The sequence below is a fragment of the Diadema setosum genome, chromosome 11, assembly GCF_964275005.1.
Source record: "Diadema setosum chromosome 11, eeDiaSeto1, whole genome shotgun sequence".
NCBI lineage: Eukaryota > Metazoa > Echinodermata > Echinoidea > Diadematoida > Diadematidae > Diadema > Diadema setosum.
This window is the reverse complement of record NC_092695.1, coordinates 15,805,228-15,949,406: the sequence shown is the minus strand read 5'-3', so window position 1 is coordinate 15,949,406 and position 144,179 is coordinate 15,805,228. Positions and strand designations below refer to the sequence as shown.

Genomic DNA, 144,179 nt, shown 5'->3' with positions numbered 1-144,179 from the left:
AATGTTGTTCATGGGAAATTATCATTAACTTACTTCGGTATACTTTAATTGAAAAAAAAGAGTGAAATTTCCTCGTACAGCTGGACTCGTTGACTTATTGTGGCCATTCATTCAAACAATAATTGAAGATGCTCTTTCAATATGCCAGACAACTGGGAACATGACCTAGGTCTATGTGTAAGACGGCTGCGAGGCACTCATTGTAATTGCTGATTCTCAAGCAATGTATACGAGGTATATAATATATACAGGTATATGAACATAAATAATTTAGTTATGTAGATAAACCCCATATTCCGCTCCGATATGGCAATCGAAACTTGGATGTATAGATTTATTATCGTCATGCGGAGTTCAATTTGAATCATTAATGGACACATAAACGTATTGTTGTTGGAGTGATTTGTATAGTATACGGTACTTCTGCGATCACACCATTTAATTACATAGAGGACCCTTGCTTTGTAGCTGATGATTGATTATTATGGTGACGAATATTCCTAGTTTAGAATAAATATTAAGGGACATTTGCAATGGATAAATATTAATAATGGTTTCATTCACCTGTGCAATGAATATCTATGCTGCAAACACATAATCTAATCACGACATGTTCTGTCCTGCCCCCTTGGGCGTCATCAAAGGACAACTAAAAGTCGTGATGGTATGTATTTCCTACTGTTTGAACATCACGATATTACTTATAGAACTTTTGAAGAAAATAATCATAATGTAGATCAACGTTTCCATCACTTTCATGAATACCGTTAGTTTACAATGACCTGATAATGACGCAGTAAGTAATTAATGTTTCGAAAAGATGAAATCGATATTACAGTTCACTGCATATACTTTATTTTCTACAAGACAAACGAGTAGTCAGAGACGGAAAAATTTGCTTGCTAAATATAAAAAAAAAACAATATAATGTCTCTCATTGTCATGAAATACGTGTTATAATCATATAATCATATTGTCTAACATCAACTCAACATAGCATCTATCCTAGCTCTTACGTAATATAGTCTATATAGACCACCCATGACTGACATCACTTAAAGGGGCCCTGAAATCCAAATGAATGTTGATTTGTGTTGATTTATGATACCTCAACATCACTTTTGCGGTGAAACGAATATCCTGAAAAATTCCATATATTTTTAACGATTTTTTTCTTCTATTTTTCTTCAGATTACTTGGGAACGCCCACAAAAAAAAAAAAAATCCTTCCAAACCAATATTCTTGAGATGACCTCATCTGTCAATCATTGCTAAGGTACTGAAATGTTTAACAAAAGACATTGGAATGCACCTTTCTCTCGACTCAGCATAACTTGCATGTTCCCTCGCCATGTCTTTTGTTAGTCACATTAATAGCACAGAAACATGCAAGTTATGCTGAGTCGAGAGGAAGGCGCATTCCAAGGTCTTTTGTTAAACATTTCAGTACTTTAGACAGATGAGGTCATCTCAAGAATATTGGTTTAGAAGGATTTTTTGTGGGCGTTCCCAAGTATGAAATATATGGAATGTTTCTAGATATTCGTTTCACCGCAAAAGTGATGTTGAGGGTATCATAAATCAACACAAATCAACATGGATTTGGATTTCAGAGAACCTTTATTAAGCCATACTGTCATTCAGTCTTCTCTAAGAACTCGTGCCCTGAAGAATTCGAAATCATTATAGACGAGTATCAGGTCACTAAAAAAAAAAATCATAGGGAGTAAACAGATTAATCGCGATATTGTATCATTTACCTCATCAGCTATCACAAATTGAATTAATACCACATCAAATTATTATAATCTAACAGATTGACAAACTAACATTAAACCCTTTGATGCAAGAGATTAATACACACCGAAAATTTATAATCAAGTTAAGCCACGAAAATCCCAAATCACATCTCAAAAAAAAAAAATCTTGATATATTGAGTTTACAAACTGATTTGTATATAATCAATAAGATGGTTAACTATTTCTCATGTCAAATGAATCGCGCAATAACGTCTTCTCAAATACTTGAATTACAGTAGTCGACAAATTGTACTGAGATCTTGAAGTGTCTCTTGCCAATTCAACGAATTCACACCACACTTCATCCGAAAATGATGCGGAACACCTAAAATGGCATGGTTAAATAAGGTCATGTGTATAGTATGTAGTGAATTACTGCTTTAGTTTCGAGGCTCTGCATCAGTATGAAATTGTTATTTTTGTATTTTTTTGTATTTACTTTATATTGCAATCCGTTGTAAGAAAAAAAAAACTCATTTCCTTTTGAGACTGCCAAAATAAGAATAAAATAAGGACCAAACAATTACCGAAAGAATCTGGCAGTGCGTTTGGAAAACTAGGATTGATATCACGAACTGTTAAAAAAGTGAGTATCTGATTAAAGCTGTGGTCTTCAATCAAATTTACTTGCTGTAGATGTTATTAGAATCATATTATAAAATGTAATAGGGTTCGGCACATATTGTGCACTCCTGCTGCCCAACAACGCATTGGCAACTGAAATGGTTTAAAGATTTGAAAAATGACACCAACCAAATTTATGTGCATTTTTGGATATTATAATTTCATGCAAACACTTCCTCTTTCTACCGTCTATGCTTCCATCGTCGGATATGAGGAGCGGCACTCCTGATGGGATATCATTTGTGATATCAGTGTCGACCGCAAAGAAATAGATTGCAATAAGATGACGATGATTAATCATCTTCTAAAACTGCAACCAACAGCTTGTCTTGTCAATTTATCTGCGATCACACATTAATCCTCCTCTGACATCCCCGATAACATGAAACATACTTATGTAAACATCTATGTACACACACACACACACACACACACACACACACACATATATATATATATACATATATATATATATATATATATATATATATATATATATATGTAATTACATACACATATACATAATGTATATGCATAAACATGATACATGTGTATCTGTGTATGTAACAAAGCAAGATTCCTTTAATAGTGACCTAAGTGGTGTACGCTGCTATTAATTGGCATTTGTTATATGTTGAATACCACTTCAACACTGATCATATCAATCTCAATAGTTTCAGTTCGGGGCAAAACTTTATAAAATTATAAAGTAGTTTCTGCGACGAATCGAAACAGAGGATGTCACTTAACGTCTACTCAGCGAAACGCCAACACAAGCAAACGAACATGCAAGGGCTCCATTAAGTGGTGTTCATGTATGTTCATATTAATTATAGCAAATACATCACGTTTAATGATTTTGTAAAGAAATAACATACATTGATAGTGGCGAGTAAAAAAAAAATATGCAAGTACCACCAAATTCAAATAAAGCTTTCAGTTGAAGCAGATTTGACTTTAATCAAAACGTCAAGGAGCCTTAATAGCACTTGGATGCATCATTAAACATTGATATAGCTTAGATCAAACATACTGCAATGGAGTAGTAAGGGCTTCCTATAAATGTATCTTTTCTAGCTACTGACTATATGACAAAGGGTAAAGTTCCTCCAAACGAAGAAAAAACTACGCACAATCATCTATCGTCTATCTATGCAATGTTTGTCACTTAAATTTGTCATAATTATAAATCTCCATCCAGATACATTAATTTTCAGGTAGAAACCTTTTTAAACAAACATCCATAGTCAATTTATCTTCTGCATATTTGTAGAGGCGCTCTTCTTAGTATAAAGTTTTGCGCATGAGCTAATGTGATTAGCGTCTTAGCTTCATAATTAATATCAGTTTCACCGTCGAAAGAAGAAAGCCCTCTCGCTCCTTCTCATGCCGCAGGTGGCTATTTGCCTTAACCGAGCATTTATGAAAGTTTGCTCTGTACAGTTTACACTATAATTACAAGTTGGGATTACAATAAGACACATTCTACAACTCTCACTTCCCTACGAGCCTAACCGTTGTACCAGCGAAAAGAATATGATACAAGCACCTGAAGCATGCTGAGATGCATGAGATATCCTACATTTTTTATCCTTAGAGCTACATGAAACAATTCTTATGACACAAGTGTACATGAAATGTCCAGAAATGTGCATTATTTTATGTTATGTAAATATACTTATCCACAAAGTACATAATCGCTGGAACCCGGCTGTATAGCTTAAGACAGTGTAAGATTAGAACTACAAAGACAAAGAGAAATATAGGACAAACACAACATCGAATCCTGTATACATACATAAGTCTGTTTCATATCATACACTATGTACAAGTTTTTCAATCAAATATCTGTTTTGTTCAAACAGTCTCGACTGATATAGCTTTGCCCGGCCAAGCCTCTTAAAGTATGGAAATCCACATGATGGGTCATAACATATCCATGTTAACATACCCATGTTAACATTCATAAACTTGTTGCATCTTATAACTATATGCAAAATGAGTAAAATACTTCTAAAATCTAGTCTACAATGGTTGCATCTTCCGAGGTATTTGAGAACTAAAATACCTAACTTGACACAAAGATGTATTGTGGTTGCATTAAACCTTCAAGTTTCTTAATGTTTACTGGATTTTAATATCAAAAATATTTGATTGGCCCCAATGGGTACTTTGCAATTTCAGAGGGTTTGCACCAGTAAATCTGCATGCCTGATAGCTTTCACAAACATTTCCTCCAACAGGAATTTCTGGCGTTCTTGAAAGTCTGTGTCTCAACTAAACGATACAGGGGCGCAGATAAATTGCGATTAACTTTTGGACTCAAATCTTTTCTATTTTAGCATACGGTAGTGTGCGTTGCGCTATAGAAAAAAAAAATCGAATTCATACAGAATGTGAAACAATAGCCACAGGAATAAAATTCAAGCAACAAAAAGGTACAGTTATTAAATTTCCGTATTTTTAAGAACCTGCACTTCTTCATTATGAAGAATATCATTGTGCTCCGACTGAAAAAGTGTTGCGGCGTTTATTCCAAATAGTAGGGGCCGTGAAACTGTTTTTTTGCGTGCGGGAGTGGGGTAGGGGCGTTTTACCTCAGTCTCTTGATGGTGGGGCGGAATTCAAGCCCGGAAAATCATTGGGTTCAGTGAGCTTGTAACTTGTAAGATTCTTCTTCTTCTTTTTTTTTTTTTTTTTTTTTTTTGGATAAACCAAACGTACGTGTACGGGGGGGGGGGGGGGTTGCAGCCCATCGGCCCGGGTATATTCACATGAGCACCAAATCGTGACAAACTACAACTTCTACGTCGTTCAGTTTCTTATGGGAAGTTTTTTTTTTTTGTTTTGTTTTTCATGTTTCCATCTCTATAAGTTGTGTAAGCATGCATCATATACGCAGGAATTATGCCTGCAGAGAAGGCGTTTTAACGTTCAGCATGTTCACAACGTCAGAGTCCGTGATTGGAATGTGAAGCGAGCTCTGCCCTATCGGGCCCGAGCTGACGGCGTCACCTGCAGTTAGCGTTCCGCACACGGCAGCTTCAACAATGTCGGTATGCGGAGTTGACGCGATGGGTGACAGGGTGGCGGTTTTGCTGATGGGGGTTGGTAATGACGTGATAGGCAGCTTGGGTTTGGTGTCGGTGAGAGCTTGAGAGTTGCCGGAGTGCGAAATGCTATGAATGTGGTGATGCTGGTTGTGGGTGTGTTGTTGTTGTTGATGGTTGTGGTTGTAATCCTTCTGCTGCTGGGAGGTTCTCTCCTCCGATTGTTGCCGATGCTGTTGTGTTTGTTGCTGCTGTGGCTGCGACTGGCTATCTTGTAGTTTCATTTTCTTTGTCATCTTTCTTTCTTTGGCGCGACGATTTTGAAACCAGATTTTCACCTGAGATAGGGAAGTAACAGTGAAATCGTCATTGTGTTTGCATTGCACTGGTGCAATGGGAGCATAAGAAAAAATATATATCCAATTTGAAATGAATATAACTTGTACTGTTTACACAAGAAATGAGGAACATACACTTTTCCATTTCTATTCCATTAATCATTATATACTTTAAGATGATCAAAATGTTTTTCCAGAGGAATGATAGACATGAAATTCTGACAAAACAGTTAATAAATGAACTTTATGAGAGACTATTACCTATGCAGATACTAAATATACTCTTATTCAAGAAAAAATGCTTGGTTTTCTCTCCATTCCATGAGAATAAAGAAAAAAGCTTTATCTAGATATGGACAATTTATAAATCCATATGCTGATTTAGACCGGGGGCCCAGAAGATTTATTCAGCTGAAAAGGGTCACACTTTTTAATAGTCTCATCATATAGGGATGTGTCCAAGGGTCAATAAAATGCATTGCTGGCAAGTCACATCCTGTACCGTAAGCCTAGGGACCACAAAAAGGGACCCCGAAAAGTGGATTTATTCAGCCGAAGGGGGTCACGGACAAAAGTTGGTGGATGTTGTTCCTTTGGGTGTACTTATCATGAAAACAGCAATGCCAGCTATTTTATCCTGTACGGGGCCCCAGACAGTAGCCCCAAAGGGCCCCAGAAATATGGTGTTATTCAGCTGAAAAGGGTCACGGCTAATTTCTTTTGCAATGATAGTAGTTCCCATCAGAGATATCCAAAACACCAATGCCAGCTATTTTATCCTGTACGGGGCCCTAGACAGTAGCCCCAAAGGGCTCCACCCCCCATAGGCCTACGTACAAACACACACAAACATTGATTTTATTCAGTTGAAAAGAGTCACGGCTAATTTCTTTTGCAATTGAAGTAGTTCCCATCAGAGATATTCAAAACACCAATACCAGCTATTTTATCCTGTACGGGGCCCCAGACAGTAGCCCCAAAGTGCCCCACCCCCCATAGGCCTACGTACAAACACACACAAACATTGATTTTATTCAGTTGAAAAGAGTCACGGCTAATTTCTTTTGCAATTGAAGTAGTTCCCATCAGAGATATTCAAAACACCAATACCAGCTATTTTATCCTGTACGGGGCCCCAGACAGTAGCCCCAAAGTGCCCCACCCCCATAGGCCATACGTACAAACACACACAAACACTGATTTCATTCGTGCAGCTGAGAAGAGTCACGGCTAATTTCATTTGCAATGGAAGGAGTACCCATCAGAGATATCAAAAACACCAAAGTCAGCTATGTTATCCAGTACGGGGCCCCGGACAGTAGCCCCAAAGGAGCTCCCCCCCCCCCCCCGACACACACACCCACACTAGTTTCATTCAGCTGAAAAGAGTCACGGCTAATTTCTTTTGCAATGGAAGTAGTACCCATCAGAGATATCCAAAATACCAAAGCCACCTATTTTATCCTGCACGGGGCCCCAGTCAGTAGCCCCAAATTGCTCCCTCCCCCCCCCCCCCCCCCACACACACACACATTGATTTTGTTCAGCTGAAAGGGTCATGGCTACTTTCTTTTGCAATTGGTAGTAGGCATACTCATCAGAGATATCCAAAACACTAAAGCCAGTTATTTTATCCTGTACGGGGTCCCAGACAGTAGCCCCAAAGTGCACCCCCAACACACACACACACACACACACACACACACACACACACACACACACGCACACACACACACACATTAGTTTCATTCAGCCAAAATGGGTCAAGGCTAATTTCTTTTGCAATGGAAGTATACCCATCAGAGATATCCAAAGCACCAAAGCCAGTTATTTTATCCTGAACGGGGCCCCAGACAGTAGCCCCAAAGTGCCCCCCTCTCTCCACACACACACACACACACACACACACACACACACACACACACACTAGTTTCATTCAGCTGAAAAGGGTCACGGCTAATTTCTTTTGCAATGGAAGTGGTACCCATCAGAGATATCCAAAATACCAAAGCCAGTTATTTTATCCTGTATGGGGCCCCGCACAGTATAGCCCCAAACACGGGTAATTTCTTTTGCACTGGAAGAAGTACCTATCAGAGATATTCAACACACCAAGGCTAGTTATTTCATCCTGCACAGAGCCCTAGACAGTAGCTCCACAGTGTCCCATCCATTATACATGTACTGTGAATCAGCTGAAAATGGTCTTACAAATTCTTTTGTAACGTTAATATCAGGGCCTACTGAACAGAGATATCACAAACACTAAAGCAAGTCATCTTATCCTGAATACGGGGTCCCATAGGTTACAGTAGCAAAACACTCAAGAAATTTGCAAAGGAAGCATACTTCTGTATAGTGCACAACCAAGATGACCATATTACGAAAACCAGTCATTTCATCTTGTACTGGGCCCAGGTTACAGTAGCTATAAAGTGCCCCTCCCCCACATAATTATTATGACATCATTCCTTAGCTGAAAAGAGTCATAGTTGTTTTTCTTTTACAATCGAAGTAGGCCTTAGTTTACATCATAGATACCCAAAACATCAAAGCCAGTTAGGTTTTCCCAGCCAATTTCGCACTTTTGTTGGTTCATTAATTTTGATAGAAGGTTCGAATTCGTAAAATGGGTATTCAAATTGGCTGGTACCCTACGTTCATTCAAATTCGCCTTGACTTGCCGAAAAGTGTATTTCAGTCATTAAATTTCGCGAAAGACAGTCAAATTCCAAACGTGTTCATTCAAATTCAAATCATGCTATTTCTTTGTTTCAGATCTTTTTAACATGTCTTTCTATGTGTGTTTTCGTTTCATCTATAAATTACTGTTATAAAGCAGTAAAAGTGTCATATTTCTTATCTAGTATAACTGGATTTGGTTGTTCTGTAACCAGACTGGTAACGCTCCTTCTCTTTCATATACATGTCATTATAGGCCTATACGTGTACCAGTAATGCAGCTTAACTTCATTTTTTATAGTCATGACAGCACAATATATACAGACGTATATCTCTAGAAGACATAGAAAGAATTATAAAAAAAAAAACAAACAACAAACATTTGAGGATCATAACCATGACTTCTTGTTACTGGCCGACCGCTCGTAATAAAGCGCTCGTAACGGCCAGATAATTTGTGGCTTCTTACTTCTTTGGATTCAAAAAGCACGTTAAAAAATGGTGTCAAAGTCTCTTAAACGAATACGAAAACATGAAATGCTATGATGCTTACAAAACAATAACTACGACGAAAGAAAATAAGGAAAGAGGCCAAGCATGAACATATCTGTTTAATTGACTGCAGAACATGTTAAATTAGATGGCCAGAAATCAATTTGAATGAACGAGCGCAGCATGTAATCACGTGACTATATCATTATGAATTTATGAATGAACGGATAGTGGAATGGTACTTGTCTTATGTATGGATTTTAGTTGAAAAAGTGTTATTTAGAATAAGGTTAGAGGTAATGTGAATGTTTCAAAATAAATTTGAACGAAGAGATTAATATGACATTGAACTACCATGTCATCTAGGCGAAATTTTTGCTAAATTTAATTCAACATTAAAGAATTCGATTAAAAGAGGTGCGATATTGGCCCGGATACAGGGCCCTTGACAGGTATAGCCCCAAGGTATTCCCACCCCATATGAATTAATTGTTTTTAGGTGAAAACAGTCATGTGTGCCTATTTTCCTTTGCAGTGGAATTAACAGCTGAGATACGTAAAACACAAACCCATCCAGTTAAGGGGCCCCAAGCCAGTAGCTGGAAAGTGCTCCCGTATTATTTTGTCCTAAGTGAAAAGAATCATTGCTATAATTTCTTTTGCAATGGAAGTAGTACTCAAGGAGGTATCAAAAACACCGAAACCAGTTATATAGCTGTACGGGGCCCCACGGAGTGTTCCTAAAGTGTCCCCACATGTAATTCCACTATCAAGATCTGCATCCCGATCTATTCAATCTGTCAGATCGGGAGAGAGCGGCAAAAGTGTACGGGGACCGGGAGCATCGTAGCAGCAGCGTTTGGGTGATGGGGTTGGATCTGGCAATTTTACAGATCGGGAAGAAATTTTGAACTGGTTCAAAATTTCTTCCTCATCTCCCCATCAAGATTGACCTATTTTGAATCGTAGCTCAAACGGGGAGAGAGCAGTGACAGTGTAAATACCGCGGGATGGGCGTAACAATTCCAGGTTTTTCTGACCGTAGTAACAGCGGCACAAGAACGGGAAATATAGTCTAAACTAGACACCGACGACATGGTCCCGCTGCTACGCCGCTTTCTTGATCAAAGCACGACCTTCCCGCTTTAACGACGCTCTCATAGTTCTCTACTCTCGTATAAAATCAAGGCCTGTTCCTACGACGCTTCATTCCTGCTTCGATAACGCTGTTGGCCGCTTTAGCTTCGCTGTTCCTACGCTTTCCCGGACTCAATTATGCACGTCTTCCGCTCTCGCCGCTCTAAAATCGAACGTATGGCCGATACGCTGGAAAATGTTTGCCAGAACAGCAAAACTGATGATGACGAGGAGGACGCGTTGTCGTTGTCGCGAAAATGAAGACGAAGGAGCGCATATCTAAGAAGAAGAGATGCACACAACAAAGAGAATAAAGCAAAACACTTTGGAGCTACTGTACGGGACCCCGTGCAGGATAAGATATCTGACTTTGGTATTTTGATATCCGATGGATACTACTTCCATTGCAAAAGAAATTAGCCGTGACCCTTTTCGGCTGAATGAAACCAATATATATGTGTGTGTGTGTGTGTGTGTGTGTGTGTGTGTGTGTGTGTGTGTGTGTGTAGGGGGCACTTTGGGGCTACTGTCTGGGGCCCCGTACAGGATGAAATAACTGGCTTTAGTGCTTTGGATATTATTCTCTGATGAGTACTACTTCCGATTGCAAAGAAAGTAGCCGTGACCCTTTTCAGCTGAATAAAATCAATGTGTGTGTGTGTGGGAGGGGGGGGGAGGGGAGGGGGAGGGGGTAAGGGGGCAATTTGGGGCTACTATCTGGGGCTACTGTCTGGGGCCCCATGCAGGATAAAATAACTGGCTTTGGTATTTTGGATTTCTCTGATGGGTACTAATTCCATTGCAAAAGAAATTAGCCGTGACCCTTTTTCAGGTGAATGAAACTATTGTGTGAGTATGTGTGTTGGGGGGGGGGGGCACTTTGGGGCTACTGTCTAGGGCCCCGTACAGGACAAAATAACTGGCTTTGGTGTTTTGTATGTCTCTGATGGGTACTACTTCCATTGCAAATGATATTAGCCGTTACTCTTATCAGCTGAATAAAGTCAATGTGTGTGTGTGTTTGTACGTAGGGCTTATAGGGGGTGGGGCACTTTGGGGCAACTGTCTGGGGCCCCGTGCAGGATAAAATAGCTGGCTTTGGTGTTTTGGATATCTCTGATTGGTATTCCTTCCATTGCAAAAGAAATTAGCCCTGACTCTTTTTAATTGAATAAAATCAATGTTTGTGTGTGTTTATACGTAGGCCTATGGGGGGTGGGGCCCTTTGGGGCTACTGTCTAGGGCCCCGTACAGGATAAAATAGCTGGCATTGGTGTTTTGGATATCTCTGATGGGAACTACTTCCATTGCAAAAGAAATTAGCCGTGACCCTTTTCAGCTGAATAACACCATATTTCCGGGGCCCTTTGGGGCTACTGTCTGGGGCCCCGTACAGGATAAAATAGCTGGCATTGCTGTTTTCATGATAAGTACACCCAAAGGAACAATATCCACCAACTTTTGTCCGTGACCCCCTTCGGCTGAATAAATCCATTTTTCGGGGTCCCTTTTTGTGGTCCCTAGGCTTACGGTACAGGATGTGACTTGCCAGCAATTCATTTTATTGACCCTTGGCCACATCCTTACATGATGAGACCATCAAAAAGTGTGACCCTTTTCAGCTGAATAAATGCTCTGGGCCCCCGGTCTAATTACATATTACATTTGACATGAAAATATTATGATTGCAACTGCTGCACTTAGAAAGATCATAACTATTATATTTGTTGATACTCTCATAACTTCATCATGGTTTTTTTTAAGACTGTGGTGTTGTTTGTGTATAACCTCAGTGAAGATTAATGAAGAATAATTGAAGGTGAAGTTATATCTTGAAATCGTATTTGCAACTTGATTACAAGAAAAGGATAGTGTGCATGCATCATTATGTATTGCCATTTTCTTGGGGTTTTTTACGACCTATCGGATTTGATAGCGACATCTTGATTTCTTTCTCGTAAGTAAGCTATTCATTGCACATTAAGGGATAACGATATCAAAAGAGAAATATAAAAAAAAATCCATCACTCATTAACTTGGAACGAGTACTCATGAATTTTTATACAAACACTAATGGTGCAAATCACGTTTAAAACAACAGTACATCTTCATAATAACATTGGCTTCCGTTTGTTGGGGTTCGCTTTTTCCCCTTTTTAAAGCCCTCTTCGCGCAGGTAGTCTTTGTTTGAACGATTTTTTTAAGTCAAGCTATATGCCTACTGCAGATGATTTTCCCATCTTAATGTTTAAATATTGTCCGTCAAGTTCTTGTCATTAGTTCTGTCAAAGTATCCACATAAATATTAAGTTCTCACCTGTCGTTCAGAGAGGCCCAATGCCAAGGCAAGTTCACTCTTTCGTCTGATCGTGATATAGCGGCTGTAATGGAACTCCTTCTCCAACTCCAATCGCTGGTGGTCAGTGTACACGACCCGGTACTTATCCTTGGTCCGAGTTTTGCCTGCTTGGAAACATGGTCAGAAAATGCCGAAATGTCACCTCTTTGTTTGAATTTTAAGAAAACAAAAACTAGCAAATCTGGAACATTGTCTGGTCTTAAACACGTGAAAGGGGAAATCCATTCCAAATATAGATAAATCTGATAATAAAGAGTAAAATATCACGAGTTCAACGGTAAAATTGTGATCGAAATCGGGTGAAAAATAAGGAAATTATGACATTTTGAATTTTGCTATTTTTTCAGGAAACAGTTCTTGAACGGTCAGTCATGAATATGCAAATGGCAATGTGAGCATATTATCCCCTCACTTGCCATATATTTTATACATAAAATTGTGAAATTTCTAGTTTTTCATTCAAACGCAATTATGCCCGAGACTCAAATCCTGGTATATCTAACTGATCACTATTCTGCAACTATTCAACCAGGAATAACATCATCCTTCAGACTTAAATGACAGAAACATTGAATTTTTGTCATTTTTTGTACACGATTAATGGAAAATTGTAAGGTTATGACATGGTTAGCTCACTCATTTCCATATTCATATCCACTGTACAAGAACTGTTTTGCAGAAATTAGCAAAACTTCAAAATGTCATAACTTCCTTATTTTTCATCCGATTTCAGTCATTTTTTTTTTTTTGGTTGTATGCTCCAGACATGTCGGCACGAGTTCATAAAAGTAGTTGACAAAAATACCACGGTTTACGCTTTAGTTTAAGTATTAGCAATAGGGCGTTCCTTTTGCATGCGCGTGTCAGCGAGCGTTCACTAGGAGGTTTGCTTGCCGACGCGAAGTGTCATGAGCATAAAGGCCGTTGACTAGACTCTTCTGGTCATTGTGGTTGCCTTTTGATAAATCGCAGAAACTACCTTTCATATTTTGTAATTTTTATAGGGGGAATCCACGTTAAAATGACAGAGGTGAAGGTGTCAAAGATATAAAGAATTATAAAGAAATATCAGAGGTAAGAAGTCATGTTCTAAATAATGTCATACTTAGTTTATTATAGTCCTTTGTATTTTACCTCTGTAATTTAACAAAATTGCATTTGTTTTCTTAAGTGCCCTCTGCCAATTTTAACTCTGACATGTTAAAGTAAACCATTACATGTATAGTGGCTATATCATCTTCTTCTAATGAAAGCAAAATTTAGATGGAAACTTTTTCTTTGAGCAAGAGAGTGTAAATGCGAGTAGATAGTTGGGAGTTTGTTTTTTGTTTTAATTGGTAAGATTTTGCAGGTTTGTGTGTCAAGTGTGTGTGTTTTGGTAATATTCACACCATTTGAATATCAAGCCAATTTTGTATAACAATAACGCCGACAGGGCAATGTGCAGTTAATGTCTCTGATGATATATTATTACTGGAGAAGTTCAAAAGACGTCATCATGAAATAGCCAAATCACACACACAGCTACTGCACGCACACACAAATTGAATATGAATTTGTTGAACAGAAAACGTGACATCCATGATAGGCCTTAACTATGCCGATGAAGATTCTTTCTTGAATGGTTGGTAGCACGCCAGCAGGATGGACTTCTTGTGAAATGATTTACAGATGATCGGACAGTTTCGATTACATCTTTATTTGATGTCTCCATTGTTCCATCCCAGAAATGCTACAGTGACTTATACCTGAAATACTTCCATTTCTAACAGCTTGTTAAACGCCTTCGTATGTGAGTAAGTATGTGGGAGAGCTAGGGACGGCTTGGAAACTCGAGGAAGTGTTCAATGTCACATGAAATTCCCCACAATATCGATGTTTAAATTTGACATTATAAGAGGAGTTGTCCCAAACCGTATGTGATGTGGTCTTTATTGAAAGCAAAAAGATTACCAAATTTTATCAGTGAATGACTGAGGAAAATCGGACAACTAATGAAATAGAATTGATCATCAAAGTTATGATTATAAGTCCATTTTCCGACCTCTCAATATGAGATTTTGAAAAATACAAAATGTTTTGTCACAATAGTGTAACGATATCCAGAAAATATACAAAGACTCTAAAAGAGTTCCATTTAGTTTTTTTGAAAACACAAACTGAAATACGATAAGACTAATATTTTCCATGCCGTCAGAAGGAGCTATACGTCAAGTGCTCGGCTGCTGTACTTTAACTTTGAAACTTTGTCAAATTATAGTATGACTATATATAACTGTTGAGTGTTTCCCAAAGTTTCAAAGATTTATTTCATTAATCTTTTTGCATTCGCTGAATTCAAGTTAATGTTTGAGAATGCTTCCCGTTTACGGTGCTTACAAAAAGTTTTTACTCTCTGATTATGAAACCAACTATTCTCAGCATTAAATCATCTCCAATTTATTTGGTAAATATTTTTGAAATAGTGAAGTAAGTGAATTTTTGACGTTTACATTAAGAACAAGATTTTAAAAATCGTAAGGCATCTTTACTTTGACCGAGGAACAGTGAAAATTAACAGAACCTCCAATGACAAACAAAATGTCGAGCATATCTTTATCATAAATCTAGTTTACAACGCATTTACGACATTATCGATAATTTCTGTCTCTTGCTGACTATGAACTCATAACTATTATGATTTCAATAATCGAGACGTCTTGCTTATATGATAGTGGACTCCAGTGTTATGTCACGTTACTTCATGTCAAATAGAGACTTAAGCTAGCAACAATGCGTCGATTGCAGACCGGCCATCGTAATACATGTAATTATTTTGTAAATGCAAGCTAGACAACAGCGGCTTCAATGTTTCATAAAAACTTGATTTCCATTTTGAAAGGAAAAGGTACAATGGAGAGGAATTTATTATTGAAACGACGACAGCAACGGATGGTCAACAAAATAAATGCTGACGAATATCAGTTCAATGAAAGCTGATTAAGTTTAGAATTGAATATTTTGCTGATTTACACACAACGGATGGTGTAATAATTTCCGAAAAAAAAAACAACTTCTTGCCTATTTTGTCCGAAGCACAGTGAGATAGCAACATAAGAAAAGAACCAGAAGAGAACGAATTTTATGATTACCTTCAATTAAGTTATGAATCTCCAAACTACTCTTAGAAATTTAAATTAAAAATTAAAAAAAAAAGAATTGGTGAAATTTCTTTTTTGACACAACAATAGACAGACGTCTATCATGGGGTCAACACGTTAAAAAAAAAATGTGTCTTCTTCAATGGCTTAAGAAATTGGAATATTTTACAAATTAACACATTTCCTCCGAGGGCATTCTGTAATAACGATATGCAATGCATTCATTTTACGATTAATCAATTGTAAAAATTATTTTAGAATTGTACTGGGACTATAGACTAGATCATATATTCTTATCACAAAAATAAATGGTTTATAATTTGCACAATATCGTAATAATACCATTATCTGTTACACACGGATCTTTCATTAAGTCATTTGAAGATCTTTACAGTATATGAGATATTTTACAATTTAATCGCTATATTCGTGTTTAGATATCATAATGAAATTCTTCCCTCATCATTTCTTTTTCACACAATAGCAACCTGAATTTATACATCGCCACCAATAGCATGAATAAGGTATAGATATCTGTTTGTACGAAATCATGTTAGACATACATCATTCCCTATTATGAGTGACGACTTTAAAGTCAGGATATAATGCGATTAATGTTTCAGTCAAAATGAGCTCAGAGAAATTTATGTTCCTTCTAGACAATCGAATAACTAATTTATTATTTTCTTGACACTTTCCAAAACACCCACGCGACAGCAACATCATTATCTAAACGAATCGGACTTCTCGTAAGCTATTCATAACTATAATATGCTCGTACATTTTAGGGTAAGGAATTCTTCGTCAGCTTTATTAAAACGCTTAAAACAAACTAGTCAATACATGTACCATTGAAAATATATCAAATCACACAGTGGCTCATGTAGATATGGTAAAATCAATTTCATTGCAGAAGTACAGTTCTTCAACGAACGAGAAAGAGGAAATGATATGTCACCGAATTATCTGAAAGTAGCTCATTAGACAGTTGTTCTTAGGACATATTCGTTGGGATAACGCTTGGTCGATATGGGAATTGGTACAGGGTACCTTTCGAAGCGTCACCCGAAATGGTGGCAGAACATTCAATGGGGGCTGCGCCTGAAACATCCATTATGAACTGTCACATATTTGGGGGCATGGTTAATGTGATACTGTAACTCGCGCAACTTATGATCTTTTTTTTTTTTCTAAAATATTATCAACATGTCACATAAATTAATTTTGTCCCGATTTTGTCATTCTCTGTCAGAAAACAGGATATACTGTTTTAAAGAAAAAAAGGTGTTGGATATCCCAGAAAAAAAAAATATATGGATATGAATTTTCCTGGCCAGTAGGCTCTACTGTAGATGTGCAAACAAAGAAAAAAAAATGCCAAGTGCTGAGAACGGGTGCGCGTCACGAGCTCGACACCCGCGAGTCATATAACCGAAGATTTATACAGCTCACGAGCTTGACACTAAGCGAACAAGGCCCACTAGCTAGACACTAGGCCAATGAGGCCCGTGAGATCGACACTATACAGGCTATCAAGACCCACAAGCTCGACGAAAGACAAACAAGGCCCATGAGCTCCACAGTACATCGCGGGGCTTAATGTACGTAGTGTCGAGCTCGTGGATTTTTTTTCTTGCTGTCGAATTCGTGGGCCATACTGGAGTAGTGTCGAGCTCAGAGGCCCTGTTTACCTAGTTCTACATAGTTTTTAGATGCTGGGCCTGTTTAACTTGTTGGTGTCGAGCTTATGGGCTGTATGACTCGTGGATGCATGATTGATGGACCCTTTTTCAATTTCTAGCTCGTGGGCCTGATTTAGTTGATGTCGAGCTCATAGGCCGCTCGTGGGATGACCCCGTTGAGAACAACGCCGGCGAATCACTGCACGCAAAAAGATGTTGACCGAAGATTCGTAATATACAAATATTACGTATTCAATGTATACATCATCTTAGGTGTTTGTATTTCTCCCTCTTGCGAAATGCTGTCTTCTTGGGTTTTCTGAGAGAAGCAGTGCAGTAATGATTGCACTTGATGTATATCAATGCTTTCCAGAATCTCGCATGGAATTTAAAGAAATAAAAGGGGTTAAGAACCTCAAATTTCTACCTGAAATGCATCACGTTCCTTAATGAAAGATGGCTATGCCGTACGTATACCAAAAGGACACCTTAGTGCATAACTGGCAGTTTGACGATCATAAGTATATCATATTGTTAATATTGGCGCATTAATCTCACGGATGTTATTTGTATTGTATGTTCTTAAAATTGTGATTTGTAATTTTCGATGTATACCTGCAATTATCTAAAGGGATAATTGACCTGGTTATGTATAAGCATTTTCTTGAATAAAGAACTGATTCAATCAAACCTCTATATTTGCCAAGATATAAACTGACTTATTGCATTAATCATATTTTGAAAAAGAAAAAAAAAATCCGTGAGGGTTAATTCAGCTTTAAAGCACTACCACATGCTTGTCACATGACAACGTGGATTAATGATTAATCTTCAAAGGTGCATGGTAAATGTTCTTTGCGACGTCTAGGGGCGACTTTTCTCGCAAAACAGAAGTTACGCTAGTTATCCGAGACGTGAAATGCTACGTGGCTTTATAATTTAGAAGAAAAAAAAAACGCCACAACGATATTTAGATAGTGTACTAGCAAAAAAAAGGGAAATCAAGGGAAATGGATAGAGAGAAAAAAAAAATCGTTGATTGGGTGATAAGTCGCGTGGATTGTATGAACATACGGGTACGTATGCGGGCGAGAAAAAAAAAACAGAAGAAGAAGAAACATCCTGGTAGGCCCAGTTCTTTGCACAGTTTAGCAGACTTCCTTGTTGAGCATAAGCGACTGGCTTGATTTGAATTGGGAGTGGACGAGTGATGCTGAAAATGAAAACTGTAATTTTTGTTCCAAGGTGCTCAACAAGAAGTTAATTCATGGTCTTACGCCTTGCCCCCTTTCAATGGTTTAGTTTTATGGCACCCCGCTCTTGCGTATCGGGCAAAGAAGGGCCAAGATTTATTGGCCTCTCGTCAATACTGGCTTAATGTTTAACCAAGTTGGGGATTATAAATCATCGAAGTTCATGCCTGTGTCAGCGAAAGAAGAGGGCCTATAGTTACATGAAGACGTGTTGCAGTCACGCTGATTAACCAGAAATCATATTTGTTAGTCCCAAGCACGGGCATTTCTGCAGGAGACTTTTGTTGGCAGACGTCGACTGAGCTTATGCCATTATCCATGATTTGTGCACAAAGAGGGCCATATGAACATTTCGTATCATTCATTTTGAAGGTACTAATGGCTGATTATATTTAATTCATCCTTATACACTAAAACGACATCACCATTGTTTTGCTCTGTGCAAAATTGTCTCAACGTTTTCCAGGGGAATGCTACAAACTTATCATTTTACTCGAGACTTTAGCCGAGAGTACATATAAAATATTGAGTGTCATTTATTTTGCTCTACCACAACAACTGCTACGAACAATAAGGAGGAGAGACAGGAGCAACGGTTAGGATCACCAAGAAGAAAATAAATGCTTTTAATCCACCCTTTTAAATCACAACCAGAAATTTTCCTCGTAAAAGTGCGTATTTTCCTGTTCTAACATAAGTGAAAGAGCTTTGTCTATATTCTAATTTTCCATAAATGATATCACTAAGAATTGCAAATTCGTTTCTTTACATCTTACTCTCATTACAGTTTCGATTTCCTCTGCTTCAAAATTCAAAGGCATCGAAATTCGCAACATCTTTTATTAACCCCATAGAAGCTCATGCAAACTCACATTGTTGTCAGTATCAATAATATTAATGAAAATAAATGCAGTAAACGAAACATTAAAAATCATCAAATACCTCTATCCAGGTGCTAATTCCTGCATGAGTATTTCACACTGTTTTTTACACCTGTTTGTCATATTTGCTAAAATTTTATCTAAATGAAGGTAAGATAACATGTTATTACCGAATAAAGGCAGCTGACATCACATTCATTCTTTTATGTTTAATTTCAGTCGCTAAGCTGTTACACCAATTTTTGAAGTTCGCAATCCAAAAGTGCATTCTTTAAAACAAGAAAACTCTATATCAGTCTATCAAAGTTATCGAATCCTTCTAGGGATGAGATTGGACAACTTACAGTCATGGTCAAACTTGAGTCCACGAAGTCCTGGGGTGGTAAAGACGGGGACCGACAAACAGATAGGAACAGATAACAGAAAGGCGAAGAGAATGCCAATTATTTGGCGTCCTCAAACAGACATGTTTAATGATTTGACCGTTAACCACGCTAACGAGATTTTCATGTTACTTCTTGTTTGCACGAGGATTTTCATCGACACCGCTGACAATCTAACTGTTTTTTGCGGCGATAAGTAAAAGAAATCAGTCGGCGCATTTTTCTTGTCCACCGCGCAATGGTGATATTATGAAGGGCTCGACATTAGCGGCGGCTAGGTGGCCCGGGGCCACTAAAAATGTCGGGCCACTGAATTTCCAAAAAGGTTATCTTTTGGTGGCCGGATAGGGTTACTACGATTCAACATGTCTTGTTTAATTCTTTCCCATAATATCGGGATGATAAGTAATTATGTTTGGTTTTTTTTTTTCGTTTTTTTTCGGGCCACCAAACTTTGAAATTTAAAGATATAATGACACATTTATACATCTATATGTCTTCTTGTTTCTCTCATGTCAGTATCTCATCTTTCTCTACTTTCTCATTTTCTTTCATTTTATTGAATTACTTTTTTAGCATTAAACATTTTGGGCGACTTATCCTAAATACGGGAACCCTTTACTTTATTCTTTTCTATTTTTTTTTTCTCTCAAAGAAAGGGCTAATTTCAGACAGAGAACTTAGACCACAAATGAATGCAAGTTGACCAAAGAGATTTCGTTAAGAATTCGCGATGACTTTAAATGACAGAAAATCATTATGATTATAAAGTTCATTTTCATTTTGGCTATATAGTAAAATCTAAGGGAATAATCACTGATGGTAGGGTTGTCATTGAAATCGGATGTAAAATAAGCTTTAGGGTTTGAAAGCTCAGAAAACAGTAATATTGGTATAGCTGCTGCATGTGAAATATAATGTCGTCGTCTCACAAGTCTGACCTCAACACTGGTCTCAACACTGACCTGCCTATACACATTCCATTACGAGTTTCTTTCCTGAAAATGAAATTGTATTTAAAAAAAAAAAAAAAAAAAAGCTTGTATACGTCGCTTAAACGTATTCTTGCCTTGTATCTCTTCTATTATGTACAGCAAACACGACTGTCAGGCGGGGAGGGCGTGGTAGTTGATAATGAAATACATAGCAAAAGCAGGGTTTTTTTTTTTTCTACCGTTTTGCGTATAAGTGGTACAGTTGTAATTTGAGTCATCATCCCTTTAGCGCGCACGAGTGATTTCGACACAATAGCCGGGTTCACACGTACAAATTAGCGGGATGACGATCGCGATGCAAATCTCGAGATTTGTATCCCGCTAATTGATGTACGTGTGAACCCGGCTAATATCACTCTTCTGTGAACAATTTGAAATTCCACGTCAGAGATATGTTACATTTTGTCATGCTTGACGAGACCTTTACCACTTTTATTTTCAGTTTGTCACAAATAAGTTTACTTTAATTCTTATCTGCTACAACAGTTGTCTAGGGCAAGTTTTGGAATGTACTTAAACAAATTTGCCGGCAACAGGGTTTGGTGTAGCTATGTTCCCAACTTTAACAGCACTTGACACTACCTTTACCTTTATTTACCTTTATTTCTTATTTCTCTATTTCTCTATTTATTTATTATTTTTCATTTACAACATAAAAATTTATGTTTCCAAGCTACACAATCTAATGAATATCTTACTTGAAATTGCTCTGCGTTAAAACGCTATGAAACGTTTAACTGGTTTAACAATCTGTGTACACCATGATGCTTGATTGACCCAAAGGGTAATTTCAGGGATGACGTTAGCTGATTAACCTGGCATTCAAATTTTCACGACTCAGCAGCATTAGCTTCAATTTCGATGGGATTTGAACCAAAATTATTTTCACTGTCTCTGACTCTTGAAATATGTCCTCTTTCCTTGCAGATAAGGTTTACCTCACCATATAGATATAATACATTTTTTGTACCCTATAATCTTATATAAGCCTATTAAGTAGTTAGTCATACCGTTGTATTACTAGTATTCAGAAGGAACAATAGGACTACTTGATAGGAACGTATAGTTGACAAACAGGACGAAATCATGCATCAGCATCTGCAGAAGCAGAATCAGATATCAAGAACTGAAACTTGAACAAGAATGCATTTACAAGGCCAAACTTCAATGGAATGATAATATTGTTATAAGCTTCCATGGACTATTATGATGCTTGATATATTGAGACGTTAATTTTAGATTATACAGGATGCTATCCATTTTTCAATATGTAATTTTAAATTAATATAAGTTTGCCATCAGACATTAATATCATTATCCATTTCCCCTCGTTGGCTGTTTTGACAAGACTATTAGTAATTAAAGGGATGGTATAGTATTGGTGGAGAGATGAAGATTGGGCTTTTAACTTTTTGCGAGATACCAATAAACCACTTATGAAATAATACAGAACATACCATTCTAAGAGGAATTCAAAGTTTATTAGATTCAAATCGGTTTTGGAACATCCAAAAACAAAGTAGAACAAAGCGATCCGGATAAAAGGTGGGTTCCACCTTTTATTAGGATTGCTCTGTTTTGGATATCATCTCAGCCATTTCAAAATCAATTTTCATCAAATGAACTTTTAATCCCTCTTGGAATCACTTACTCTTTCATATTTCATTTTTTTTTTTAATGTTACACACATGAAGTTAGGTCTCAACCAAAACTATACTTCCCTTTAAGATTCGACGTATATTGCAAGCCCGGAGGTTAACAAATGTGAAAATAAATACACACATGACACTGAGGTGTAATAAAGCACAGTTATAGTCATTGACTCCCAAACATTATTCTTTGAAATTGTCTTCAGTCAATCGAAGGATGCTGACACAAAACAAATTAAACGATACTTGTAATCTCAAGTCCCATTGTAACATCATATAGTAGCAATTGGGAATTACAGCAAATAGGTCGAATTGCCAATTGTTATATCATAAAACTCTTTTCAGGTGTAGTTACGTTGAAGGGTCTCGTACATACTGACTATTAGCGAGCTTACATGGAAATTGCTTTACAACCGCTCTCCTGTGGATTTATAATGTCTAAATAGCGTTCTGAGAGTTCTCGCCATGACGTCTCATAAAGTGTACAACCACAAGAAAAAAAAAAAAAACCTGCCTCAATACGCACAAGATATATGGTTGTATGTCAAGTGCTGATGCACATTTTTTTTTAAGAAATCATATCGAATAAAGTCAATCTTCAATGTATAAATATACAAACTACGCAATTACTTTTGGTTTCATCAGTTTGTGCACACCATATAAGTGTGGCAGTATTCCATAATGAAGGAAGTTAAGCTATAGTTAGTTTGCGGTGCCCTCCACCAAGATAATATAATCGTTGTACTTTTTGTAACATATACTATAGGGCAAAAAAAAGGATAAAAAAGCTCGATCCTTCTAACATCGTGGTTAATTTTGCTCTTTTCCTTTCTGAATATTGTGACTTAAAAAAAAGAAAGAAAGAATAGAGATCAGTTTCTCTCCCCTCCTCCCCCCCCCCCCCCCCCCTTTCAGTGTCTCGGTAAAAGTTTGCGAAAAAGATATCTTAAGATCAGTGATGATTGCTGCGGAGTAAAGGGGAGCACGGAAAGAAGAATACTGTTTTCAGTGTAAACGGCTTTCACAATCACTTTGATTAACCATGGAACATTTTGCTCTGTAGTTGCGGGGGGGGGGGGGGGGGGAGAGGGTGGAGGGGCAAAAACACAAAAAATATGACACCTGTGTAAATATTTATGTGAAACCACGCTCCGTCTTATCACCTGAAACATAGATTGATCGCTTTTCTCATAAAACACTGTAAAAGACGAAATTAACAAAATCAACGAAAGTAAAAGGTATCCATTGTAAAAAGGTTAGAATTTTATCGAAAACAGCCGCTGTCTCTTATCGATTTCTAACGTTGAACCAACTCCTGTTAATCGCGTTATCTGCGCACTCTTAGTCAGTCTGTCGATCGTCTCTTTTATTTTGAATATTTTTCGCCGGTTATGGTTTAATACACTTATATCTGCCTTCCCCCTTTAAATATGCATCCTAAATACCATTAAAACTCACTCTTTTGATCATGTGGGACTACTACGGAAGAAAAGTTGAACTATTTAATACAGTGCTATCAGTTTGCTCAAGCTTTGTTCACAAAGCTGTAAAGTGGAAGCAGCTTTCATTTTGTTTTGTTTTTTCAAATGTCCTTAATTCCTTTTGGTTTTTCCTCCCTGTTTTATTCCCTTCTTGAATGTTTACTTTGGATATAGTATTATCATCTCACGATAACGTCCTATAGAGTTGCTTTTGCAATAGTAAATGTTCGAAGATGATTCACGTTGCGCATTTACTTCTCCCTACAACTTTGATATGCAGTTCCTTAACTTCAAAAAAGGAATAATACTCTAAGCAGCAGTAGTGTTTATTAAGTCTCTCAAAGAAATTAAACTACAATATGGCACTGACGATTAGTCAAAAAATAAAGAAGAAAAGGAACAATCCACGAATGTTTTCTAGTAAGTGAATGATGACAAAGAAAGAATTATGTTGAAAGAACAAAGGCTAGAGGCGGAAGGAGAAGTAAAAGAGTATCAGATCGTGAGATCAAAATATTGTTCATTATCATCAAGCACATCAGAAGCTTTTGCAGCGCAGAAAAATATATGTCTATAGGTTTTGCGCTTTATAAATTGATATATTATTATTATTATTATTATTATCATTATTATTATTATTATTATTATTATTATTATTATCAAAATGTTGTGGTCTCTATATAAAGTAATCTACAACTACATTGATTGAGTTATTTCTCTGTAATGTGATCCACTGTAACTATATACTGCAATCTGTAAAGCACTTGCGTAAGTGACACAGGAAAGTCTTGGAACATGGTTTCGGAATAAAACCAATCGTTCATATTTTATTGCAATTATCTATTTCATTCACTGATGATGGATGTTTGGCAAAAGCGTTAAAAAATGTCAGTATCAAAAGTATCGAATACAAATGTGGTGAGAGCTTATTCATCATATCTTGTTAATGATATTCGACATCGAGAAACGTCTTGTCTCTTCTTCCAAAGTATCAAGTGACGAAATTTATCGATGGTATATCGATATCTTCTTTGAAGCGAATGTACAATAGCGCAGTCATCGCATAATCTATGTGAATACAGTTATGCGCGTCATTCTCTGACGAAAAGAAAGTTTTCTTTGTTTTCTCCTTCATCAAAAAGTATTAATGCATATGTATTTACTCCTATATCAACACACTGTGATTATATTTACATTTGTCTTTTTTTAACTGACCTCGAAAAACGTGGAAGATATCTTGCCTCTATTTCTTGTGCATTTAGGATACAGAAAACGTAGTTTGAAGGTTTGTTCCTTTTCATCGTTGTAAGCTATCACCTTTGATCGAGTTGGGTGGCTGGCATGATAGCTTTATGTTATTATAAATGGGATTTTAGATCTTCACTTGAATGTTTGCTAAGCGTTCGATAGAATTCGGCTGTAAATGCTAACTCCAAGAAAAGACATTTTAAAAGGTGAAGAAGTATAAGTAATAGCTTTCTTCAGCACGTAAAGACCATCACGTAGAATAATTGAGACTGAATGTAAAGTAGCTCTGAAGTAATAAAACGTGTATTAGTCAAAATACCTAGTGGAAATTGTACAATAAAAGAGCCTTTCAGCGCACAGTATGGATTATAAAACTGTTATTGGCAGCCATATATCCGTTGCTTTTATGGGAGCGCCAAGAATGGCGAGTGTGTGTGTGTGTGACACAGAGATGCCAGCGGCGCGAACCCCGTCAACAAAACTGGTATCAACCGCTCTCATCTTCTCAGTTTATAGAACGGCGATCAAAATGGGCATCGCATCCAATTCATTTCAATGTTTTGATTCTTCGTTAGTGTATTTAACTCATCAAATAAGCAAAAATTGAATTTCACATGTGGACTATCAACTGGAAGGAAGAAAATGATTGCTGTGCCTCAAAATGAGTAACGTGTTACGCTACGTCACGCCGGACCCGGATGAAATCATTTGATAGCAAGATGAAAATGACAATGGGATTTATTCACCTTACATTTACCATAAAAGGTAAGGCAATCTTTTCGAGTGCAGTTATTTCTTTTGCCATGACAGCTAAATGTAATTTTTTGTGTAATTGTAACTAACTCTTCTGCATTGCTTGTTTGTTTTGTTTATAAGATTAAGTTACCGTAGTTATTATTCTTTCCCCATATTATGTGTTCATCGTCGATGTTAATGACCTGAGAATCAATTTAATTTTCAGTCCAATTAATTTGTATCTTTGGAAAAACATTTTATGAAATGAGAAATTGACTTTTTGGAAAATAATATTTAATCATACTTGCAGGTTTCATCTGCACACTTAAATAGAAAATCTTGAGGAAAACTTTAAAAAGTCATCTCTAGAGTGTTAGATTTCTTGCTTGGGTGATCGTTTCGTGTTGATTCCAGGCCTATATATTTGTATTTACGTGCTCGGTGTATATTATGTAAGAATACATATCAATCTATCTAGAATTTGAATGCAATGCACCCTAAGTATTTTTGTCCTTTAATATAAGAGTTTCTTTTCAAAAGTGGATTTCTCTTTAAAAAAAAATCAGCATGATATGCTACATTTGTTCTGGTGAATTTTGTGTACACTTTTGCAAAATAATAATAATACTAATTTTGTTTTTCATGTTAATTCCTCAACTGGTGCGTTTGTCGTTGTCACTGCCATGCGTCACTCGAACCTTTCCCAGTCTGCTCACAATCATATTCGTTTGCCTTAGATTTATATGTAGGCCAATAATCTCTGCTTGTAGAAATAATAGCTTTGGTATCTATATATGTCGATAAAGAAAATGAAATCACGAAAATGTGAAAAAAATCCATTAATATTTGTTCCCCATCAAGTCATTTAAAGTAAATTAAAACAAAGGAAGAACTTACTCAGAAAGTTGTTTGTTTGTTTTTAAATTGCGTTTGTTCTCAAGAAGGTACAATACATTGTAACTATGATTATCTCTCCCCGTATTATGTAAACTTTCCACACACAAAAAAAAAACTATTTTTTTTTGAGACGAGATATAAATATCTCCGAAAAAAAGTGCACTCAGAATTCAAGTCGGAAATTTTCTTGATATTACCTAGTCTTTCGTTCGTTTAGCAAAATTGTACATAATCATGCATAGATATCACATGTGATATAAATTTGTTATCCTCAATAGTGTTCATACATCTTGAGAACATCTCTTACTAACCTTGCAATGTGGACAAGAAATGGGAACGTTATGATTACCTCATTTATCTCGTAGAAATTTAGAAGTAGCTAGCTTTGTGTGAACATCTTTTCCGTGATATTTTATGTTTTATTCCAGTAGCGTAAAAACAATCTTTTTTTAGAGTCGATTGAAATCAAGAACGCCTAAGTGGATGACCTTTTGTGTAAGAACTGCATGTGAACCGTGATCTATTTTGTAAGATGTTCGTGAGTCTGCATCAAGAATAAACAGAATTACCTGTTTGTGGATTGAAGCGATATGTCGAACTTTTCATCCAGTCATACGTTCTCAAAGGCCGATGAAGAGCTTGGGCAACAGACTGGATGCCGCCTGAACTGGTATATGTTTGTGATTGACCGGACCCGTTCGAGAAATCATCTACATTTCCGGAATATACAGAAGTTGGTCCTCCCGATACGCTTGTCGAGTTCGTTGACGGATGATGGAAGTACGGCCAATCTCCAGACGTCGTCGTGCCGACTGAGGTTGCCGAGATTGCCCCGGGCAGACTAGTGCTCCAGCCCGTTCCCGAATTGTGCTGGAGTTGAGACGAGGCGGTCGCCGCCTGGCCGCTCTCCCCTCCAGTCACCCCATGGAAAGGCAGGGGCTGCCAGTACTCGGCCGAGGAAAATTGATGATGCGGAGCGGGATGATGGCCCTGCTGCGGGAAGGTTCCCGGGGCGGTTGGGTGGAGGTACATACTCTCCGCCTGCTGCGGGTGCAGATACTCGAGCGTCATCATAAAATATGGTTTTATAGTTCTGCAACGAGGCAACCGATATTATATGACCCCTCAACCAATAGGCGTGTTGATACCGGCAGAGTTCTACCAACGATTACAGATTTTATGCCCAAACTACTATGAAAACAAAACCCGCCCTTTTCGTAAACTTCGTACTCGAAAGTTCATGCACGACTGATTTTTTATATAATGTCTATGATGAACTAGCCCGGGAATTTGAAATCGTTGAAAGAAAGGTGACTATAACTTGTCCAATGCTGCGATTACCGCAAACGACGAGTGAAATATTCGATGACGTGTTTACCTTTGTCAAACTTTTCCATCCAATATGCAACTCTCATATCGCTTGCAACGCCGACTAAAACGAATGCTCTGCTAAAGAGATATCTTTCGATCATGTGACGTCTAGGCCAGGTCTAACTGGCTCAGCTTTTGAAAGGATTACAATAAACGTCATATGCTTCCGTGGAGCTTGTCAAGTCACACAACTGGGAGCAGCTCAAACGGCAAGTCCTTGTACAGCGAGTTGAGCTTCAGTGGAGGATACAGATCCGTCTCAATTTATGATGGCAAACTTACACAGCGAAATCTTCGAGGAAATTAGTGTCTTGGAGAGCACGACTCGAGAAATGGTAGCCCATAGCTTTTATGACAGTTTCTCAAGCACAGGTGTCGATTGGCTCAGGTGTGTCGAGTCCGCGGTTATTACCTGTTCAAGTTTTTAGCAAACAGAAGTTCAAAACAGACCCTTTGCTGCTGGGCGTCTAAGTTCAAATGATGAAAATACCATGAGGATACTGTCCCTTATATCTTCACAGAGACTCACTTTGTTCCTTTGCTTAATTTGTCCACGTTGAGCAGCTATCAAAGGTACTTCATTTGGAAACATCAAAAGCGCCGATACATATCCATCGGACAAAGATGTGGTGACGGCATAACATGTAGAAAGGCGCTAATGAGATTTTTAATGGGCGTGTGGCTTGCGCGCTAATTTGCATACTCGTAGAAAACCGTGATGACGAAACGGAACTAAAGCCTCGTCGCATAATGGCCCGACACCCGATGATCATTTGTACATTTGGTTAATGCATAGAGCTCCCATGAGAGCTGTAATGCTTGATATAGTTTTTCTTTCATCAATAACACTGGATTATTGAATGTGATGCAACTCAATCGTTTCAATATTGTCAATAGTTTTATTCGACAAGATGTTGTTTCGACAAAATCCAGCGAAAGCGACTTTTTTTTTCCCCATGGCAAGAGGAAAAGCAGCATTGATAAGCTTTAATTTTCACTAACAATAATTTTCTCAGGAGCACATATTTTGTTCTTGGAGGCATCTCCTCACGCATATTGTCAGATATTTTGTCTGACAAACTGCTTTAAGCTACTGAAATCCTTGCATCTGACTGGCTGAGAGCAAATTTGTAGGGGGAAAAAATCTGACAAGACGCTTGATGAACTTGGTGAAATGCCCCCTCCCCCGATACCGGTGTGTCCCATCTATCCAGCTTTATTACGCATAACCATTGAGGACATAAATGTTGATTCTTTCCGGCTAAATATACGTGATATCAACCAGGCGTATTTTGTCCATGGCATTAAAAGCTCATTCAAACTGTAAAAAAAACAACAACAGCAAAAACCAATGCAAACGAATTAGGTCTCACTCGATATGGCACAGTAGATAATGACTGTCGGACCTAAATATTTTATTCCACAAGTAAACATGTACATCTTCCGAAAATTGCCCTCCCTCCCCCCCCCCCCCATTTTAGTGTATATGCCTTCTTTTGGGACAAATAATATACAGTTTAAGATATTAGCTACCAAAGATAAAATGCGACAAAAAGTTACCTTACAAGACGAAAAACAGAAGTGCATTTCAGAAAAGGAACGTGTGCTCGCAAAACCTGTATTTGAATCATTAGTGTTCATTATCACGCGTTTCACTTAATAAACACTGTAGCTGTGGTTTTTTTTTTTTTTTTTTTTTGATAGATTATTTATATTCATAATACACAAATCATTAGAGTAAATGTCATACTATATTATATTATATAAAATTCCATTTGGGAAAAAGAAAAAATACAAAATATAAACAAATTGTAATGTGTAACAATGATACAAAGCGGAAAGGTCTACTTGGAAGCTCAGCTTGTGAAATAGACACCAGACGATTAGAAACTTAAATATAAACATACTATGATTAAACCAAGCAAACCTGCAAATATCATTTTTAAAAAAATAAAGAATCAGACACAAACATTGTAATCTTATGTTTTTGTACACTATACATAAACATACATACATGTATATACAAATGTTCTGACTATTTTAATCAACAGTATAGTTACTGAAGTCCATGGATGCTGCAACATGATAGGTCACAATCATTCTAGCACACTGTTTCATGATTTGTTATTGTTTCAACAATGTCACCATAACTACGATGCTGCCGACTTTACCCGAGGATACTATTGCAAGCTCGAAAATTTGTTAGATGACCAATGAAGTGAACATGATATGGTCAGCCCCTCCCCCCCCCCCCCCCCCCCGTGTCCTAAACACCCTAAAGGTGGGCGAAACTGTAGCAAATTCCTTGAAAGGTGGCAAGTCTGCACAAAGATGGCGGCCATAAATAAGGGTTGTAAAGTCATTCAGACGCCCATATACCCATTATCACAAGAGGCTCAATGAACACTCACGTACTGTAGTAGCATTACAGTCACTTCTCACTGTTCCACGTATGGATGTAGAGACAGTTCATCTAATTGGCATTATCTTTTAGGGTTTACTAGCTCTCAATTTACACACTATATAAACAATGCAATAACGCACGGAACAAAGCATAGAATACGATTTGCCACATTAATGTCGTACAGTTTGTTTAAAGACTCTGAAATAATTGAACAAACCAGCAGCTATTGAAGAGTTCCGCATTTTCATATACCTTTAGACATGCCTTAGTCCAAATGTTTGAACAAACCTTCAGATGATAATGAATAACCTCTTGTGAAGGTGACAACATTTTTCAAGTCGCTAGTCACTTTTCTTGATGATTTGGAAAAAGTACCTTTTAGCCTCGAAAAATACTGTAATATACTACAGGGCAAATAAATGGTATGCCGTTGGTGTGAAAGATGTAAACTTGAGGTGATCTCGTTGCGTAGAGGTGAAATTTTAATTTATACCACGAACGCTACTTCTTGTATATGGCGAACTTTCCAGTGGTTACTTCAGTAATTGCTTTGTAACATTAATTCTCTTGTTTTACTAGCTACAGCCATTTCCACAAGAAAACAACACATTAATATACGTACAAAATCAGTCCACTCTATGATCAAGTTATTCAAGTTGCATTATAAACACATCATACCTTGTCAGCGAGCATTTTATTCATTTCGATCTTTTGGTAAAAGACTTGTAGACCGAATATTAATTATCAAATGAACTACAGTCCTATAACCGATATATATATATTATATATATATATATATATATATATATATATATATATATATATATAGTGTGAAAGAAGAGCAAGGTGGACGTAGCTAGGGTCAACGTGCCTGTTTATTGCCGCCGAGCTTTCGGTCCCAAACGGACCTTCATCAGGGCTGTAACGTTACAAAAATGACTCACTCGTATGGCTACACTAATAAATATATATTCATATATATATACTAATATAAATCTAACTGGCGTGAGTCTATAATGACTGTGTAATCAATCAATCCGTAATTACAGCTGTATATAACATATTCCAATAATAATATACATTATCAATTGCATATTGCCGAAAGCTCGGCGGCAATAAACAGGCACGTTGACCCTAGCTACGTCCACCTTGCTCTTCTTTTCACACTGAATGTAAATAATGAAGGAACTACACTGGTACTGCAAATGGTCGAGACCCCTTCTCGCAGTCTATATATATATGTATGTATATATCTTAGACATAAGGCAACTACTATACAGAATTAAAAGATCAGATGGAATCCAGATTACAGTCATTATTTAGCATAACGACCGGGCAAACAGGTGTTTTACATGGTCCTATACTTGACATTTTCTTTGCCATAAATGGGTGTGGTTTACACAAAATGTACCTCATTACTTGAAAACTAAAGGCTTCACAGAAATTACATTACAATTCTAATATCGAAGCACACAAGAAAGCGGAAATACTTCCACCGTTAACAGATGAAGAAGGTATCATTACACACAGCTTGCACGTACACGCCAATAAAGTGACGCGATGCCGCTAACAACGCAAACAATGCACCGTTGCTGCAAATTGTTTAGGAAGAGTCGTAAAATTCATTGGACTTAATGAGCGCCCGGTATTCACCCCTCTGTTTGGATTGATGGCATAGACCGGTACTTCAACCAAACCAAAATCCAATTGAGTCCCCTGGTGGCGTTGCCACATCAAACGTGCCCGGGGTGACCTATGACACTTTCAACTTGAACGTCGGAGTGCTGTCCCGTTCCTTAAAATAGGCGGAGATGCGATCAAAGTCAACGAACAGTAATTGTGTGTCTCCAGATAGCCGATGTATGAGAGGTTTGCCGCCAATTAAACACCATAACGGTACCTTTTGAGAGCCCGACCCATAGACGGTCGAGTAGGAAACGCGCCACTGGAGTAAACAAAAACAAAACCAAGGCCGACAAAAGAATTACTCATGATTTCTCAGGGTCCTGTCACAACATGGAGACAATATTTCCCCTCAAAAAGAACAAAAGGCACTAACATAGTATTGCATGAATGGAAAAAAAAAACACGAACAAACACCTGAAACACGTAACATTGCACAGACTTGTACTTAACTCTACAATTGTCCACATTTGACATTACACAAAATGGAGTGTTTCTCGAATGGAATTAAATCACTTCCTTTTTTTAACACACTGAAATGGGGAAAATATCGTGTTTATTCCATTCTTCATTATCACAAAAGTATACAATTAAACATCGCATTACAAACAACAAAATATTGTACCAAAAAACAGAAAAGAAGTACTCGCTTGCATAATTCAGCCTATGCTTAGACACGCACACACACACACACACACACACATCATCATCATCATCATCATCATCATCATCACACGAAACTGGGAAAGTGACGATAATACACAGTGGTCAATGATACAATATCAATATCTCATCACCTCTGTAAGAATGTTACATTGTGAATAAACAATGTTTACCACGTTGATAGTTTATTACAACATGTACAAGCGAACGTTTTTAAAACACTTTACAGTAGTAATCAACTCCACTTTAGAAATGCTGTTGTAAAAAAAAAAAGAAGAAAAAAAACTGCATGTCATGACACTGTGGATGTAAGTGATTACTACTGTAGTACATAATTGTTGATTGGGATTTGCACAAACCATTGTGATGGACTCTTTCCATATGCTATTTGAATTGTTTGCTATACGATATACTTCAAACAAAAGTTCGGTGATGTGAATGGCAAAATGTAGCATTACTGATTTTTTTTTCGTCTTAGTAGGGCCTACTATGATTTCTTTCGTTCCTTAGCAGATAATGAACGCGTTTCATTTTATGTAATACATTCCTACCCTTTGAAAAACGGGCTCGCTTCTCCTCATCAGCCTTGTAATATTTATCAACCCGCAGAAGTGATTACTACTGTACTACATAAATTGTTGATTGGGATTTGCACAAACCATTGTGATGGATTCTTTCCATATGCCATTTGAATTGTTTGCTATACGAAATACTTAAAACAAAAGTTCGGTGATGTGAATGGCAAAATGTAGCATTATTGATTTTTTTTTCTTTATTAATGATAGTAGGGCCTGCTATGATTTCTTTCGTTCCTTAGCAGACAATGAACGCGTTTCATTTCATGTAATACATTCCTACCCTTTGAAAAACGGGCTCGCTTCTCCTCATCAGCCTGCAGATTAAATGAACATTTTGTGTATTTTGAGTGGCATAGGGATGGGTAAATTCAGTCTTGTGTGTACTGTCTGTGTGTGTGTGTGTGTGTGTGTGTGCGCACGTGTGTTGGTATGTATGTTGGTAAGTTCATAAAGCGAAGTGCATTTTAGCATTACAGGCACTGGACGGACTAAATCCTGCAATAAATTGGTATGAGTGCATAATGGTCGTGCCGACCTTCGTTCAACCGGTTTATTTTCCATGCATGCCATGATTACTTCAAGCAAAGGTCGGACTCTGGATTCGATATGTTACAAATTGATTTTTGATTTTTTTTTTTTTTTTTTGGTTTTATCTAGGAGGAAGAAGAAGAAGAAATGTTGTAAGCTGCGCTGATGAGGACAGGTTCTTCGTGGCCTGGCACAAGTTGATCTCAGAACCGTTCGCAAACTGTACAAACAAAAAAACAAAACACACACACACACACACACACACACACACACACACACACAAAAAACCGACTATACATCATGCCTGTCTCAAATAACCGAACATACAAATAATCAGCGTTAAAGCAGCATGATAAAGCTATCTGAACAGAGGTGTAAATTATCAATCAATCAATGTAAAAAGTTATCGTATTGCGTAATACCTTTGAGAAGAATTCTACTTTAAAGACAATGAGAAAATCAATACAGCCAAAAATGATGCATAGTACACATGCACGTGTACTGAATTACAGTTTTGAAAAAGTTCAGTTTTCGGGGATCTCTTAATTTTTTTTTCTTTTTAATCGTGTATTCATGTGTAATGATATATTTTGGAAGCTATTCCATAATCCAGGGGCAGCATGCCCGAAGCTGCGTTTACCACAAAATTTATCAGAAATTTAAGGTACTACATACAAGTCCATCTGTGTGATGATCTTAATTTTCTTATTGGCTTGTATTTCCCAAGGATAAAATCAGGTGATCAAACCACCGCAAGGCTGTTAAAACGGGTGATATTCATTTATGTTTTTAGTCATTGCCACAAGCCTTGAAACTGAGTTTTGAATAGCCTGAGTTTTCTGGAGTTGGATAGCTGGTAAGACATTAAGAGATAATTACAATAATTAATATAACACACACACACACAAATGCTTGTACAAACTTTTCAGTGGTGTCTTTATCAATGCAAGATTATGTATGACTGGCGCTGCACAGACCGCTGCGTCAAGCGCCTATAGTTAGATAAAATACACTTAGGCCCCACTCTTGTAAATACACTGAACTCCCTATTTTCACAAATCAATCTACATCTGATTTAAGATAGAAAGTAGTAAGATATGTTAATCAAATATAAAGTACAGTAAACGCTTAAGACGACAGTACTGCGACAGATAAAATAAGAGAGAGTGTATAAGAATAATGAAAGCAGTTCCTGGTGACAGTTCATCAAGGTGAATGTGACACGTTACATTATCTCACCTGGACACTCTATGCTGTGTGTTCGGTTTTGTGTTTTACTCTTAACCGGTTCATTCTGAGATTGATATGATAACATCAAATGCATAATTTGATTTATGATATCACACCCAGTTTATAGTGCCTTAAAACCTGGTTACTACTCAGATATACATTTCATTATCAAAATATGAAAACACATCTTCATAACCTGAAGTTGAAATTGCTTACAACATGACACAAAACTATAGGTAACATTTTAATACAGTTCAAAAGTTCAATCCTTGCATGAATATTCAAAATTTATTTTGTTTTTGTCTATTTCTTCTACTTCTCGAACAATAAATTCTAGGTAATGAATATTCACAATGAGTATAGACAGTGACAGAGCAAATCAAACTGTGACGTTACTACAAGGTTGGTTTTAACCATTTTCATCCACAAAAGTTAACCTAAATCTAACATTACTCTGCAATGTTTGTTTTCATATCTTTATAAGCAATGAACTAATCAATGTAATTTATCGTTACTACGTTTATCTTTAAGTGTTAGCTTAGGCATCAAAGCAAACAAAAATGTGACGTTATTATAGCCTATATACGTTTGTCTTTAATCGTACATTAAGCATCAGAGCTAATGTAGCGTAACTACAACATTGGTCTTTTAGCTATTAACTGAGTTCCAAAGTTGTCTGAAATATAACGTTACTAATGTGAATTGGTCTTTCAGTCATTAACTTACGCACCAGACAGCGTCAGAGCTATGCATACTCTAACTTTGATACGACGTTGGTGTTTTACAGTCAGACCGCAGCACGTATGCTAATGAGCCGATCCGGCAAGATTTATTCAGCAATCTCTTTGACGATCTTTGCGTTCGAAAGGTATCTCGTACGTGCGAGATTTTGCGAGAGTTTGACAGGGCTATGGTTTTCACAGTGTAGCGACTTGTACATACATTCATCATGGCTACAAGTCACGGTAAGTTGTTTTCGAGACTTTGATCTTTATTTTGATATCAAATTTGCGTATAATATCGGTTCTTATCATGACGATATAATCAGTTGAATTTGCGTAAATTTTACCTGCTTTTCACGGAAGATTTTGTCGTCTAAAGTTCGTTTTTGGTTCCTGACCGGATTAAAGCCCTGTTCACAACGACGCCGAATGTCGCGCTTTAAATCGGCGATCAATTCGGCGTCATTTTTGTTTACTTTTCAAAAAATCTCACGATCTCCTCAGATATGTTATGCTCTGATAAGCTCTGATACGCTCTGATACGAAGTTCGTTCCCGCTTTGGGCGACAAATTATTTCCCGAATCGCTACGGCTTCTCACGCTTTGATGCCAATTGATCAGGATTTGTTTCGCTTTAAATCACGCTTTGATATGCTTTAATACTCTTTGATAAGCTTTGATGCGCTTATCACGCTTTAAATAACGCTCTGATACGATTATCAAGCTCTCTTGTGCATTGATAGGCTCTGTTAAGCTCTGTTACGCAATGGGAAATTTCGAGATCCCGATTGCATCCCGCCTCTGATCCAGAGCATATACAAAGATGCAGCAGATACACGAAATCATTGCATCTTTGGCAGAAGAACAAGATATGGAAGTTCAAGATGTACCAGAGTATGAACCATCTTATGAAGTACACATGACTTTTGTCTCCCTGCTCTATAACTACATCCTAGCCCTCGAGGCGGAGGAGAGAGAGGAAGAACAGCAAAGACAAGAGGAGGTTGAACTACCAGCAGGAGGGAGAAGACCATTCATCAGGAGCTGCTGGACCAGGCCATGGCTCACTGAAGAAAGAAGACAGCAGCACGGCCAGTACACTAGGCTCCTGGACACACAACTGAGATTAGAGGACCCTGTTGCCTTCAGAAACTTCACCAGAGTGATCCCTGAGGTGTTCGATGAGATCCTGGAGAGAGTGGCACCAGTCATCCAGAAGCAAGAGACTAACTACAGGCACCCTTTGTTAGCTGACCTCAAACTGGCAATCACCTTGAGACATCTGGCCACTGGGGACAACTACAGATCACTGACATATGGTTTCAGATGTGGTATCTCAACCATATCAGAGATGATTCCAGAAGTGTGCAGGGCCATTGTAGAGGCGTATAAAGATGAGGTCTTCAACATACCTACCGCCCCTGAAGCATGGAGCACCCTTGCCCAGCAGTTTGAACAGAGATTGAATGTCCTCCATCATGCAATTGGTGCCTTGGATTGAAAGCACATAGCCATTAAGAAGCCAGCAAACACAGGCAGTCTCTACCACAACTACAAGGGGTTCTCCATACCACTGCTGGCATTGGTAGATGCAGAGTACAAGTTCATTTGGATTGAGCTGGGAGGTAAAGGACACATGTCTGACTCCCAGATATTCACAGACTCTGAGCTCTTCGAATGCCTAGCAGATGGGTCCATAGGGCTGCCCCACCTTGCCCTCTCCCTGGAGAAAATCAGCCTGATATTCCCTACTTCATCCTGGGTAACGATGCTTTTGCTCTGAAGAGCTACACGATGAAGCCATGCAGTAGAAGAGGGATGACAGATGAACAGAGGATCTGCAACTACATGATCTCAAGGGGGAGAAGAGTGGTGGAGAATGCCTTTGGCATTTTGACCAACAGGTTCCGATGCCTGTTGGGAACACTGAAACAGAAGGTAGATAACGTCAGAGATTTTGGTGGAGACTGCTGTGGTGCTCCACAACCTGCTGAGGAAGAGGGTGGCGCTGGCAGCCAATGAGGTGGACCACGAAGATGAAGAGCACAACTTCGTACCAGGGGCCTGGAGAGATGGACCTCACTAGGAAGATGTTCCGCAACCACCTGCAAGGGGGAACCTCGCCACTGTGGATGCTAGACATCAGAGAGATCATCTCAGAGAATACTTCGTCTCTCCAAAGGGTGCTGTTGACTGGCAACAAAGAATGGCTGGGGTGGTACTTCCTGATTGAGTTAAGAAAGGAGTGGCTCAGATATCGTCAGAAGCAGATGATGAACATAAAGACTTGTGTGTCTGGAAATAAGAACATTCTCCCATATGCACACTTTGTTTATTGTTAATATAAGTTTGAAATAATTGTTGTATTATGTGTACTTGTGAAGATGTTATTATTATTGATGTTATTGTTGTTATGTATTTCATCTGCTTGTAAATAATATAAATACAGGCTTTATTGATTTTTCCCCATGAAAATCAGATAATACTACTATTGTAAATCAGGAGTGAAAATTTAAAGAAATCAAGTTGTAGAATTTGAAATTTAGATATGTGCGATAAAAAAAATCTTTAAAATACGCAATTTTTTGTTAAATTGATTATTACAAATTATCATTACAAATTGATTTTCTTACTAATCAAAAAAAGATTAGTTAGAAAATCAAGTTTATATGTGAGACAAATAACCCTTATTGTAACAAAAAAATAAAATATAAAACATAAAATTAAAAAATGAAATACTATTAAAAAATAAATAGAAAAAACTTTGTGAAAAACTCAGAATACTAAGTTTTCCACAGAGTTTTTCTATCTATATTTTATTCTATTACCTTTTCTATTTCATTATGTTTTATACAGGGTGTCCCATGAAAAAAAAACGCCCGGTACACTTCCGGTTGTTTATGGGCAGTATTTTTTTGTACCATTGAAGAGACCAACTCTTCATTTAGTAACTGATCCAAAAATCCCAAAATCACATTCATTAGTTTGTGTGTTATAATACTTCTTGCAAAGGTCTGTAAGCGGTAAAAATCAGGCTGAACGAATCCTTAACTGAAGGACCTATGGGCAAATTATCAAAAGTACATGATTTTACTGCTTGCATCCCTTTGCAAAAAGTGTAATAAAATATAAACTACCAAATTATATTTCGTGATGTTTTGGTCAGTTACTGATAAAATGTTGCTCTTTCCAATGATATCAAAATTGTTGCCCATTTCGGACCGGAAGTGTGACAGGCGTTTTTTTATGGGACACTCTGTATTTCTATTTCTTTTGTTTTATTTTTATTTTTATTTTTTTGGTTTGGGGATTTGTGTGTATTTTGTATTGTTCACATGATTTTAGTTTAATATCTTCTATTTTTTTTTTACATTTTATAATAAAATGCATTTTTTTAATTTAACATATTCTCTTTTACTATTAAATGGAACATGTTATCACTATGTACACAAAGCATCAAACTTAACAAAACAAAATATTTATCAGTTTTTAAAATTTTTTTCAAAGTAATGAATCCAACTTTAATATGATACATTTAAACTTTTCAAAGCAAACATTATAATCACTGTTTCCAAATCATTATGATAATATATCCAACTTGATATAACCCATATACAACTTTCAAAGCAAACATTATTGTTAATGTTTCTTTCTTTGTCTTATCATACATAATACAATGTACAGACAAATATTCTAACATCAAAATATCAATAGTACATGTAACATAAAAAATTCAAAAGTCTCCCGTGTCAATTTAAAAAAGTTGACATTATAATCACTGTTTCCAAATCATTGTAACAAATAAAAATCCTTCTTTGTCTTATCATACATAATACAATGTACAGACAAATATTATAACATCAAAATATCAATAGCACATGTAGCATAAAAAATTTTAAAGTCTCCCGTGTCAACAAAAAAAAAAAAAAAGTCACTGAATTCACTTCTTGGTGGTGTCATCTTCCGGTCCTGGAGGAGTTCCCAGAGGAGTCACAGGAGATGGTGGCCTGGTGGAGATACCTGCAGCGGTAATGGCTCTGTTGACCATGTCAGTCAGATTCAGGGAGTCAGTGGTCTTGTCAGCAGCGGCAGTAGCAGCAGCAGCATACCCTTAGGAGCTGGTAGCGGTGAAGGGAGTAGATGATCTTGGTATGGGTGAGACGGGACGTGTTGTTCCCGTGTCCAGGTCCATGAGGACGGAGGATCTCAATGATGGTTGTGAGTACATGGCAGGGAACTGTGAACTCATGAACTGAGGGTCCTGGGAGCGCCAGAGACTGGTCTGTTGTCCTGTCATCTGGGTTGGCCACTGGGATGGTGGAGGATGCCATTGGTGATTCTGTGACGTCATGCCTGCTGGTGGAGCTGGGAAGGTACGGCTATGGCAAGCCGTTTGTGTAAAAAGTCGATAAACTCTGTTTTTCACTGATAAACTCTGTTTATCACTTGATAAACTGAGTTTATCAACTGATAAACACAGTTTATCAGAAAAACTGTGTTTATCAACTGATAAACATTGTTTTTCAAGAAAAACTGAGTTTATCAAGTGATAAACACGAAAAACTGAGCTTATCAGTTGATAAACTCAGTTTATCAAGTGATAAACAGAGTTTATCAGAAAAACTGTGTTTATCAGTTGATAAACACTGTTTATCAAGTGATGAACACAGTTTATCAGAAAAACTGTGTTTATCAACTGATAAACATTGTTTTTCAAGAAAAACTATGTTTATCAGAGAAAAACAGAGTTTATCAGAAAAACTCTGTTTATCAACTGATAAACACAGTTTTTCTGATAAACTCTGTTTATCACTTGATAAACTGAGTTTATCAACTGATAAACACAGTTTTTCTGATAAACTCTGTTTATCGCTTGATAAACTCAGTTTATCGCTTGATAAACTCAGTTTATCAGAGAAAAGCAGAGTTATTCAAACCTTCTCGGTAGTGGGCGCTAGCAGCATTTAATACGCAGAGCCGTCTGCTCTGTTAATACGTACATGTACGTAGATCTACAGCTAGTGATTATATACGGCACTGTACATGTACGCGGGGCCAGCCGGGAAGAGAGCAGCTGCCGGGAAGTAAAAACAGTGAAATTCATAATTACCCTACAAGACACAGTGGATCATATCACTTTTCCCCCGTTCGTACAGTTTTAGCCCTTAAGACAATTACTTCTACCGGTCCTTCTTTCTGGAATGAGTTAGATTCTGTTCGGCTGCAATCAAGTTCTCTAAGTTCCTTTTAAATAAGCAAAATCTAAAAGCCAATTTTTTAAAATCCTTTACTTGCCGTGACCATTTGATATATCTGTTCTTATTCGCAATGATGCCTCGCTCGGGTGACTTCATTTGACCACATTTCTTTGACCAATAGCGCAATCTTATGGAGCATTGAATCCCTGAGTTTTACCTTGAACATCATAAACTATTTTGTACATTCCGTGTAGAGTTTATTATAATCTCGACATACCGATTTTCGCTTGTGTTTCGTCATTTTTCGTAATTAGCATGTAACAGTTGTACTAAACACTTATATTATTTCTTTGGAACCTACACCCTACAAGCATTGCTTTTTAGTAGGTTCCTCATATTTACACATCATTATATTACTGTCCTTGTACATTTGTGAAATTATGTCTAAAATTGAATGTTGTGTTATACATATTTTACTCCGAAATCAAATGGAATATGAAACCTGAATATGGAATGTGGAATATGGAACTTGAATTAAAAAAAAAAAAAAAAAAAAAAAGTGGACAGGTATATGACGCGAGTGTGACGAGTGATGGCCTTATATCGCAGGCCAACTTATCGCACATGTATGTTCTTGCTCTTGTGTTTCCTGCCCCCTCCGATGAGGTGCTATACACCAGATACCGATTACCGAAAACGTTGCCAGAATTACAGACACAACGCGCGCCCGCAGCCGCGCGCGCCCGGCCCAGTTTGTGAATAGCTAGCTAACTAGCACAGCGATACATTGCAAGCTCTAGCGCTGCGATTATTATCAACGAGCAGAACATATCAAACAGTGAAAACGCCCTCTCTTGTGGAGATATAAATAACTCTGCTTATCAAAAGTGATAAACTCTGTTTATCAACTGATAAACTGAGTTTATCAGAAAAACAGTGTTTATCAGTTGATAAACACAGTTTATCAGAGAAAAACTGTGTTTATCAGTGAAAAACAGTGTTTATCAACAGTTTTTCAAACAGAGTTTTTCTTTGATAAACTGTGTTTATCAACTGATAAACACTGTTTTTCTGATAAACTCAGTTTATCAGATTGATAAACTCTGTTTATCAATTGATAAACAGAGTTTATCGCTGATAAACACAGTTTGTCAGAAAAACTGTGTTTATTAGTTGATAAACACTGTTTTTCACTGATAAACAGTGTTTATCAACTAATAACCACAGTTTTTCTTTGATAAACTGTGTTTATCAACTGATAAACACTATTTTTCTGATAAACTCAATTTATCAAGTGATAAACTCAGTTTATCAAATTGATAAACTGTGTTTATCAATTGATAAACAGAGTTTATCGCTGATAAACACAGTTTATCAGAAAAACTGTGTTTGTCAGTTGATAAACTCAGTTTATCAAAGAAAAACTGTGTTTATCAGTTGATAAACACTGTTTTTCACTGATAAACAGAGTTTATCGACTTTTTACACAAACGGCTTGCCATGTACGACTGAGGGTGTGGCTAGAAGGGGGCGACCTATTGCTGCTGCTGTGGGAAGGTAGGCTGCAGTGTACTAGGCACCTGCTGCTGCATCTCCTGGCGCTCTTCAGCCTGTTTCTGCCCCTCGTAGAGAACGGCCATCAACTTCAGCTGTGTTGTGCGTCTGATGTCGCTGGGAAGCTCAGCGAGTCCCTCGTCTATATGTCTGGCAAAGGGGGAGGGACCCACTTTCTTGGAACCAGAAATGTACTCCATCAGAGTTTGTTTGAGGTCAACACTCTCTGTGGAGTGTCATCGAGAGGAGGGGTCTGTAGACTGTGACTCTGACCCAGAGTCTGACTGGATTTTTGAGGCTGCTGTAGGTGGTACTGCTGCTGCTGACCCAGTAGCTGTGGATGTTGGTGCTGTCCCGCCTGCTACCCTCCCAGTTCTGTCATGGATGCTGACGTTTCTGCGCTCAACTGTCTCGATGTGATCCTTCAGAAAGGAGAAGTTTTCCCAGATCCATCGATCAGTAGCAGACAGGTCCTCTAGAACATCTGTACCATCACCAGACTTCCCAACACTCTTCTTCAGGCGGCTCAGTTGGGTTCTGTTTGATTTGTAGAAGGTTTGCAGGGCTGCCACCTCCAAACCCATCGCTTTGGCTTTGTCTTTCCATAGCTTCTCTTTTTTTGGTGTGTCTTTGTACTCAGTCAGCCTCTTGGAGTAGATGCACGGGTTCTGTTTTAACCAATCAATCAACTCTTCCTTCTGAGCCTCTGTCAGCTGGGCATAATAATAGTTACGTTCAGACGGCAGGCCCTAACCTCGAGGTTAGGAAACCTCGAGGTTTAGCTCTTGCCCCCTAACTACGACGTGTGTCCACACGACGAATCTTAACCTCGAGGTTACGAAACCTCGAGGTTAAGCTTCTGCCCCCCGTAACTACGAGTGGGTCCCACTCGATGTTAAACCCACAAAACCGGAAGTTTCAGCCCACACTGCTAACAAGGCGTCTATTTCTTCTTTAGTCCAACCCTGTCGGACTCGCTTACCGGTACTCTTTTTTCCCACCGGCGGCACCAGCTTCCTCTGTCATGGTATGCAGAGATAGCACTGCACTGATGACTTTATGCTTTATGAAGATATTCGTCGAAAACAATGTTTTAGCGTCGGAGAAGAATATAGAATACAGTAGCGAGTTCGACGTGTTCAGTTTCAGAGATCAAGCGCATGGGAAGAAAAGATGATGCTGTTGTGATGTGCGTCATAGGTTTTTCACCTCGGGCGCACGTGTAGTGTATTTGTGGTGTACGTTTGGGAGGTTGACCCGGAAGCAGAGGGAAATTGTGGGGGCTGGAGTTCACGGCGAGGTCACTCTTAACTTCGAGTTCGTTGTTCTTTGTGTCCACACGGTGCTTAACTACGAGTGGGACCCCCCCCCCCCCCCGCGACTCGTGGTTAGAGCGCTGACCATAAGATTTCTCGTGGCTCGAAACATCGAGCAAACCTCGAGGTATGCTAACTACGAGTGCGTCTTCACGGTCCCTAACTACAAGCTCTAACCTCGAAGTTAAGGGATCCCGTCTGAACGTAACTATTATGGCTTATTCTTACGCTTTTTGCGGGCTGCTGGAACTGGTGGGATTTCTGGGAGATCTTCCCCAGTCTCTATGACAGGCTGATCTTCCCCAGACTCTATAGTTACGTTCAGACGGGAGCCCTTAACCTCGAGGTTTTGCAGCAAGAGTTGCTATCATATCAACTTTTATTAAATGGGGCCCAGCACTGACATCGATGTATATTTTACTGGTTCCTGACCGGATTAAGCAACAAATTGTCAAGGTATTTACATGGATACAAAGATTAAGAGATGGACTACCAGATAATGTATTCTCATTGAGACGCAAGGTGAAGACGCAAGGGCCCCATTTCATAAAAGTTGATATGATAGCAACTCTTGCTGCAATGGCAACTTCCCATAGCAACAGCCAATGGAAGCTGGATTCTTGTCATTATGAGACCCGCAAAAGTCATGATTTTCATTTGTTTAAAGTTAACTCCACTTTTATTCAAAGATCTGTTAGATTTAGCTTTCCTGTCATCTGGAACTCATTACAAAATAACATCAAGTCATGTCAAACATTAAGATTGTTTAAAAAGTCCCTCAAATTAGTGAATCATTTATGAAAAGTTGATCTCTCTTATTTTGTATCTATCTTTGTATTTTGTGTGTGTGCGCGTGTGTGTGTTTTATGTGTTTTCTCATTAATCTGACTTGTAACATATGCCGGTAAAATACCTCATTAGAAGGTTTAGGAGAACTTACATCCTCACAAGGCTTCTGAAGCTTTACTCCAAGTTCTCTTTTTTCATTTCACATTTAAGTTAAGCTGTATTCCTCAGTTAAATAACTGAGTGCGTTGTTTTGTTAATTTGTTATATCTATTATGTTATATTAACATTCTAATCAATTATTGTATGTTTTGTATTTTAATATGTATGTATGCATTGCATGTTTGTTTGTTTTTATCGTAGAAATGAATAAACGAACTGAACTGAACTGAACTGAAAATTTGGTATTCTTTAGACGTCTTGAACGTGTACTATACTCCATACACGAATTACTTTTTTCATCATTTTTCAAGCTCAAATTACGCTATGATATTTTTCATTTACAATAACTTGAGTAACATGTGACGATAACTTACATATTTTCCTTGAATTTGATACCAAATTTGTGAATACAAGATGTATTTTTGTTGCCGAAAGCCCAAGGACAAAATCCCCTTCCGCAGCTCATTACGTATGCAAGCCTCGAGCGGGCTTGCATACGAGTTGAATAAATACTAGTACGAGCAAATTATCGGGTGCTGCGGACTGACTGTTTACCCGTTTATTTCAGGACCAAAGTTAACCTAAATGTGATGCGTTACTGCAATGTTTGCCTTTTAACTATAACCCGAGAACAAAAGCTAACCAATATAGCCTACTGCTTGACTATATATAGCGTTGGTGCTTTAAAACTATTAAACCAATTTTCGAAGTTCATCAATATATATACCGTATATACAACGTTAGTTTTGTAAACAATACGTAGTGCAGAGCTTACCAAACTGTAATGTTGCTGCAACGCCAACCAAACTGTACCATACTACGACATTGGTGTTTCAACTGTTCATTAAAGTGTCCAAGTTAACCTAAATGTATAGGTTACTGCAACAGCACATTTTGACTGCATCATTCGCAAGCACCAATTCCAAGCTTACCATCATAATAATATTATGTTACTATAACTTTGGTGTTTTGATTTTTACCTGAAGCTTTAAAGTTAACCAAAATATAACGTTTCTACAATGTTGGTCTTTTAACCAGACAGTTCCAGCGCTACCCAGATTTTAACGCTCCTCCTTTACTCGTTTTTTAAAGCACCAAAATTAACCTAAGATTAGTATACGTTACTGCAACCTTTAACCCTTCGACTAATAATCATACGTTAGTTTCGCAACGTTGTGAGATCAACGGTAACCAAAAGCCAACCCAAACATCCATTTCAAACGTTGGAATAACGTGTACCTGCTATGTGAGAAGAATATCACTCTAATAGAAATGTGGGAGGGGTGCGGCGACGGCGGCGGCGGCAAGCAATGACTGTTTTAACGTATTGATTATGTATACAACTGTCCTTTGTCTCTACCCTAAAACAGCTTGCTAACAATCACATAGGGCACCTAATATAATCGTGATTATTGTTAGTAATCTGCTAACATGCATTTCTGACCTTGGCTCAGTGATTGATGCAGTTTGTTGTGATGCTCTTACTCTTTTTGCCTCTTCTGCAGACTGAAAATCTGTCTTTAGAGGGCGCTATTAAATGTGAATCTCATGCACACGGTGCAGCTTACTATATTATCATTTATTTTTCTTCAAGACTTTCAAGCATAGGCGTAAATCCCGGGGGGGGGGGGATGGGGATGATTCCCCCCCCCCCCCCCCGAAATGGAGGAGGGAGGATGGCCTGTACAATCATCCCCCCCCCCTGAAATTTGAGGGAGAAAATGGAGGAAGCAGAAATGTGATTGTATCAATTTTGGCATATTGCATGACGTTCGTACGCCCGCCTTCAGACAGGTGGCATAGCTGAACAGTATTCTATCTTGTAGGGTAATGTATACATAATTTTCTCAAGCGCTCGCTCGTAATAAGTAAAAGTAATATCAACATACACTGTAAGGTATGGTCAAGACGTTGGCAACGTCAAATAGTATAGGCCTGCATGTAAACATGCTATGACGCGAGCAAATCGGGACCATCTGCAAAATATGTACGAAAACAAACAAACAAACGATAACAAAAACTACACTGGCATAAATTGAACCCCCCTCCATTTCCTGAATCATTCCTGAGAAACGATGATGACTGTGATGACTCAGTCAGGATACATCTATGGGCATACCCAGGGATGATCAGGGGCGTCGAATCTATCTGGGGGGGGGGGGGGGCAAAGGGGCATTTGCCCCGCCCCTACGGAAGTGTTGGGGTAGACAAATCATTTGTCCCCCAAGCAATCCCCGAGATGAGGACAAATCTCGAACTTTCTTTATGGAAAATTGTCCAAATACTGCCAGAACTATAATGCACCAGATCGTTGAATTGCAATCATAAACATGCAAAAGCTTCGCTATACTGGATCAATTTCGATAGACTTTGTACACTTTTGAGATTGACGTATATTTCCTAATAATTGATCAAAGAGTGTGCAGCAGATCTTTCACTTACAAAAGCTCCCTCATATGCAGAGGCGTCGATGGGGGGGGGGGGTGATTCCCCCATAAATGTATTGGGGACAAACATATCATTTTGCTCCTCCTCGTAACTCCCGAGATGTGGAAATGTTCTTACTTTTTTGATAGAAAACTGTCTAAATATTTCACCCAAAGATGGCTGAATTTCAATTCTGAAAATACATAATCTCCCTCGCGTAAGAGGGGGATAGGACTACTCCCTCCCATACCCTCCCCTTTCAGTCCTTTCTACTTAATACACTTTAGATTGCCAGATTTTAAAATGTTTCATCTAAAGTGTGCACCAGGTCTGTTACTTCAGTTTAAAAAATGCACAAGTTCCTTGGGTGGGAGGAGATATCTAGATACTTTCAATTAACGGAGGGTCCCCCCCCCCAAAAAAAAAAAAAAAAAAAAAAAAACAGTATACACTTCTGGGATTGAAATTTTCCCAGATTAACTCATAAATGTGTTTACGAGATATTTTCATCTGAATTCTAAAAATGCAAAGGCACCCTCTGTGCAGGGGCGTGGAGGCGCAGACGGGGAGGGGGAGGGGCAAACATATCATTTTGATCTCCAATGATTCCCGAAATGACGAAAATTTTCTTGCGTTTGTTTTTTAATAGAAAACTGTCCAAATATCTTATCCAAAGTGTGCACCACATTGCAGAATTGCAATTCTGAAAATGCGAAAAAAAAAACCTCGCGTGGGAGAGGGATACCCCCTCCCCTTTCGGTCCTTTTCCTTTTTTCTTTTTAGATTGACAGATTCCCAAATGTTTTATCTTATGTAAAGTGTGCACCAGGTCTCTCACTTCAGTTACAAACACAAAAAAATCCACCGCGGGTGGGAGGGGATATCTTCTTTCAATCAACCCTTTCCCCGTTTTGTTTCCCATTAAAAACTTTAGTACACCCTGGGGATTGACAACTTTCCGAATTTTCCATCAAACTTTCATTTGTATCTGTACTCTAAGAATGCAAAAGCCCATTCGTATGCAGGGACGTCGATCCTGGAGGACGGGGAGGGGGGGGGGGCAAACATGTCATTTTGTCCCCCAATAATTTCAGAAATTAGGAAAATTTTCTTGCGTTTTGTCTAAATATCTTATCCAAAGTGTTTACTAGATTGCTGAATTTCAATCTAAAGAAATGCAAAATCTCTCGTGCTTGGGAGGGGGATACCCTCTCCCTCATCCTCCCCTCTGTGCCCATTTCCCAAACCTTCGTACACTTTTCAGATTTACAAAACATTCTGAATAATTTTGAGTGCACAAATTATTTTATTCCGAAAACTCGAAAGTTCCTTCATGTACAAGGGAATATCCCATCTTAATCAATCCTTTCCTCGCTCACTTCCCCATCACAGATCAGTTTTTTTTTTAATTTCCCAAATATTCCATCAAATATGCGTATACGAGATATCTCAATTTCAACTTTAAAAAGGCAAAAGCTCCCTCGTACGGAAAGGGTGGTGATAGCACTCGCCCACGCCTTCTCCCTGCTCGCCTGTCCCCCCCCCCCCCCGCCCCCATGCATACAAGTAGACTGTGGCTACACTTTGAACTTCTATAGACAGTTTTCCAGATACTATGCCACAAAATGTGTGCACCAAAACGTTTAAATGCAATCAGAAAGTACAGAATCTCCCTCGTGTATAGGAAGAGGGAATAGGGCTTATTCCCTCCCACCTTCTCTGACTGACAAATTTCCAGATATTCCAACAAAATTGTGCACCAGATTGTTGAATTTCAGTTCTAAAACAGAAAAAAAAAGTTCCCTCGAATATGGGAGACGTATCTTGCCACCCTCCCATTGCTTGGTCCCCTCTATAGACTTAGTACACTTTGGGGAATTATAATTTCCGAATTTTCCACAAAAAGTGTGCTTTAGATCGCTTTATTTCAATTCTAATAACGCAAAAGCTCCGTCGAGTGGGAGGGAAATCGACCTCCCACACCCTCCCCCTAAGCTCTACCTCACTAGACTTTATACATACACACAGATGATGCCCACTCGGAATAAGAGCTAAATTCCATGATTTTAACACTTCCCTGAAAAAGCCCTATTTATTTCTTCAATTTTTTTTTTTTTTTGGGGGGGGGGGGGTATTGCACCAAAAGTTTGCACCAAATCGCTGAATTTCAGGTCTGAAAACAACTGAAAATGCAAAATCACCTTCGTGTGGGAGGAGAAATGCCCCTTATCTACACCCTTTTGTGCTTGCCTTTTCTGTTTGAATTGCGGAGCGTTCATGATAATTATTCATCATAAAAATCAATACAATGAGTTTATTTGAATAATACCATTTTATAGGCAAATTGTTCCTTGTAATCTACATCAAAATATTCTGCTACCTTAAACAAGTGGGACTCTTTCAAGTCGCTAAAACACTCAAATATGCATAAAACTGCACCATTTACAACATCAAAATGCAAAAAGTTCTCACCGTGGAAGGGGGGACACACCCTCCCCCCCCCCCTGAATTTCAGGTCTGCAAAATGTAAAATCTTCCTCGTGTGGGAGGGGGGATACCCCCCCCCCCCCACTCCCACACCCTCTCCCCGCTCGGTCGCTCCGCTCCCTCGCACAGATGTTTCAAAAACAAAAAAGGGCATTCATACTTTTAAGGTCTGATTTTCCGCCGAAAGTCATCTTACAAGCAAAAAAAAAAGCAACAAAAAAAAAAAAAAAAAATCTTCACATTTTTGCAGCCACGTTCCTCCCACTTTATATTTCATGCAAAAGAGTGGGACATTCGATCCCTGTAAAGTTTGTGTGCGTGTGTGTGGGGGGGGGGGGGCACCAAGCTTCTCCCCCCCCCCCCCTCCACTCCTCAGTACGGATTTACGCCGTTGCTTTCAAGAACACCTTTTTTGAATTATCATCTTCTATCATCACTTCCAAACTGGCAATGGGGAATTCTCATTTCATAAACAAATAACTTGAAATGAATTTACTTACATTTTTTTTTCTTCAGGGGAAAATTCTAAGCTTCTCACTAAATTGAATCGGTCATGATTTGTGTGCCACCTCGCGTCAAGACTTACAACTTACTGAAATGTAATTAAGTATTTGAATTCTCTCTATGAGTGACATTTTATGCAATTTAAATCGTTTAACTTGAAGTGGAATCTCGTACCATGAGACAAATAGATGAAAAAGAATCGCCAAAGTTTCATCACACTCTGACATAAATTAAGAAGATTGTGTAGGTTTTAGGTTCACCGCGATATCAAGAAACAGGGACAGGGGAACTATAGCAACCACAAAATAATATTAGATTTATAATTATGCTGAAATAATCCTATAATGATAACTTTAAGGGGGATGGTTTAATGCAGTCGCTAAAAAATAATCTTCACATTTTTGCTGGCCAGTTTATGGAGCAGCTATGGGTTTATATCAACATTAGGGCCTAGCTAACTTTTCTTTGTAAGTGATTGTAACTATTAATATACTCAAGTATACTCAGTATCTATAAGATACATGTAGGCCTACAACATTGAAATGCTCTCATTTTACTATCTTTATTCCAATTTCAATGAAATTTCGATCGTCTGTTTATTTCATATACAGTAGAACCTATTGATGTTGTCGTATGTCAATGTCATTTTGAACGCTAGGGGCCATTAAATTTCATGCATATTTTGATATGAGAGATTAGATAAAACATTTTCGTTTATTAAAGCATCACACACCACTGGATATGTTTATAAAACTTTAATATGTATTGTTATAATTCCGGTGTTCAAATTGTTGTTTTGTTGAGTGCGAATAGAAAACTGAAAAGCGAACAAAAGCCAGTTTATAAGGCTACGATAAACAGATCTAGACCCTACGGAAGTTTAGGAAATCATATCCGTGTAATTTAGGCCTACCTGCGTATTTCATAAAACAGACGATATGTAATCATTTTTGATCCACACAATGCTCAGCATGGTTTTGTTCTCGATACATGAACATGGTATCTGTAGACCTACTTTTGTATTTCAGCTTTGAACCCTGAAACATCGTTTTAATGTTCAAGTGCCACAAAAATTGATTCCAAAACGATTCCATCTAGTGCTAGTCGATAAACATATACTACCACACTTCAACAAACCGCAAGCCTCCGAACATTCAAATACAAATTAAAACTAAGTCTTCTGAGTAAATATGTTACGATGTAACTAGCCTTCATAATTCTATAACAGACATCTGGACACTTTTACCCTATAAGGTAATTTTATATCAACTTTTACATGGTATATTATTCATGTAGAATTCCTATTCATTTTAATTCCACTGTTTATTTTTCTCTTTCTTTCTTTCTTTCTTTTTCTTCCCCCTCTCTCCCCCTTCGGTTCTCACTTTATTTCCTCTATTTCTCTCGTTCTCTCCTTCTCTCCCTCTCTTTCTCATTCATGTTTACTACCTTTAAGATATAAATATGTACAAGTTATGTAAATATGTTTCAGGAGTCTGTATACATGTTATATTCTCAATTACTCTGTACATAATTATGAATATTACTCGTCATGGTGACCAACAAATTTTACAAGCTATGCTTTTAGTTGGGTCACCCCATTTTCGTTTGTATAAGTACCCTGTATTCTGTCAGTTTATACCGATATATTACTGTAATATTATGTGTCAATATGTAAACAACAATGCAATGTAAAATGGAAATGAAACGAATACAGTAGATTAAATTTAATTCTAATTCTAATATCTCTATCGGGATTTTTAAAAAAAAAAAGCCCAAACAGAACAGAAACAAAACAAAAAACTCGTCTAATTCGACTTTTTTTTCCCCCTTTCATTTCCCCCTCAAAGCCCAGGGAAAAAGGTAGGGATATCCAGAGCCGCACATGATCACAATGATGTCCTCTTTTACGTTGCGCATCGACCACTGTCCACCTGACCTCCAGCGCTAACGACAACGACTGTCGGTGCAGGTGCATACCGTACGCATAACACAGTGCATGTGTACCAGCGTGCCTGTTCGTGGCTTGTTCTTGTAACAATTCAAAAAATATAAATAATAGATTTGTGCATCAATAATAATATTATACAACATATTCATATTATTTTAACAATTTTTGGAGGTCTTTTATATTTCTTAAATATATATTTTAACGTACTAATATGACTTTAGCTGAGAGTGCCTCAAAGTTCCCATAACAACAGCAACGCCTGTCAGCCTGTCCGTCGTGGGAATCTGTGACAAGACTACCAATTTTATACTCTTTTATAGATTTGTGACAATAATACAGAACATATGAGTACGCCAAAAGCCAGAATGTACATTTGAGCCAACATGTAGCTTAAAATTTTATAAGGGAACGTAAGGTAAGTAACATTTTGTGTATGTTATATCCAGTGATTATGAGTGCCTCACTCACTATTGCTGCACTTAGCCCGACCAGACGCCGTGCGCTAGCACAGCGACAGGGCTGTGAATCACTCAGCTCAGCAGTTGCTGCAGCTCGATCATCGCCTTGCCACAGTTGCACACAGTGCGCCGCGGATGCCGAGAGCTACAGTAGGACCTACTTTACACTTTTGCAATTTTGCAGATATCCTTTTACTCATAGTCATACTACGTCATAGAAAGGTCTAACGTTAGTCATGATTAATGACCAATGGCAATGTTTACACTAACATTAGTTAACAGGTTATACTAACAATGTTAGATTGAACCTAAAAAACAGTCGGTTAGAGCTAACACCTCCCAACAGCTGTGGAATCTTTTATTTGTATCTTTGTGTCAAAATGTTTCACTCTATCATACGTAATCTAGGTATGGTAGCCCTACTACATATCGACCACCCTTCTTGAAACCGACCGCGTATACATTGGCGCACAGAGCGCTTAGTACGCACTTCACTGCGCACAGAGCACATAAAAATGGATTGGCTTTGACCGTTGATGAGGATGGTGTGGGAAAACGCGAAAATTCACTGTTCATTTAAATAATGGTTTTAATCAAGATCCGCAAAGGACAAAATTTCAAATGAATGTTTTCACCGAATTGTAATGTAATGTCTATGGAAGTTTCTAAAAAGCTTCGTACAACACGGTGTTCAATACAACTCGGTTTGCGTGCATTGTCAATGCAAAAACAGCGGTCGATCTCAATAAGGAGCTTTTCCGCGGGGAGCTGAAACGAGGCAACGCAAGTTCGACGGTGATATTTTTGCACTGCAACTTCGAATCAAAAAGGGAACAACGGCATTTGATAGTGCTGGATTTTCTCAATCACGTAGGTCAAGATTTTTATGTGAATTTCAGTGTTAAATATTCTTATCAAGCAAATAAACATTAGGCGGTCGATAAGTAGTAGGTCCAACCATGCAAAAATTGTATTCTTTAAAAGTAGAACCTATGTTTATGTACTGTATACGCCATATACATGTATTTTGCTAGTCTAAATTCTCCCGAATCAGGAATTCCCGACAATTTTGCGAGTGGTTAAATTCGCGATCGTGGAGTCCTGTAGTTAATGTACTGAACGAAGAAATGTACATGCGTACGTAACATTCACATCGGGATGAGAGTCAATATTTTTGCATGTCTTTAATTTCGCGAATAGCACAGACTCGCGAAATATTCTGCGTATACCATGTGTCTAATTCTAACTGTTAGATAGTTCTGACCTAACCCCGGCCGGTGCCGGGGCGCTCCTTGTGCACAGTTAATGTAGGAGCACCCTGAGACACTGAGTCAAAAAAGTGCTATCTCTGTACATTGAAAAAGAAACACAAATTTTTCGCGCTTAAGCGATTAGTTTTGTATTTTTACCAGCAAAAGGCTTACTTTTATAATATAGATATCTACTATACGTTTCTTACCTAATTGAGCATCTAATTCGATATGTTCCTTGTTCATTTCCACACTGATCCCATGTGGTCTTGAAAAGATGTTTTTCTACGAGTTCATCTCCATACCTCCCGTTCATTCTTTGGCTTTCGATGCAACCTTTGCATGGCACTTTGTGCATTGGCAATATGAATACGCGTGAAAGTCGTGATGATTGTAGCCTTTGAACAAGGCCCTTTCGCTGCGCGTGAGTGGCTAGCGAGAGGGTTCGAGTGAGACACGTCCACGCCAGACAAAACCTTTGATGTGCACAGATACTTTTGCAAATCTTTGCTCCGTGTGAAACTTGACAAAAGTTTCATGTTGTGTATTATGTATATTGTTTGGCATGCATTCTACAAGTAAAAATATTATCACAATGTGTCATTTGGTTATACTAACAATGTGCCCTGTGTACATGGGTGTTATCATGAACTTTGTGAAATTTTTGAAGCTGATAAAAGTTGTCAGAATGTATTTGGCATGCAAGCATACGCGTGAATATGACACACTTTATGTGAGCTCTGTTGACAACATTGATCATTTAAAAACAAAACAGAAACCAACAATTACAAGTTTGTGAATTTCACATTTTCCTTTTTTTTTTTAACTGTACAGTGTACCTTGTTGAGCATACGGAAGGCATATGTGTAATTGAATATCACTCAACAACAGCTGTGACGTCTACGTAGGTGGAGATATTTGACAAGCAGTCTTCGTCAAGATGGCTGCTCCATTGCCAGCCATTCACAACACGAGGGGCCACTCACCGATCCTTGACCCAGTTATTCAGCACCGAATACCCAGTCCACCCAACAAAGTGAGACCAGCAGAACTCCACGCTAAGCAAAAATATAGGTTGCCGGGCAGAAGAGACCGGGACCTTTCACTCAAGCATGGGTCTGCAAAGAACAAGAGTCCACAACTGAGCAAACAAGAAGCACAAAAGTAATTCAATGCATGGGAAGTTTTTGCCATGCCTTAGAACTATTACCTGGGTAACACCAAGTCAAATAATGGCACCAAAAGCACTATATTTAAAACAATTTAATCTCACTTTGAGTACCAGTAGTTTGCCATCCCTCTTCAGCTTTTAATTGTTAGTCACTGATGCAATATAAACTTAAATTACTTGAAATCAGTGTCTGGAAATCACTGAAAAGGCATCTTTTATCAGTGTAGATATTCCTATTGCCTTGAAGGAGAGCCTGTAGAAAGTAAAGGGGCATTCCAGATGATTTTCATAATATCACATCATGTAGTACATAAATCGACAGCTCCATGTATTGATTTGTGGAATTTATTGTGGTTCTTGAGCAGAGAAACAAGACTTTGAAAAACCTTAAACAAACTACACTGAACAAGGATGATGCCATAGGAGGTTCACATATTTCAGAAATGTAGCAGTGTAATTCCATTACAATATCGCTTGCTTGCGAGTTCACCAGTGTATAATCTGTGCATGCCTTCTTCTTTTGTTCTGCTTCCTTGAGCCCCAACTCGTGCATTCTTACGGTGACTCTGCCATGTCATCATCCTTGTTCATTCCAATTTGTTCTAAATTTTGAAAATATTCTTCCTCTTCATCCCAATTATCATATATCCTGAAACTCTGTCCTCAGTATAACTAATTTATAGTTGTTTGAATGTAACAATCTGAAAATTATCCGGTCTCCTTTAAATGTTTCACACTATTTAGAAGCCTCTTTAAACAAATGGAATTTCTTTCATGATTTCATTACATGCTCCCTTCAGTTATGAGTATATGTGTATTCTGAGATGAAGAATGTTTCAAGGTGGCAAGATACTTCGCCACATTTTTTATGCCATGTTCAGGTCCCATTGTATTAGGCATACTGTACACGCAAGATTTTGTGAGTATGATGTTTCTTGAATTGGTATTATCCATCTTCAGGAGAATAGTCTGTTATTTCCCACCTTGGAAACAATACATTTTGTACAGTGTATTTGTGTTATGGGGGCAATGTTTTTGTGAGCTGTTAATTTTGCAAATATCAGTTGGCCCACAATACTAGAAACACAGCAAAATATGTAACATCAATTACTAAAGAAGAGTAGCTACACGAAATGTAGTGTATTGTTGATGCTAACAATTGATATGTGTTGTAAACATTAAAAAAAAATTTAACTACCAGCCATCTGTACTGGACTAATCTTGTATAGTTCATCCTGAAAATATAATGATGCATGAATACTTATCATATAATGAAAAGTATTCAAAGGACCACTGGTAGGTATTTGTTTCTGAAGGCCAACATTACAATGTATATCCCTTCACACATTCCCAGGTACCGCAACACCTTCTTCCACAATCTGTGCCTGGAGGTTCTGCAGGGGGGTTGCCATCGCTCCTTCTCCGAGATCTTTGCCCTGGTGAAGCACCAGCAGAAGATTGTGGAGGATGCTGGGGCGGACTCCTTGCTCCAGGACAGGACCCTGCTGGCAGACCAGCACGAGAAGCTCAGGCAGATGAAGACACACCTCACTGCTGCAGAGCTTGCCCTCAGGCAAGGTGTGTTGACTACTCATGTCCCTATAGCCTATGTATAGTACCCAGTGTTGAAAAGCATTAAAATGCACTCACCCTGAAATAGCTTGGTTTGTGCTTTTATTGTATGTCCATATATTTATGTATAGTCTGCTGAACGTAAAAAAAAACAAAATACTTTCACTTACATTGTGGTTGTGTGTTATCATAGTTATATGAACATACACTGTACACTTTACACAGATGCATAGTTCTCAGTTATGACAAAGAAACAGTGCTGTCATTATGTAGTTTGCCCCTTGCAAAATAATTCAAGATGAACAAAAGAGGGAGAACCTGCAATATAAACCACATGCTATTGCTTACAATCTGTGTATATGAAAACCTAAGTAATGCCACTGTTTTTGTAGTTGTGTATTCTACTTTGTGATAGACCGTTTGGTGATGTATATTGGAAAAGAAGATAAAACTAAAGATATGTCTACTCTACCCTCTTTGTATTCTCACTTATAAGAGTCAACATTTCACAGAAAATTGAGTGTGTGAAGTTGTGAACAATGGAATGAGTATTCCACATGTACATTTTGTATAATGTATTTGCTTGGTAGTGGTATGTATCTATGCAATGAAGACTTCATGCATGTCTACCTCACAGACGATATGGCCAAAGTGTATGAAGAGAGGGAAAAACTTGCCAAGTACTTCTTGGACTGGAATGACCTTTGGCTGGCTGACCACTTCTTCCAGTCCTGCCTTGAAACGGCTACAAAGATTGCAGATGGTGGGGATCGGAAGGAGGCTGAAGCTCACTGCTATATTGGTCTTGGCTATGAGAGGAGAAGTAAGTCCATTGTACATTGTGAGGTTTTGCATTTGTAACATTGTCATGTAGAGCTGTAATATTGAGGTAAATTAATCTAGGTGCACAAGATGGGTCCTATCCTTGGAGAAAGTTTGTGTAAGACCACAGTGATGGGAGAGATCATGACAAAACATCAAGTCTAGCGACAATTTGTCAGTGTGTAAGTTCACAATAGTTGGAGGGCTCCAATGATTGCACATACAGTAAAATCAGTCAAACCAAATCTGGTACTACTGATGCATGAAACAATTTCTAGTACGTGCAACAACTTGTCAAACTTTCTCTTTAAAAAAAAAAAAAAGTCTTATGACTACTATATGTGTTAGAATTTAAATCAAACAAGCTATAAGGAGGAATTCTCTGTGTACATTTTATCCTCTAGGAGAATTAACTGCAGCAGCCAACCACTTTGAAGCATTCTACACACTGACTGATGCCAAGGAGTGGATGACATCAGATAATACTTCTCTGCACTCAGTTGCATGCGAGCACCTGCGACGCCTGTACACTGCCATGGCGGAGACATTCCACAGAGGAACAGACACAGACTTCCAGGAAGCCATCAACTTCTTGCTCAAAGCATTTGAGATGGCCAAAGAGAGTGAGTAAACAGATTTACAAGCAGTTAACGTTACCATTTATCATACCATAACAATGCTTCGTATTATACCACAAATAAAGATTCTATATAGATTTTTACAGTTGGCAACACCCGTTTGTAAAAAGAAGAAGAAGTAGTTAATGGCAAGAATTTTTAATGTATTGTTTAACTGTTCTCCACCATTTTTGGTCTTCCTTGGTCCTTGATGTGCAGGCCAAGATGGTCGCAAAGAGGGGGAGGCTAGCTACCGTCTTGGACTGGCATATGAACAGAGTGGTGACTGCGACACTGCCCTGATGGTAAGTACATTGTCTGTGTGGCTTCAAAAAATTGGTCGCTCAGTCACTGAACCATGCTCTGTAATTGATGCCAGAAATACATTGTTTGTTTGTTTGTTTGTTTGTTTGCTTTCAGTGGAGATACAGGCAACCTCCAAATAATCAACAATCTGATGTGTATGATAGATAGTTGATCATAATCTTAGTGCACAACTATTGCCATCACTTAACTTTGCTCATGCATTGGACTCCAGCAGCAGTAAAGCATTTTAAAAAGTTTGATGGATCAGAAGCATTTCATTGTGGGTGACTGAATGTCATAGCAGCAGGTGTAAGATTCATTTCATAAGAAATGAAATGCACACTTTCTATCAGAATGCTCACAAACTGAAGGGGTCATATTCTGTCCTTGGTGCTCCATTCTGGAATCATCTGGATGGAGACTTACAAGAGTTGCTGTCCTGCTGGGACTTGTATTACTGCGATTAAGCAATAAGCCTTGTTACCTTTGAGCTTTGTGTGGATATATGAGAAACATTTTATAGCATGTCTGAGATGTGATGTAGACTGAAGTGAAAGTGAATTATTACACACCATGCAAAAGTATGCTGTGACTCATAGTATCTCTAATGCTTTATTTCCAGTATCTTCAAGGCTACCTCGATATCTGCAAAAGGTACAAAGACCAACCAGGCATTGGACAGGCCTGTGAAGCAATTGCAAAATCGTATGAAAAGTAAGTAAACCCACACTTTTGTCTTTAATATGTATGATCTTTACACACAGGGCATCATGATTATTAACCCTAACTTACCTGGGGGGGCCATAATGGCCCCCCCTCGACGAATTCCACGACCATTCCGCCGCGCAAAACTTTTTGACTGCGCCGCTCGCTGACTTTTTAATTTCAAATCTCGCGCAACTTTTGAGACCAAATTTGTCACTCCCGGGCATACCGTTCCGAAGCCATGCCCCTTCAAAAAATTTTCGTCAACCCCAAAATTGCTCAAAAACATGATTTTTTGTACAAAGTCAATACAAATTGTGTTTTTTCAATTAATTCATATAAAGATTCATATTTTTAATTTTAATGGCTGAAATAGATTTATTTTAGTATGATTATGCTTCTAAAGATGTGTATGACAAATTCTGCTGAAAAAAACAACAAAAACAAAAATTCGAAAAAACAGAAATACATGAAAAAATGATAAAACAATAAAAAACATAAGAAAATAATTTCTATACTGAATTTTTTTACGCGCAAATGTTCGGAATGTCACTAGGAATATTTACACCAAAAATCAGCATTCCATAAGCTTTTATAAGCCAATTACAGACGAAAATGAGGTTTTTTGCATATATTTGCATAATTAATTAATTTAAAATAGAAAATGCAAATTTTTTGAAATTTAACTAAACAGTATTGTAGATTACATCCGGCTTTATGTTCATGCAAAATTTTGCGGCGATCGCGCGATCATTGGCCGAGATCTGAAGGGGGCGCCATAATGGCCCCCCCAGGAATTCAAGCTTGCTAAATAGTCCAGGTAAGTTAGGGTTAAGCATCTTGTCGTTTTTTACCTCTGTTGCAGGGGAAGGCCTTTGCTTTGGAAGTAATGTGAGCCTCATATGTTACTCTCTGTTGGCATTATGCACTATTATGAGGGATCATGCTGCTGCTTTCGGCAGGTGCTAAATCACAATGTCCTGTTATATTAAAATTACATCATAGGCATGGTCAGACTGGCAAAATATCGAGAAGTTTAAGATCGCGAAGTCTTCGCGATCTTTTGTCGTGTGGTCACACTGGCAGTCAAACTTCTCGATTTTTGGATCGAGAAGTTTGGATCATCGGTGCACGCACGCAAGAAAAAAGAAAGAGCGCGCCTTCTGATGGCTAGTGATTGTGACGTAACAATCCACGCCTGTACATGACAATGGCCTCACGCTTCGGAGACACTGTCCGCAAGCATGTGGTGGACTGGTCATGTGACAAAGATCACGAAGTTTCAGTTTTTCGCGGTCACACTGGCAAAAGATTGAGAAGTTTGGAAGGGGGTGGGGGAAAAATCCCTGGTTGATGTGGGAAGTTTCGTGGGAAGTTTGTGGTCACACTGGCAAAACTTAGAGATCTTAAAGATTGCGATCTTAAAGTTCTCGATCTTTTGCCAATCTGACCGCGCCTCATGTTAAATGATTTACATAAATACTGGTAAGTGATTGATCATAATGCAATCACATGACTAATGCAGTGAGAATCAGAATTGTTATATTGCGAGCAGTGATGCTATGTCAGGTAATATAATTTCAGAATTTGACTCAATGCCAGCCTGGCTAGATTAAAATGATGTGGTAAGAAATATTGCCCTGTCTATCATTTTAACCCTAACTAGGCCGGGCTATTTAGGTAGATCATAGAGCCGGGGGGGGGGGGGGGGGGGGGGGGGGGGGCCTCCCAGGCCCCCCCTCCAGATCTCGGCCGTCGACCGCGCGATCGCGACAAAAATTGGCACACACATTGCCTATGATGTAATCTAAAGTACTACGAAGTTAGATTTCAAAAAAATTATCATTTATGCTAATTTATGCATAATGATGCATGAACTCAGACAATTTGGTATAAATCACTAAATAAAGCTCAAAATGGGCACATTTTTTTGTGTAAATATTCTTTTAAGTGTGCTAAGCAAATATAAGAGAAAAAAATTGAGCCATCCGAAAAATTTTCTTAAGTATTTCATTGTTTTTTGAATTTCTTATGTATTTCTTTGTTTTTTCGACTTTATGTTTTTCATTGTTTTTTCGACAAAACTTGTCCGCGACATTGTTCCGAACAAGAAAATATGTTATTAATTGATTTTAATCAATAAAACCCCAAAATAATCATGCTTTTATGAAATTTGACTGTAAGCACAGTTTCCATTGAAATTGTACACGAATTCACGTTTTTGAGCAATTTTTGGTCTGACATGCACGTACATATTTATGCGAAACTTCGGAACCGCGCGCCTGGGCATCGCAAATTTGGTGTCAAAAGATGCGGGAGACTCAACAGAAAAAAGTCTTGAAACGTCGCGGCGAGAGCTTTTCGCGTGAGCGATACATCGCGCGGAACGTCAAGGGGGGGGGCCTCAGAGGCCCCCCCCCCCGGCCTAGTTAGGGTTAAGTCAACTTATGACAGTCCCTTGGGAGTTTTGATTTCCCCTCAGGACAATTTTTTTCCCTCAGCGATGCGCACTTAGGGAAAATATAACTCTTGCAGGGATTTCGAATATTAAATCACACCTCACACCAAAGGCAATATCTGTATGATATTCATCATTTCAAGCATTTTACAAAGATCATGTTTGAGCACTGTAGTAAAGGTGGTAAATTGTAGATAAAACATGTATCATTCTAGTAGGAATTCTCAATGGAAGATAGTTTGCTACCTTGCACTTGTTAAGAAGTATTTGTAGCAATGTTTATACAAATACAATGTTGTCCACTGAAAGTATGCAAGTACTACAAATGTATATGGCTGCAGCCTAATCTTCACAAATATTCAGTACAGTTCATGCACCCTAGGTCCTGTTTATATAGGGCAAGAGAAAATCTGTTGAAGGAGTGAATTTCTGGTGATTAAGCACTTATAATCCGTACATTGACATTATCTGTAAATCAAGTGAAGAGTTATCTATTTCCTTTGTTTTTAATGTATTATCCATCACAGGCAAGGCAAGCGGGATGAAGCTGTTACATATCTAGAGATGTTTGTGGAGATTGCTGAGAACAGTGGAGAAGAGAAATCAATGAGTCAAGCATGTCGTTGTCTGGGTGCCATCTACAACTCTTTGGTGAGTCGCCATTCTTGTCTGTGCCTCATCTTCGCCTTTCTTTTGCTCGTAAACTCTTCTTGTTGGCAAGTTAATGTCCAATTGCTGTTTGATCTGTCAGTAATGACACAACCAGAATTCAGGGATTTGGATAAGGGTATTGGTTGACGCTACATTAGGTCTGGGTTGACCTTGAAGTTCAGGGTTGATCCCAGGATAGGGCATTAGGATATAGTGTGAGGTTTATGGTTTGGTCAGTGGACTTCTAACAAAAATCATCTGGGGAATCAGGAGAAAGAGAAAAATAAAAAGATCTTGATAAGATAAATGTGGCAATATCTTTTTTTCTCATGAGGAACGTACTTTTCACCTGCTAACTGTCTATTTAGAAACACCTTTCCCCCTACTCCTTTTCTCCTCTTCCTCTGTATTTTGCACCTTTCTCCTCCATTTTCTTTCCTTCTCTCTCATTTCTCCTGTGTCCACCTCTTTCCATTCAGATTCTCGAACTATTTTTGTTCTTTTGCATTTGTTCTTTTCTTTTCCTTTGTCTTTCATAAGCTGGTCATTTTTTTTTTGTGTTATATAATTCTATGTCATGTACCTTTTTGTTTCATCCTACTTCATCTCCTCCCTTTCTATTTTCTGTCTCCCTCAGGTATTCTTTTATGTGTATCAGACCTACAGTTTAGCTGTTCTCCATTTGTCTGTCTCCCCGCCTTTTTGTTCTTCTTTTCCTTATCTTGCATTTACCACATGATCGGTGTCTATAATAACTGTATAAATATTTGAATTACCTTGAAATACTGAAGAAATGAAGCATTGTGCTAGGTTCAAGATTTGTGATGGTCGTACATGGGATCTCTATGTAGACGCAAGAGAAAGTGACCCTTATGGTGATAAAGTTGCATGGTCATGTACAATCAGTTTGCCTGCCAGTCATCTCAAACTCCTCAGGGCATCATCATTATACCCCCGCCAAACGAAGTTTGAAGTGGGTATATAGGAATCAGCGGACAGTCGGTCGGGCGGTCGGTCGGGCGGTCGGGCGGTCGGTCCGTTGCAAATCTTGCGTCGCGAACTACTTCCTCAGTTTTCAACCGATTCCCATAAAACTTGGCACAGATGTGTGCCTTGGGTTGTAGATGTGCAAGCGTATTTTTTGACAGTACCCAAAAGTACGTTGCCATGGTAACGGCATATTATGGACAAAAATGGGTACAAATCTTGCGTCGCGAACTACTTCCTCAGTTTTCAACCGATTCCCATAAAACTTGGCACAGATGTGTGCCTTGGGTTGTAGATGTGCAAGACGTATTTTTTGACAGTACCCAAAAGTACGTTGCCATGGTAACGGCATATTATGGGCAAAAATGGGTACAAATCTTGCGTCGCGAACTACTTCCTCAGTTTTCAACCGATTCCCATAAAACTTGGCACAGATGTGTGCCTTGGGTTGTAGATGTGCAAGACGTATTTTTTGACAGTACCCAAAAGTACGTTGCCATGGTAACGGCATATTATGGGCAAAAATGGGTACAAATCTTGCGTCGCGAACTCCTCCCACAGTTTTTGATCAATTTTTATGAAATTAGGTACAGATGTTCATCTGAATATGTTAATGTGCAAGACACATATTTCCGCAGTGGCAAAAAGTGCGTTGCCATGGTAACGGCATGTTATTGGTAAAATATAGGGCAAAATGCTTCATGGCAAAACTGCTTCATCAGTGTTCTTCCAATTCTCATGGAATTCATATTGAATGTTTGTCTTAGGATATAGGTCAGCATGACACATTTCTTGACAGTGACAAAAAGTATGTTGCCATGGTAACAGCTCACATATTATGAGCCAAAATGATGGAAAATTTTGTGTTGCAAACTACTTCCTCAGTTTTTGCCCAATTTCCATGAAACTTGGTACAGATGTGTGCCTTTGGTTGTAGATGTGCAAGACGCATTTTTCGACAGTACCCGAAAGTATGTTGCCATGGTAACGGCATATCAATGGCAGAAGATCAAGGAAAGATCTTGCGGATTTAACTACTTCCTCAGTTTTTTGACCAAAGCTTATCAAATGTTGTTTTGACCAAAGCTTATGAAATGTTGTTTGGCGGGGGTATAACCAGTCGCTGTAGCGACATTTCTAGTTATTTATGTTCTACTCCCTCTCAGGGTGAATACGAAAAGGCTTCACACTTCTTTGGCAAGGCCTACACAATTGCCCGCACCATGGGAGATGCTGAGATCATCGAGGAATCAAGAACACAGTTTGGTATTGCTGCTGCGCACAAAGCATTAACAGCATTTGTCTCCCTTGTTGAGAACCCTTCACGGAGAGTCATGTCACACCTCATGAACTGGAAAGATGTCAGGAATGATGCTTTTGTCGTCACAGAATCAGAAGGTAAGGAAAGCAGTTGCCTAAGGTGTATTAAAGGAAACCAAAACCCATGGAGAAATGTGGATTGAGTGAAAGCAGCAACATTAGTAGAACACATCAGTGAAAGTTTGAGGAAAATCGGACAATCGAAATCATGAAAATTACACATTCCATCAACTTGATACTGACATATGCTAAGGGTAGCAATTATTCCCCCTGCTTTCTGAAAGCAGTTAGTCAAGTGCTCTTTCATTATGCTAGAAAAGTGAATTTTTGTGGAATTCCCTTTATATTTTCTTTATATTGTTGTCCACACATGAAGTCATAACCTCTAGTAGTCTCCTCATCCAGCGGTTCCAACACCAAAACTTTAAAAATTCATAACTTTTGCATGGATTGTCCGATTTTCCTCAAACTTTCAATGATGTGTTCTACTAATGTTGCTGCTTTCACTCAATCCCCATTTCTCGTTGGGTTTCGATTTCCTTTAAATAAGAACCATGTCAGTGCCTTGGAGCAAATACACCAACATTATTCTGCTGTATTCAGAAACATATTGAGATTTATATGGCAATCACATCAGACACAAGCGACTTGTGTACAGTGCTGTGGCACAAGACTTCCATGATAATGTGTGAATATGACTTTCATATATACTGTATTTGGGCAGGTGTAAAAAAAATGCCCTGTGGGTAGTAATGATGTGATATATTGTTTTAGAGAGCTGTATTTGCTTTACTTTAATTACATTATAACTGCAGATTATTACTAAATCGTACAAGTAGTGATCAGATAGTTTGTTACAAGTAAATAACAGATCAGTAGCCTTTGATTTGCATATAGTTACAAACTTCGATCATTCATGTATAAAGAGATATGGTCCAGTGAGCACTTTTATGGTCATTTTCAGTCCTTTCGGTAATCACTGAAGCGTAACGTGAAATGCTTCGTTGAACAAGGTTTGTTCACTCAATGTTTTGATAGGTGACATAATATGACTGAATATGATGTAGAATTCTTAATATTTCAATTGGTATTTTTCATTGTACAAAAATATTTGAATGAACTAATTTCTAGTGAAAGTTGCCACCATAGAGTTTGTACAGAGGTTTATAGCCATGATATTAGTAAGTCAAAGTTTAAGTCATGTCAAAATGAATATAACCCATTGAAATGCTAAGAGTTGTGTATAGAATGGCAAGGTATTATTTAAAATTCCATAAAAACAAAAGAAATTAATCGTGATCATCAGACCATAACACGTCATGTTTCAGTGATCACAGAAAGATCTGAAATGACCATAATGTGCTCACTGGACCGTATCTCTTCATGCATGAATTATCAAAGTTTCTAACTACATGCAAATCAAAGACTATTGATCAGGTAATCATTTGTAATAAACTATCTGTTCACCACTTGTATATGATTTAGTAATTGTAATGTTATTTAATTTGCCATAGTGTCCATAATGCAAGGGGGTTGAATAATTCTGCTGCCAACTTTATGTCATGTAGATCAAAGGTTCTCACATTTCGTATTGTCAAATGAGTCAATAAAGATTATTATGAAGATTACAGCCAGTGTCAGTAAATAGCAAATTTAATTCCTCAAACATATTACAGGCAGCAGGTATGACGAGGAACTAACGCCAGCATTAGTTAATAACAAATTGAACACCTTGGACATGGGCCAACTGGAATGACAAGGAACTGTGTCAATAATGCTGATTTTACAACTGTGACAAGGAAATTTAGGTAATTTGCTGACACAACCCAAATAATGTATAAATGGAGATGCGGGCTCTCTTAGACAGAAACTGCAACCTGTTCCTCATGTAGGACTGCTCCATAATAAAAGTCCCCATATGGTCATATTTTCAACAGATGGCAAACACTGATGTGTCTCTGGAAGCATTCACCATTTCACCATCAAACCAAATGGATCCACTGTCAGGGAACTACCGGTACACTGTTCTACCAAGTGGACCCCCTGGAGGAGGAGCACAACGTATAATGTATTGCCGTCCAGCTTGTATAAGTCTCTATTGGATAGATGTACATAGGACTATTTACAACGTGTATAGTTAGAAAAATGTACAGACTGTAAATATCAGTATTTTTTTTTTTTTTTTTTTTTGATGGAATCTATCGATATCAAAGTGATCAGACCTTATTATCATTGTTATGATTATTTTTTTTTTTTTTCATCTATAAGGGTTCGGGTCCATACCAAAGCAAGAACAATCCATGTTCTTTTACAGGTATTTACATTCTGTCAGCTATGCAAATCCTTGGTGACCAAGGTAATAGTATACCGTACCAAAGTGTCATCAAAGAAAATTTGTTCATAAGAAACAGGCATTTACAGTTCATTTTTATGTATGAATGTATGCGACTGAGGACAGCCTTACATATAAAGTAGTGCCACAGTTGTTGCCACAGTCATCTTAGTGGACTAAAGTTGAAAACCTGCAACAGAATAGATTAACCAGGTATTTACTTCAACTGTCAGGTATTTTTGTCTCAATGGGTGCGTTCCAGCGATATCCCAAAATGTTCCATACCATGCCATACCTGAGCCAGGGGAGCACTCAAATGCTCCCAAAGTGTACCGTACATCACTGAGCCGAAAAATAGACCACTTGCTAATATACTCCAAAAGCGTACCGTACCGCACCAGAAGTTGGCATGAGAAGTTGATTCTCTTTGTTAGGGACACCTGTATGTAGTGTAGGTAGGCGAGGTGAACGAGTTGGTTGCTTCAAAATGTGTGAACCCTCTGATTTGAGTCTAAAATAACTCATGAGGTATCATGCTATCTCCACAGAGCACTTGAACGCTCCCAGTCAGGCATGGTATGGTATGATACGGTATGGTTTGGTTGGGTTCGCTTTTGAGTGCTCTAACGCAGCCTAGATTCCTTGTGTTGTGCCATGTGGTGCTCCCTGTATCAATGGTTGTGAATCACTGGATCAAATTAGCACCATGTTATAGATTGTGTAATGCATTATGCATTTACAAGCACTTGTATGAGTAAGGATGGATGACATGGATGGCTTTGTGTAGCGGATATGAGATATCCTTCACTTTGATAGGATATTTATAGGGTTCAAGGAATTCAGTAACTCTTGTGGTTACTTATGAGGATTAAACTTTGCTGTGCTGTCCTGTGTTTACACCCCTGGGTAACCAGACAGGTTTGTTTTGGATGTCATACATTCTGATTTCCATTAAACCAACTTGATTTTAGCCAGAGTGTTCTACTGTGTGATGCAACAAAGCTCATGTTAGAATTGCTCTGACAGGAATTCCTGATGACCTCAAGATCTACTTTGGGGTGGGTGTCTCATCCACTCCTCCATACATCAGTTGTAAAGTATATGCACTCTTTATGTAATTAAAAAAAAGCACAGACATGAACATATACTTGGTAATTTTCATGAGGCAAATGAAAGATTTGCAATGCTGTGCTCAATGCCCAAAACATGTCCAAAAAAAAATTCTGACACAAATTGATGGTCCTCTTAGCTAAACAGCTTTTGTCTGACTTTAGACTTTGCAGAGGCATAGAGAGCATCTTCTTGTCCAACAAGGCCACTGACTGTGAAGTTGTCTAAATATCTTCTTTTTTTTAATGTGATATCCGTGTATCAAGATGAAAAGAAAGGGTAAGATAAGGGCTTCATGTTACACATAGGTCTGTTCTCATAGCAGTTTGCATTCCCTGTGTAATGGCATCCACTGAAGGATCACTTTTTAAAGTGAAAATAGTGTTGTAATATACAGCCTGTGATTGTACATCTTGGTTGTAATTGTCAATAAAAGATATCACAGTGATGAACAAGTTATTTGTGTTTTGCATTCCCATTCCACACTTTTTTGCTACAGGTTCACTACAGTCACGCTGCATGGAACCAGTGGGTACTGTGGATAGTTGATTACCTTCCGTACTTATCCTCAGGTCAAGTTTGCAATAGAGTTGGCCCTCATTGCAAAGGATTTGAATGATTTCATCATACAAGATTATTCATACAATCACAGCTTAAGTTATGACAAAAGTTGAGTACTGTAGAAGCAAATAAATCTCATGTTTCAGTGATACATGTAATGGAAATGTTTCATATACAGGCAACTCCCAGTATTAAGTCCTCAAGACTGCCAGTTTCCAGCAATACAAAAGTAGATGATAAATTTTGGGCCCTGAATTTTTTCTTTGTTGAAACGAGATTTTTGTTATAACCTTGTTTTGTTATAACCTTGTTTTGTTATGACGGACATGCACTGTACAATAATATGTGTGTGTGTGTGTGTGTGTGTGTATATATATATATATATATATATATATATATATATAATATACAAATGATGCACAGGATACAGTGCGTTAGTGGAGATGTAGCGCACTCGAGGGTATTTACAATTGTGAAACATGCACGAGGCGAAGCCGAGTGCATGTTGCACTACATCGTAAATACTGTACCCGAGAGTGAGCTGCATCTCCACTAACGCCACGAAATAATCCTGTGCATCATTTGTTTATAAGATGGGTCGAAAACTAACAGCATTTTTCACGTACCTTTGTGGGTCAATACCAGTCAAAGAGTCAAGATGTCCGAAGATGTTCGTCCCAAACATTTACGCACGTCGCACTCGGAAATCCCGCACATATAAGTACTGTACGTATAAGAGTATACGTACGCCACACATGTTATGCACACAAGAAAGGCCGGCCGGCAGCCCGAACTAAAAGTTGTTTACAGGATTGACAGCGCGTATAGTAGCGCGCGACGCACTTGTAACAACTGATTGAGTGCGCACTGCAAGTGTAAACATTGTGACGTCAGGCCGCGCATGTTAGTGAGAAGTTGATACACGCACACGCGACTCATATCAGCGCTTCCAATTGGCTACATTCTTGAACCCATTTTATGAATATTATTATTGCACATTGCACTGTTGCCAGGATGCGCGCTGGGTGCTAGGATGCCTAGCATTGATGCGTTAAGCGCGCATCCTTGGTAACACGGTTGCAATATTATACAAATGATGCACAGGATAGAGTGTATTAGTGAAGGTGAGGCGCGCTCTCGAGTATTGACAATGGTTGCAAACATGCACTCGGCTGCGCCTCGTGCATGTCGCACCATTGTCAATACTCTCGAGCGCGCCTCACCTTCACTAACGCCACGAAATAATCCTGTGCATCATTTGTTTTATAAAATGGGTCGAAAACTAACAGCATTATTCACGTACCTTTGTGGGTCAATACCAGTCAGCTACATGTAGCACTCGCTCAAAAGTCAAGATGTCCAAAGATGTTCGTCCCAAACATTTACGCACGTCGCACTCGGAAATCCCGCACTGTACTGTACGTACGTATAAGAGTATACGTACGCCACGTGTTATGCACAAGAAAGGCCGCCGGCTGTTGTGGCAGCCCGCGGCCCGAACTAGAAGTTGTTTACAGGATTGACAGCGCGTATAGTAGCACGTGACGCACTTGTAACAACTGATTGAGTGCGCACTGCTAGTGTAAACATTGTGACGTACGTCAGGCCAGGGAGGTGGAAGAGAGACTCTTCTTAGTGCATTTACTAAGAAATTAATGCACGCACATGTGACTCATTTCAGCGCTTCCAATTGGCTACATTCTTGAACCCATTTTATAAACATGTATTATAAAATGGGTTCAAGAATGTAGCCAATTGGAAGCGCTGAGATGAGTCACGTGTGCGTGCATTAATTTCTTAGTAAATGCACTAAGAAGAGTCTCTCTTCCACCTCCCTGGCCTGACGTACGTCACAATGTTTACACTAGCAGTGCGCACTCAATCAGTTGTTTCAAGTGCGTCACGCGCTACTATACGCGCTGTCAATCCTGTAAACAACTTCTAGTTTGGGCCGCGGGCTGCCACAACAGCCGGCGGCCTTTCTTGTGCATAACACGTGGTGTACGTATACTCTTATACGTACGTACAGTACTTATGTGCGGGATTTCCGAGTGCGACGTGCGTAAATGTTTGGGACGAACATCTTCGGACATCTTGACTTTTGAGCGAGTGCTACATGTAGCTGACTGGTATTGACCCACAAAGGTACGTGAATAATGCTGTTAGTTTTCGACCCATTTTATAAAACAAATGATGCACAGGATTATTTCGTGGCGTTAGTGAAGGTGCGGCGCACTCTTGAGTATTGACAACGGTTGCAAACATGCACGAGGCGCAGCCGAGTGCATGTCGCACCATTGTCAATACTCTCGAGCGCGCCGCACCTTCACTAACACACTCTATCCTGTGCATCATTTGTATATTGTTATGGCTTAATTTTGTTATTGTTCTCTCAGTACATATGTATCAACACTTGAGAAAGGGCGGCGAGACGCTCGAAACTTTGTGTGCAGAAATAAACCGTTGGTGAATACAGCATGAACTTTGTTCCAGTTTTGTTACTTCTATATATATATATATATATATATATATATATATATATATATATACATATATATATATATATATATATATATATATATATATATACATTATATATATATATATATATATATATATATATATACATTATATATATATATATATATATATATATATATATATATATATATATACATTATATATATATATATATATATATACATTATATATATATATATATATATATATATATATATATATATATATATATGTATATGTATATATGTATGTGTGTGTGTGTTGTAGCACTTTCGCACTTCACCACTTTTCACATCTCTCATATGGCTGTCTTTTACTGGTCCCATGGAATTTCTTCCCAACACAATGTCCATTATCATGGCACCCTGCATTAACTTTTTTATGCACCATGGTGTAAACACGTGTGCCACATTATTCTGATAATACAACGTAGGCATGTTGTGGGAAAACATTCAGTTTTTCAGATCCATGTGACTCTGATGTTTGCTCTGCTGCGCATGCAATAAGTAAAGTTGTAGAGAAAGTGCAGAGATTTGCTTATGATGTAAATTTCATGACAAATCAGTGATTATTTTTCTTTCAAATGACCAGTAGCTAGCATATTGTCCAGGCATGACTGCTCTATTCAAAAGCAATGACAGAAACTTATAATGTACCCCCAAATTCAATAGAGAACACAGCTTGATATTCAATCACGACATAATGCAAGCTACATGTGACAGGAATGGAATCGTGAGTGAAGCTTTCATTATACTTCAGCATTTGGCGATTTATCGATGGGTTGGGGCGGGCTTTTGTGTATGAGCAAAATATGCGAACTTGGCACACTGCCAACTGAATCGGGCGTGCAAACAAGGCAAACAAGGCAAATAAAGAGTTAACAGACATAATCAAATGTGACACAATTTCAATCATGATGCAAACCCCATGGGTTTCTGCAAGTTTTATTCCTCAAGCCAGGGTAAATGATACACTAGTGCACTGCTTGTTAGTAACCATAACATAATCCAAAATAACTTCAATCACTTACACAAGTAATTTCTTTGTGAGACACAGTATGTAATTGTTATACGTCATATGGAAAAAAAAAAAAAAAACATGAGCATGCTTACATTGATAACAATTGTATCACTACAATAGCAAGTAAAGGTTTTTTTCTGTAAAATGAAGTTGTACTTGACATTTTTAAAATGGGTAAAATCTTCTGAGTAGAAACCAAGTACAATTGTATAAAAATTGTTTCTTTACTGTAAAAAATATATATTTCAATGCCAATCTTTGAATGAAAATATTTATTTTTTCATTAAAATTCTTAATATTTGGGAGCATTCCTACAATCATCCTCATCATTGTTTCATGAATTTAACATGTATAGGACAGATCACTGCTAAAAAAAAAAAAAAAAAAAATCTTTTAACAGACTTGATTCATGTATGACAATTTAATGCACGACAAAGCAAAACAACGCGATACTGTATAAACAGGTTAAGAAATTCAAGATACACAATGGTTATACTCATGATACAGGAGTCCACCATATTCCCTAAAGCAGTACCCAGACCAGCTAAGGTACCACAAAGAATAGGCACTCATCAAGAGTATCAATTAAGTTACAAGTCTACCAATAAAATCCAAACACCAACAACGTTTGCAATGTCAAATTAACAGCTCTTCAGCTATTTCTTGCATTGTCTTGGGTCTGCGTATGATTTTTTTTTTCTTTTTTTTTGGCAGGGGAGGGGATTGGGGTGGATAGGCCGAGTCTTGGTGTTTTTTTCAAATCACACTAAAAAATGGACAAACAGCTTTGACTGCTGCAAGAAATGCTGCTTCTTAAACCATGCTACACAAAGTTGTTGCACTGCTTGAGAGGATCTCTGGCTCACCTGCAGAACTCTGTCTATGGCTTGTTATCAAAACTTCTTGTTATCACTTTCTCTCCCAACTTGACTTGATATTAAGCACCAGAACAATGGATATACCACTAGTCAGGTACTATATTTCTCAATGCCCATGTAACCTTTGTTACAGTCAGTGGGATGTTTAACATTTAACATAAAAGATGCAAGTGATACGATTAAATCTGGCATGATTATGCATGCACAAAGGCAGTATGATGCAGAGTGGCAATAGTACGATAAAAGATCACCACAGATGTAACAGAGAATAGATTGAATACATCCTTGCCTTCACAAGGGTACAAGTTGTATATGACATGATCACAACTCTGGCTGACAGTGGCATTGTTTTTAAAAGTAAGGTATGTTACATCCATTCAATGTTTGCATTTCGGTTGAAGTATGATTGTAAACATTCAATCATATATGCCAAAAGCACTTCATCACAAAAGATTTGCATTTTCACATGTGAAAATTGCATTGAATACATGTACATGATGAACATTGAAGTAACACTGGACAATTGTAATGGAGAATTACCAAAACTTGCAAAAAAAAATGTACTCTGCTGAACCTATCCAAATTATACAGATACTTCAACAGTCGGAAGAACAAAAACAGCCCGAATGGGTAATTTCATTGCATAAAATGCACACTCCTTCATAGAGTTGAGCTTTGGAAATACAGCTATGAGGTGATCACGCTGGTTACAAGCACTTTTCTGAACTTTCAGTCATGACTGCTGCACTAGGAAGATTTTAAGGTGTAAAGCATAAGTAATGCCAGTTTCCTTTTTCTCCACATATTGTTTTAAGCAGCCAAGACCTGCATGTCCTTTGTTTGTTATCTATTTCTGTGCTGAGGCACAGAAATTCTGTTAGACAAACAGAATCTCAGCCAAATTCTATGGTTGATGTGATGGTTATGGACATTTTCAACTGACACCAGGCACTGCAACAGTGCTTTATGGACATGCAACTGCAATATTCTCTTGGTACACAGAGTAACAACATTTCCCTTGAGGATTTGGTTGCATGGCATCTTGACATTAAGATCGGGGTTGGGACAACTTGATAGTTACCATCATTTTTAAAGACATATTGATAAGACTTATAACTTAATTGATAATCATTTTCATGAAAATGGATAGTATATGATAGCTATAACTAGAGCAAGCAGTGTAACACATGTGCTGCAATCAATTCATCAATCGATTCATTCAACTTGACAACGTGACTGGTGTCTGGCTCGTCTACTTTGCGTTGCCAGGGTAGGTTGGCTGGTTGCCAACCTTGATGGCATCGAGGACACGCCCAATGTCGCCGCCCTTGGCCTCAAGAAGGCTCTGCAGCCAGCCGCCATCATTGTCGAAGCCCATTGCCTGCATCTGGCGCAGGGCAGTCTCGTACAGGAAAGTATATTCAGTAGAACCTGTCATAATTAAAGATCAAAGAAATTAATGTCAAGACTTCTAGAAGAACTTGATAACTCGATGGAGGGTCTGGTGTAAGCAGATGATTACACTCTTGATCATCTTATGTAGGAAGAATACCACTTTCCAATTTGTAACTCATGCCCAACCATGCTTCTTCAGAGGCATTACAGCAAATTCTCAGGACTAGGCACAAGTAAAATGAGACTGAGAATCACTTAACATTCTTTGTCCGAACATTGTTGAAATCTTTGCCATCTCTTTATATATGAAATACAAATGTATACTGCACTGTGGAAAGGACATCTGTTCAGTAACTACCTATCACGTCCTATCTACGTGTATGTGATAATTTGTGAAAAGTACAAGTATGTACCAATATACATAATTATCCAAAATGTTTGAAGGGAATGCATGAATCTTTTATTTTTCTCTTGAAACTCACTGAATAGAATGTCAAATTATGGCTGCACTTATGGTATAGACAAAGCAGCACAAACACAACCATGTATCAAAAAATGTGTTACATACCAACGTCTGTATATTTCTATGTTAAGATAGAATAACTTATAAACAAAACAAAACAAAAATAATGAATGTGCATTGAACATAATCTATTAAATTGTATGAGCAGATAGAAAATTTAATAAAATTAAAATGTATGAACAGGAAATCAAACAAGCAAAACATGTCTGTGCCCAGACACAAAAATCTAAGGAGTGGGACATTCCAAGCTACGCACTCATGGGCTCTGCAGTGGTATTCACACAAGAGGAATGCATTACTCACCATCTTGCCCTTTGACTTGATCTGGTGGTGGTGTAGACTTGGTACCCGTCCCATCCTCAAGCATGGTCCAGTCTGCATCGTCGCTTCCACTGGCACCGCCTGCACCTGTACCATTCTCACCCATTTCCTGTGACAAGAAAACATGCATTGACAAAACAAATTTGATGTTCAACAAGCCATGCACAGATAACAAGCTGATGACACATTTTCTTATACATGTACTGAACCTCTACAAGTATGTCAGACTTATATCATCAAACTAGCACATCATCAATTTGATAAATGTGCTCTCATTTTAAGTCTATCTTTTCCAAAGCCAGTGCAAAAAAAAAAAAAAAAAAATATCAGTGTGACAAATATGGCATCAAATGCTCACTGCCATTATCTGTGCGCATTGCTGGTGTATCAACAACCAGGACACTCAAATATTTGCCATTACTACACTCACTGGCATAAGACATATACAACAGGAATGACACAAACAGAGAAGCAAATACTTTGATGAGCTCAGCAAGCTTGCAGCATTTGGTACATTAAATCTTTCACTTCAAGCATTAAATGAACTGTCAACTAAATCAAGGCATACTTCTGGGAATTTTAATTTCATTCAAAGATTTTGAAATCTACAAGGTGGCGTAGGGGCTTGGCATTTTCCTTTCTAATCAGGGCTCAAAGTGCAGAGCTGAGAGAGAGAGAAAATGAAGAAGTCTAACCCTACATACTGGCCAATTCTACAGGAGCAGTAGCAGCAAACTTACCATTGGCTCAGCTGTACCCTTGCTGCCCTGTGAGGGGGTATTGCCTTGCTGTTTCTCCTGGCTCCCTGATCCTTCATCTGGCTTCTTCTGACCCTCGCCTTCCGTTGGAGCCGATGGTGCAGCCCTTTCCTCCTCCTCTTCCTGAGAAGTGCCAGCCCATGTGTAGCGACACCCCCGACGACCTTTGCCATGGCGACGGCCGTGCTTGCCGCGGCCCCCACAGTGTGTGCGCTGTCCATTGTGATCAATGTCGATGTCAACATCAATGCCTGTATGAGAGGAAATCATAGAGGATACTTAGTTTCAGTCCCTAACAATTTCTGTTTAAGATACTTGAACATTAAAGCAAGTTTCAGAGCATTACGAGTGCATGACTAGTACAGAGTCTATAAACTCTGAAAAAAGTGAATGAAATCTTCATTTCGTCGCTGGGATGACAAGACCTCGTATCTACAAAATGTCAAATGTTCAGGAGAGCAAAAAAACATGGCAGCCAAAGCACTGTATCAAATGGGATAGACATTCCTTTGACATGCCGTGGTGGCTTCATTTTTTAGGTAAGACATCTAGGATTAGGACAGGACAACACTTAACTGATTATCTGACCATTAATCCAAAAAAGTAATTTTCACCAAAATTGCAGATACAAGGTCTTGTCACCCCAGCAACGATTTACTATATGTCGATGTGACACATGATCACATTTGTTTCAGCAAGACTTTTATCTACTTTTGCAGTAATCTTGCTGCAGAAAACACATCATGCCCTGCATTGCTTCCAAAATTAACTTTGTCTGATATTCATATAATCAGAAAAATTTCTCCACCACTTCATCTAACTGGTCATCATATTAAAAAGTCCCTGCACAAGGAATCTCTATTCACATGACACATTAATGATGCTCATCCAGACCAGGATATCATCATTTAATTATGATAAATGGAAGATTCCGGAGTACTCACCAAGAGGGTCAAGCATCTGTGCCACAGACTGACCGATGTCCCTCAGAAATTCATGAGGTGGTGGTGGTGGTGGCATGTGTGGATGGGGTGGGGGGCCGAATGGTCCAGGACCCATGGGACCAGCTGGGCCATCTCCATGAGGGCCAGGAGCACCTGGGCCTTGGTGGGCACTTGGTCCAGCTCCACCCTGCTCTCCCTCTTGGCTTTGGTTCTGCTGCTGCTGCTGCTGGTTCCATGCCCACCAGTGGCGCCAGCCACGGTGTCCAAACGGACGGAACATGCCAGGATGGTGGAAGAAGCCCTATGGTGGGGGGGGGGGGGGGGGAGAAGGGGGAGAGATCATGGTTAAAGTATGTAGACTGGAGGGCACGAGTACCTATGAGCAGGTATCTTGTTCACACAAACATGTACCTATGAAAAGAAAGTGCAAAACAACTTGATTTAATAAATACTTTATGCAAATACACAGTATCAAATTCAAGCGCAAGTAGTGACAATGATTGCTGAAGATTGCTTTGCCCGTTTGCTTATCAGTACAGGAAAAAAACCCACTATTGGCCTTAGGGTTGCATTTCAGTGTGAGTCCACACATCGGTTTACAGCATTAAACAACACACGATACAATACCGGTACAAAATATCACATTCACAACACGAGAAAGAACGTATTGAGTATTACAGGGGGTAGAAAGACTACAGTTTTTCATCTGCCTCCTTCACTGCATTTACCTACATCAATGTACAATAAAAGTGTGCGTCAGCAGTTCCCATGTTTCTTGGAAGCAGGATGGAGTGTATATCATTTCAAAAGTTTTTGTTGATGCTGAATGCTTGTCATTTCCTATGATAAAACTAATTCAATAATACAATATAACGATATCTTTAAAAAGACATAAATAATACATATTGCCTTTAATTGCAAGAGTTAAACAGTCATCAAGGAAAAGTAGCCCAGAAATATGCTTTGTCATACCCCATGATGGCTGCGACCAACTTGTGGCTTGCGGAATTTCACGAAGCTGTGCTCCGGGTGGATGCCCTGTCCCTCGCAAAACTTGCAGAGGTCATAGTCAGGGCAGGTGACACACTTGAAGCGTGGACCACGGATGCGGTTGTTGCAGCCGTCACAGATAACCCCAGGATGGAATACCTCCTCTTCGGTGCCCTGTTTTGGGGGAGGGCCATCTGTAGAAGACTTGCCGGGGCACTCACGATCTCGGCGTCCCTTCCTGTTTTCTGCAATGATGGGTAAAAAACACACAAACAAAAAGCACGGGAGTCATATTTATATGCATCAATCACAAGGACTACTTACAATTGTTGCATGAGGAGCTGAGGAGGTATATTCAGTTCAGTGAAGTCAGAATGCAGATTCTCAACTCAAGACAAAACAGGTGTGAATGACAGGCATTACCTGTATTTATAAAGCAATACATGTGAGATGTGAACACACAAAAAATTGGCAATACATACAATTGTACAATTTGGAGCAAAATAACTGGATTCCAACTACCATTCATGATTACATAAATTCAAATATTTTTCCATTGCCAATAATAACTTTTGCATGTTATGACACCTTCAAGACTGCATCTACTTGTATGATTCACCAACTGTAGGAAGGAGTCTTTGATGCACTGAAATATTGGCATGTGTGGAGAATGTACATAATAATGCAAATCAGTGTACTGTACAAGTACGACACAGAAAAAGAAAGATGTGGTTACTGATCCAAATTTTCACAGAATGTGAAATGCAATGCACAATGGCTGCTATGGAGTGTCAATTGACAGATCATTGGAAATGCATAACTTTCCATTCTTACTTGACATATCAAACATGTCTGCTTTAAAATCCTGCCCTTTCCATACCTCTTTTTCATCAGACTTCCTAATCTTGGCCCTGTTTTTCACTAATTCATGCAGAGTGACAGAACTAAAGAATTTTGATATCTACTGTATAACATCTTAAGTACTATGATTGAGAAGTGAAATAACTTTTCCTAGATGTATCAAGAAGCAACAAAAGGTTTGGGTAGACTTTCTTACAGCTAGATGGTTGCACACTATGTGGCAACATCTGCAAACCCTCCTCTCATTTCTTGCAAACAAATCACTACATGAAGCATACTCCTCGCCTCCCCCCCACCCCCATCAGATTATACTTTTTGTATTGGATGATCTGTAGCAGCACAGTAGTACAGTATGACAGCAAATTACTGGGGGAAAAATGAAGTCATATAAGCTGTCATAATTCTAGCTGATATAATTGTAGTGTTTGATTTCACTCACCTTTCACATAGATGCGGAAGATGTCCTCATTCAGCTGTCCTAGAGCTTCCATCAGCTCATCATCACTGGAAAAAGTGATGAGGTCTCCCTCAGTGTCTATAAAAGCACAAACACATAGACGTTCAATATACATTTACATCAAGAAGGTATCTTTACATCGTTCGTTACGAGCACATTACAAGTAAAAATATTGACATTGTCCCTTGGTCAAGGGTTCAAAGAAGCTTCTTGTGTACACTGAAGATTCTTGTATTTTAGCTGGTTTGAAAACATCACTCTATTACGTCCCTCTTTTTCTCTCACACAAATGTGCATAAAATATCACAAAGGCTATCAAAGAGAATCTTAGGGTGCAAGCAGTTCTCACAAACCAACAGTTCTCCCACACTGGATATCAGTAGAAGCAATCAAATTGCAAGAGGTCTTCTCAAAAAAAGAAAGGAAAAAAAAAAAAAAAAACCTCCTATGATTTTATTTCAATTCTCATGTTTTATTATTGTATAGCGCCCTCTACTGACTACATACAATGTATTCAGTGTAAGCCCTACTCTCTGAAATCCAGTCAGAGCAAAAGGAAATATTCTGACAATGCAGGAGATATTTCCTCTGATGCTGTGGAATTACATGCAAATTATGACTTTTTTTTTTCTTTTTTTGTTGTTGTTGTTGTTGCAATGTTATCCAATCTACATCGAGGACTAGCGTACTTCAATCATGGAAGCAAAATAGCAATATAAAAAACATTGTATTGTATAATCAATCGTTCCAAATACTAGCCATCAAATAACTTGCCATCAATATGGAAGCAAACAAGATTGTGTGGTACAAGTCAATGTACCTTCACTAATTTTCTCCTCCGTTTCAGCGAGTTTCCTTTTCCTCAAACTGCTACGATTACCTGCCAGTGAGATCAATATGTGGCAACACATTACTGTCCCTGTATGGAGCTTGTGATCTGTATCAGCATCATTTTCTCGCAAGTTTTGCTTTAGTACACCCCCTCCCAATTTAAGTTTTATAAGTATTTCCCATATAACTCTCCGCATTTCGATCTCAACAATGTGCATTCTGAAACGCTATCATCCAAGGCTTTTTTTTTTTCATTTGTCTTTCTTAGAAAGGCAACTACATTGTAACTAAGATTATACAATTGATTGCCTGGAACTGATACATTTATTATACGAAGTGGTCAGACATAAATAACACGTACAGTACAATAACTGTTGAAAAATTAGCATTCCTTCCTAGGAATACTGGTGGGCCTACATTTTATTTATGGCACACTTGTCCACCTGTAGCAACAGTAAGAAACCTGGTAACACTTAAAGGGCCATCAGCCGCGACCTCTGCAAGATTTTCAGACTTTTATATTTGAACAACTATAAATAAGTTATACTGAGTACAGAGTTTCAGACTTTATAGTGACTGGGATGAGGACAGGCAGGAATAATAATGTTTTCAAAATTTATAACGAATTGCAATAAACAAGGATGATGACATAGCAGCCACACCAGGAGAATGCATGAGTTGGGGCTCAAGGAAGCAGAACAAAAGAAGAAGGTATGCATATAACTTCTACACACGTGAACTTGTTAAGAAAGCAGTATTGCAATGGAATTTCACTGCTACATTTCTGAAATATGTGAGGCTTATGTCATCAACACTGATCAGTGAAAATTAGTTGAAGATGTTCAGATTATTGGTTTCTGTGCCACAATAAATTCCACAAGTCTATACATGGAGCTGTTGATTTATGTACTACTGTAAAAGTGGACATTTTCGCGCGACTAATTTTTCGCGCTTGGCCGGGTAAGAAGAGTTTTGGGTGTTTTTAATTCCGCGGAATCAAGACATCAACTACTGGAATGTATGGCACGCAAAAATATTCGCGTGCTTTAATTTTCGCGCTAGCTTCTGTTTGCGCGAAATGTGCGAAAATTTCAACACCGCGAAAATTTCCACTTTTACAGTACATGATGTGAAATTATGAAAATCATCTGGAATGCCCCTTTAAAGGGATGGTAATGGTATTGGTGGAGATGAGAATTGGGCTTTTAACTTTTTGCGAGATACCAAGAAAACACTTATGATTTAGTACAGAGCATACCATTTTAAGAGGAATTTAAAGTTTATTTGATGAAAATCGGGTTTGGAATGACTGAAACATCCAAAAACAAAGTAAAACAAAGCGATCGTAATAAAGTGTGGGTCCAACACTTTATTAGAATCGCTCTTTCTTGGATATCTCAGCCATTTCAAAACCAATTTTCATCAAATAAACGTTAAATTCCTCATAGAATTACATGCTCTTTCATATTTAATAAGAGGTTTCTCATTATTTCACAAAAAAATGTTAGAAACCTGAAATCAGTTCTCAACCAAAACTGTATATGATCCCTTTAATAGGAGGATTAGGTTTATCTTCGAGTTGCACACTCATACAGCCCATTATAGAATCATGTTACAATGCAACAGTTATTATCTTCATAATAGAATCATATAACTAGAACATTAGAATAGCATACTGTAAAAGTGGAAATTTTCGCGGTGTTGAAATTTTCGCGCACTTAGCGCAACAAGACACTAGCGCGAAAATAAAAGCGTGCGAATGTTTTTGCTTGCCATATGTATCTGTACTTGGTGTCTTGATTCAGCGGAAATAAAAACATGCGAAACTCCTCTTACCCAGCCAAGCGCGAAAAATTAGTCGCGCGAAAATAACTACTTTTACAGTATGTCAGGGCTGCCAACACTGGAAACTAGACCGCGTTTACAGTGCGAGGCTTGGCCGCGGCTCGGCCGCAGCCGAGCCCACCTTCATTTCAGTGTTAACGCGCAAAAGGCCAAATGCGAGGCCAAAATTGGCCTCGCATTTGGCCACGCTCTGGAGGTGGTCTCGGCCGCGGCCGAGCCCGGCCTTGAATTTTCTCAGTGTAAACGCAAACTGGGCCAAATGCGCGGCCAATTTTAGTCTGGCTTCCAAACCCTCTGCCTGTACTATTTCGCTATTCAAGATATTAACCCCCTCAACGTCGAAATCTAGTATAGTTTAAGGTGGTTTTGTCCTGCAAAGGATTTTTTCCTTCGGCAAAGGCCTTTGCCTGAACGGCAACTTCGTCGCCACGGAGTTCAGTTGGCAAAGGGTCAGAAAACCATACAATACCAAATTGCGTTTGTTTACAAGCAGAGCGCCACTACGACAAAATATTGAAAGGTTTGAATCAAAAACGCGGCCGAGCCCGGCAGTGTAAACGGACAAAATTGCGGGTTTTAGAGTGAGAAAGGACCAAAATGCGTGAGAGTTGGCAGCCCTGATATGTTTAAGTACTATTTTCTGCATGAGCTCTATTTGTACAGAAGTCATATGAGCAGCAGCATTTTCATCTCTCTGGTAACTCCTCATTCCCCCTGCAACCCTCCCCCACCCCCCCCACCCCCCCCCCACCCCAAAAAAAAATACTTCTGTGTCACCTTTCCATGCAATGGTGAAGTTCTCTGGACTGCCAAGGCTGGGAAACACTTGAGACACCTTCTTTGATAGGTACTCAAAGCTGGAGGTCACACTTTCATCCACAACGAAGCGTCTAATTTCCGCATTTGCATTCTCCCCACGCTTCAGGTAGGCTTTCACAGTCATAGCCATGTTGGTTTATGCTACACACAGGAACAAAATAAGGAGCCCAAATTATTACAACTGTGCAAACAGTAATGATGACCATCATCATGACATCATCTAGCTATTCTGTATATAACTAGAGGTTCTACGCCATATGTTGATATCTAGCGAGTCTATTATTTTGCAAATCGGGCCTTCCCGACAAATTCACCGGTGGTTAAATTCACGATTGTTAAGTAGTGTCGTGTCTACAGTGACGAACAGAGAAATGCATGCAGAATGAGAGCTAACAACAGTAACATGCATTTTTGTGTGTTTTAAAATTCACAAAAATAAAAACCTCGCAAAATATTCAGCGTATGCAGCAGCTAGTTTATATGTCAGTTCGGGAAACCCACTCACAAGGGGGGCCCCTCCTTATAAGTAACCCGTCCCCCTTGTTAGTAACCCCGTCCCCCTTATAAGTAACCCCCGGGGCACCCCTTATAGGGAGTCTCCACGCTTTTTTGCAATGCAACGCGAAAATGAAAGGACTGCGGCAATTCGCTTGATTATGTCCATAAAGCTTTACAAGTTTCCTAGTTACTCACGAAATTTGAGCAAAATCGGTTCGAGGCATCATATCTAAAATCATGGATTTAAATGCGATGTCAAACGACCCATGCGAATGCTGAAATGCGAGCGATTAATAATAATAATAATAATAATAGTGGCTACTTGTATAGCGCACAGGTCCACTTTTCAGTGCTCATGGCGCTTCAAAAATGAAAAAATATCATATATTTACATGCATATACATATTCAAACATTTCAACAAAGAAAAAAATGGTAAACAAAAGCAAATATATACCAAATAAAGAATACAACATATATCAATTAAAAATACAATATTAATCCAATATTAATGACATACAGCAATTACAGTCCTCAGTATGAAAGGAACAGATAAGTTTTAAGTTTGGATTTGAATGACTCTGTAGATGACAGTTCCCTTAACTGAAGAGGTAACTGATTCCACAATTTTGGTCCCATAACGGAAAAAGCACAATCACCATACCCATGTTTTACTCTGGGTGTTTGGAGTAAGAATGCATCTGATGATGAACGTAGCCTTCGTGTCGGATTGTATTTTTGAACAGAATTACTTATGTATATTACTGGCGTGAGTGTCGCCAGGCGCGGCGGCGCGGCAATGCTTGAGTGCAGACGTGGCGACTGAGCACGGAGATACTCAGTCGCCACGTCTGCACTCAAGCATTGCCGCGCCCCCGCGCCTGGCGACACTCACGCCAGTAATCGCTCGCATTTCCGCATTCGCATGGGTCGTTTGACATCACATTATCAAACCATGATTTTAGATATGATGCCTTGAACCGATTTTGCTCAAATTTCGTGAGTAACTAGGAAACTTGTGAAGCTTTATGGACATAATCAAGCGAATCGCCGCGGTCCTTTCATTTTCGCGTTGCATTGCAAAAAAGCGTGGAGACTCCTTATAAGGGGTGCCCCGGGGGTTACTTATAAGGGGGACGGGGTTACTTAATTATAAGGGGGACGGGTTACTTACAATATAAGGAGGGGCCCCCCTTGTGAGTGGGTTTCCCGAACTGATATGGATAGGCGGCCTACAAAGCAGATAATTGACTTAAAATTATGGTATGCTGCTGCATGGTTTCTCTTTTCAATTGTCTCTTTTCAGAATCCACTTCAAATTGATTGACATTGATATCAAAATTGAGAAAAAAAAAAACCATCGTCCCTTATGGCCTTACTTTACTATTTTGATATTTAACTAGGGTCTAGTGTCTAATTGATACCCGACCTGCATTAAAAAAAGTCCCAAAAACTTTCATTATGATCGAGATATGTTCTGAGGTGGGGCTGATTTCACGATTTTGCCAATGTTAACGTTAGAATACTAAATAGGTCTAACGTTAACTCGTTGTTGTTTTTAGGCCCTAAACAAGTTTCAAGTTTCAAGTTCAAGTTTATTCAAAGTTTCCACAATACAAAAATAGATCTAGTAGGCCCCCTAGGCCTATCATACGAAATGCCACGCCCCAAAAATCTACGTCAATGCCAGGCTATCAACAAAGGTTCATATATATCCACGGTGGTAGGCACCTATGCCATTCCTGAATTAATCGTGGCGATTTTCCGTACCTTCTGAAACGTTCTTTTCCGTCCTACACAAAATTCGGCGTCTAACTCTCTTCTCAGCTCCCAGCGTTGAAGTTATATGGTGCAGGTTCAGTTTGGCTCGCAGGTTGTAGCAGATTTCTCGTTGCGCTGGCGTTGAAATGTGAAACGGCCTTACGAAAACACCCGTATTTATAGTGTGGACACTCCCGTTTCTGGAACGCACAAATCCAGACTTACGCAGCAAAATTGAACGTCGACATTACGTTTTCCAGAACGTTTCAGTAGGGGTTCGTGTGCACAAGTTTCGATTGACTGCTTTGTTGATGTCCTGACTATCTAAAAATAGAACATACGTCATTACTTGTGTACCACCTTGTGTAAGGCCTGCATCACAGATATAAATAGGTAGATTGATCAAGCCCATTCACAACCCACGCGTAGCTTTATAGCCAGTTGCGCGCACATTACATGCCGCCATTTTGATTAGTCTTTTGTTACGTCACGGCTTGCGATGAACAGGGGGAGGTAAAAAAGAAGAAAAAAAAAAGTCAGCGTAGGCCTGCGCTATGCTGCAACTCTGCAAACCCTGTTCTGCGCACGCTAGCCGTGACGTAACAAAAGACTAACCAAAATGGCGGAGATCGCGTGCGCTGGCTATGCTTTCAGACCCCACTTGATCATTCTACCTATATAGTTCTGTGGCCTGCATGCCACCTACCAGCACATACTAAGATCGTAGTCTAAAACGAAGACTCTAATTCCAGAAGACTCATGAGACTTGTCTAACAGTAACACTTTATAAAAAAAAAAAAAAGAAGATAATTATACATGTAGTTCAATCAGTAAAGAGAAATAAATTTCCTTTTCTGCACCGATCCACAGTGAATCATCTATTAAAAAACTGTCAAGTACATGTAATAGTAATGAAACTGTGGCCAGTTCTAACTCCTTTTAGCTACTAGTATTAGTAAGATAATTATGTAACATACGCCTACTCAAACAGAACCAGCCCCCAAATTGGTGTAGAGTCTGATTTACCAAAATCATGCTTTCCTTCTGTAGGCCTTGACCAGTCTTCCCTGTAGGACTTACATTATTTATTGGAAGAAAAAAAAAAACAGGTGTAAGGCGAGAATCGTGCTGAAAAAAAAGTTGGTACAGTGTACTAGACTATCCCTTTCGGATACTTCACCATGCAAACCGTCAAGCAACACATAACTCATTGTGATTGCATAATACTGAAGACTATCATGACAACGCGCTTTTTGTGAGTTTTTCGAGAATCCTCCATAGAAGGAGTGCGCTTCAGAACAGTCAAAGATGCTGTACACTTTGTGTGTGCATGTGGGGGGGGGGACCCCACTCAGACATAAAATTCAAAGATAACAGAAACATTAGTAGAAATGCATCTAGGTTTGACATTCCATTCAAACGCTATGAATATTTTGATTGTTGGTTCGTTTGTGTTTTACGTCATGCAATCATGGGTTATTTTAGTGCCCTCGGAGCCAAAAAGGCCGTTTCAGATAGACCGTAAACACACTAATTTACAATAATGAAAAAGAAAATATTAACAGATCATTCAGTTCAATTCAACAAACATAGAAAGAACGTATAGAAGACATTAATATTACACATGGGATAGGTTTCACGCAACACAAAACGGTACATGAGAACTGTAGGGCCAATAAGCTAGATCCTTGGTCTGTACGCGCCCTTGCACAGTATTATATAGGCCTAGCCGTACAGTCATGTTATAAACTTTTGCCGTCATCGCTTGATATTTATAAGTGTATGCTACAGCATGTGATGTCACAGCATGAGATTAAAAGTAATTCACAAAAATATTAGATTTAAAAAAGTTCGAAGTATCGGGTTACAGGACAATGAATCTCTCCCCTGGTACTGACATACTGCAATATAATCACCCGCCTCCTGAAGACCTGAAGTGCAGTCAAACGCTGTGCTATTCGATGCGAAATGTAAAATCAAAATCATGAATCAGAGGATGAATGAAACAAAGAGGAAATAAAGGCCACAGAGAAATGATTTTATTGCACAAGAAAGTGCGCTGCCGAGGCGTCGGTTTAAACACAAATCACATGCCCACATAACTTTATACAGAGGATGAAACAATGAAGAAATAAAGACCACGGAGTTTGTGTTGGTTCGCCTATATATACCAGTCATACGCCCCACAGTTCAAATGGCCTATGGGAACTTGGTTATAATATTCTTTTCCTCATGGAGGGCATCCTGTCTTATATAAATACACTCATACATACAACTCATTATTTCAGTATCGAGTTCTCTTGATGTAAACTGAATGTATTTGCTTGACTGTAAGAAGGGAGGTGACATCTCCCTGCTGTAAGCAGGGAAATGTCTTTTTTCACCTGCCTGGTATCATACCTTGCAACTCACATGCAGGTATATGAAATTAAGTAAAATAAAAAGGGTGATTATTACTACTACTTTACATATACATCAGAAAAAAAGCTTTTCTGTCCTTCAGGCAGTCTGTATGATTGAAGAAGCGGTGTGAGGTTAATATAGATAAAATTGTCCATTTTCTTTTTTTTTTGATATCTTTGATATTGTAAATATTATTAGATCATAATACATATATTTCAATGTTTTCTTTTCTATGTTTTTTTTTTCCTATTTTCTTTTCTGCATGATAACGACTTAGTGTCGGGATTTGTCTAGGTGTTTGTTTAGGGATAGTTAGGTCTATCTTTGCAATTTCACTTTTCATGTGTAAAAATACCAGGTTAATTAAGTAGGCCGAGGGATGTACCTTACAAGCACTGCTTTTAGCATTCCTCCCCATCTCTACAATATACATGTAACATATTTTCAGCATGCCAGTTTTGTAATTTTTCTTTTTACCTTTCTTTTAAGTGGTATATAATAGATTTCACTTAGATATTGAAATGTCAATTTATGAGCTTATATCTTCTGAAAAAAAAAATCGGTGATGTTTTGTTGGAGATGTAAAATAAATGAATAAATGGATGAATAAATGAGAGCAATATATTGCTCACTTCTATTGGCCTTGTGAACTAAAACATCCCCAACAAATGCATTTTTTAAAATGCACGTTTCAGTTCTCTTTTTATTTCATAAACTATTGAAGATTTTGTTGCTCACATAATGCACTTGCTGTTTGTGTATCTTTCATGTTATATTTCATATTTAATGTTCACGTGTCATTATTATCATTGTTACTCTACATACATCGCTGTCCAAGTACAATCGCAAAACTTCGTAGAAGAGTAAACGTTGACATTGCGTCAGCGGGAAGTTATACATTTATGCATAAGGGGGATCGTTTTCTTGAAACATAGTCTCTAAGTTCAGTCCAGTTATATGGTATAAATCTTCTACATCGCGCTCTTACTTTTTTTTTTTTACTTCTACAGCTTCTATTTAATAGTCATTAGATTGAACATTCATGGTCAGGAGTTAAATTTTGTATGTTATTATCAACTTTTTGAGCTTTTATGCTATTCATAAAAGGAAGGTGGTTGAACACCGAATTACACTAACCTGAAAAACTGTGACTGTAGACTAACCGATAGCGTGGCACGATGTATTTTTGACCAATCAGGGGCCTGTTTACAGTCACACGGTTTTTCTCGCGTGGCCTAGCATTGCATAGTGTATTATCACGTATGCTTGGTGTGTGCATGTGGAACATTGTGAACGACGATCGCGATTATGATACCGTGTTTACTTACGGGAATTATGCTAGTGGGGTAGTGAATCGCTGAGAAAAGATACGAAAATGGGCGATCAAACTCATTGGTTATTTTCACCGGATTCGGTTATGAATTCTGATCCACATTTGATATCTGTCAAGAAAGAAGAGGACGAGAGTTTCCTCGATGACTTAGATCTTCAAGATGGTGAGAAATTAATACACGAAATAGTTTCGTAGAATTATCACAGTCCCAGATACTTATTTCGGCGCAAGTGCAACAAAATATGGTCGTGTAGTCAACAAGTTTTGCCGGTTGGAAAATAGACTAGGATCTAGTAGTTCTAATATCACGGAATATATTTGATTTTGTATAGGCCTATACTGTTCATTTGATTTGTAAGGATAAGGGCAATTCCGCAGTTAGGTGGACATGACATGGATGAAAGAAATGTGCCTCTTTATCTTACCCTTTGATCTAGGTATCAACTAATGCCATGGATGTTCACCAATCATTAGGTCTTTCAAATTCAGTAGATTTTATTTTTCATATTTATTGATTTTGCGAGATCTAAAACCATCATTTAAAATGTACATGTGGGACTGGGGACGCTGAAATTCACTTAACTGCAAATTACAGTGGGTTCCTTTGAAATTTTTTCCTCAAAGTTTTGCTGAAGGGTAAAAGATGAATACATTTAAATACTCCAGAAGTCATGTGACATTTTGTCAATTACAAAAGGGTGAAATGACCTGCGGAATTACTCCGGACAAATGTAACGTTACTAACCGTAACGTTACTAACCATGCTTTTGGGGGTCTAGCTAAAAAATTATCGGTCGAACTGCTAAAAAAATTTGCATGAACATTTGTCATGATGCAATAATTGAAATTAATGCAACACTTTGTTTGAAGTAACTTGAATTTTTGCACACTTTTTGTTACAAGACATTGATTTTTTTATCATGTCCTTTTTTCGTAACGTTACTAACCAGCCCTTTAAGCTGCTATAGCAATTCTAATATTTCTTGGATTGTGTTCATTCTTTTCTGTATCATAAACCTGGGAAGGATGAACATGTTTTTGACATAATTTTGACTTGAAATGAATAAATGGTAATTTAGTGGTAAAAACAAATATCTAAATTTGTTCAAATGTAACGTTACTGACCGCGGAATTGCCCATAAGGAAATCTTGTACATTTCTCAGAATATCCTAGCCCGACCAGACGATTTGTCATTTGGTAAAGGCGTGAGTCTGTTTTTACTAAGGCAAAGTTAGTGCTATGGTAGCCCGACCAGACGCTGTTAATACGCTACGCGAATACAGCGTCTGACCAACGAGCGGGCACCTACAAAGTGGGGAACCACAACACAACTACAAAACTTATGAAAATTCATACGTTCTTTATAAACAATGTACACGTTACCAAACGTTACTCACCTTAAGTGCATGCTTGTATTACAGAAGGTTCGTAAGTCCATTGAGAGCCCTCGTGATAAGTCCGTGGAACCAAAAAATGATACTTTCTGGCGGATTCCCTAACACCGTCAGGGTTCATCGTTGCAGAATTCAAAATGGCGCCTTGATCTCTGCGGAAATCTTTTGCGTGCGTGCGATGCGCTGCTTGAGTGTTGGTGTAGCAGCACGGTCGACAGCGCGACCTTTTGAAAGGGCATTCAGATCATGTGACCTCCCGGATATTGGAAATGGCCGGCGTGAAAGACGATGTACCGTTCGTGAACCGTTCACACATGCTGCATATAACCATCATTTTAGTAAGTTATTAAATCTAAATTTCAATATTCATAGCATAGATATGAAGTCTCATTATCATTTTGTTCGTCAGATGAGTTTGAAGTGACAAAAAGATGATCTAAAGTATCAAAATTCAATCCGATCGCATGCGATCGTTGGACCCTCTTCGTGTTTGGAGCTTCGTTGGTACAGCCCTGTCGCGCTACGTATGTACAGCGGCGACTGGGCTGTGTATAGTTATTGCTATGGTAGACTAACTATACACAGCCTAACTGCGACCAGCAGCCCCAACGTACAACGTACAGTGTTGGGGCTGCGCCGTTTTGGCCTCGATATTTTAATGTTGTACCAAATGGGTGCCGTTCCGGCGCTGTATTTTCTTAATTTTTCAACAAAAACTACTGGGAATACTTACACATGGGTGGACTAAACCTAAATGATTCACATCGGCGACTGTTTGATGCATTTCATTGCTTATGATGCAGAAAATGCTGTCTTATAAGACAAATATCTTCAGCTCACCGATGCTCACTAAAACTCACAATCACTTGCACATGCGCACACAATGCATTCAGTGCAGTGCATTGACAGCTGTATTACTCGCTACATGATGCATATTCACTGTGCGATGATGCATTATTCATATCCTTTTTGCGTCCGTAACGTTGACGTCATTATTTACGCATGCGTAGATGCGTACTGATGGATATGTACACGTTCAAAATAGCAGCAAAGCTCTCCACTAGGGCAGACCGCATACTCCTAAAAAATGTGGAAAATTATGCAGTTTCCAGATAAATTGGTGAGAAGGACCAAGGCAATTGGGTAGTGTATAGAGGTTCATTTTATATTGTCTGCTGTGTTTATGATGGACATTTAGCCATGGTTTATTTGTGAAGTTGCCGTATATGTGGCAATAGGGAGTTGTTCGTGATTCTCACTTGAACGAAACTGCGGGGTAGCCGCCAGGACCCCGCCGCAGAGCGGCGGGTCTCCGGGGCTATACACAGCCCAGTCGCTGTACATGGTACGTCGCGACAGGGCTGTACGAGTGCGACCACCAACCACTAGGAGAGCGACGTAATCGTATCACGATAGCTTAGCCCGACCAGACGCTGTTACGCTATGCGAAAACAGCGTCTGACGTGTGCGGCATGCAGCCTCGAAGTGAGGAACCTCAACACAACTACAAAACTTAGGAAAATGTATACTTTTCTCCTTTAAACAGAATACTTTACTCACGTTAAAAAGCATGTTTCTATTACAGAAGAATAGTCCGCCACACTGGGTCCATGGAGACCACTTGCGATAAGTCCGTGGAACAAATAAAATTACACTTTCTGGCGCAATTCCTGACCGTCGGGCTTCGTCGTTGCAGGATTCAAAATGGCGCCTTGACTTATGCGCATGCGTGACCGGATGTGCTCCAGAGCGAGCGCGTGTGCGTTGAAAGTGTCGAACAAACCTTGGCGTCTGCTACACAATAACCGTGGTATGGAGCTCAATGCTCGTCGCCCGACCAGACGCCAGCCGCTGCAAGCCCAGTACAGTTTATAGCTGTATACTAGTAACCGTGCGTACGCTGCTTGAGTATAGCAGCACGGTCAACAGCGCGACCTTTTGAAAGGCCAAGGGCATTCACATCACGTGACCACCCGATATCTAAACTTGGCCTGGCGTGAAAGATTGTGTACGGTGTGGACATGCTGGATATGATGATCAATTTCGGTAAGTTTCATTTTGTACATTTGAATACTGATAGCATCAGATGTAGAGTAAATATTGAAGAGTATACTCGATGGGTTTGAGGTGACATTTTTTAATTAAAATGCTTGAATTTGCTTCAATTTGAATACATACAGAAGTACAGTGTACATTGTTGTCAACTGGTGTTGTGGAACATTTGGTTCCTCGGCGCTAATGTAAAACTGTACTTTCGCACCTCTTCTCGTCAATTGATCTCCAAAAATGCACAAACTCGCCTTTCTGAGAGTCTGAATATCCAGCAACCATGAATATTTGCATCTGAATGCCGAATGAGACCCAAGTCCAGCAGGAATGGAATTTTTGCCGTTTTGACACTTTTGCACTTGTCAGAATATATGTCGATTGCAGCTAGTTCGCTCTGCGATAACTCCGTTGCACAGGAGCAGATGGCGCAGCATGGTACACAAAATACGTTCACAGCATGACGGCAGCCAGCGCCGTGATTGATCTGAATGTAGCGATAACATAGTGATCACAGAAGTTCTGCTGCATATAGTATCTTTAAAAAAATTTTCATGCATTTCCATCAGCTTGCACAGTCTTGCAGTAGTGATTTTACTGAGGTTTGGGGTTGTTGTTCATGTTGTGTTTGTGTGTGTGAAAGGATCGGGATATGTGTGTGAATGAAAGAAAATTGTGAAAAATGTGGTTATAAGACATGTGTGAAAGAATATAAAGAGATAGGATAGGAAAAGGGGAATGGAAATGAATGAAAAGATAGGGCCTACTAGAAAGGTAAACGTGGAAAAAATTAAACAAAAGGTTAACAAAATAGGAAAAGTTATGAATTTTTAAAGTTTTGGTGTTGCAACTGCTGGGTAAGGAGACTACTAGAGGTTATGACGTATGAGTGGACTACAATATAAAGAAAATAAAAAGGGAATTCAATAAAAATTCATTTTTCATGAAAATTACACATTCCATCAACTTGATACTGAGATATGTTAGGGGTAGCACTTATTCCCCCTGCTTTCTGAGAGCGGTTAGTCAAGAACTCTTTCATTTTGCTAGAAAAGTGAATTTTTGTGGAATTCCTTTTATATTTTCTTTTCATCGTGGTCCTCTCATACGTCATAACCTCTAGTAGTCTCCTCATCCAGCGGTTCCAACACCAAAACTTTAAAAATTCATAACTTTTGCATCGATTGTCCGATTTTCCTCAAACTTTCACTGATGTGTTCTACTAATGTTACTGCTTTTACTCAATCCACATTGCTCTTTGGGTTTGTGTTCCCTTTAAAGGTACTCTTGATAAGGAACACATTAACTGTTTTGCTCAATAAAACAGGCTGCTTTTGTGAATGACTGTGAGTCATGATGAACAGCGATTGGCAAAGTTATGAAACTGTGGATATCACTTGACCTAGTCTTTAAAAGTGGTACTTTTTTTCAGATTGTAATTTATGCAAACTTTTTTTCTAGTCTTTTTTGACATGTAAAAGTACAATGGTACTATATGCATGAGTTTGATGATTGAAATAAGAGTTTCATGTCTTATCTGATGTTTCTTAGCTTTAAATTTGCATTCTCATGAGGAAACATGTAATGATTTGAGTTAACACACAATTCTGTAATCACTGGACAAACCGTAACGTTACTAACCGTAACGTTACTAACCATGATTTTTGTACTGAATTTTCAAACAAAGTTATAATGAGAAAGGATATTTGGGGTAGATATTGCCCTTAAAGCTAGAAATGAAAAATAAGTGTTGATATATTTCAAGCTCTACCAGTTTTAGCAAACTTTTTGTTCAAAGATGCTCATCAATTTTTTATGTCCTTTCTTTTGTAATGTTACTAACCGACATTAAAAACCTTTCTTCTAAAATAATTCATGAAATGATTTAATTCTTTGCTCTGTTTTAGGTCTACACCAGAATGATCTCTGGTGACATTATTGAGACTTCACATCCACAGATAGAGAAATGAGTCTAATCTACATGTAAATCATGAGAATGTCCCTAAAATGTAACGTTACTAACCGCGGAATTACCCCTATGCTTTTGTGAGCAATTGAATTTTTGCACGGGAGGTAGAACCAAGGTGCAGGTTTTGCACAGTTTACCTGCAGCCAATCACAGATAGATCTACCACAAATCACTCTAAAAAGAGCATATACACTACTCACCGCTTAATTGGGAGGGGTCAGGAAACAAGTTTTTCTCCCGTTTAAAGGTAGGGAATCCCATTTGCATGCCTTAAATGAAGAGTTGTATAAACACAGTGGTATGTTGAAGAGAGTATCATTTTAGAAACTCCCATAAAGTATTGAAAGTGGAAGGTAACATTTAGTACGTTTTTATTAACCGTTAGATTTTGAATTGAATTCTTTTCGGGGCTCACCGTAAATTCCAGTACATTACTAGGCTACCTTTGCAGACCCATGCACTGCATGTGTGTCCATCATGTATATTTTGTGAATAAAGTTCATCAAAACTTACAAGCATTTCTATGATACATTCTTGCCACACACTCTATATGTGACCTGCGACAACGGTTTCAGGCAAAAGTCGCAAGAGCAAATTCCCTCCTAGGCGGGGTACAAAGATTTTGACCATTATTTTTGTCGATTTAGGTTTTTTGCAGAAATCGAATCTTTGATATGTTTTCTACATCTACACTAAATTTCATGGCATAAGGCTAAGTTTTTCCTATCAAAAATGGAATTTTAAGCACCCTATGTTGGATCGCACTCATCAGTTTCGAGCTTCTTTCGAACGCCGCGCCAATATCCCCAGTGTTGCTACGGCGCACGGTCTCGCATGCGATTGGCTGGTGCGTCGCATACATTTACATAATTCGGCTTTCGGAGACACCAGTTGCAGCGTGTGGGGAATGCTTTGTCCACGCGTGCACGATTACATGCTCCGTTGTTCTTGCACGCTCGCTCTGTAGTGCGTGCTCTTCGTGTGGCTTTCTGTCCAAACTATTCTACCGCAATGTTCGACAACAGAAGTGAAACAAAAATCGTGTAGCATGACATAATCGTGTGAAAAGAAAACTAAATATTCTCAAATGTGTCTACTTGTACATGTAGTAAAGATTATGACAGCAGACTGACTCAGTGGAAGGCAGATAAGAGGAAAGGAGCAGTCACATGTGACCAATTATATTCAAATACTACACGTCAAAATCGCACCAAACTAACGAGTCGTGGTTTTTTTTTTTATTTAAGCATGACCCTTGCCAGCACTAGCAATTCTGCTTTCAAAAGGGTCGCCAATGATAAAGACAAATCAACCACAATGAAAACGCGATTTGTAAATGTGTGGATTCGCCACCGCTCTTGTTACATATGCACACAGTCATGGCGTGTAGAAACCATTGCGCAATACGTGCACCATACACGTCATGTACATGTACACCATACGTGCAATTTTCGTATTCGCCATCTTGAAAGACGTACTGGTAAACAAACCCGAGCGAAACGCATTGTTTTTCGGCTCCATACGCTAACCTCCGAGGAAGGTGCCCGGGAAATTTGACTCTCTCAGTGAGCCAATCAGAAGGCGATGTGGTTGCTAGAGGCGGGGCTTAACATCGATTGGCACCATCGTACGGATGGTTGATTCTCCCCTCGCATCGCCGCTCGGACATTGTCTTTGAGAAAGAGGTGAATCTTCAAAGCCTGTTTTCTCGCAATTTTGTCAGGCTAACAACTTAAAAAGTGCATTTTATTTCTCTTTCTATGCCCACTTATGGTGCCGAAGAATACAAGTGTTTTATATCAATGCAAAGCTTAGGAAATGGGCAATGTGATTCAGTGAAAAAATGAATTTTCAAAATTCCCGACTTTTGCCTGAAACCGTTGTCGCCGGTCACATATGTTATTACATCAGCTCTTATACTTTAAGATTTGTGTTTATAGATAAAAAAATACAGAAAACTGCAACAAAAAGGCTTAAGTGTGGCTGACACACAGAACTACTGAGTAGTTGAGTTTTGTGCATTATTCAAATTGTAGATAACTGTTGACTTCCAAATTTCTAAGCAGTGGCCTAAACAAGTCCCCTGAGGTTCATATTTAATGTTTTGCTGCATTTTGGGAGTTCTGTAAAAGTTATCCCCTACCTTTAAGCGGTGGCTGATATTGGCCTGTGTAAAGCACACAACATGAAGCCCAGTATGTCAGCATTACATTAAACCATGCACAGTTAACCCGTTGAAGACGAGTCCTGAGAATACTCGGGCAGGTTTTTATGGGAAATACATTGTACATGTTATAATAGCAAAATCAGTCCATCCTAAACGGGTTAATAGTTATTACAGAAATGTTTCTAGAAAAATAGTATCTCCAATATGTTTTAGGCTTAATTGCAAAATTAAGCTGCTTTTGTATCCCTCCCGCTGATTACGATGGACTGATGGTTGGCGTGACTACATTTGTCATCGTGATTTTGTGGACCGGTGAGAGTATTTTTTGTGTTCAACTGAATCCAGCAAGACATCACCTGGGTTTACATTACTGTGATGTATTATGGCCTCACATTTGAGTAGGTATAACAGTTAAGCATATTCCTTCCTTTAGATTTTGCAAGTGTCATTCATGAGTTCAATTATCACAATGTTTATCTGTAAAATGTACCTCATAACAATAGTAAATTTCAGTTGTAAAATGCATTAAAATAATTTTTTTCATACCTTAAATTTCAAAAAGTCCTCACCGTGGGAGGGGGAACATACCCTCCCCCCGCTCGGTCGCTGCGCTCCCTCACAAAGTCCCTCCTCTTTTTTTTACATTTCTCTGTCTCATGCCTGGTAAACAGATTCAACCTGTAGTGTTTGTATGATTTTAGAACACACAGATGGAAGACAAATTTTGAATTTGAATAAATTTGTCCTTTGTAACCTTTATCTCTATTTCTCTTCATTCTATCTCTGGCTTTGTACTCCCCATTTCATTGGTCCAGATGACAGTCATGTGTACACCTCCGCAAGCAAACATTGAACTGTTATGCTAGATTAGTCTCAATCCTTCATAGTTAGCAAAGTCCATAAATACCTCCACCGTTCACATGTTAGCATCATGGATCTGGATCCATGCTTACACTTTTTATGCTCAAGTGTGCTTTAATGCCCACTCGTATATGATGTGTCTCTCATTTATACAATACAGTATAAAGGAGAACAGGTCAAGAACACTTAAAGGCACATATACCCTGTGGTTTAGTCGAATGCGTAAGCGGGCGCATGACGCAAGTTTCCTACAGAGACCTATGCTATCGACTCCTCTTTAGTGCTTACACTTTGACCCATTTCCACGAGTCCAAAAAAGTCCGATCCACTGTAGTCAGTGGTCCGATCACAGTTCAGCTCATGATTCGGTTGATGATGACAGCTTTGGCAAACTTCTTTTGTGACGTCATAGAAGCTCATAAGCACGCATCCTGGCATCACTACAGACTGCGTGATGCGCAGAGAAGACAACAAAGGCAACGTTACCTAGCAACACCTATGCGCTTTACTCTTGATAACAGCTCAACTTCGGCAATCTTCATATCAATGCTCACGGTGATCCGTAGTATCATCCAACAGCGCCCCCGCAACCACCGGGTCTATGCGCCTTTGCAGTGTATGTGTACACAGAAATTAGTTTTCTGACATTATAGGTTATTGTACTGATAATATCCATATCAAATATGAGAGTGCAATGTTACTCACATACAGAGATATAGCAATATAAAAAGAGACATACATTGTAGAGCAATCTCTAAAATGCCAAAAATTACATGCGCCTTGATCTAAGAGTAGTCATCTGGCGTTATTGACTGCATTCAATTGCATAGTTCAATAATTTTCTGTACGATCAGTGTACTACGATACTCTTAAATTACGCAAACGCACGCAAATGTCCACGTACGCAGCTAGGTTGGTGTTGCCGCGCCATGCCGGGCCACTGACCATAGCAGCCACGGCAGCATCTACAATGTACTCATGCAGATGCATATGGCTCGATGAGGCGATACCAATAGACAGTATTGGATATAGCTGTGTGCAGACGGAGGCGAACGAAGGAAATGTGCACACACCGATGGTCTACGCGCGGCTACTATTTTCAGATCTGGCTACTGTTGCAGCGCACACTAGTGCATGCTGATTTATTAAAATTAATATTTCACAGTTTGGGGCATTTTTTGTGATGGGATTGAATTTTCTCTAGAGTTCTTAGGATGTGCTCTTACACCTCTCAAATTTAAATTTTAGGGGAGAGATTCCCTTTAAGTAAAATCCATGCCTGTTAATTGTAATTCGCCCAAAGCTCTGTGAAAAAAGAAAAATGTAAAAGAGAAGGTAATTCCAAAAGGTATTCAACATTTATTTGATGAAAATTGGTTTTGAAATGGCTGAGATATATCCAAAACAGAGCAATCCTATGTTACGATCGCTTTGTTTTACTCTGTTTTTGGATGTGTCATCCATTCCAAAATGTTAAGATTTTCATCGAATAAACTTTGAATTTCTCTTAGAATGGTATGCTCTGTACTATTTCATAAGTGGTTTCTTGGTATCTTACAAAAAAGTTAAAAGCCCAATCCTCACTTCAGCCAATACTATACCATCCCTTTGAGACATTTAAGAAAATTTTATTTCGTGGTTTCAGTTTAGTGTTTATGTTTGAAATAGTAATTCATTTGTTTCTGTTGGTGGGTAATAGGTATTTCTTGTTGATCTATATTTATTCATAGTGAAATATTCATAGATAAGTTACAGTATGCAATTTTCTACTGCTAATTTTGTTAAGTGCTCTGCAGCTAATTCTTTTTGTTTATTATTTGGCTGTATGATGATAACAACAATATTATAGTTATTTGTTATTTATTTACATTTGTATTATTGTTATTGTTATTATTATTATTATTATTGTTGTTGTTATTCCTCCTTCAGGTAATGTTTATAAGAGTACATTTAAAATTGAACCAATGATGAATATGATTAAGTACAGTAATGGGCATCATACAGAGAATTGACAAATTGGCATTTCAGCACATGGTCAGCCATGGAGTGTAGACGGATATCGGTCTCTATGGTAATGACAACCTTATTAAACAAGTCAGTCCCCTAATTACATAAATAATTCACTTGACTTCTATGTCTCGCATTAAGTAAGATAAAGCCACGGGAAAAGGCAAAGGAATTGGTATTGATTTTAGGAATACTTACAGTACATGTGTATATAGTGATAACTCTATAAAGTTGTCATGACATACAATTAATATATTTTATGCCATTGTTAATTCTACTCATAGATGATTTCTGTAAGTTTTGCAGATTCTACTTACAAATGATTCATGTACAATCATGTATCGTCTCTGTGTTTTCACTATATGATGGAGTTGTAAGATTGAACACAATGCCCATATCCCACCCCTTTCCCTGACAATCTTTAGCATATTGCATCAGAATGAATGTCACTGGAGGATGTGCATATGGCTCAGGAATTGTTTTCCCTAAAATACATATCTAAGCCTGTTTCATAATTGCTTATGATAGACTTGAGATATGCCACCTTGGGCTATGAGAACAATGTGTTCGGAACTCTGGGGCAGACACAGGAAAATATATCAGTTATCATCAAACTCTGTTTTTACAAGTTACTGTAAAAGTGGATATTTTCGCGCGACTAATTTTTCGCACTCTGCGGGGTAAGAAGAGTTTTGTGTGTTTTTAATTCTGCGGAATCAAGACATCAACATATGGCAAGCAAAAATATTCGCATGCTTTTATTTTTGCACTAGTTTCTGGTTGCGCGAAATGCACGAAAATTTCAACACTGCGAATATTTCCACTTTTACAGTAGATCTTTATGCTTTGTGAAAAACCTCTGTGTTTCCTGATCAGACTTCGTTGTACACAGACTGAATACCAATAATAGCCGAAGAGCACATAATTGAGTTAATTTTGAAGGGGGAGGGGGGAGGGGACACTGGTTTTCAGAATGAGCCTTGCCCCCTATATTGCATATTATGCTTATAAAATCTCCGCATTGGGAAAGAGCTTTTTGCATCAGATATGTGCAGTTACTAAGGCATGGACCAATCTGCAATGCCTGTGATGAAAGAAAACAAATAAAAAAATTAAATAAAACAAAAACATTTTTACATGTTTTTTATACATAATCATTGATTGCAAACATGTGACTGTCATGTGATGAAAAGTCGACACGTTGTTTAAAGGTTACTTCCTCATACCAGCATGAGAATATTCATATCTTTATGGAGAGTTCATGTTTTCACTTTCACCAATTGTGTTGATCTGTTCTATGAGCAGCCAAGAAGTATCTTTATATGGCTAAGTTTGGCTTGTGCTAAACATACTGTAACAGCTGAATTTTTTCTGTTGGTTTGTTTATGTTTTTGCTTTGTTTTGTTTTAATTTTGCAAATCACTCTTGAACTGGAATGTAACTTTTTGCGAATATAGTAACCTGTAAAACCAACATTGCATAGAAATGCCATTTGTATAAAAAACAAACAAACAAAAGTTAAGCCATGCCTGTGCTAGACTGCTCTCAACTAGGCTCCACAATGTAGTAACTACTGTACATACACTACTGTAGGTCTAGCACACTGCATAGACCATGATATATCTAGGGCATTAAGACATGAATGCACTACTAGTTTATGTACAGGGAATCACCAAGTAATAATGATGATACATGATGATAATATTTCTTGATATCAAAATTTTACTGTTTTACTGTCATATGATATTATCACCATCATATTATTATTATTTATCAGGACGTTGCATCTAAATTGCCTCATATCAAAATGTTGTATGAATATAAATATAACTCAGTGTGTCTGAAAGTGCTGAAAGTCTTCAATTCTGACTGACAACTTTATTTTCACAAAATAAGTTAATTGAAAAAAAAAAAGCAAAAGGAATTTCATGTTCAATTCCTTTATTTTTGTGCTTCGGATTTTCTCTTCTCATCAAATGTGGTCAATGGTGTAAAGAATAAGAATTAACTGATGCTAGACTGCTCAATGAAAGCATTTAGATATACATTGTACCCCAGTGTACGCTAATAGCATGATGATAGTCACAGTTTTTGTAAAGGGAATGTTGGGGTGCAGCAGCAAGAATGCAGCATATATCAGGGCCCTGTTATATAAAGAGTTAAGATTGATTATAAAGTTGATTTCTATGGCAAGTCTATGGCATCCTGTGTGGTAAGGAAATTTAAAATCAATTATGTCTTGATAAAACAGGGCCCAGGGCATATAGATACATACATAGAACGTACACATTTTCATATATTGAAAAATAATGCCATGATGGTTGATATCTTATGATTAGCAAAAAACATTCTCTTGGTTCTGTGAACTAACAGTGGGTTATTTGCCAGATATCAGAAATACAATACATAGGTAAACTTGTAGCAGTGTATTTGAAGCTATCATTGGCTATCTATGTCAAGAAAAGTCAAGATCATGGCATCTCAGGGTTATGATGAGATCCGTAGCAACATTAGTCCAGCTGGAGTGGTGATGTAAGCATCATAGAGTTCACATCAAAGTGATCAGGGAAGCTGCATGTGAACCAGGAAACCTCCCTAGGTAAACAGAGTTCCCCAGGTCCTGCCCGCCCTGCCCACAGCCTCAGCCATCCCTCTATCATAAATCGTTGTTTGCTGGTCACAGGCATATCATGTGAGCAGTCAGGAGAGATCAGGGTCGGTACATCATTGCCACTGCCCGCAGACAGGATGAACCACTGAGGAAATGTGGGACGAAGTGGCAAGATATATTGAAACTATTGTGATTTTATTCCATAGTGTGTTGTGTTTTGCCTTTTTCAGTCCCATTTCTTCCTGTCTGTCATGACTATGTAGAGTAGTCACTAGTTGTATGACCTCCAAGGAACTTCTGTTCTTTGCTTACAATTAGTAATAGTGTGTTTTTCATGCAGCACAGGGTCTGCATAGTAAGACTATAATTCCTGGAAGCTGTTCAATAGGTGTCCTATTATTGGATAAAGTTGTATGCTCAGTGGTAGCATGTTTTGAAGGTGTGGGGAATAGCACTGGGGACATGCTTTGTGCATGTGCCCTCTTGCCAAGTAGTTAGAAAGGATTTATCTGACCACCAAATTCTAAACTGGGACAAGGGCTTTTATCAGATGCCTTTTGAGAACTGACCAGCAGTAAATGCTCTGGCAGATCAGAGGATGATAATTAGCTGCCAATTAAGACCGAAAGAAATTTCAATATGTGTTCAGAGCCAGGGGACCCACTTAGCACATTGTCTGCCTGCAGTATTTCTTGGAGGGAATTGCATCAATTTACATATATATGTACATGTAGGTCTTGCTCATTGGCAACGTTGGTCCTGGGTCAGGCACCCATCTGTATCCACTTAGCCACTCCACTGAAAATGAAGAGACCAACTGCTCATCTCTGGTTGTTTCATGGTCAAGGATCAGTGATGTGTTCTGGGTGGCATTGTGCCTCCTTACACTGTTATCCCACCTGAGAAATGATCTGCCATGAAATATGATCACAGATGAACATCATCGCGTATTGCAGTGACTGTGAGCAGTTTTGATGTCAGGATGATGATCTCTGTTCAAATTGATATCGAGGATGTGCTAAGATTGGAGAGCTTGAGTAAGGACACACTCCACTCACTCCATTCTTATGTATCTCTTGGGCTTGCTGGTTGGTCTTCTCCCTAGAGCATGAAGATGGCCATGGAAGTGTAAGAAGTTTGTTAGTCATTTCATATAGACATGCAGCACTGGTATCCGATATCATATGAGTATCATTGCTGGCAGGAGGGATTGAATACTACAATCTGTATCATCCATCTGCATGCATTGTATTGTCTTTATGCTTCGTTCTGCTTTGATCTATAGATTAGATGCAACAGATGATGATAAGGGAGAACTGGGGTTCTTCTTAATTTGCCTCCTTCACTCCTGAAGGTTCTTGCAAGTTGTGAATTGTATGATGTAGTGAAGTATCTTTAAGAGAGAATTACAGCTGTTTCTATAAAGGATGCTAAATATTGCCATGTCATTCTCCTGTAGAATCTATGTTGTATGCTATTGTATTGCCATGTTGATTCAGTAAACAGTTGAGTATCAGAGTGGTGTTTACTTGGGTGCATTATACCCAATGAAGATGTCTTTAACCTGTGAAACCCAAGAGATCATCTTGATTTCACACTTTATACAACAATGTGTAAAAAGTTGATGATATGAGTGTGCTTTTCTAAAAGTGAAATACATGTATGTTATGTACAAACTTGTAGCAGTGGCTTGCAGCATCACCATGACATAATGACATCCTGTGCTTGATGATAAAGCTACCTATAGACCCGCTGAGACTGAAATCATGGTGATGGTGACATCGATAAATCACTGACTTTGTGATATTCCCATTCACTCTTTTGCAGAGGACATGAGTTTTTCCGACTTGACGTTCAATGTGTCGGATTATTCAGACCTCGTGGGAGAGCGCCTCCTTGGGATGAGTGAGGAAGAGCTGACGGGTATGTACACCAATCAGCAGGAGCTCCCTCACATGCAGCAACAGAATCTGACCCTTCAGTTGCAGCAACAGCAACAGCAACCTTCGCAACTTCTGCAACCACAGCAGCGGACTGTGGTGGAGCAAGTGCCAGATGTCTGCATTGTCCCACAGCAGCAGGAGCAACAGCAGCAACGAGAGACCTTGTTGCAGGAGGTTGCCCAGCCGAAACAGGCAGAGACAACGTCCCAGCCAGGGATAAGTGTGTCCAGTGATCTCACCAATCTGGTAGCCCTCTTGCTTGGGAATCAGCAACAGCAGCAGCAGGTAAGCTTCATACACATTCACATGTACACCTAGTACATAATGTTTATTTTCAAGAGTTCTGAACATACAAGTTATTCATAGGGGCCCCATGTGCTTTTTTCATAGAAATGTGATTGCCTTATCTTTAAAATTTTGACTACCGGTAACTGACTACAATAAACCAGTTTGGAGTTAGCTCATGGGCACATTGGTATGAATTACCTTTCTTTTTTCTCAGCTTGTTAGGGGCACTTCACCTATTTTTTGAGAGCAACATTTAATGCATAAACTTTACGTAAATATTCATTGGATTCATCAGTCCTAGGTTCAGACAAAGAATGAACCTGCGTAGACCATATAATGACCAGAATGATCATCAGTTAACACTTGTGAAAGCATATAGAATATATTAACAGTCTCTTTCTATTGATATTGCCAAGTACCACTTTTGCTGTCAGGTGGGATGTGCTGGCAAGCAGCATTTATAAAGATTACATGAATAATCGTTACATTACAGATGCTTATCCCAGGAATTAAAAAACCAACATGCCTGTTGTTACGAATGTCCTTTTTTCTGCTCATGCCCAAAGTGGAACTGTGAAACTAGCTTTAATTCTTCTAGTCAGTATCTTACTCTATACGCTGTTATTTTTGTGTACAAATATTTTCGCAAATGAGGAGGTCATAGACATTTTTGCGAGATGTTGTTTTCGCGAATTGATGCCGATGCTAAAGTGAATGCACTATTACTCTAGCACGTGTAGACCTTTTCACATGTTGCTAAATTTGCGATCCAACTGTGATTTGCAAAATTCACAAAAATAACAGCTTGTACCGTATTCAGATGTCAAGAAGATCTCAGTTGTCCATCATATACATGTCTACATGTAGCTGTACAAATTGTATGTGAGGTTTTATAAATTCCTTTAGCAATTTATGGCTTGCATCCTAATGAACTAGGATTGATTTGCATTGTATATTTACTCACTTTCTTTAATGATTCCAGAGCCCTGTTTTATGAAGAGTTATAATTGATTATATAGTTGATTTCTATCATAAGTATATGGCAGCCTTTGTGTTAAGGAAATTTAAAATCGAGTTTATCTTTTGATAAAACAAGGCCCATCTCATTGGCTCTCATGTCTCTATCTTTCACAACGCAATAAGTGTAGTAGATTAATAAATTGTTTCAAACATATGAAGTTGATCCTCATGTAATAGCTTTTTTCAAGGTCTGTGAAATTCTATTAAAGTTTTAAATCGATAATTTCTGAGCAATCGATTGCATGTACAATGTAGGCCTTAGTGACCCAACAAGTGACATAGTTCTCTTGTGTTCTGCTTTTTTTCTTTCATTTTTGACCTTCAAATTCCACACAATACCAGACTTCTCACACGAATTAGGTTTAGAGACTCAGATTGTGTCATCAATCTGTCTCATGCTCATACATTGTACACCTGATAAGCTTTTTCTCAAGCAAAAGAATATAGGTCACATTTTAGGACAATATTAGGACCATTAATTATCAGAATGAGCTTAGATGTTATTATACCCCCGCCAAACGAAGTTTGAAGGGGGTATATAGGAATCAGCGGACGGTCGGGCGGTCGGTCGGGCGGTCGGTCCGTTGCAAATCTTGCGTCGCGAACTACTTCCTCAGCTTTCAACCGATTCCCATAAAACTTGGCACAGATGTGTGCCTTGGGTTGTAGATGTGCAAGACGTATTTTTTGACAGTACCCAAAAGTACGTTGCCATGGTAACGGCATATTATGGGCAAAAATGGGTACAAATCTTGCGTCGCGAACTCCTCCCACAGTTTTTGATCAATTTTTATGAAATTAGGTACAGATGTTCATCTGAATATGTTAATGTGCAAGACACATATTTCCGCAGTGGAAAAAAGTGCATTGCCATGGTAACGGCATGTTATTGGTAAAATATAGGGCAAAATGCTTCATGGCAAAACTGCTTCATCAGTGTTCTTCCAATTCTCATGGAATTCATATTGAATGTTTGTCTTAGGATATAGGTCAGCATGACACATTTCTTGACAGTTACAAAAAGTATGTTGCCATGGTAACACGCTCACATATTATGAGCCAAAATGATGGAAAATTTTGTGTTGCAAACTACTTCCTCAGTTTTTGCCCAATTTCCATGAAACTTGGTACAGATGTGTGCCTTCGGTTGTAGATGTGCAAGACGCATTTTTCGACAGTACCCGAAAGTACGTTGCCATGGTAACGGCATATTAATGGCAGAAGATCAAGGAAAGATCTTGCGGATTTTACTACTTCCTCAGTTTTTTGACCAAAGCTTATGAAATGTTGTTTTGACCAAAGCTTATGAAATGTTGTTTGGCGGGGGTATAACCAGTCGCTGTAGCGACATTTCTAGTTTTTGTTAGTACATAATCAGATGGCACGATACTGTTAAATATACTTTTACGTTAGAGTAGTAAAGCTCTCTGACTTTACTGAGGGAGGGGGAACCGCCCTACTCACCCCTCCTCAATCACTTTGCTCCCTTGGCAGCAGTACACCAACCCCACTACTAGCAACTCTGACCTCTTCATCTCTGGAATACCAGATTCAATATTTCTTTTTAGCCTTGTAGTTTCAGTTGATATTTCAGTAGAAGATTGTTTGTAGGTTTGCATATAATGAATACCAGATATTCTCTTTCGAATGTTTTTTTTTTTTCCTTCTGTAGGTCCTATTATTTTATTGAAATGTATATAACAGAATATAAGTAAACATACCAAAAATTACAGTACAAAAGCATGGAACATATCTACAATACTTGTACATGTATATGTGCAACCATACATTTTGTGATTTCAAATTGTACACACTACTAATCTCAAAACATATTAAAAGTAGGCCTACATCTTGTAAATTTGTTTTACTCTCAGAGTCTCATAACACGGACCTTTTTTGAAGGTTTCTTTTTCCATCACTGTTGATTCGCACTGAAGTGGTCAAATGTATGGTTCAGTAAGTTTTCCACTTGTGTGTCTTAATTTTGCCTTGTATTCATTAGACCCCAAAGCAGATATATACAATTTTGTTGATTCACACAATCAAGAATAGACCATGTTAAACAATCAACTGCAGAGCGAACAGGCAAAACATGTCTAGGATGGAGACTATGACTGTTTGCTGTCCCGTGCAGCATGACTGCCATACAATAAAGGCCAAGGCCCCCTGAATGGGGTGCCTCCCCGCCCATGTCCCAACTACACTTATCAGGCCCGTACTGCATGTACAGTCACACATATGTCATGCAGAGAAAGGGAGGGATGCTTGCCAGCTGGGCACATGGTAGTCACATGCAGGCTGGCTGGGGTGGCCCATGTACAAAGTCCTGTAATGCTTGTCGCTCTTCAGCCCCTGCCAGCAAGGCAGCTTTCCTTTAGTGGCCATTGTGGCACAATTCTGTGTGGGATGTACAGTCGTTGTATGTTCCTGCTGTCGGAGCTCCAAGATTTTTATTTTGTGGTAAAAACATGGAGAGGGGGATGTGCCAGACTTCTCTACTAACCCTTGTCTTGACTGAGCTTTCATCAACGTGATCTGATACTTTGATTAATTTTTGGTAGGTAGTCAGAACTTCGTTCGTTTATCAAACTTCTAATGTTAGATTGTTGCCGTTATACCCTGTTAATGAATGTTGAAAGCTAGTTGGATGCTTGATGCTTAATCTAGACGAGATAATCCCTGATTATCAGCTCTTCAGTCTTAGTGGTTGGTTGTGAAATCTTTGGGCGCTAGTGCGCTTTCATTACATGTCCAATTAAAGATCTTTTGACCTTTGTTGTGATTTAGTAAACCTCTAGCATGTCTAGCAGACCTCTTTTACCCTGCATGAGGGTGACTGATTATCTGTCTTTGACATCATACCGGTACCTAGCTGCTAGGTGCTCTAGCTCTAGTCAAGACTTGCCTGAGTATGCTCAGTGATGTTAGTGTGTGTAATGTTGTAAGTAACTGCATTTAGAAATATTGTATTAGTTTTCTTAAAGTGTGTTGCAAATATTAATTTACCTCTACATGTACCAAGGAAGGAGGTGATGTTTTCATCGGCATTTGTTTGTTGGTTGGTTAGTTGGACTCATGCAAATTAACTCAAAGTTGTGAACAGATTTGAATGAAACTTACAGGAAAGGTTGAGAATGACACAAGGAAAAAATGATTAAATTTTGGTAGTGATGCAGGAATTGTTATGGATTTTATGATTGATTTTTTGATATTTTGGCAGGTAGGGTCAATAAACTTAGGAGTTCAAGCTGCACATTTTTTGAGGTTTGCATATAGGGTAAACCAGTATTCGATCACCTACCGGAATTCAGGCACTTACACTTATCACTAATCACCAGCCAGTAAGTTCTACTGTCACAACACCTGCAAATCACATCAATTCACATACTGTACTTGCACACTCATTCACAACATGAAAGTCCCTTAGTCCCCGGCCTCCAAAAATCCATCCAAAATCCCAAATTTCACTGTCAAAAGTGCAGAACCGGCGCGCCTTTCCCAAAGCGCGCGCAGATTAAGCCCTGTTTTAAGAGTATGGGTTGCTGAAAAAGTGCTAGAAATTGAGAAATATGCCGTTCTCTTGCGAGAGTTTTTGCTTCTCGCAAGCTCGGAGTGTGATGGTATCCTCAAAAACGGAAAAAAAAAACCAAAATTTCCGTACATGCCGATGCAGTGACTCAATGTACAAGGGTTGAATGTAAGTGCCGATTCCCCAGTTTTCGGTCACCAACGGGCGCCGCAACGTCCTCGATGCAATTGTGCGCCAACAAGGTAGTGCGTGGCGCATTTTTCAGTTGCCTTGAACACACATTGACTTTGAACGCGCATATAGCATGACCGAATTCTGATGGCAGTGACCGTATTCTGGGGGATTTTCAAGGTGGTATATTTCGGGATTTTGTGAAATTCTGTGAGATATTTAACAAAATGAAAATTGAGATTAAAAGACAAGTTCACCTTCATAAACATAAGGATTGAGAGAATGCAGCAATATTAGTGGAAGACATCAGAGAAAGTTTGAGGAAAATTGGACAATCGATGCAAAAGTTATGAATTTTTTAAATTTTTGTGTTGGAACCGCTGGATGAGGAGACTACTAAAGCTTGTGATGTCATATGAGTACAACAGTATAAAGAAAATGTAAAGACAATTCAACATATTTTCATTTTTTTTTTTGCATAATAAAAGAGCATTTGGCTTGCCTCTTTCTAATGGTAGGGGGAATAATATTACCCATAACATATAGTAGGGGGAATAATATTACCCATAACATATGTCGGTAACGAGTCAAGGGAATGTGTACTTTTTTCAAAAGATGAAATTTTGTGAAATTCTCTTTATATTTCCCTTATATTGTTGTACGCATGTGACATCGTACGCTGCAGTAGTCTTATCATCCAGCGGTTACTGCACAAAAACTTCAAAAATTCATAACTTTTGAACAGATTGTCTGATTTTCCTCAAACTTTCAATGATGTGTTCTACTAATATTGCTACATTTTCTCAATCCTTATGTTTATGAAGGTGAACTTGTCCTTTAAAGACATTTGATATATTTCACATACATTGCTGTAGATATGATGTATAATGTATTATTTTAGTTTAAAAAATATTGCAGAAAAGCTTAAATGACCGAATACTGGGGATTTTGCCCTAGATGCGCACTCAAATGCATGCTCTAGAATGAGTCGGGGCACCAGTTTGCTGCAGGGGTCCAGTTTGCAGTACAAAAGTAGGAGAGGTTTTTTTTTTTTATCTAGATTGTTTTATTTAAAGAGCAACTGAAGAGCTTTCTTTTGATACCAAAATTATGAAATACATTGTAACTCGGATGATGGCCTTCATAATTCTAATTTAAACCGTCTTTGTCGCGCTGTTCTTTAAAAAAGTATGACTTTCATAACAAAACATTAAAATTTTGTTCTGTTGCTAGGACACCACCATCATCCCATGTTTGTATCTCCAAATACAAAATCTTGATATCAAAAGAGGCCTGGCATGGTAAGGATTCCTCTTGTGACTGTGTTAAATATTCTAAAATTCATTTCCTTTGTCAGTTTTGAGGATTGCAACAGTGACCAAATGTCGGGATGGGCCCGGTTTGTGGTACCCCTATGGGATTTACACATTATAGCGCTATTTGGGTCTGGGTCCACTACTCCAGTTTCTGCTGGGGCAATGGACACTGTTCAGCTGGAAGTTGATGATGTAACAAAAAGCTTCTACATATTTGGAAATGGGGTGATTTTCAGCATGCATACATAAAGGTGAAAAACACTGTTTGGGTTGGATATTGTGTACGTAGCAGAAATTGTTTAAGAAAAGCTGTTATGATTGAGACACTGTAGCCACATTTAGGCCTACATTGTATATTCAGATTCATTAATTTTTTTCTTTTTTTTTGGGGGGGGGGGGTAAGATGCAGAGTTTCATCTGACCAATGTTGACGGTGTGCATTTGATAAATTTGTTTCAACCACACTGCACTATGACAAATTCACATTTCATCTTTAGTGCAAAGGCAATTTCACTTCTGCTTCATTCATGTTTACTTTTGTTCATTTTTCCCATTGTGGCCAACTGTCTCAAAAAGTTTCAAACTTTCCAAACTTGGAGAAACACACATAAAGCTGCTAGATTTTTTTATCTCCTCTTCTGTCAGTCAGTCTATTATGGAAAGCTTCTTAATACAGTACATTTCTCATCCTTGGAAAATGTTCAATGCACTCTTGTTATCACAATTGTCTGGAAATACTCCTGTGATATTGAATATGACCACTATGTCTGTATCAAGATTGTGATTTATTGTGATAGCCAAGTATCTTAATCCCTGCTTATTTGAAAAATGGTCTCCTGTTCCTTGCTCAGGGACTGATTATATTTTGTATGCCAAACTATTTATTTATTTTTTATTTTTTTGCTGTGTATGTGTGTGTTTCTTAGGTGAGCATGTTAGATTCATGTTTACTTCAATTCGCACCGCTAAAAATATAATGAATTATGGAATTTGTAGAACTTACTCTTCTACAGATATTTGTTTGGTGAAACTCATTCTTGATGGAGCCATAATGTACATGTACATTTACATTTACTTGTATAACAGTGTACGATATTGTGTTACCCAGGGAAAGAAAATCCAGATTCATCTACATGTACAATGCATGTTCACTTTTCTACAAATTACCATGTTTCTAAATCGTTGAAAGAGATGGAAGCACAAAACAATGTACAGTTTATATTACCATTTCATTGATACATGTTGTTTGCAGATTACATCCAGCAATGTGTCCGCACCGGCCACCACGCAAGTTGCAGCGACACCACAGGTTGTCGCTGCACCCCAAGTTGTCACCACTTCACAGATGGTGGGCACTGCAGCCCCCATGAGAGCCACCACAGCCAGTGAGGTGATCCAGCAGCTGGTTCAGAAGGAGCAGCAGAAGCAGCTGCAGAACAAGACCCTGGCACAGCTTGCAGTCATCCTTCAGATGCAGCAACAGCAACAGCAGCAGCAACAGCAACAGGCACAGCAGCAAGCACAGCTGCTTGTGCCAGCACTGCAGGTGATTTTCCTGAAATTAAATCATACAGCTGCCTACTGATCTGATCCAGCAGTCCATTATAAAGCAAGTCTGCTGTGACTCATTTCATCTATCAGACTTCAAGTAGGAGCTTTTAGTGGTTTCTATGATGTATGATGTGCTGATGTTTGCATTTATGATCCATATGTCATATTAAAACCTCTTAGTTTTCATTAATGCCTGCATGCCAGTCAAAACATATAATTTTAAAATCAAGGTAGACTGAAAGAGGGCGTTTCTGAAAACAATATTTTCAGCATGTCATAACCATGATATTTTTATAATTTTTTATAGGCTGCCATTCAGCAACAACCACAGGCTCAGTTGCAGCCACAGAAGCCAGCCCAGTTGCAGCAACAGCAACAGCAGCAGACCACTACGGTACAGCAGAAGGTGTTCCCTGTGACAGTTCCCAGCTCAGCCATGCCCAGCGTGCAGGTGATCAAACAGGAGCAGCCAAAGCCTGTAGTTACGACTGTGCCACAGGTAAGGCAAGAACTAATTCAAATGAGTCTGGCAAAAGAATGTGGAGATGTGTATGTTCGTGTGGGGAGGGGGTGGTAGGGTGGTGTCGCTGCATTGAGCAGGTCAGTTTGTAGATGTGTGTATTCTCTCTAGCCTGATGTTGTTTTGACCAATGCTGTAGGACAAATAGTCATTAAAAAGACAAACTTTTGCAAAGTACATTTGCAATTTGAAAATGTGTGTCTTGAAACTGTTATTCCATTCAGAACCAATCCTTGAATAAGAACATCCAAGTTTCCAGATATATTAATGATAGGAAGGTTCTTGTATGATCATACTCTACTGTTCTCTGCATACAGAAAAAAATGAATGCTCTCAGGTTACCATATGTTTTTACAGAAGTAGACTCTATGGTGAGGATATATAATTCCACCACTTTCTTTGCTTATACCCAACCTATGTCTCTCCAGTTGGTGATCCAGACATCTCAGAATGGGAGTGTTGCCATCGTTGGCTCTACTGGCGTCACGGCAACAGGTTCAGCGACGGAGACCACAACAACCTCTTCCCCGATGTCCAAGATCCCCATTGCACCCCTCTCCTCTTCTCCAACCTCAAATGGCATCCAGATCGTGAAGAAACCAGAGAAGCGCAAGGCCCACAATGCTATTGAGCAGCGTTACCGTCGTAGCATCAATGGCAGGATAGAGGACCTCAAAGTCATGCTCTTCAAGGAGAACAAAAAGGTAGTAATGCTGCTTCTTGTCACCAAAAGAATAGCAGATTGAATCATTATTTTTTTTTTGTCTCCCCACCGGAGGTGAAGGCGAGACTAAGGGATCCAAATGGCGTCCGTCCGTCGTCCGTCCGTCGTCCGTCACAAATGTTAAAGTTTACCTGCAAGACTCTCTTATGATGCATAACTTGGCAACTGTTACAGCAATGGCAGCCACACTTGGGTGATAGAAGCACTAGGGGTATCTTCATGTTATGGTGTTGTCGGAGGTCATGTGATGTTGTCAAAGGTCATTTGAGGTCATATATTAAAGAGTATGTGCAAGACTCTCTTTTCTATGTTAAAGTTTACCTGCAAGACTCTCTTTTGACAAATAACTTCACATAAGTTGCTTGGATTACAACCTAACTTGGGCCATAGATGCACTGGGGGTACCTTCATGTCATGGTGCCGTTGGAGGTCACAGGATAAGGTCAAAGGTCATTTGAGGTCATACGTTAAAGTTTACTTGCAAGACTCTCTTATCACATGTAACTCGACACTTGTTACTACAATGGCAATCAAACTTGGGTGATGGATGCACTGGGGGAACCTTCATGTTATGGTGCCATGAGAGGTCACATGATATGGTCAAAGGTCATTTGAGGTCATACGTTTAAGTTTACTTGCAAGACTCTCTTATCACACATAACTCAGCACATGTTGCTACAAAGGCAATCAAACTTGGGTGATGGTAGATGTCTCTTGGGAAGTTGAAGGTTACCACAAGGTCAAAGGTCACAGGCAGGGGTCAACAAACTTTTAGGGCCCAATGTTATGTTTTTAGGGCGCGTTTTGGTTGTGGCTCATAACTTTTGATCCCTATATCCGTTTGTGACCAAACTTGGATGGTAGATGTCCCTTGGGGAGTCAAAGGTCACAGAAAGGGGTCAACAAATTTTTAGGGCCCAATGTTAAGTTTTTATGGCGCGTTTCGATTATGGCTCATTACTTTTGATCCCTTTGTCTGTTTGTGACCAAACTTGGATGGTAAATGTCCCTTGGGGTGTTGAAGGTCACCACAAGGTCAAAGGTCATAAGCAGGTCAATTAACTTCTGGGAGTTATAAAAAATATTAATTCCTTGTACGCGAATGGGCGAGACACAATTTGGCACTTGCCTTGTTTTTTTAATAGATTAAAAGTCACTCACCATATATTCAAACTTGAAATTTTCGAAGTATGCTCAACGTGATTTGAAGTCATTCTCTATTCTCTGTAGGAGCACAGTCATAATGCAGATTCAGAATGGATTTCAGGTCTAGAATTTTGTAGAGGCATAACCATATTTTGCATTTTAAAAAAAAATACTGTCCTCGTTGACTGTTGAGAAAAGCTGGATATGTATCTACAGATGTTCATAGAAAAAGGAATCAGTTGATAAATCCCTAAGAATAATCAGTTCTGTATTTAAATTCAGGTTTGTGCTGCATGTAGAATGTAATCATGGTTTTACAAAGGAGCATACGTCCAATTTTGTATTTTGTTGGGTTTTTTTCCACTGTTGAAGGTGTCCAAGTCTCACACATTGCAAAAGGCGATTGATCATCTGGTGGGACTGAGGAAGATGGTGCACACATTGAAGCAGGAGAACTTCAACCTGAAGATGGAACTTGACAAGTTGAAAGGGACGACAACTGCTGGTAAGGAGTCTTTCTCATCTACACTTTGTACAGTTGTTTCTGCTTCCATAATATGTGAATGGAAAATTTAACTGAATACATATCACTCACCTCTTTCAAATGATGCCTGCTTAAATGAGGGCTTCCCAAGTTGACAATTTACCTTCTTGATCCCCAACAGTTCCAGATGTCAAAGACCCACTCACACCTCCATCATCCTTCACCGACTCTCCGGACCATAGCAGCCAGTCTTGCAGCGACCCTGATTCGCCTTACCCCGAGTCATTGCCCTCCCCCAAGGAGATGGACATGTCCCCGCCCAGCCCAGCGCACACACTAGGCCCCACAGGTTTGTTGGACCGAACCCGCCTGGTGCTGTGCGTCTTCATGTTCTCCATACTGGCCTTCAACCCATTTGGATTCCTCATCAACAAGGGATTCGAGAGTTACGTCTTCGGTAGCTCCTCCAGCGAGAGTGGCCACTCTGGTGGGATGAATGGTGGTGGCAGAAAGCTCATGGATGGTGAGAGGATTTGTCAATATGTTGAAAGTGATTGTAAAAGTCACACATTGACATCGTGTAATCTTTACTCTAAAGCTATTTGCTGGAGTGAGAGGGTACTGTGAAAAGACCGAGTAAGTTTTTGAAAGTGAGTAATTAAAAATCGAAAGGATATTTTTCCCCTTTCTTGGCAGTTAGTGTACCTGCTATACAAGCAAAGGCATATGTATTTGTGAAAAGTTGATGGGTGCTATTAATCATCACTGTTTTCATTAATGGGAAAACACTTTTAAAGCTTTTGATGTAGTTCATAATTTGACATCATAATCAGCAGCAGTATTAGAACAAGTATTGTGTAAGAACAGGGCCATGGTACAAGGGTCCTAGTTTCTCCAAGAGACCTGAAGCTGTTTCCAAATATTAAGTAAGGAAATGGAGAAACAAATTTTCACTGTTTTCCATAATACTGAAAACACTCTCCTGCTTCTCTGTGAATATATACATCAACCAAGTAAAAAAACTCCTTTGAAGCAAACTGCACCAAGCCATTCCTTGTTTAAGCCCATCACAGCCAAAGGCAGAGCTTTAGTGTGTAGTAGAGATGAAATTTGAAATGGTGGTCCCCAGAAGGATAAAATGAGTAAATTAATGTTTTTCAATGATTTGCTCCATCATACTCCAGTTGGATCAGAAGATGCCTCAGCATTTTTCTTCTGGCAGCTGATACCCACGCTGCTAATCTGGCTGGTCAATGGCGCTGTCGTGGCAACCGTCCTCATCACAATGCTGTATGGTGACAAGACTTCAAAGAGTCTTTCCATTGATGGCACAGCTTACTTCCGCTTCAGAACTCAAGCAGATCTTGAGATTTCAAGAGTAAGTTGTAAATAGCCAGTATTGTTTACAGGGAAGTCTTGTTATAGCAAGGTGGGATTCTATGAGAATATACTTTAAGATGTAGATTGTCAGGTCCCAGCTAACCTTTATGTGTTAGCCTCTGGGAATTTGCAGTTTCTTTTAATCCAAGTCGCAAAAAAATTTCATGCCGCGAATATATCATGTTTTACAGTAATAAGGTAAATTAGGCAGACTGGACAACCTCATTATAATAGGATTCCCCTGTACAGTGGAGAATGAGGTACACTCTGTTTGCTGGTGCAGCCACTACTAAGCAACTGAATGAACAAAACTGCAGAATGAGCATAAAGAAAAAAGCCCTTGCCCTGACTTGGATGTAAAATTGTGAGAGGACATTGCTTAATTTCAATTGAGTCATTTTGGTCTAACAAGATATAGATGGTTCTTTTGAGCTGCCTAGACTATGCATCATCTGTAATTTCACTACTGACCTTCCTCTCAATAGGGAAACATAGCCCAAGCTCTCAACCAGCTCTTCCACTGCTTTGGTGTGTTGGGGCGCAACCATCCCCTCACCAGCTTGGAGTACTATGCCTCCTTCATCTGGAATCTTCTCTGCCTACCACTCAACATCCTCTTCAAGGGGCGTGGTATTGGGATGCGATCTTCCTCCTCGAAGAGAAGAGATGGGAATGGAAAGCCCCCCACTTCAGAGACGCTGGCAAAGGACATTGCTCTCACATACCACAAGATCCTTCAGCTTTTCCTGACTGGTGAGTAATACCTACCCCTTAAAGGTAGGGGATACCTTTTACAGACATCCCAAAATGCAGCAAAACATTAAATATGAACCTCAGGGGACTTGTTTAGGCCACTGCTTAGAAATTTGGAAGTCAACAGTCATCTACAATTTGAATAATGCACAAAACTCTTAACTACTCAGTAGTTCTGTGTGTCAGCCACACTTAAGCCTTTTTGTTGCAGTCTTCTGTATTTTTTATCTATAAACACAAATCTAAAAGTATAAGAGCTGATGTAATAACATTTTGTGTGGCAAGAATATATAATATAGAAATGTTTGTAAGTTTTGATTAACTTTCTTCACAAAATATGATGGACACACATGCAGTGCATGGGTCTGCATAGGTAGCCTAGTAATGTACTGGAATTTACGGTGAGCCAGACCAAATTCAATTCAAAATCTAACGGTCAATAAAAATGTACTAAATGTTACCTTCCGCTTTCAATACTTTGTAGGAGTTTCTAAAATGATACTCTCTTCAACATACCACTGTATTTATACAACTCTTCATTTAAGGCATGCAAATGGGATTCCCTACCTTTAAAGTGAAAACAAAGTTCTGGTAAGGGCTTGAGAACCCGTCTGGCACCATTTCATATTTGCTTGCAATATATCGAAAGAGTCTACAAAGAAACTTACCTGGCTGACGCGGTTTGCCGGAATGATGAGTCGTTTTGGAGTATTTTGAGAAAAATAATAAAAGCCGGAAAACCGACTCTTATTCCAGAAGGCTCCAGACTGACTCGGTCTCAGGGAGAACTCCACCCTATTTCAGACAATTTACATGCAGTTCGTGATCGCCTTATTCTACTGTATAATACCAAATGAGGCCTAACTGAACAGACAGGAAAGTGCGTGCTAATTCTGTATAAAACAAATGGACAGCGCGCGGTCCTCAAGCCTATACGCACATCACCTCAGTTGCTGAGATGCGCGGTCTTTTAAGTTTTTGTTGTTGTTTATCAAGCCGCTTTGATTGTTTTTAGAGGTGCTTGATAGGCGCACACTAATTTTGCATGCGTGCCAAAGAGGTTTTTGATGCGCGCGTTGTAACAACTCGGACCATTACTGCGAGTAGCCAGAACGTTAAACGCTACAACGTAGTTCATACAGGCCGCTCCCATAGTACAACACTGTACAATCCAGAGGGACAACCAATACAACTCAGCTCGCCGTCAAAGAGAGGCCGAGTTATCCCCGAGTCCGAGTTTAGCCTGACCACGTTCAGGTAAGTTCTGAGACTGAACTTTTTTGGTTTATATTTCGCATTTTCGTCGTTACCCATCGAATATCTTGTTATTACAGCTTTATTCCGCAAATTTCCTAGGCATACGTTCACATTTGGGAGTGAAATTTGACAATTTTTGCAGGCGTACCAGAACTTTGTTTGGGCGTTAAGTCCTTTAAGCATTCTAAATTGGTCATCTTCATTAAGACCCCCCCCCCCCCCCCCCCACACACACACACACACACAAAGTATTGGGATCATAAAGCAACTAGAGAGAATATCACCTTGCCTCATTAGTTTCTGTGTCAGGTTTAAAAGAAAATGCATACCTTTTAATTTGCAGACCATGAGCATGTTCAGCTTGAACTGTGATTGCATTTACCTTCAACTCATCAACTTCAGTTGTGATAGCATTCCTTGTAATTCCCTTTCAAACTTTGTCCCCTTTCTCAGGAAACTTCTCTCTTGGAGTGCCGAGGGCATTCTACATGGGACTTTGTAGTATCAACCATGGAGAGAGGGCGAGGGAAGCCATGAGTCACACCAAGCTGGCAGAGATCTATGCCACTGTCGGGGTCCTCATCAGGACACGCTTCCCTAAGAGTTTGCAGTGGCTAGCTGTAAGTCCACTAAACATATGTGTATATGCCATATAACCTTCTCTGTGCATGGAATGTCTTCGTTTGTGAGACCAGGGCCCTGTTGCTAGAAACTTTGCATTTAAACGCAACTTGCAACTGATTGTCACTGGCTAGTCAAAATCATTGTTGCATGCATGTCTTCTTAATAGGGCAGACCCTGAGCCAATCAGAATGGTTGTTTCAAAATTAGCAATTATTTGCAATTGATTGCAACTTTCTTGCAACGGGGCCCAGGGCTAGCTGTAGGTCCTGTGTTGGACTGTCTCTTGCATGGTGTGTTGTATCTCTTTATCTTTGTGCATATGATGAACTGTTTGATGCTAAACAGTAATACTGAAGTACATTGTACTTTAAAAATTGGTGATTGTCTACACCTCCAAAAAAAAAGAAAAGAAAAGAAAAAACTTATATTAGATAGTGATATAGTCCAGGCTAGGCTCCATAGAAAATGAACCTAACCTTGTTTTTTGATATATACAATGTTTTTTGATGGTTTCTTGTCAATTCGAGGGTGCTGATTCCAAATCCGATTGATGCCACTCGCGTAACCTTGAGCATTTTCGGCAAAATGCAAAAATCCAAAATGGCCGCCAGATATGCTAATTTGGCCATGATAATCCCAGTTATGTCAATTTTATGACCAATTATTCCATCAAAGTTTTTTAAATTTTTGTTCCTTGAGTAATTCTACTTGCACATGCAAAAAATCTTTCATTTGAAGAGGTACATTTAGTATTTTAAGCTTATTTTCAATTCAAAATGGCCGCCACTCCTACACTCATGTACTATATGAATGGCAAAAAATATGCATAGAAATAGAAGACGAATTTTCAGTCACATACCTACGCTTTTATCAAATTTTGCATGTGCCGTGCAAATCTCATGAGTGCCACTAGCAAAACAAGCAAACAAACAAGCAAACAAACGGAAAATGTATTGTTTTAGGCTTATTATATTCTTCTTCATACAAAACTTCAAAATGGATGCCACCCACATACCCCTGCACAATATGAACGGCAAAGTGTTCATGGAAAAAAACAAATTTTCTTTTCTTTTTTTCTGTCACCCAGGTACACTGTTTCTCAATTTGTGTGCTGATTATAAATCAGAGGATTGTCACTAACAAAAGCTGTTTTATTCTTTGATGCAAACATCCAAATTTGCTACCGTCAATCTGAATTTTTCCCAAGAAATTTGGAAAAAACCCACCAAAGCTTGAATTGACGCCAACATCAACATCGTTTATCAGGAATTATTTGACATTAACAATTTGATAAAAGGCTGAATCCTAGATGATGACACAAATGAAATTTCCAATTACATTTCCTGTTCTACATTATCTAAAAGCGATATCATACAAACTTATCAGTCCCCTCACCAGAGAAAGAACATGAGGCAGGGGAAAGTGGAAAAAAGGGACCACCTCACTTCCTGTTGTCAAATCTCTGAAATGAAAACAAGGCCCAAAAGTTTTTCATGTTAACCTAGCTGAACTATATAAGGAAGATGTATTCTACCACCATTTTTTTTTCTGAGTGAATGTGTTCGCGTATATGATGTCAAGACAGACTCTGAGATCTGTACAGTGCTGCCTCATTCTGAAAGCAGTGTTATAACAACTTCACACTGCTTGTCCTTAATCTTCAGCACTCAGAGACTACAACTCTCCAGCTTTCGACGGGAGATCTTCCGCCGAAAGCCCGTTTTGCGAAATCTCCCGTTCTCCCGCTTGAGATTTACTTTCTCCTGCCCTGGCTCTGTGTCTCCCACTTGAAATGATTTCTTACTTTGTGTGTTCGTATATTGAAAAAATAAGCCTTAGATAGCACAAGAGAACACTAAGAACCCTATTAGAGCTTCCAGAGCTCAAGCGGGCCCTGGACCCCGGCCGCAGGGAACTTCGCGCTCGTGATAATATATGCGCTTCGCGCACATCAAGTTGGAGTCTCCCGTTTGCTAGGGGTTTCAGGCGGGAGAATCTCCAGATCAGAAGGTACTTGGGGTTGGAGTCTCTGAGCACTTGCAGATTCAGGATTGCTCTAGGTAACCAGACCAGCAGTGTTAGGACTCTGAATGATGGCCTCCTTAATGGTGGCTGTAAACTAACTCCACTAGAGCTCTTTTTACCATATACATGGTGACATAACATTCCCTTCACGTAGGAAGTTTGCAGATGATCTTGCCTTTACGTCTCGTAGAAAGTCCTTGGATGACATGAGCCGAGTACTGACCCATCTCAAGACAATAGAGAAGTTCTTCACTTTCTGGAGACTTTGCCCCAACCTTTATTAGATTATCATCCGACCCATGCCTTCCATCTTAGTAACCATCTTGCCAATGCTTTGTTCAAGGTAGCCCTCTGTGGCAAGCCTTCCAAGCATAGGCTAAGGAAGTCTACCCTCCTTCACTGGCACTCGATCACTCTCTCTCACGCTGGAAGGAAAGGATGGCAAGTGTCACCAGTGCTGTCAACGCATACCCTGACCTTCCAAACATGATAGCATGGGGGCATTTCATGAAGCGTTTCGTCTGAAAAAATTGTCTGACAAATTTGCTCTCAGCCAATCAGATGCAAGGATTTTATAACAGTTAGTCAAAAAGAGAAGATCTAACAAAACGCTTCATGAAATGCCCCCTTGAACAACCTGCCATCAATGCGTCTGAAATCCCACAAGCCTAGATTTCCCTCCCGTAACTTGAAAGCTTTGACCCCAAAACCGGTTGGTGAAGATGCTGGTCTGATGTCATCTTTGACACCACCTAAGTTACCTACAACACTTGTCTCTGGCCTGGCAACAAAGCCATAGGGCTTCAACGGGTGGTGATCAAGCAAGTCTTTATGTCTTCATTCTGTTTCTATGGCAATTAATAATCGCCCTCTGACCCCTGAGGAAGTGCTGAACATCACCAGATGTGGTTTCTATTAAAGCAATTGCAGGACTCATATGCATCTTTAGCCTGAAAATTCTGCAAATTTGGGGCTGATGTCACCTGCTGCCAAACATCCAATTAAAGGGTTCTTTAAAGACAATAAAAATTACAGTTTTAGTTTTAAGACAAGACTGAATGAGATCATGATGTCAAAGTGTATCTAATTATTATCAACACCTGGGAACTGTGAGAGAACTGAAAGAGGTATCTCACATTGCTCCTTGGTTGATGTTTAATGAATAGTTTGTACGGTATTGCATTTAGACAGTTTCGTTTATGCCTTCACCAGTTTTTGTCGTTTTAAGTCAAGAAGAAAATCAAGTTTACTCTATAATATCAAGGCGGTACTTCTAAATTATATCAAAGTGATGGAGGTTATGATCCATTTCAAACTCGCCTCCCCCCCCCCCCGCCCCCCCCCCCCCCCACCCCCCAACTCCTTGCTGGAAAAAAAAAAAATCTATAATGTAAAGGGTTTTTAGGTGTGTCGGAATGTCCGGTATGTTTTTGTCGGCAACCATATCTCTGCACTTACTGTATAGGATTTTCTGTACTTTGTTAATATGGTTATAGGGGAATGTATATTAAAAGCTTTGTTTTCTAGATTCCCTTCCATTTTTAACATTATTTGATAAATACCATGCATCTAGGCTTCTTAAGATATTGTGTTAGTATTACATTTTTATATTCAATCTGCGTGTAGAATATGACATTATATTGCTTTCTTGCGAGACGTTTAGTGAACTTATATTCGTTGTTGAGACAAAATGAAATAGATAAGAAATTGTGTTAAACATATAGTAAGGTTTATGAATATCAAATGCTGAAATATACATGTAGGCCCGTTATATTGTAAGTGACACCCAACATATTTGTATTACACATGCAACACTTTATGACAGTGTAGGTACGGGACTGGAAACACAGTAAATTTGTGCTATATTCCCATGCATTATGTTTTGCCATTCATATAGTACATAAGCATAGGAATGGCGGCCATTTTGAATAAAAATGAGCTTTAAATACTAAATGGACCTATATGAAATGAAAATTCTCTTGCAAATGCAGATGGAGTAACTCTAGGAACAGAAATGTACAAAGTTTGGTGGAATAATTTGTCATATAATGCGCATTATTATGTTTATCACGGCCGAATTAGCATATCTGGCGGCCATTTTGGATTTTTGCATTTTGCCGAAAATGCTCAAGGTTACGCGAGTGGCATCAATCGGATTTGGAATCAGCACCCTCGAATTGACAAGAAACCATCAAAAAACATTGTATATATCAAAAAACAAGGTTGGGTGCCTTCTAGCCTGGACTAATAACGATTTTTGTCGAGCCCACCGGAGGTGAGGGGAGACTAAGGGATCGCCTGCGGCGTCTGTCCGTCTGTCGTCCTTCCGTCCGTCCATCGTCTGTCCATAACGCTACAAAAACTTCAATAACTCTTTACTCTGGGCTTCAATTGCAATCAAACTTCGAGGGAAGAGGGGTCATACAAAGTTTCACATTTTATCATGTATGAAGGTCACCTCAAGGTCAAAGCTCACAGGCAGGGGTCAATGAACTTTAGGGCCCAATGTTAAGTTTTTATGGCGCATTTCTATTATGGGTCATAACTTTTGATCCGTAACTCCATTTGTGACCAAACTTGGATGGTAGATGTCCCTTGGGGGGTGGATGGTCACCACAAGGTCAAAGGTCACAGGCAGGGGTCAACGAACTTTTAGAGCCCAATGTTAAGTTTTTATGGCGCGTTTCTATTATGGGTCATAACTTTTGATCCATATAAGTATAGGTCCGTTTGTGACCAAACTTGGATGGTAGATGTCCCTTGGGGAGGGGATGGTCACTACAAGGTCAAAGGTCACAGGCAAGGGTCAACAAACTTTTAGAGCCCAATGTTAAGTTTTTATGGCGCATTTCTATTATGGGTCATAACTTTTGATCCATAGGTCCGTTTGTTACCGAACTTGGATGGTAGATGTCCCTTGGGGAGTGGATGGTCACCACAAGGTCAAAGGTCACAGGCAGGGGTCAACGAACTTTAAGGGCTCAATGTTAAGTTTTTTTGGCACGTTTCTTTTTTGCCATGAATTTTTACTCTTTTATATCTCTTTTTATCTGTTATATCTCCTTTTTTTATCTGTTATATCCTATTCGCGTAGAATTTCTTGTACGCGAATGGGCAAGACACATTATGGCACTTGCCTTGTTTATAAATATGTAACAATTTGTAGAAATTTGGTTTCTTATGAATCTGTAGCTGGCAACTAAGTAGTTATATTTAGTAATCTCTAAATCTGATCAGGAAATTATCCACTGCTCCTTTTTTAGTTGACTGTGGCCACCACTAATTTTTGCCCCTTTTAATAGAACATGCTGTGATGATAAAGACAGTGCACCTTATGTTGCAGAGAGATCAAAGTTGGAGATTAGTTTTGTTTGCTCCTTTTAATTTGTCTGAAGTTAGCAGTAATATGTGTCCAGAATTTTATACCTACCCAAAGGTTCACAATTAAAGTGCCTTATGAAATCGTGGTAAAAATAAGAAAACAAACTTTCAACTTCTCTCCTCTCTGTGTGCAGTCACCGGCATTCTACCGGGTTCGCCGCTTGCTGACCAAGGGCCCAAGCCCAGCCGTTCTTAGCTGGACCTTGCCTGCCTTCAGCCAGCACTTCAAGCTGGACACAACAGTTCCCACATCTTGGCAGGGTCCGAGCTTCTTCACATCTGTGTCTGAGAAACGTAAGTCAAAGAGATGTGTCTCTTTAACTCTTATCTGTGTCTCTCTGAATTATTGCATAGTGTTTCAGGTTAAGCTTCCGAAACTTCATTTTTAGTTTTGCCTGAATTGGTAAAGGTGCAACATTAGGCTATGAAATAGTTTATCAGGAAGTGATATGATTATGCTTGTCTGTTCAGGAATTGAAACATACAAAACATATCACAATTTAGGTAAGAATTAGGTGCAGAAGCTTGGTGTCATATTTTTATGATGATGCCCACCTAATTACGTATGATGACAACAATTATTATGTAAATGATTTTGTAACAACCCTCCTCTCATGTGATGTAAGAAGTTTTCTCAGACTTGAGTAAAAGGATGAAGTGTTACATTTGGCACCTGCTTATTTTGAATGCAGCTGTAATCTCTGATGTGTACTTCTTTTTTTTTCATGGAAGCAGTGTTGATGGTTAATCATGGGATTTGTTCTCTGTGTTGGTACAGGAAACCCCCTGGTAATTGTGGCCCGGCATCTGAGAGAGAAAATGATCCACAGCATTCTGAAGGGGATCCTGACACAGAGCCCTGAGGATGGAGATGATGCACAGAAGAAGAGAAAGAGGTATACTAAACAATCTTCCTTTCTCCTAGTGACCTGAAAAAAAAATTGAGCTAACCTCTTCTACTTTTTTTTAATGTATATTCTCCTTATTATTACAGATGTATTTTGGACAGGGCTTGGAGAAAGAGGAGAAATTCTGTCTTCAAGAATTCTTATGGTCATAGGTGCAGCAAGCTGATGGACAGGAAGATTTGCTTTGACAAGAACTTAATCTTGCCTGAAGGTTTTTTATGCTTCCGCCACGAAGTGTCGCCGGAGGCATTATGTTTTCGGGTTGTCCGTCCGTCCGTCCCTCCCTCCTTCCGTCCGTCCTTCCGTCTGTCCGTCCGTCCGTCTGTCCGTCCTTCCGTCCATAATCAATTTTGTGGACAGCGTAACGAAAAAACTGTGAGAGGTATCCTAATGAAACTAGGCATGTATATGTATGAGTGGGGGAAGTTGTGCCTATCAACTTTTGGGCGCACATGCTCAAGGCCAAAGGTCAAAAGGTCAAGGTCAAATGCCCAAAATTTCACTATTTCCCCTATATCTATGCAATGCCTGGAGGTATTTTCTTGAAACTTGGTGTATACATGAACTACCAAATAAAGATTCCCCACCCAGAGAGAGCTTTGGGTCATGAGGTCAAAGGTCAAGTGAAAATGTTAAAATTTCACTTTTTTCTCACAAATATTTCAAGGAGTCTTCATGGAACTTAGTATATATGCATGTACTGACTGGCAGTGATCATTTAGGGAATTTAGGGGTCATGGGTCAAAGGTCAAGGTCAATTCATCAAAATGTCATTATTTCTCTCTTATCAATGCAATGCAAGCAGGATTTTTTCTTGAAACTTAGTGTAAGCATGTATCATCCAATACAGATTCTCTTGGAAGTTTCTTGCCAAAAGGTCAAGTGAAAGTGCTAAATTTCACTTCTTCTTTAAACTTATAAAAGGGTCAAAAGTTGGATAAAAATCCTCAAATCCCCAAATACCTGCACTCTTAGACAGTATAGCCATTCATCCAAATAAACCTAGTTCAAGGAAAGTGAACACTCAATGCATTTGTGACAAACCTTTCATTTCAATATTTTGCCAGTTATGTGAAACTGTCATCACACATTGTCAAGACATTGTGCTATAGACCTATTCGGAGAACCATGCATTATGGCGGAGGCATACCAGTCGCCATAGCGACATTTCTAGTTTGTTTGTTTGTTTTGTTTTTTTGATTAATCTTATACAGCGGGGAGAATGGCTGGGCAATTTTGACAGTTCTCGGCAATTATATCATAATCTCTGCTACAGTACTGCAAACATGAAAGATTTTCTCTGCTCTCATGACATTGTGGCTGCACTGCCTTGCACAGTACAACTGTATATTCAAACATAGACTATCGGTAATCAAAGTAGGTGTCTCAAGATCAAGTGGACATAGGTGATCAAAATTTCCCCTCACTGGATATATCTTGTATGTGAGCATGGAATAGATATTAGAAATTCAGGTTTATTTGTGAAGTAAAGATGGAAGGAGAAAATGTAGTATGGAGGAGGTGAACAGGGTAAACCGAGATAATAAATGGACCATAGGAAATGCAAGTTCTCAATTTAGTACTTATAAACAAAGTCAAAATGTATAGTTCTCTGCTTAGTCAGGGCAAGTGCAAATCCCTATACTCCTTCCTCACTCAGCTTGGAGTCACTTTTTATGCTTCAATTTTTCTCAGCAGTGGCAAGAACCATGACTTCCTCATGTTGCTGAACTGTTTGAACATCTCTCTTGAGGAAGCCACCAACTACCACCAGCCTAACATCGATATGAGCTCAAACCTGCAAGCAAGAAACGGTAAGCATCTTTGATGTGAGCTGCTATTTACTGAAGTTGTTGCATGGATTTTAAGTGAATTGACAGGAAAGTGGTGTATGTGTCTGCAAGAATGACTCTTGAATAGTAAATGGTTGACTGAAGAACAATATCTTTGTTCTGTTTGTTTTCAGATCACGACCCTCTTGCTCGTTGGTGGATCAACCTGCTCTTTGTGGCGGCTTATTGGCAGATAGGGGAGGAGGAGAAGGCTGAAGACTACTTTGCCTGTGTAGACTCTCCCCCACCAGAGCTTGAGCATGAGGGGTAAGATAGCTGTGAATGACAAATGTTTATGTAGGAGAGACAAGCATGATGGCTGTTACAGAATTACTTTCACTCCCCATTTTCCTCTCTCCAACCCACTCCATGCAATGTGTATGCTAAGTAAATTTTGAGTAGCTGACACTGTAGTTTCATGAGAGTCTTGTGTAAATTTCCCCTCAGAGATTACATTTGCTCATCAGGTGGAAGAAGACAGTTTTGTGAATAATATTCAAGCAAAAGGATACAGATACATTCCACACTAGAAAGACAGTTGTGTTCATTCTTTTGTTGTAAGCTATGTGGCAGTGAAAGGAAGAGAGGAATACGTGCTAGCCCTGAGTGTTTGTGTGCATAGCAGACCAATGTATTAATCAAATCTCTTAATTTGTTTTCCTCTCATTCCACAGCTTCCCCTTGGCTGCCCTCCAAGCCTACAAGGCTCGCCGTGCCCTCCTGGCTGCCACACCAAACAGAGTGCCCGACGAGTGCCCAAGGATGTTGGACCTTGCTAGTGACAACCTGGTTCGCAGCATGGATAGTTGCCATCCAGGAGAGAGCCAGGAATCCATCATGGTAAGTCCCTAGGAAACACCATCAGATATTTGAAATGAATTAGAAAAAAAAAAAAAAACTAAATGAAAATTGATGCATCGGTTGGGGAGTTTTTATTTCAGAGGCACACTAGTAGTTAAGTGTGTACAAATGCAATGAAATGCCTGGAAGAGTTGTAGAGCAGTTTTTGTCTCGCCCACCGGAGGTGAAGGCGAGACTAAGGGATCCAAATGGCGTCCGTCCGTTGTCCGTCGTCCGTCACAAATGTTAAAGTTTACCTGCAAGACTCTCTTATGATGCATAACTTGGCAACTGTTACAGCAATGGCAGCCACACTTGGGTGATAGAAGCACTAGGGGTACCTTCATGTCATGGTGCCGTTGGAGGTCACAGGATAAGGTCAAAGGTCATTTGAGGTCATACGTTAAAGTTTACTTGCAAGACTCTCTTATCGCACGTAACTCGACACATGTTGCTACAATGGCAATCAAACTTGGGTGATGGATGCACTGGGGGTACCTTCATGTAATGGTGCCGTAGGAGGTCACATGATAAGGTCAAAGGTCATTTGAGGTCATACGTTTAAGTTTACTTGCAAGACTCTCTTATCACACGTAACTCAGCACATGTTGCTACAATGGCGATCAAAGTTGGGTGATGGTAGACGTCTCTTGGGAAGTTGAAGGTTACCACAAGGTCAAAGGTCACAGACAGGGGTCAACGAACTTTTAGGGCCCAATGTTAAAAGGGCATTGTACCGGGTTTTTTTTTTTTTTTATATGTTGTTCTTTTAATTCTAAAAGACCCAGCGGTGCAAACAGAATCAAAATTTCATAACGATTAAGTCCGTAATTTAATGTTAAAAATGGAACTTTTTAGGTGAGAATTATGCTAATGAGCTGACGAGCCCGGATGTTATGATGTCACAGGTGCTCTCACTATTACTGATTACAAGTGCTCGCATACGCGTGCGTTAATTCGTATCGAGTAGCAGACGACGCTTAGGCCTAATTTAGCTAGCAGGCGGTGCTTGTGTACTGTTCTATCCATGTAGATATCTCAAATTCCACTAAACCAAATCGCACCAAAATTACAGGATATACTTCATAGCATATTTCAAAGTATTCTCTTATATTTGAACGAAATCAGTAATCGAGAAGTTTCAATATTGACGTCGACTTTCAAGTCGTCACTCAAGAAAAACTCACTCTTCGCGAGAAATCTTGGCGAATGCAAGATGCACAATCTAGAACTGAAGTTAGCCGACTAGTACTGTGCGAACGGGGAATTTACGCGAGAACTAAACTCAAAAGTGTAATGATTTTTGCGACTTGTGTGATATAGGAACTACATTTTTCATTCAACTTACCACAAATAATTTGTAAATTTATTTATTGCCCCCGATTACTTGAAAGATTTGTCTCATGATATTAAATGGCTAACTTCAGTCTGTGCGTGCGCAGCAGGTAGGTTAGGGCCTGGCCGCAATCACTCGTGTTAGTCGTAGAGCAGATTATTTTTAGCGACACCGACAGGAAAGTCCGACATCTACACTTACGCTTCCCGACATGTGATTTGTTTCCAATTAACGTGAGCTGTTGGATATGAATCATAAAGTATTTCCTGTGAGTTTGGTGCCATTTGGAAAGGTGAATTTTGAGATATCTACATGGATACGGAAGTACGCTAGCACTATACCTACACCAGCGCTGGGATCGCGAAGCAGCGACACTGTGTTAGAATCTATGTGGTCAGGCCACTCTTCCGAGATATGGGTCCTAGTAGGCCTACTGAAACAAATTGTTAGATCTAACATTAGTCCTTGGTGTAAATAACACCACTATGAGATTTATCTCGACTACAAAACATCGGAAATCCATAAAGCAGATACCTTACCTGAAAAGGGGTCCAGATCTAGATCTGGAGTCTGGACTTTCGTCTGGACTTTCGTCTGGACTTTCTTCAAGTTCTGGCAGCAGGGGTATTTAACGTTACGCTGTGCCTTATTAGCGCTGTGCACATAGGGCCTACAGCTGCAATGTCGACGGTGAGTGAGTGTAGGGCCTACTCATCAAAACTTGGACTGCCACGTAGAACCTACTCCTTGACTGCTCAGTAGTCCTAGTCCTAGTTCTAGTATTTCAGAGTCTATGTGTACTGGGTACCGTTTTCATCTCACTAAGCGTAAATCGTGCGTGTCGTTGAAGAGAGTCTATCTACCTTTGGATTTAGATTCACTCAGCCCTCATCTACGTTAGATAGTTTGAACTGGCGAACCATGGCGTCATGATCATCAATGCGTAACGTTACTTACACACAGTCTTCTATGGGCAGCACGTTCGGATAACAATGCCAATTTCATTTTGCATATCTGGAATTTTCCCACAAGTTTTATCTAAATAAAAAGCTGTTGAAGAGATTGCTTTTCAAGATTAATAGATATTGTTTAACATGTTTATTATAGCTCCATATTGCAATTATACTAAATAACAGCTTTTGCAGTACTTCGTGTGAGATTTCATCAGTAAATTGGCATTATGTGGTTCGTCTTGCTAATGTCGGAGTTGTGCACCAAGAGCACCTGTGACGTAGGCCAAATTGTGTGGATCGTTCCATGGCTTGCTCGTTTTCATTTTTTTCAAAAAATCATTACAGGCTTATCCTGGGTTTTAGAATCCTCTCTTTCCAGTAGTAGGCATCAAAAAATGTAGATTAGAATTATCAGACAATTAGAAAATGTCAGTACAGTTTTCTTTTAAGTTTTTAGGGCGCATTTCATTTATGGCTCATAACTTTTGATCCCTTTGTCCGTTTGTGACCAAACTTGGATGAAAGATGTCTCTTGGGAAGTTGAAGGTTACCACAAGGTCAAAGGTCACAGACAGGGGTCAACAAACTTTTAGGGCCCAATGTTATGTTTTTAGGGCGCGTTTTGATTGTGGCTCATAACTTTTGATCCCTATGTCCGTTTGTGACCAAACTTGGACGGTAGATGTCCCTTGGGGAGTTAAAGGTCATCACAAGGTCAAAGGTCATAAGCAGGTCAATTAACTTCAGGGAGTTATAAAAAATATTAATTCCTTGTACGCGAATGGGCGAGACACAATTTGGCACTTGCCTTGTGTATGTCAAGAATCAAGATTGTTTCTACCAGTGGTTTGATGGAAATGTGTAATGAAAGATTACAAGGGTATTTAGCAGCCAGGATTTAACTAGACTTAGCTCCTTTTTTCTTTTTTTCTTGTTATGCCTCCGCCAACGAAGTGGCCAGAGGCATTATGTTTTTGGGTCGTCCGTCCGTCCCGTTTTGTTTTTGTCGATATCTCAAGAACCGTGTGGTGATTTTACATCAAACTTGGTATGAGGGTGTTTCCTGGGGGGATAATACTTTGTTTGGATTTTAGGGTCATGGGGTCAAAGGTCGAAAGGTCAAGTGAAAATGTTAAAATTTAACTTTTTTCTCCATATCTCACAAATATTTCAAGATATATCTTCATGGAACTTAAAATATATGCATGTATTGACTGAGAGTGATCATTTAGGGTATTTATAGGTAAGGGGTCAAAGGTCAGGGGGTCAAAGGTCGAGGTCAACTCATCAAATTGTCATTATTTCCCTCTCATCTATGCAATGCCTGTAGAATTTTTCCTTGAAACTTAGTATATGCATGTATTACCCAATACAGATTCTCTTGGAAGTTTCTTGTCAAAAGGTCAAAGGTCAAGAGAAAGTGCTAAATTTCACTTCTTCTTTAAACTTATAAAAGGGTCAAAATTTGGGTACAAATCCCTAAATACCTGCACTCTTATTAGACAGTATAGCCATTCATCCAAATAAACCTAGTTCAAGGAAAGTGAACATTCAATGCATTTGTGACAAACCTGTCATTTTTAATACTTTGCCAGTTATGTGAAACTGTCATCACACATTGTCAAGACATTGTGCTATAGGCCTATTCGATTCGAAGAACCTTGCATTATGGCGGAGGCATACCAGTCGCCATAGCGACATTTCTAGTTTTTTTCTGTTTAGAATGGTGTGGGGTGGTATTGTGGTGAGTGGGTTTCCAAATGATCAAGGGTAGTTTGGTGGATCACTGATGGAAATTGGTGTCGACACTGGAGGTAGCCAGTCATGCAACATTTCCAGAGGGTCAACTCATCGGACTGTCCAAACAACTTGTCGCTGTGGTGCATTGTAGTTGCATTGCATGCACGTACCGCTAATGCAGTGCATCTGCAGTGCAACACAGAGGCAGGAGCTGCAACTGAAGGAAGATAGCAACAATCGACTGGATATCTATATCTTGTGGCTTATCTCTCACTGTCAGCTTTTACTACAGATTAAACTTGAAGGAGACCTGGACCATGAAAGCAGTCCTCCTTTTGATATGGTTAGAAAGGTGTCATTTGCAAGGATGGGGTTGGGGGTACGTGAAGGAAATACCCTTCATTTCATAACTTACTTCTTCTACTGCGCCTTGAGCACGTTGACTATGTGGAACTGGCGCACTATAAGTACCCTGTATTGTTAGTATTATTATTATTCAGGATCAGACGTATACAATGTAGGCACGACAAATTTTTTGCAGCAGCATTAGTGTGTGGACAAAGCTGCACACTATTCAAAGTATAGTTAGAAAGGTGTCATTTGCAAGAATGGGCTTGGGGTTATGTGGAGGAAATACCCTTCAGGAGCAGATGTGTACAATGTAGGCATGACAAATTTTTTGCAGCAGCATTAGTGTGTGGACATTGCTGCACACTATTCAAAGTGAGGATTGCTGTTTGTATGCATGTAAATGTTGGGGCTTGTCATGCTGTGTTGCTTCGGTTAGTTGCTCCATATTACTCCTCAGCTTTGGTGGTTAGCTAACAGACGTGTACATGAAGCTGTGATGAACAACTACCGTGTTATCTTACTCCTCAGTTGGTCCAACTGCTAGTGGTTGACTGGCTCCTCTCGACACGGTCCACCATCTGGCAGCGACGCCAGGGCTCCAGCTCCACTCCCTCCCCCAAGGCAGAGCTCTCTACCTTCCAGCAGGATCTGAACTCCCTCCGCAAGCTGGCCAGCAACTTCCCACATGTCAGCTCGAAGGTCACTCTGTACGAAGCGGTAGCACGCCTGATGGCAGGTGCCAACCCTGTCCGCACTCAGGTTCTCCTTGACCGAAACCTGAGAAAAAGGGTCACAGATCCCAAGCAGAGAGGTGGGCATTGTACATGTCATGCTTAAAGGGGAACTCCTTTCCAATTATGAGTTAGTTCGTGGTAAAATTTTGATTGAAAATTGGTGAAAAATAAGGAAGTTATGACATTTTGAAGTTTCGCTAATTTTTCACGAAACAGTTCTGGAACGGTCAATATGAATATGCAAATGGCAAAGTGAGCATGTCATACCCTCACAACTTGCCATATACTTTGTACATAAGATTTTGAAATGTCCAAATTTCATTCAAAGGCAAATATGCCTGAGGCTCAAATCCTGATATATCTAACTGATCACTATTCTGAAGTTATTCAACCAGGATTAACATCATGTTTTAGACTTCAACGACAAAAACATTGAATTTTCATCATTTTTTGTACATGATCAACGGAAAATTGTGAGGTTATGTCATGGTCAGCTCACTCATTTGCATATCCATGCCACTGTACAAGAACTTATGCAGAATTAAGTAAAATTTCAAAATTTTCTAATTTCCTTATTTTTCATCAAATTTTAGTCAAAACTTTACCATTGAATTTGAAAGATTTTACTCTTTTTTATCAGACTAACTTGTTTTTTGGACTGGATTTCCCTTTTAACTCTATTTTAACTGGGCTATTTTAGACCAAGTTTTTACTGGGGGGGTCAATTTGACCCCCCCTTCAGATCTCGGCCGCCAATCGCGCGATTGCCGCAAAATTTTGCCTGAACATAGAGCCGGATGCTATCTACAAGATTACATGGTCATACAAAAGAAGAATATTGACTTTCTATTTTTAGTAAATTAATTATGCAAATTAATGTATGAAATCATAGTTCCACCTGTAACTCCATTAAAAAGGCTGAAAGATTGCTTAAGTTTTGTGTCAGAATTCCTCAAGACACATCAAACAATGTTCTTGTAAAAAAATAGCACAATCAAAATCAATTTCTTTTGTTTTTATTGTTTTGTTAATTTCTTATGTATTTTATTGTTTTTTCGACCTTTTGTTTTCTATTGTTTTTTGGCCAAAATTTGTTGCAGGGCCGTTTTCATGCTTTTTAGGTGATCCGAGTATCCTCTCGGATCACCTTCTGTATCTGTACGGATTCTTTGTTCTTCTTCTTCTTCTTTCTTTCTGGACAAAAGTTGTGCATCTACTTACTCAGAAAGTTCTCAGAGTATCAATTTCCAACTCATACCATATATGTATCATGTCCCAAAGACGACAAATCTAATGTATCATAGTGATCAGTCGACCGTGACGTCACTATGACGTCATTATATGAAAACACATTCTCAATCATATCTCATTAATGGAATGGAATTTTTCAATGAAATTCACGTCACATATATTTCAAGTTATGCACATTCTACTCATGTTCTCAAAATTCATATTTTCTCTTAAAACGTGCGCGTACGCGCGCGTTGAAATATTTGTATGCTCAAATCGAGCTCAAAATTTTTTTGCACACGTTTCAGACCATTTGGAGCATTTTTTGAAAAATTGAAAAAATTGGACGGACGCGTACGCGCGCGCACATATACGCACGCACAGCTCATATGCAATATAAATTTCCCGTTTTTTCACATTAATCGGATGCCTGAAATGTCAAGGAATATTTCTACCAAGTTTCAAGTCAATCCGACTCAAAATGACGTCATACGGGCCCGTCAAAGTTGAAATTCCGCGCGCGCTTCAATGGCAATATACAGTGCAACAATGCCGAAAAACTGCCAATTTTAAATCCAATTTCATTCGTCAGGATGGACGGTGACCCCCCAATTTCTTTATATATTCTGAAAGCTGATGAATTGTACATGTCATTTCATGGGTTGGCAATGCTGGAAAAATGTTTAAATGATATCAAATTTCTTAATAAAGTAAAAGTATTAAATTTTCAAAATGACGTCATCGAATTTCAAGTTCACTCGAGCATATCTCACTAATCATTTGCCAATTTTCACCCAGATTTCAGTATGTTGTAGCTTATTAAATGCTCTTTCATTAATATAATAACAGCATTTTGATTGGATGACGGCATCACCTCGTAAAAATGGATTGAAAGTAATCTTGTCAAATTTGACCAGTTTACGTGTTATCTCTATGGAAGAGCAGTTTTTCTGAAAGTGAAAATTGACACGACTATCTTTCTCGAGTACTAGCTCACTTATGCTTCGGTGAATTTCTCCCAAATTTTAATATGTTGTAGCTGAGACTTTGGGCTATCGGGAGTGTGCCCTTCGTTTTTTCATACGACATCGGCATCACGTTAAAAAATTTGTTTGAAATTAAAGCTTATCTTCGATGTATTGAGATATGTCTTTCTTTCTGCAACTTTCTATGCAATAACTCAAGAAAGACAGCCCCTATCACCCCCATATTTTGCACATGTTTAGTTCATGTTACGTACATTATTTCATAAAATAACAACTACTTGATCGGACACCATCTTGGGTATGTAAATTAGGGTCAAAGGTCATAAATGTTTTATCCTGTATCTTGGTGAATACATGTCCTATCTTTCCCATATTTTGCACACGCAAAGACCATGTTACAAGAATCATTTCACAAAATAACCACTTTTTGCTCAGATGCCATCTTCGGTGTCCAAAGTGGGGTCAAAGGTCAAATATACTTCATTCTGTATCTTCGTTAGTGTATACGGAATTCGGTACCAAAGATGGCAGGTCTGACTCCTTTTTCTAAATGAGAATCCAAACATAACACGACCAATGTCCCTAATCTCAGATGAAAACTGTATGGTTATGCCTTTTGGGATCAGGACTTAAATCTTTGATTTCCAAAAAGATCGGATCACCTAATTTGTCAGTCTTGACAAATTCCGAGTCTAGTTTTACATTAGAATTGTTTAATTTCTATGATTAAAAGTTGAAATAATCAAATTTATATCAGTTTAACAAAAAAACACAATTTGCATTGGATTTGCACATGATATCATGAATTTGAGCTGTTTTCGGGTTGAAATGCATATGCAAAACATTACGTAACTTCAGAATGGTGTACCCGGACGTCGCAAATTTGGTCTCGAGATATGCGGGAGACTTCAAAAGAAAAAGTCATGAAACGACGCGGCAAAATCTTTGCGCGTTGCAGAATTGCGGCGCAAAATGATTTGACCCCCCCAGTTAAAATAGGGTTAAATGGTGTCAAATTGTAGTAATTTGGTGTTAGTTTTGCTGAAGCAAGTTGCATATGGTACAAGTTGAGCATATATATGCCACAATTACAAGCAATGACACACAAGGCTTGTATCTATCGTTTTTGTCCAACCTCATTAGTTGCAGAATTTTGTTGTATGTTCTGTACCGTAAAGTGAGAACTTTACATTCAAAATGCATGTGATTGATCTCCAATCTTGCTTACTTTTGACATTCAATACTACCTTGAGCCTGATTGAGCTTCCTAATAAACATGGAATTTGCCCAAGTGGATTGATATTGTGATTGACGTAATGTGAAGGAAAAACCTTATTCACTCTTACTCTCAGAGGAGAAATTGCCGTCAAGGGTGAAACCTGGAGGCATTTCCTTGATTGACTGCTCTTCATTAAGAATGTCCTGTGCTGTTCAACTGAACCATTCGCATTCCATTCATAGTTGTCATTGGATTTGGATTTTTGTCATGCAGAGCGTGAGGAGGCTCCCACAACTGAGCGGGACCGCGCCCAGTCACTGCTGGTCAAGAGCTGTTACCTCTACTCCGCCATGCCAGCCGACCAGGTGGAGCGAAAGAACCTCCTGAACGATGCTGTGCGCTCCCTGGAGAAGGTTGGTGACAAGCGCGGCATGCAGAGCTGCCAGCAGATGCTGCAGTCACTGCAGAAGGCAGGGTCACCTCCGACAACCAATGCGACAGTGACCACAGCCTGCTGCTAGACGAGGATCCCGGTTCTTGTAACCTTGACGAATGGTAGCAACTTAACAGTGAATGCAGTTTTGCATTATCAACTTAGCAGATCAGTTGCAAGTGTTTCAGGTTTTGGTTGTTGTCCATTTTTTTTTTTTTTTTTTGTCTTACTACATGTGGTTAGTGTGAAATAAAATGATTGCAACTATTTTAGTGACAAAATCCAAGATGTGCTTAAAAACATTGAATTTGTATACTGGTGAAGTGTTTGTATTATGCACAATAATAAACCAAGTACCCAGATGTAGACCTGAATATAAAACATGCTTTTGCTTGTAACTATTAGTATCCCAATCAAAAAGCACTTCACTGCATACACAGGGTATCCAAATATATAGGTATTCAACCACACAGAGGGGTACAGGATAGAGAATATAATGTGTGTCAAATTTTGATGCTGTACAAACCCTTGTGATATAGATAGGTATAGTCTTAAGAGTCAAAGTCTGTTATCTTGCAAGCCCTCATCAGGATTTCAGTGAATTAAAAATGAATATTTTGTTTGTTGTATTTGTTGATATAAATGTCCATTGAAAGCAAGGAGCTCAGGCACTGTATACACATGTGATGAGTGTTTTGACTATGTGCTGTAAATAATATCTTAACTTTGTATATAAGATTATTTGAGCATGTTAGAAAGGGAATAGATTAATCAATTCTCACCTGTGGATGGATTGTGATTTAATGATTAAATTAATGATTTTCTTTTTGAATGAAAAAATGCCAATATACTAATTTATTTTGTTCTTAAACATATGCTCCTCCACAAGGGAACTTCTGTGACATCTGCTTAATGATTTTGATGAAGAATTGTCAGAATCAGGGCTATAACATATTTCCAATTATTTTAGACCCTCTTATTCCATCTTTTCTGTAGTCACTGCAGGAAAGTTCTTGAAGGATTGATTTTTTTTTAGTTATAAGTATTATTCATGATTACTTCTCTGAAATACATGTACATTGTCTCCTGTTTTGACAAACTCCTTACGTGAAGTGATTTTCGATTGAAGTTATCTACATGGTGATGCTTTGATGCCACAAAGGATTTAACAGCAAAAAAAAAAAAAAAAAAAAAAAAATGAGATGTGTCATTGTTTCAGTTCATGTGCTGAAAATGTTTGGAATGGCTCTATCATGGAAACAATCTACAATACATATTGTTCATTGTACCTAAAGGAACTTTAAACAACATATTGGTCAAGGGTTAATATTTGGGGGTTTATGAATATTGCCAGTACATGTGGCTGTGCATATGCCAGAATTACCCTTAAACTTCCCAAACCAATGTGCAAAGTGAATGGTAGGAGAGGTGATCAAAGTGATAGTCACTCTTAGCTGACAAAAATGAAGGACAGTGCCTGCTTGATGTGAGCAGAGGAGCAATTGTTGCAATAGCAAAGCCTTTCAGGCCTGGAATCACTGAATTATGTACAGTACAAGTGTATACTTTGGTTTAAATTGGTCATGCTTGGAAACAAAATCAAAAGAAAACTGACAAACTTCTTCACATCTCTTAAGGTTTCTAGTTTAAAATGTTAATGACAATAATTACTTTTGCATGCCTCAAACCTTGTCCAGTCTTTATGAAAACTGGGGCATTAAAGGGCTAATGACTTAACACTTCATTTCAAAGCTATGAGAAATGGAGGTGTTAATTTCTCTGTACAGGATGCCTTCTGTTCTTTTTTCCTAGGTAGTATTCATTGTGATGCTCATTGTGATGTCTGTGTTCTTTTCATACCGTCAGTGAGGTGTCTGGAAATAAAGGCAAATGCAAGCATGTACCTTGTAGAGATGCTCTGTTCAAATGTTTGTTTTTTGGGTTTGTGTGTGTGTGTGTGTGTGTGTGCATGCATGTGTGTGTGTGTGTGTGTATATATATATATATATATATATATATATATATATATATATATATATATATACATATGCTTTGAGTGATATGACTGAAGAAGTGAACAAATATGCATATAATACTTGATAATATGCATGGTAGCCACCACTTATACCTTTCCAAAAAAAAACAACAACAATGTTTTCATATGCTTTTTAGCTCCACCGGAGCAAAAAACTCCAGTGAACTGTTATGATCATTCAGCGTCCATTGTGCATCATAATCTTTTTACAGTTTCATCTTCCTCTTGAAAACCCCATGACGGATTTTCACAAAATTTGGCAGGTACTTGGAGAGGACCAAATTTGGGGCTTCTCTTTTTGAAAATGCATTTTCAAATTTTCACCAAACTTGGCAAGTATCATGACTGGTCTACAAAGAAGTAGACCTATGGAGCAATCATTCTGTAGATGAGTATGATGCGAGTGCTTTAAGTTTGTTCAGGTCAAATCAAGGGGTGCCCTTGTTTGGTAGGGAGACCAAAGTGGGGCCAACTTTCACATTTTTATCATTAACTTGAAGAGATGATCAAATTTGTCACCAAACTTGGTAGATTTATTATCATTAAGAGTAACAGAATACCTTAACGTCAGTGCAAATGAGCACCTTGCCCCCACGCACCCAGGGGACCCTGAAGCCTCCAAATTTGAGAGTCATATCGAAAGAAAAAACAAAAATCAAGAATGGTCTACATGACCAGAAATGCTTGAAGTATATACATAAGTTAGTGTACTTTCAAGGTTGCTGGGGTGGCCCTCCTGGGGTCGCTGCTAAATTTTGGGTCAGTTTTGCATTTTTGTCTTCTTTTAGGATATGCATGGTCACTTTCTACAAACTAGGCAGGTATTCTCACCAGTGTGATAATGGGCACCCTGGAGACCGCCTCAAGTTTACTGTATTCCTCTTTTAGAAATATACGTACACGTACCTAGTTTGCAAGAATGTGTGGAAGGTAAACTTGCGATACTCGGTTGAGTGCTAGATTCAACAGGTCTCTTTTGTCTAATAGTAGAGCAGATAAGCCGAAGAATTGTGCAAAATTTGACTAAAGCATGAAACTTTCACCATTGTTAGTACATGCTGTAAGATTAATTTTAAGATCGGGAGGTTAGTCTGAATTGACCTCTGATGACCTCCAGAGGTCAATGACCTCAAAATGTAAGAAAATTGATATTTTGCATCATTGGTTAATGATAAACACGGTAATGATGTACTAAAACTTAATTTTTGTTATAGTGAAATTGTCTTCATGTTCAACAGAGCCTTGACAGGTTTTTACCTTTGACCTCTGATGACCTCCAGAGGTCAATGACCTCTAAATATCAGAAAATTGATATTTTACGTCATTGGTTAATGATTAACACGGTAATGGTGTAGTAAAAACTAATTTTTGTTACAGTGGAATTGTCCTCATGTTCCACAGAGCCCTGACAGGTTTCTACCTTTGACCTCTGATGACCTCCAGAGGTCAATGACCTCAAAATGTCAGAAAATTTATATTTAATGCGTCATTCGTAACTGAAACACGATAATTATGTACTAAAAACTAATTCCTGTAGGTGAATTGCCTCAATGTTCCACAGAGCCTTTCAAGTCAGGTTTCTACCTTTGACCTCTGATGACCTCAGATGACCTATGATGAGGTCAATGACCTCAAAATATCAGAACATTGATATTTGGTGCAATTGGTTGTTGATAAACATGATTAAGAGGTCATATTCCTTTGTATTACAATTGAATTGTTTTCCTATTCCACAGAGCAAGAGAAATTACGTGTCTCTACCTTTGACCTCTGAGGAAGGTGACAGTTCAATGACCTCAAAATATCAGAATATTGATATTTTATGTATAGTCAATGGTCAACTTATACCTGATGTATAATCATGCATTATAATATGCTATTAGCATTCATGCTATAATAGAAGAATCTTGTCATTCCATGGAACATTGGTCATTACCCTGTGCATTATATCCAACTTTGACCTCTCAAGACAATGAAAGGTCACTGACATTTTATAATATCAGAATTTGTGTAGGCTTACCTGTATTGATGTTTGGCTTCATTGGTTTAATCGTAAATGCTTAATCATGTACAAATCAAGCCTTGACGTTTTGATCAAAGTATATGCATATTCCACAGAGCATTGTTTGATATAGTAACAGGTCTCTGGAATGTGAGAGGTCAATTACTTCAGAAATAAAGCTTAAGTGTCTTGAGTGATGGCAGTGACCTCAAATATAAATTTTATGTTTCGGTTAGTTATGCAGACTAGCAAATACAGGCAAATATGGCCATTATCTCGACACTCGAGGAAAACAAGGCCCACGAGACTGATATACATCAGAGCGTTTAATCTATTCAGTGTAGGTCTCATAGACCTTTCCCCTCATGTATCGGACTCATTGGCCCGAATTCACGAAGGTGGTACAAATGAAACCATGGTTTAAACCATGGACAAAAACCATGGAGCGCCAAGTGACGCATGGAATATTTCATTACGAAATCAGTCATTTCGTCGATTGAATAATTATTTTGTAACGAAATGACAACATTTTGTAACTAAATGAGCATTTCGTTAACAAAACGGTCATTTTTGTCGACGAAATGACCAATTTCGTAACAAAACATTCCGTGCGACATTTGGCGCTCCATGGTTTTTGTCCATGGTTTAAACGATGGTTTCATTTGTACCACCTTCGTGAATTCGGGCCTGTATGGGACTGGTTTGCCTATAGTGTCCTGCTCATGGGCAATATTTGCATAGTTTCCGGCTAGTGGGCCTGTATTGGCCAGTGTCAAGCTTGTGGGTTGTTACAGTATGACTGCAATAAATGACTCATGGTCCTGGAGTATACAGTCCACAGCTGCGACATCATGGACCATCTTGAAAATTTCGCCATACTGTTAGGCCCAACTAAGGGTTGGGTTGGGTCTATGAGGATATGATGCTTTGTTATAACAATTAGGTCTGAGATATCTGGGGGTTTTTTATGTTTGTTTTGACCATCCGGCATGGATCTCCAAAACAAAAGAATGATAATGTGTTAGACCCAGCCACCACCGTGGTTTTTCAATTGATTTTGATTGTCATGATATGACATATTTTGTATTTGTCACGTAATAATTTGTCTCATTGTACTACTGTTTATTAGGTAGCTCATGTAAGAAATTGATGTTATCGCAATGGTTACAAAAGAAGTGCAGCTTTAAAGACAAAAGCTTGCATCAAATAACCATATAAGGAGATGCTGCGATGCACAATCAAGGTAAAAGAGAGTGATTTGGAATTAAATGTTTTGGGGATGAGTAAACCCTACATGACGTCAAAATACGAGGAAAGGGTATCCCTGGTAGTATGCTTCATACTAACTGGTATGTGGACGTCATTCACGACGTCAAACACAAGTTTCTAGCTAGGTCAAAACAGGACCACTTCAAAGAATTTTGGTTTCCGTGAACAGGAAGTGATGACGTCAAGCAGGGACTTGACCAATGCAAAGTGAGATACTCAGGAAAGTTTTGACAGACAGAAAACGCCAACCAATAAGAAAAGGGGGGCAGGACTTCTATGAAAACTTTCTAGGAAGTCACTTGACTTCATTTAATTAATTTTACATGGAGACCTATGGTCCAACAAATGTATAAATATGCAGTGTTTGGGCATAAAATTGAGATGCCACATTATTTGCGGAACACTCAGGACCAGGCTACGTTACTTCGAGATTGCGAAGTTAGAGAGTAGCAGAGTGTTATTTGGAATCAGTGTGATTCAGGGATTGTTGCATTTCGGCTTGGACAGCCTGACCGTCCAGCAGAGAATCTAGGAGGATTCGAGTGTAAACACCAACAACTGTTGTAAGTACACGATCATTTAATTGAAGTCGTTTGTGCCTTGTAAGTTCCTATGTAATTCCCGATATTGCATTGTATGTGTGATGTTTGTATGTCAAACCGAATTTTAATTGCATTGTTAAAATAGAGAATTAGAACAACGCTTAGATTTTAATGGGCTGATTAATCACCCTATTCAACAATGAAAGATAATGATCCATGGTGAAACATTATTATGGAAATTATGTGTGGCTAATCAAGGTTAATATGATGGAATATACAATCATATGTTTTGTTGAAGTTATATGAATAGAATCAGGAATAACCAAAGACCACAAATTATAAGGGAGGTATCATGTTATTAAATTAACAGGGTGTTTAGGGTTCCAGCGAGGACCACGTTTAGGGTTCCAGAGAGGACCAGAAGTAAGGGGAGACGACCCGCTACTTCAGACAGGGCATCGTCGACAACCTAGAGCAACCAAGCACGGGAGCTTCTAGAATAAACCAACGAGCAGAGCAACCAAGCTCAAGATCAAGTGGAATTGGATATCTGTATTCAAGTTTGTAATATGTTATTATTGTAAACGACCACAATTTGAGACCAGATAATAAATCTTACTGATTGTTACATTGTAAGAACACTGTGTGATTGGCTACTTCTTTCGAGGCACTATAGTTGCACAAGTCGAAAGAGTTGATTGAGTGAATGGTCTGCTAACAATCTGCTGCATTTAGAGAAAGTCAACCTTTGACTATAGAAAAGATCCCAGTCGCAGGGAGGACTTTCGTTCCCCACATTCAGAGGAAAGTCCCCTGTGACATTGATACTACAGTGTAGTTGAGAAAAAAAAAAACCCTCTCGTTGTCCTAGATCATAGATGGAAGTGAAAATTGAACAGTGTGTGGAATACTCTGCATACAATTTTAGACACACACAAAATGCATTTTTTCGGTATATTATTTCATAAACAGCAAACATCAATATTCTTACATTTCGATGCATATCTTTCAATATCCTCCAGAGGTCAGAGGATAATCGCTAATGTTCATGTGAAATGAGTACACGCCTTTTGAGTTGCTCACTTTTATTGCTATAGAAAAACACAATATGTGCATCATGTCAATCACTAAGTAATGTATCAGTTTCATTTTCAGTCTTGGATTATTTTTTTTCTACGTGTACAAATAAAATCATAGCAAAGTGAACAACTTTCACATCAAAATATAAACGAGAATACTAAAAAAGAAATAGGTGTAATAACGTGCAAAGCATAAACCAGGCCTACATCATCTTAAGGTATACAGGTGAAGGAAATCACTTTATTGATAAACAATTTACTTGACTGGGAGAGCGACCACTGAACAATATTATTTCATACAATTCTATCTTCTTTTCAGCAAGTGGAATAAAACACATGCACATACCGGGGCATCAGTTTGGAGGAGGGGTGGGGTGGTGGCAGGAATAGTTGACCCCCACCCCAATAAATATGTGAGATGTGAACTTTGTTTTGTTTTGTTTTGCTGCCCAAGTTTTTCACTTTAAGTGTGCATCAGATTGTTGAAATTTAATTCTGAAATGCAAAATCTCCCTTCTGTGAGAGGGGATATCTCCTTCCAATAGACTCCTTCCCCCTGCTTGGTTCCTTCCACAGATATAACTTCCCTATAATATCTAATTATATAATATAAGATAGATATAATTTCATTAATTGTATGAAAAATGTTTTTAAGAG

The 144,179-nt window shown here is 38.8% G+C and overlaps 4 protein-coding genes and 1 pseudogene across 8 annotated transcripts; 2 read left to right on the top strand and 3 right to left on the bottom strand.

The window, feature by feature from the left end:
• Window positions 1–5,329: 5,329 nt before the first annotated feature.
• LOC140235315 (uncharacterized) lies at window positions 5,330–27,900 on the bottom strand. The gene is made up of 3 exons (XM_072315339.1): window positions 27,396–27,900; window positions 12,441–12,586; window positions 5,330–5,812 (listed from the first exon to the last, which is right to left on the bottom strand). Exons 1-3 carry the CDS (start codon window positions 27,898–27,900, stop codon window positions 5,330–5,332), a joined length of 1,134 nt encoding a protein of 377 aa, XP_072171440.1.
• A 12,045-nt stretch (window positions 27,901–39,945) lies between these two features.
• Window positions 39,946–48,686, bottom strand: LOC140235314 (uncharacterized; annotated as a pseudogene).
• A 3,966-nt stretch (window positions 48,687–52,652) lies between these two features.
• On the top strand, window positions 52,653–69,035 carry LOC140234682 (tetratricopeptide repeat protein 29-like). Of its 3 annotated transcripts, XR_011901643.1 has the most exons (11): window positions 52,653–52,805; window positions 54,933–55,262; window positions 56,624–56,847; window positions 57,479–57,664; window positions 58,068–58,286; window positions 58,500–58,585; window positions 59,209–59,300; window positions 62,277–62,400; window positions 64,554–64,785; window positions 66,645–66,775; window positions 68,649–69,035. XR_011901643.1 is itself a non-coding variant. In XM_072314718.1 (10 exons), the coding sequence occupies exons 2-10, from the start codon at window positions 55,039–55,041 to the stop codon at window positions 66,656–66,658; spliced, it is 1,401 nt and encodes a 466-aa protein (XP_072170819.1). In that variant the 5' UTR covers window positions 52,653–52,805; window positions 54,990–55,038; the 3' UTR covers window positions 66,659–68,604. The 3 variants fall into 3 exon arrangements, 2 of the variants coding, with proteins under 2 accessions (XP_072170819.1, XP_072170818.1); XM_072314718.1 differs by lacking the exon at window positions 68,649–69,035 and having other exon boundaries at window positions 54,990–55,262; window positions 66,645–68,604; XM_072314717.1 differs by lacking the exon at window positions 68,649–69,035 and having other exon boundaries at window positions 66,645–68,604.
• A 3,106-nt stretch (window positions 69,036–72,141) lies between these two features.
• LOC140234734 (sequestosome-1-like) lies at window positions 72,142–85,422 on the bottom strand. Its single transcript, XM_072314770.1, has 8 exons — window positions 85,139–85,422; window positions 82,831–83,013; window positions 79,360–79,455; window positions 78,042–78,304; window positions 77,070–77,370; window positions 76,108–76,376; window positions 75,350–75,476; window positions 72,142–74,559 (listed from the first exon to the last, which is right to left on the bottom strand). The coding sequence occupies exons 2-8, from the start codon at window positions 83,000–83,002 to the stop codon at window positions 74,381–74,383; spliced, it is 1,407 nt and encodes a 468-aa protein (XP_072170871.1). The 5' UTR covers window positions 83,003–83,013; window positions 85,139–85,422; the 3' UTR covers window positions 72,142–74,380.
• Window positions 85,423–88,870: 3,448 nt separating this feature from the next.
• LOC140234637 (sterol regulatory element-binding protein 1-like) lies at window positions 88,871–138,505 on the top strand. Of its 3 annotated transcripts, XM_072314669.1 has the most exons (17): window positions 88,871–89,028; window positions 103,749–104,149; window positions 111,441–111,734; window positions 112,047–112,238; window positions 112,688–112,963; window positions 114,502–114,634; window positions 114,795–115,136; window positions 115,798–115,991; window positions 116,479–116,746; window positions 118,457–118,623; window positions 124,168–124,327; window positions 124,812–124,929; window positions 126,640–126,755; window positions 126,908–127,040; window positions 127,448–127,613; window positions 132,522–132,804; window positions 136,436–138,505. In XM_072314669.1, the coding sequence occupies exons 1-17, from the start codon at window positions 88,908–88,910 to the stop codon at window positions 136,681–136,683; spliced, it is 3,612 nt and encodes a 1,203-aa protein (XP_072170770.1). In that variant the 5' UTR covers window positions 88,871–88,907; the 3' UTR covers window positions 136,684–138,505. The 3 variants fall into 3 exon arrangements, with proteins under 3 accessions (XP_072170770.1, XP_072170769.1, XP_072170768.1); XM_072314668.1 differs by lacking the exons at window positions 88,871–89,028; window positions 103,749–104,149 and adding an exon at window positions 107,609–107,729 and having other exon boundaries at window positions 126,637–126,755; XM_072314667.1 differs by lacking the exons at window positions 88,871–89,028; window positions 103,749–104,149 and having other exon boundaries at window positions 111,393–111,734; window positions 126,637–126,755.
• The last annotated feature ends 5,674 nt before the right edge of the window (window positions 138,506–144,179 follow it).

Bases quoted from the DNA above. Each gene is read 5' to 3' on its own strand.
- LOC140235315 (XM_072315339.1), bottom strand. From the start codon at position 27,900: ATGATGACGCTCGAGTATCTGCACCCGCAGCAGGCGGAGAGTATGTAC. The intron at 12,587-27,395 runs GTAATTCTGTTT...GTTTCCAAGCAG, and splicing joins TCGCTTCAATCCACAAACAG to GCAAAACTCGGACCAAGGAT. The intron at 5,813-12,440 runs GTGAGAACTTAA...TCCCTATCTCAG, and splicing joins TGGGCCTCTCTGAACGACAG to GTGAAAATCTGGTTTCAAAA.
- LOC140234682 (XM_072314718.1), top strand. From the start codon at position 55,039: ATGGCTGCTCCATTGCCAGCCATTCACAACACGAGGGGCCACTCACCG. The intron at 57,665-58,067 runs GTAAGTCCATTG...TTTATCCTCTAG, and splicing joins TCTTGGCTATGAGAGGAGAA to GAGAATTAACTGCAGCAGCC. The intron at 59,301-62,276 runs GTAAGTAAACCC...TATCCATCACAG, and splicing joins ATTGCAAAATCGTATGAAAA to GCAAGGCAAGCGGGATGAAG.
- LOC140234734 (XM_072314770.1), bottom strand. From the start codon at position 83,002: ATGGCTATGACTGTGAAAGCCTACCTGAAGCGTGGGGAGAATGCAAAT. The intron at 77,371-78,041 runs GTATGACAAAGC...CCCCCACCATAG, and splicing joins TTGGTCGCAGCCATCATGGG to GGCTTCTTCCACCATCCTGG. The intron at 76,377-77,069 runs GTGAGTACTCCG...CCTCTCATACAG, and splicing joins ACAGATGCTTGACCCTCTTG to GCATTGATGTTGACATCGAC.
- LOC140234637 (XM_072314669.1), top strand. From the start codon at position 88,908: ATGGGCGATCAAACTCATTGGTTATTTTCACCGGATTCGGTTATGAAT. The intron at 112,239-112,687 runs GTAAGGCAAGAA...ATGTCTCTCCAG, and splicing joins TAGTTACGACTGTGCCACAG to TTGGTGATCCAGACATCTCA. The intron at 116,747-118,456 runs GTGAGTAATACC...CCCCTTTCTCAG, and splicing joins CCTTCAGCTTTTCCTGACTG to GAAACTTCTCTCTTGGAGTG.